We start from the raw sequence: 121,993 nt of genomic DNA, 5'->3' as shown, positions 1-121,993 counted from the left end.
TAAGAAACAGATACATATACACATATTGACGTTTGTTTATGTATATTCTACGACAGTGAACTTTATAAAATTTAACTAAAGCTCAGTAAAGTATGGCAAAAAACTTTATTCTCGAAAACAGTAGGTTGTAATGGAACTCCTTCTTTAAAAATATTAGATAAACCATAGAAAATTATGGCTGATACCTTGTGGCAATATATATTAAATAGGTCATTGAATAGCTGAAGCAAATATGTTGAAAATGATATAAATTGTTATTATATAAATAAAAACTGTTTATTCTATTAACTTTCTCGGCTTAGACAGAGTAGAGCCTTTACATCAAAACCAATAACTTTTTGTGTACCACAAGATATTTTTACTTTTGAATGAGTTATTCACCTAGCTACATAAACTTAAAGTTAGAGAAATTATTACTTTTTAATTTTCTTGTAAGAGAAATTTCATCAAACATCATCCAAGAAAACTGTAACGCTTCCAAACGATCAAATTTCAATTTAAAGTTATTCATTGCAATGAAAATATATCTACTAATTAGTGATACAAATATGATGATGTTAAAAAATCATTTATACTCTTAATATTCTCATGGCTTATTAAATAACTCATTTTCAAGGTTTAGAAAATGCGATTTACCCTTGATGTCTGTTTAAAGTTGAAGCCTAATGAGGAATACAAATATTTCCTATATATAAAATTATAAATGCTGATTATTTAAAATTTAACCTAAAAGTAAAATAACCAAGCAAGTGAGGATACTTAAAAGCTTTAGCCTGCCCATATTAAGATAAATCAATAATTATGATAAATCAAAGAGGGTACAGGCGAGTTTACAGATTAAGCCAGAATAAATATAAGAACAATTTAATTGGAAACATAACCATAAAAGGAAATTCTAAATTATATAGAAATTAAGCTGTTAATAAAAAAACTTTAGAAATGGTTTAATGTGCTTAGTAAAATAAATTGTCTGCTGTTAAAAATTGTTTTTAATATTAAGGATATTTGCCTTTTAAGTTAATATTGAAAATAGACATAAAAATATAAGCTAAACATTATGACTCATAAAATTATTTTAAATTATGTTATCACATTTTGATATAAAAACTGTAAAATAATTTGGTAATTATTCTTATACAACAAGCAATTAATCAGTAATAAAAAAGATAAATGCTGTATCAAACAAAATAATCTAAGCAAAACTATATCAAAGTATTATGCACCTCATATATTTTCAGTAGTAGAGATAGATTTGGCCTGAATGAGCAACTCAGCTTAGATATTTAGTTTTTTAAAAACTTATTTTCAATTACATGGAAAATTTCTTTGTTTACTTTCTAAGAAATGTTGTAGAAGAAGATATTATTGTTTGACTAGTTTGATTCAATCCACCATATGAAAGTACCTTTACTTCTAATGTTTAAAACAGTTATTAGTGCGATACGAAAATCAAAATCCATAGATTATATCATTTCTCATTTTATTTGTTCCATTTCAATAGATATAATTATTTTGAATTATCTAACTGAATGCTATTCTTAAATACAACATATAAGATAGTAGTTACTTAATCACTATGCAGCCAGTAAACACTAGAAGGAGAAACTGCAAAGATCAAAGAAACTCACATGAAAAATATATACACAAATATTGTAAAATAACATAATTTATCGTATTTAGAACAACTGCCAAGTTATGTAGTTCTATGTGTAAGAAGTGCCACGTTTATAAGCTATGTATACATGGTAGTAAACATGCACTAGTAAATGTGGACATTATACAACATCCATAAGTAAAATGACTTACAAAGTAGGTTGATTTTATGATTGCATTTAGCGAAATTTAAAATTACAGCTTTTACTAAAGAAAAATATCTTTGAAATTTTGGTTTTGATTGTAAACGTTGTTTTGATTATTTAATGTCAAACCTTTTTTATGTCTGATGCAGTTATATTGCTCTGCACAATCTTTTAAAAAAATAATATCGTAGTTTATAGTTCCCTTTTTGGTTAATAGATGTCAGGGTTGATCTGGAAATCTGTTACGGGCTTTGTTTACCCCAATCCATGTGCAAACACCCGTATCCAAGGTGAGTAAAATGTGTGCCTGACGAAAGAAATACGCTGAATTCTTCACTAGAGTGAAAATAGATAACCATGGGAGATGTGGGGGTCCAAAATTTTGTATTTACATCCTCAAATAAAGATCGTTCCCAATCCAACCAGGTAGGTAACTTTACTTCGTCTCGTTAAATTATCCGCTGTTCAAAGTAAAGTGAAAAATTATAATTGTAATCATTACTTGTTGAACCAAGAAAGATTCACAAGAGTATTTAACCATGTTGTATTATACATACAATCAGAATATAAAAGAGGAAATAAATGCTTTCTTTTCTTAAGAGATGTGTAAAGTATTCTTATGCGCAGTGTAATATGTAACTTTATTTGAAAAAATATATCCTAATTCCTAGCTTCCTTACCGAGTCTTTTTCTCTTCCTAGGCTAATTGCCTTAAAATGACCCAACATTAGTTTCATATGAAGCATAATGTATTATACTTAGAGCGAAACTAAAAGTCAGTTGGAAATTAGTGTTGTTAAATAAATATACCTTTTTACATTCTTGTTTATAAAAATTAGTATCCATTGTTTCACCAGTTGAGTACCCTTGCTTGTAATGATCTTTGCGGCCGGAATCCCAATACTATCTTACAAGTTTCGGTCAGCTTAGGAGGTATAAGTTAGTTCTAAACACATATATCAAGTTAACAATGCAAAACAATCTCTACAATAAAAGTATAATAATGAAAAATAAAATTAAAAAGTAATAATACTCTATATATTAAACAGTTTAACTAGTACTGTTGATGAAAGTAACAATAACCATATACTTTACTTAGGCACAAAGCAACACTAGTTGTTGGCTTGAATCTCTATCTTAGTATTAATTTTCTATTGAGCAAGAACGACACTTTTAATGCATAATTAAAACAGCAAAAAGAAAAAAAGAAAAATTATCTACCAGAGAAAAAACATATTTTGAAATCGCTAGTGTTATAAAACATTAAGAATAAATACAGCAAATTATATTTTTGATCAAAAGTTATCAACTTATTTAGTCAAAGCCTAAGTAAAACATTCTATAAAATAATTTTACATTATTGCCAATTAAAATAACGATGATTGATCGCTCTTCATACCGCCTGTGATTACTAAATAGATGTATTAAAAAACAGCCAGTAAAATCAAATCCGATAATACCTTAAAACTTTGTCGACGTTGCAATGTTAACGAATGATAATAAATTTTGCCACAATAATATTAAAATATTAATGTAGCTGCTTCACCTGGAAATATTTTTAAACATACATAATGAAAAGTTATTTTATACCTCCATGCTGTGTATCAAGAACACTGGAGCGTTCTTTAGTATTCTAAAATGATGCCTTTATATTGAATAGAAGATTGGTATTTTCGCATGGACTGTATAACATGTTGTTAAATATCAAAAAGATCTCGTCACAAGTAGATTAAGGAAGGTCTACTTTCCTGAAGACGGCGCTCTGGTAGTTTACGAATTATCGATTGTTGAAATACTTCTTCAATGCCATTTCTGTACATGAATAATTTTAAATAAATAAATATCGCTGATTTAAAAGGTTTTTACATCAATTTTATAAGGTTTTATTCAACCATAAGCTGTGAGGCTAGGTTTAGCTATTTGTTTATAAAATGAATCGGCCTGGCATGGCTAGGTGGGTTAAGGCGTTCGCCTCGTAATCTTAGGGTCGCGGATTCGAATCCCCGTCGCACCAAACATGCTCGCCCTTTCAGGCGTGGGAGCGATATAATGCGATGATCAATCCCACTATTCGGCAGTAAAAGAGTAGCCCAAGAGTTGGCGGTGGTGATTAGCTGCCTTCTCTCTAGTCTTATACTCCTAAATTAGGGACGGCTAGGATAGATAGCCCTCGGGTAGGTTTGCGCGAAATTTGAAACAATACTCATGAAGGTAGGACTCGTTGGTTTTTTACACTATTAATGAAGATAGGACTTGTTGGTGTGGTATAGAAATAATGAATATAGAACTTTTAGTATGGTAGAGTACTAAGAGAGATAAGTCTTACTGGTGTAGTACAGAACTAATAAAAATAGGACTTGTTGGTTTGGTACAGTGGTAATGAAGGTGGGACTTGTTGAGGTAGTAAAGTACTAATGAAGATACGACTTTTTTATTTTTTATTTAAAATTAAGCACAATGCTTTTGGTTGAAAATAATACTAATAACGACGAAATTTATTTGCATGAAAAAAGCTAAATTAAATCAAAACTAGTCACTGTAATGTAACTATTTCTGTTGAATAGCGAATGGAACTAGTTGAGAGACATATATAGAAAAAATTAAGTATACATTTTCGAAAGGAAGAAAAAATATGTAATTTTGTATCTAAAGTAATTAGTTTAGCTCTCGAAGAAATATGGGGAACACCTCTTCTCCAATAAATGAAAAAAAAAAGATAACACGAAGTTTGCAAAATCTCCATATCTTTTTCTTCAGCTATCTGAACTTCATGTTTATCTTGTGCCGAAGGACAGATGGATAGAGAAACGAAGATTAGCCATAAATCAAGTTGTTGATGATGCTGTGTCTTCTGGGTTCGTGAGGTTAGTTAAGAAGACAAGCAGTTATTATTTTAAATATCAATAAATTGTAGCACTTTTAATTAACAGTGTTATTAATATTTGTGTAATATATTAATTTAAAATGAAAAACAAAGTATTAAGTCTTCCCTAATTTATAGAAATGATTAAAAAAACGATTTGAAGTTGTAATTCGACTTTAGTACGACGTCATTTAGAAATTCAAAATAATACTATTTGAATACTTATAACACTTATCATTACTTGCAAATATTGGTTGTGATTATGTTTACGTAACAGTGTTTAATACCGGACACAACACAGGCTCTCTTTGTTCTAGTTATGGAATCCTGTCGCATCCCATACGTCAATGCAAAGTCTCGATGGCATGGAGCCGTTAGTTTACTATCGAACTATTGACAACAATGAGTCAATCGATCTGTAGCACCCTCTTGTGGTTGATTGTATACGTGTTATAGAGTTATTAATTAATTTGTTTTATTTAAATATTAATATTATGATATAACATTTTTACACCAAGTTCGAGTTGTAAATAATATGGAATTACGCCTTTAATATGAAAAAGTGGAGACCAAGATTACCTAGTCGCTGTTCGTCACTACAGCAACAGAAGGAAAAAAAGTCCAACCTATCATCAATAACTTGGTTTATAACCCATACAAACTAAGCGAGTTAATTAAAGCTAGCTGTGTCATTTTCAAAATAACTTAAAATTAATTCGAATATTTTTAATTTTAATCATTGGGAACAAAAGGTTATGAGGACTTAACTAAGTAAGTCCGATTCGTCTTATATTTTTTAAATTGAATACGATTTTATATAATTTATTTCTAAGAAAACAAAGTTAGATGTTTTTATTAACAGTAATCAAGCCTAACACTATTTTTCGATTTTACAGTCTTCCCGGAATACGCTTGTGTTAACAATAAAGGAACACACGTACTAATTTACTTCTAATTTTTGTAGTAACTTTCTCAGAGAATAGTTCGCAATTTCAACACCTGACTTGTCATTGGTCAATTTGTATGTATCTTTTGTGGAGTTAGCTGCTTAGAAATATTAATTGCCAAAAACCAATGCATTGTTAAATAAAAACAAAATAGATCTTAAACTTGGAAATTGCAGACCCTTAAATACTTATTACCTTGTTGCTAGTTTAATATATAGTGTATCTTCTGGACACTATGGATTTATTTGTTTGTTGTTTTATACAAATCAACACAGTGGATTATCTGTGCTGTGCTCACCACGGTTTTCAAAACCCAGTTTCTAGCACTGTAAGCCTTCAGACTTACCATTGAGCAGTTACAGGGAGGGAACACTATAAATTATAAAGCAAGTCCACTTAAGTTTTAATAATTTAGTATAAAATTACACACTGAGTAAATTGATCTATGTTGACAAGAAGAATACACAAACATTTTATACAATTTCTCGACCAAAATGTTTCTAGTATTTATGATAATAACATTTCATATTGTTGTGGAAATTTTTATTTGGGATTTAACATTTCTCGGAAATTGATGAGGACTGTAAAAACCTTAATACTTTCATTTTTATTTTTAGATATTTAATTTTGAAATGGTGAGTTAAAGAGGCCGTTAGTACTACATAAATATGCAGAGACTACTTTAAGGAATTTCAGACTACAAAACCACAGGTTAAATACGTTTTACATTTTAACGTTCTCTAGAGGGCGCTGATCATTAACACATTTATTGGAATATAAAAGTTGCTTTTTGTGCACCATCAAAACGTTTGTAATATAGTACATACTTATATTAGATGTTCGTGAAATGTTTTCTAATGATGCTGAAATCTACATTTTATATAGTATCCATTATTATACATAAGATTTTTATAAAAAAATCTGTAGTTCTGAAGCTCTCCGATATTTATACGTAAAAATGAATTTGAAAATTAATTTTATTTTTAAGGGAAGCACTTTCACAAGCTCTTATATACGTGATTAATTTCTTAGTGTGCAGTTTGTTAAAATATAAAAAAACAGTACTGATAAAACACGAACTAGTTAAATTTTCTTATTGTGAGTTTACAGTCTAATTAATCAAGTCCCTGAACTGGTAAGTGGAACAAAGATACGTTTTTAAGCCTATATGCTGAGTACATTATTTTATTCAGTTATTAGGATCAAAAACCTACCTGTAAAGCTTCTAATGTGGTTAAAAATGTTCTAAATGTTTTAAAGTTTATATTGGTTCTCCACTAGATGGTTAACAGTTCGCTTTAATAAACTGGAAGTTTGAGATCCACATTAATTTCAAACATTAAGAAACGCACTGAATAAATATAATGAATCTATAAGTAGAAGATAATTTAAAATCCTAGCTAAGGCCAACAACTAACATATTTGTTTTATGTTATTGTGTTTATGAGATATCACATAGCGTTATTGGATGCATTAACTTTTCTTATGTTACATTTCTTGGCGTACTTTATATTTGTGTTATTATTTTTTATTTTAGAAAATACGATGTGAAGAAAATGATCATTTATACACACAAATGGAACACTTCTGTCTCAAGAATAGTTTTGCACTGACAGACCGAATGTCTTAAAATAATTAACTGTGATACTTGGTCATATAGATTTTAAATTGTTTCTTACATAGAAATAGAATTGAGTACAAACTTAAATACTCTGATAGATATAATCTCAAGTAATTTTTAGGAAGACTTAGGGCACTACAATGTGGGATTAAATCCCTGCAGATATCCCATTTGTGCAATTTGGTGTTTAAAAACACACAGCAAGAAAACATTACGTAAAGGGTGGACAATAATTTTCGCAGAGGGGCCACTTCACAAATTTTGGTAAGTCGTCACGGGTCACACATTTCTACTATATTAATTAAATCACTTCAACATCGGTGTTATAAAGAGTCCATTATGTTCTTTACACAATTGCTGGGAGTCGTGGCGGGCAAGACAGAGTAGCCGGAAATGGCCATTCCTGCCTTCCCCTGCATTACATGTTTACTTTGTTTTATCATACAAAAGAACAGTAAGCCAAGCAGGTGAAGGTGTCTATTTCCTACTTTGATATCGCTAGCATGAAATACCTGCGCTCGTTTGTGGAGTTCAAAAGCCCATCATGATTGATAGATACCTCATTGTACCGATCAAGCTTTCCCATGATCCACAGTTATTTCTATAGCTCGTGGACTAACAACAACAACAATAGAAAGAAAAAACAGCATCAGGACACCTGCCTATGGTACCTGAGCATTTGTACCAAGTTTGACCACACTAGCTTTTAAGTGAGGATGTGAACACAATTTGAAATATGATGCTTCCGGATTTCTGAAAGAGATAATAACATTGAGTATGATGCCAGATTTGGAATCAACGATCCGAAAAAAACCTATTTTTAAACTTCTTTCATCCTTGGGTGACATTATGAAGGTGTTTTATTCCTCTTTTGTAAGTGAGCTACGTCTCATAGATAAGGGCACCCCTAAGTCATTTCAAGCCCGACTGCTATTTTTTACCCTGCTAGCTCCATAACTGTGGAAAGGGTTAGGGGAACAAAGATATAAAGATAAATACAAAGCTAATAATGACACCCCATGACATCAAAGGGGTGGAGTGGAAATTCAGAATCTGATACCATATTCAGGTTCAGTTATCGTAAAAAAAACAAAAACTATTATTAGATCCTCATAATATCTGGTTGACCTACAAGAACGTTTTAGTTCTCTTTGATACCTTCTTCATGGTGAAGGTACACTATATAGATAAGAACCTCGCCAGACCACCCCCAGACCTCCTGCTAAGTTTGGACCTGCTAACTTCAGAAATATGGGAGGAGTTAACTGGCCACAGAAACATGCATACAAAGTTACAGACTGAGTTAATATTGGATAACAAAGAAAGAACAAGTCATAACGTGTCTTTTCGTATTTTGATAGCATAACAAACAGAAATACACAACGTATGTACTTCGTACTTTGATATCTAATGTTTTTGGATACCAGATATATTTTTTTCATTCTTAGTATCAAATCCTTGTTGAAAATCTTTTAGCTGACGATGGTGTTTTCAAGCTAAAAATTCACCTTTTCATGTTTGATGTTGGATAATGTTTTTAGTAAATTACCAATTGTAAAATTGGATTTGACGTCATCACTGATATAGGTAATATAGGTCGCTTAGCAACAGTTATACACATATTGATCTGGCTTTGTTTCTAAAGTAAAACATTTTGTATAGCTCTGCTTTTACTGGTTTTAGAACGTGCTCTATGCTACGTGGAAAACACACCTTTTTGTATTACTGAATTCTGTTGTAAGAGATATATCGTGTTCGCCATTTTTATTAATGGCAAATAAATAGTTTGATAACACCAAATCATAGTTTACATTGAAATGTGTTTTCTTATAGCAAAGTCACATTAGGCTATCTGCTGAGCCCACCGAGGAGAATCGAACTTTTCATTTTGGCGTGGTAAATCCGGAGACATACCGCTGTACCAGCGGTGGGCTAGTTTACATTAAAAACCTCACTTTTAACAAATGAAAGCTTAGGCATAAAATAAATAAAACTATTATAAATCATTCATTTCAATGTATTTGACTACCGCGACCAATGGGAAGATATGAAATGACGCATCTTACAACTCTGAACTCAGCAATGCTACTTGAATTTAATGAAAGAAAAAAGCTAGTTTGATTCCCGTAGCAGGCACACCACAGACAGCCTATTAAGTAGAACTGCACTAACCAACGAAACAAACGAGCTTTATTTCTTTTATTAAATTCATGTAGCATTGCTGAGTTCAGAGTTGTAAATTATATTTCTTTAAGGTTACCTCTTATTAAAACTCTGCCTGCGTGAAATTTTCACTTATTACGAACAGTACTGTCTTAGTCAAATAAAAGAACCAGTTACCAGATAATTAGGCTGATTGATCCACAGCTTTCTGATTTACCTGCTGGCTTTCCTTCTTTCATAAACATTAAATTATCTGCTACCTTTTAAGCACTTGGCATGTATCCTGGGTTGTAGAGTTAAATTAAATATAGCAGGTACAATCTTGGTGAAATAAAATAAGCATTAACCACTTAGTTAAGGTACAGACTTATACGACCTCTGGACGTTTACTTTCTCTTTCTTCTTCCATACGGGTTTGTTCCTTCTCCTTTTCGGCTTCGATACGAGCTTGCTCTTACTGGGTTTCGATGCGGGCTTGTTCGAGCTCGATTTGTTTTATTTTAACTGTATTTCTATCTTATCTTTATCACTCAACTCTGGTTGGCTAGTGGAGACACTACAATATTACGCTAATGCTACCTCAGACAACAAATCAGCATTTACTAATATTTTGATGATACACTTTTTTGTTCATTTTTATTTTTGATTTTTTAACCTTTAATTCTAGGATTTTGGCAATTTCGAGCAATTAACTTTTGTTACGTATTTGTAGTTGTTTGAAGGAGGGTGATTCAAGAAAACTTTGATAATCAGACATTATCAACTCTCGTTGACACTGATTAAATTATGGTTTGAATTTTAATTTATACCAAACTTTGTCTCTGATTCTGATCTCAGACTAGCCCCGAGGATGGTAGGTTTCTATATGGTTTTATTTGTGTTAATATAATTATTAGGTTTATTTTAGAATTATGTGTCCATTTGCTGTTCTTTTGGTGTTATGTATGGTTTTTTTAAGATCTTTTGTGGATATTTCCGCATTTAGTTTGTGTAAGATAAGGTGCTATAGTATTTCAGTGTAGGATATATCTGTTTGTTTTTAATGCTTCCACTAAACTTTTTTAAGTGAGACTTGACGTTTTCTGAGTTTGTGTGAATGTTTAGTTTCGAACAATATTTATCCCAACTGTCTGCTATTAGTTTTTATATTTCGTTTGTTATAGTGTTTTTGAATGTATTTAGTCTGTTTTTATGCAGTGTTTTGTGTATTCATATGTATTTTTTATCATTTTCTGCATTATTTTATTGTATTTAGGAGTTGTTCATGGGGTTTCATAATTGGTTGTGATATTGTATTGTTGTTGGAATGCATATTGTCGTTGAGTAAAATACTATCATCATCCTCTATAAATTCTTACTTTTACTGTAGCCATGGCACATCCAAGAACTTCACTTTTGCTGTCCAAGCATCCTGTTATCACGTAGTTATGGTTCTGGATTATGGTTCTTTGCAGTAGATTTATATCTACGTTGTTTCTAGGAGAGCAATATAGACCAGTGAAAGTAAAAGTAGCATTATTTTTTTAAGATTAATTCTTCTACTAGCTTTCTCGTTCAACTTTTCCTAAATTTTTATTCTTATATAACTGAGGAAAAACAAGACAATTGTGCGTTTCATAAATACTTCATTTACTAAAGACTATGGTTTTGCTACTGAAAGTATAGTCAGGTATCAAGGTCGTGAATAAATGCTGTATTTGTGAAACGTACAATTTTCCTGTTTTTCCTCAATTCTATAATTATGTAGTTTAACCAACTACAGACGGTTTTAACTATCAATTATATTTTCAACGTTAAATAACTGTGTACATTTAGGAAGATGCTTATGTTGCAGTGGCTTAATATTTGTGTGTTTAAAATGTACTAAATCCTAAAATTTACCATTAACATTTTAGAGTGCACTTGCTATTATTTATTATGATTTGCTCTGGGTTCTTAGCGTGAGGTTACAGATAAGTTTATAAAGAAAATTCCTGCTTTATTAATATGTTAATGAAAATGGTAATAGTACTACCATTGTGATGTTGTTAGATAAAAGTAGTTTATAGCACTATCAATGTGATCTGGTTAGATAAAAATAGTTTATAGTATTATCAATGTGATCTGGTAAGATAAAAGTAGTTATAGTACTATCAATGTGATGTAGTGAGATAATAATAGTTTATAATACTATCAATTTGATGTAATTAGATAAAATAGTTTATCGTACTATCAATTTGATGTAATTAGATAAAATAGTTTATCGTACTATCAATTTGATCTGGTTAGATAAAAATAGTTTTTAGTACTATCAATGTGACGTGGTGAGGAAAAATAGTTTATATTACTATCAATGTGAGCTGGTTAGATAAAAATAGTTTATATTATTATTAATGTGATCTGGTTAGATAAAAATAGTTTATAGTGCTATAAATGTGATGTAGTGGGATAAAAATAGTTTATCGTACTATCAATTTGATCTGGTTAGATAAAAATAGTTTATAGTACTATCAATGTGATGTGGTGAGATAAAAATAGTTTATAGTATTATCCATGTGATCTGGTTAGATAAAAATAGTTTTTAGTGCTATAAATGTGATGTAGTGGGATAAAAATAGTTTATAGTACTATCAATGTGATCTAGTTAGATAAAATAGTTTATAGTACTATCAATGTGATGTGGTGGATAAAAATAGTTATAGCACTATCAATTTGATCTGGTTAGATAAAAATAGTTTTTAGTACTATCAATGTGATGTGGTGAGAAAATATAGTTTATAGTACTATCAATGTGAGTTGGTTAGATAAAAATAGTTTATATTATTATCAATGTGATCTGGTTAGATAAAAATAATTTATAGTACTATCAATGTGATTTGGTTAGATAAAAATACTTATAATTACTATCAATGCGACCTGGTTAGAGAAAAATAGTTATAGTTACTATCAATGCGACCTGGTTAGATAAAATAGTTATAGTTACTATCAATGCGACCTGGTTAGATAAAATAGTTATAGTACTAGCTAACTAGATCATATTGATAGTATAATCAGTGTGATGTGGTTAGCTAAGAAGATAAATGGTATTGTAATAGCGCACTTAGGTATTAATTTTTAATGAAAAGTTAAACCATAGTTTTAGTTTTTTATCACCCAAAAGTATATTTAACCAGTATCCTAACTTCATAGTTGGCTTCTATTTGTGGGTTATGTATTTAACCTGGGTTTTAATATTAAGATTTAACAACAAAGAGAGCCGAGACTGCACTAGTCACGCTTGTTTTATTTTCATCACACATCTAAGATTTTCTAAATAAAGTTATTCTTTCTCACCGCTGGAGCCTTCTGGTTGATGATTTGGGTTTTGTTTATTTTGTTAAAGTACAGTTACGTAAGTTACGTAAGTTTATCATTTAAGTGCGTGAAGATGTTTGTTGAAATTGGGTATTTTAGTTGTAAAAGTTGTTTGATATGAAAACAAAATAGCAAAACGATATTAGTGAGATGATAAAGAAAATGACTGTTTTACTCAAACGTAATGTTCATATTTGTGCGAAAAAGAACAGAAGGATTTATATTTTTGAAATAACCATAATTTTTAAGGATTGTTACCATGTGTTATCATAAGTTAATGTTATTAAGTTTTGTTCGTTGTATATGATCAAATTCAACCACAAAAGAATGGGTTTTAATGTAATAGAACAGCTTAAACTCTGAGTATTTATAAATTAGGATGTGAACAATAGAACTAAAAAGAACTATGATAAATCGTGTGGAAAAATTCTAAAATGGGAATTTCATAATCAAATGCGTCTTGTGCAATGTATGGGTTGCACGGAAATCTCTAGGGTTTAGGTGTGGCCGTCCCTAATTTTGAAGTTTCGATCACAGTGAGAGCAATTCGTCAACGTGCAATATCCACTACTATAATAGATTTATGTAACTCTTTGAACTAATTAACGGGACTGATTGTAACTTTTATCACACGCCAGCAGAGAAAAATACGAAGCGTTTTTTTATGTTTGTACATATTGAGTTATATATGCTCTACTCACCGTGGATATCAATATCCGACTTCTAGTTTTATGACACCTTAAATCTGGGGCACTGTGTTCAGCGGTATTACGGATCGAATCTTGGACCCTTTGATTCACAGCCACGCTCGTTAATCTCTGAAACAACCAGCTTTCTTGTGTGAAACTGGTTTATACATTACATTTAGTTGAAAACTAGGTTGTAATTGTTTCGCTTATTCCAGTGTTTTACAAATGAAAGAAATATATGTAAATTTTAATGTACTATCTATTGTTTGCTCATGAAAGTAAATTGCAGGGTGTGATGGATCTTCACTAAAATTGAGTTGGAGGTTCATTGGGTTCATGGAAGATACATACAAATTTTAAGTTTTACATTTTGCGTATTGCGATGTTTATGGGTATTTTTACGTTTATTACAATTAAATATAAGGGAAGCAACTTTTCACGTTTTAAGATAACGATTCATTAATCACGAACTTACATAACTTCCGTCCAGAGGATGGTTAATCTAGATAGTAGTTTCATAAATTAAGAGAACATTTGTACTATATAAAATCAATGATATTAAAAAATACGGTTTCTCTGCTAACTAACACATGTTTAAAGCTTGTAATGTATCGGCAAAATCCATTAAATTAAAGGACCAAACTCAAGCTACGTAATCTCTTGTTCTTTCAACCGATAGCTTAAAAAACATTTCACAAACTGGATAAAATCAAGCTATCTTCATCAACAAAAGCTTAGAATGACTCCAAATGATAAGATAATTTTATTACGTACTCATTTTGATGAAAACATAGCACGTGAAACAGTTTATCCTGTTCTGCACGGAATTGCAATTTTATATTTAGTGAACGTGTTTTGAATTTTGATGCAAACAGCTGTCTTTATTTATAAGCAATCCGGTAAATGGATTTAGAAGTAACTATAAAACACGTTCAGTAACAATAGAGATAATTGTAACGGTTCTCTTCTTTTATATAACAGGCCTAGCATGACCTGACGGCTGAGTTGTTCCACTCACAACCCGAAGACTGCGTGATTAAAACCCATTATCAAACATGATCGTTCTTTCAGCCGTTGGGGCGTTATAATATGAGTTTATCTTCACTATTTGTTGGTAAAGAGTAGCTCAAGAGTTGACGGTGGATATGTTGACTAGTTGCCCTCTTATCTTAAAGTTAGGGACAGTTAGTGCCAATCAAAGATTTATATAACAACTGAATGAGCTAAAGCACAGTTTCCACAAAATTTACCTAAATTTTAATAAAATTAAACATTATTCTGCATGTTGTACATTTTCTGGATCTTACAAAAAGTGTTTGATTTTATTTATGTTGAGCACGAAGCTGCACAATATACTATTTATGTACTGCTCAACTTGGGTATCGAAATCTGATTTTTCGTGTCGTAAACTTGTAGATTCACAACTGAGCCACTAGGGGGCGAAATAAAAAGTTAAAGGATTAACACCAATTTTTGCTTATGATAGACCAAAGGAACATGGTTATTACTGAATAATATTAAAAGCTGTTGTTAGGTGCTCGTTAATGAAGATGATAGAATGGGAGCAAAATGTTCACTCTAAACCGTGGTTTCACTATAACAAAGCTGAATTTCAAATCTTGTTACAACTGTTACGTCAGTTTTTACTTCGAAACCACAGCTACTTCAAACTTGTGAGTAAGGGAGAGACTAATTTAACAACAAGTTATTGACTGTGCCCAAAGACTATTGGTTATATTTATGACAATCAATATGTTTGACATGTCATATCTAAATTTACTCAGAAAAGACGGAGTACCAAAAAAGAGTTTAACAAATGATCTAATTCCATGTTATTTTTAATTATTTTACTTTTCAGTAATGTAACATGTGACGTATTGCTTTAATTATCGTAGCTCTAACTTATACGAAACTTAGGAATTCTAGCTTCTAGAACAAGGTGACTTTCTATCCTGGTCGTAAGCAGAAACAATTGTTGAAGAATTTATTTTACATTGCGTTTTGTTTGGTCGTTTTAGCACAAAGCCACACCATATACTATCTGTATTCTGACGGTGATAGAACTCAAAATTTTAACATAATAGGTCTTGAAGCTTACAGTAAGTTATCAAGAGGATTTTTTGTGTAGCATGTTGCATGTTACAGGTACAAAACATTTGCTCTTTGTTATCACGTAACCTCTCTGTATTTTCTGAGTGCAACAAGTGATGCATTAGAGGTACATAACGTACAATACCTGTTAACAAGTATTCTGTTTGCGTTCTCTGAATGTAGCGTGTGATATGTTACAGATTTATAACGTTCAATACCTGTTAACAAGTATTATGTCTGCGTTCTCTGAATGTAGCGTGTGATATGTTACAGATATACAACGTTCAATACCTGTTAACAAGTATTATGTCTGCGTTCTCTGAATGTAGCGTGTGATATGTTACAGATATACAACGTTCAATACCTGTTAACAAGTATTATGTCTGCGTTCTCTGAATGTAGCGTGTGATATGTTACAGGTATATAACGTTCAGTACTTCTTAACTACTATACTCTCTATGTTCTCTAACTGCAGCATGTGATGTGTTACAGATGTATAACGTTCAGCATCTGATAACAAGTATCTCTGCTTATGCTCTCTGAACGTAGCATATGATAAGTGATGAAACAGCTAATATGTAATATGAACTGACCGCTAAACAATCCGTCCAAATGTACAGTTTGAAATAGAAATCTAAAACAATATTATGGTGTGTTACTCAAAAATCTAACGAAATTATATATACATATGATACACACCCAGTTGTACCTGGGAAACGTTAAGTATATAATGGTACAACTGTCACTGTTTAAGGTAAAGAAGTAATTGCTTTAAGACTTTTTTTGTGTACCATAATCATTGTCATATGGATTAGTTAATGTTTCTCACTTGCACAGTGGAAAATCTGTGGAATTCTAACACTAAAAATCAGGTTTCTACAGCTGTGGTGGGCACAACATTGATAGCTTATTATGTAGCTTTGTACTTAAGAACAAATAAATAAACTAAAAGTATTGGAAAGTTGCAATACATTAACCAAGTTAGACCAATCAGCGAGACGTAAGCATGCCTAGATGTTTGGATACATAACTTGCATGTGAAGTAGAAACAGAAAAGCGAAAGAGGTTTCTTTCTTTTTCGCTTTTTTTGAAAGTGGTTATTAAAGATAACTATGTTAAATGACAGCTTTAGAATTATATGCCAACATATCATATTGTCACCTACATCGCCACATGTTGTTCTGTTCTGCCTCTAATGTAAAGCAAAACTCATCCGTGATAAAGCACTATGTGGAGGAGCGAACAACTTTTCGACTTTCTTCGTTGTTCGCTCTTTTACTTAGTGCTTTCTCTACCCATACCAGCTGTTTTTTACGTATATAAAGTAAAACTCAACTTGTATTGCGTTTATTAATCAATAACTTAAAAATCTATTGTCAGTTTATTCACAGAATGGAACTTCAAGGGAATTGACGGCACGGAAGTTCTAACTATTAGAATGTTATTATCTTATTATATTAATTTTGAGATAAAAGTCAATCCGTGTTATGTGTTTTAATTTCCAAATTGACAGTGTTTTTCTTATTGAAGTAAACATAAAACTGTTAAGAAAATGTTTTCTGTTTAAAGTTTTTTTTAATGGTTTTGATATCGCAAGAAGTTTCTTTAAGTTTTGTAACTTATATACTTCTAGTGATTAAAATGTAACTCCAAGGGCTTATAACGCTAAAAATTGGTTTTGATATCCACAGGCCTGGTATGGATAGTGGTTAGGGCCCTAAATTCGTAATCTACGGGACTGATAGTTCGAAAACAGGTCCGACCAAACATGTTTTCCCTTTCATCAGTCGGGGGGGGGGGGTTATAACGTTACTATTTAAGAGAAATATTTATTTGAATGTGAGATAAGGTTCGAACTACGTTAAAATTGTTGGTATATCTAACAACTCTGTTATTCGCCGAATTGTTTTTCCTTTTCACAGTAGAAACATTTAGCTAACTTGCGTGAAATTCAGTGCAAACATACTAAATAATATTTCCAAAAAATCATATAATTTGATTTAGTATTTCTATAAGCCCCCAACTCGGGACAGCAGTAAGACTACAGATTTACATCGCTAAAATTCTGGGCTCAAGTCCGTGCGGTGGACACAGCAGATAGTTCAACGTGTCCTTGCTCTAAAATAAACACTCAGAAGTATTTATATAACTATTTCAGTTGTCAAACTGTCAAAATTTTTGTGAGAAACACTTGAGAAAAAGACCAGAGATATATTCTTTTATTGTTCATCACAAAGTTTTATTTTGTATATCTAGTCAGTTTCAAGTTAACTGATATTCAAATACATATTTGTTTTGATTTTTTTTTTTTTGGTTACTAACAATATCTTCGAGATCAACAAACACAGTATAATTGGTTATTATATCTGTGCGAGTTACTTGAATGCGATAAACTTTATAATAATAGTCATAAACTAGAATCTGAGTAATCGGATTATTTTGAAGTTACCTTCCATATGTATTAAACCTAACTAAGCCCATCTGATGTCGTCATAGAGGAAGGTTTCTTACCTTTCAAGTGTACGTAACTTCTGTGAGACTTAAAACTACAAAAGTTACTAGATCTGTAGATTGTCATTAAATCGTCTAAAGTTTCCATTAGATTTTTCTTCAATCCTCCTGGAGCTCTTGCAAGTCAAACTTTCAAGCAATCACAAATGGCTGCTCAAAGCATTTTATATGCAACACATGACGTGAACGGCTTATAACCTGCTCTATCCAATCGTATTTAGCGGTTGATTTGAGTTATTTTCAAAGTTGAGCTTTATTGGTAGTTGTTAAGGTCACGTGCTGTGACATCACAAAGGGTGGCTACGATAATCTTAAAAACTACCAAAAGAGAAGAAAAATTGCATAAAAACAGCACATTAATCACTATACTTTCAAGGATGATATTACCCAAACGAATATAGAGTTCGCAGAGAACTAAATATTTCAAGCGATATACGCATTTGTGTATATAAGCATTACTTCTTGAAGTTCTGTCGAAATGAAATTTCGAACTTTTTTATTGTTTTGATTTGTGAATTTCACAAATATATGTTATATATATTTTATATATATTTTTATATATTTTATATATGTTAAATATATGTTATATATTTCACTAAATATATGTTACATTATGAAAAAAAATATCAGTTCTAAATGTCTTTCAGTTAAGAACTGTTGTACTAGAATTATAATTATTATATTAACTTAAATGCAGAAAGGTATTCTGTGGCCGGATAGGGTTAGAGAAAACTTAAGGGTGACAATTAAATACACATATGATCAAGGAGAGTGATTTGATTAAATATGAAAAACAACCACAAGCAAAGACATTTACAATTTGGGATAATAGTTTATTTTTCAGCAGTCTAGAATAACAACTTAATACATTTGGAGTAAGAAATAACAGCTTATTTTGAGGATAACTAAAAGTTACAGCTAACAAAACGGTGGCTGATCTGGTAAGTAAAGTAAGAAGACAAGTTAGAATAATGGTTTGTTTAAAACAGGAAAGAGCATATAACTTAAGACTGACAGTTTAAACAAATTAGTTAAAGTTTCCAGTGTTCTAGCTAACGGTACAATCTCATTCAGTGGCACAGGAGCATGTCTTCGGGGTTTTAACGCTAGAAACCGGTTTTCGATACCCGTGGTGCGAAGAGCACTAATAATCTATTGTGCAACTTTGTGCTTAACTACAAAATACAAACGAACAATCATTATTTAAGTGCACTTACTCATAGATAGTATTAAACATCACCGACCTTGTTGGCTTCATTGATATACAGAGTAATAATGTTTCATTTGGATTTAAAAGGTGGCGTTTTATTCGCCTATAATTTGCTTCTCGTGCTTTTGGTAGATACACCGCTGGCCAAAATCTTAAAGCCAATGAACACAAAGAAAAATTCATTTTGCGTTGTTAGGCTCAACCACTTATTTGAGTAGAGCTTCAAAAGATGAAAATAAGAAAAGGGAAAATAAAAACTTTTTTTAGCATTTAATATAGAAAATGTGAACACTGCGAAATTAGCCAAGATACTAGCTGGTCAAAAGTTTAAGACCATACTGAAACGAAGCTTTAATCGGTGAAAACGTAACGAAATTTAGTCATTTGTGTTCAAGCAATAGCGTTGTCAACGTTTTCCCACTGACATCTCCTGTGTTACATTGGGTAAAAACATGGCAAAGGCTAAATAGTTGACAGAGTTTGAACGTGGCAGAATTGTCGAGGTTCAAAAGCAAGCTCGTCACAACATGCCATCGTTGGTGAAATTAGGCGTAGTAAAACTGCTCTTGCAAGTTTCATAAAAAAACCCTGAGTGATACGGAACGACAATTTCAAGTGGTCGGCCCAAGAAAATTTCGCCGGCGTTGAATAGGAGGATTCGACGGGTTGTCCGGCAAGACACCAGCCGATCGTCGAACCAGATTAAGGCCCTTACGGACACAGAATGCAGCTCAAGGACAACAAGACGGCATCTACGAGAGAAAGGGTTTAAAAACCGTAAACGTCTTCAAATGCCACGCCTCCTTCCACTCCACGAAACAGCTCGGTTAAACTTTGCTGAGAAGCGCCAAACATGGGACGTAGAAATGTGGACGAAGCTTTTGTTCTCTGATGAGAAAAAAAATTATCCTGGATGGTCCAGATGGCTTCCAACGTTACTGGCACAATAAAGATATCCCACTGGAGACATTTTCTACACGACACAGTGGAGAAGGTTCCATCATGATCTGGGGTGTTTTCTCCATCCATGGAACAATGGATCTTCAGGTTATGCAGGAGCGTCAAACAGCAGCTGCCTACATTGGCATGTTGGAGAGAGCATCCTTATTGATTGAAGGCCATCGCTTGTGTGGAAACGACTGGATCTTTCGGCAGAAAAACGCTGCAATCCACAATGCCCGTAGGACAAAGGACTTTTTCATGGCGAATAATGTGATTCTTTTGGACCATTCAGCATGGTCGCCTGAACTGAACCTCATTAAAAATATTTGGGGGCGGATGGCAAGAGAAGTCTATTGAAATGGACGTCAATTTCAAACAGTGCATGATCTTCGTGAAGACATCTTCACCACTTGGAATAACATTCCAGCCAGCCTTCTGCAAAAGCTTATATCAACCATGCCAAAGCAAATGTTTGAAGTTATTCGCAATGACGGCCGTGCAACTCAGTACTGAGCATTTCCTACCCTGTTTATGTTCATTGGCCTTAAGATTTTGGCCAGCAATGTATATATAACACTTTTGGCATTATTTGAGTTTCTTATCAGTTGGTTCAGTGTTATTTTATTATACCTTTAAACGGATAGCTGTTATGAATGGACCTTTGGAATTTCTCTATGGTCGAATAGGTATATGGAAAATAAAACATTGAACCAAACACACATTACAATAGCTCTAATCATAATGTGAACGAACTCTGAATATACTTTCAGATTCTAATATTTTTTCAAATCCTAAATGACTTTATAATTCTGTCACCTCGTATTCTTTACATATTAATAAATATTTATATCAAATCCACGTCCGTACAGATCGGGCCTCTCAGTGGCACAGCGCTATGTCTGCGGATTTATACTGCTAGAAACCGTATAGATCGTATTTTACCTGATGTTGTACGGTAAACATTAACCTCATATTTTTTCACGTTTGTATACTAATGTTAATGTTCCACGTCTAATATAATTCACGAAAATAATGATTAATAGCAAATAACATAATTCTTCAACGGTGATTTTTGCTAATCACCATGGTAAAAAGACACCCTTTTCTCGAATTTAGAACTCAGAAGTTTCTTATGACTTAGAGCTCCGATAACCAAATCAGTACGTTTGACACGCCCTATTTAACTTTACTCAGAAACGAAAAATAAATGTATAAAAAACAACGGAACACAAATGATCTAGCTCTACGTTCAAGTTAATGGCTACTATTTTACAGCGGTACGTCTGCGGGACTTACAACATCATAAATCGGGTTTCGATACCAATGGTGGGCGAAACCCAGATAGACCATTCTGCTTACCTTCACACAAACAAACCATTTGATAATGTAAAAGTAGAAAATAAAACATAATCGAAACGTTGTTTATGACACAGTCAGTATCTCGTCTTTAAGTAATACAGTTTTTAATTCTCACTTACATATATGAAGTTTGTTTGTTTTTGAATTTCGCACAAAGCTACTCGAGGGCTATCTGTGCTAGCCGTCCCTAATTTAGCAGTGTAAGACTAGAGGGAAGGCAACTAGTCATCACCACCCACCGCCAACTCTTGGGCTACTCTTTTACCAACGAATAGTGGGATTGATCGTACCATTATAACGCCCCCAAGGCTGTAAGGGCGAGCATGCTTGGCGCGACGGGGTGGCGAACCCGCGACCCTTAGATTACGAGTCGCACGCATTAACACGTTTGGCCATGCCGGGCCATCATATATGAAGTAACTGTGGTGTTGGGATAAAAATTGTGTTAGATACAAGCTTATTAGTCGCGAAACAGTTGAGATTGAACTTTCTTTTTTGTTTATTTTTCTTAGAACAAAGTCAAGCTGGATTACTTGCTGTGCCAGTCGCGGAAAATAGAAACTCAGATTTTAATATTTTAAATCCGCAGAATTATCGCTCTTCTTGCATTGGGTTCACAAATCTAACTCTAGTGTTATAACTCTCAAGACTTACAGCTGAGTCACCGGGAACGTAAAATTTAAGAAGTGTATGACTACTATTATGACACAATTTCTGGTTAATGTTTGTTGACTGGAAATCCGCTAGAACGTCAGATCAAAATATCTATTTGATATAAACTCAGTTTTTACTGGTTCTCCTGTTGTATAGATTTTTTTCTTGTTAATATAAGTTTCAGGACATATTTACTTTTATTTCTAACAGTCTTGTTTGAAAAGTGTAAAAACGCTAATATCAGTTTATGTTGGTTCATCGCACACGTTTTTTTTAAGTACAAAGCTATAAAATAGGTTATCTGTTGCCTTTTTACCACAAATGTATTGCTGAACTAGTAAGGTGGGTGGGGTGAGGGCACGCTACTGCTATTGAGAGAAAAGTACTGGGAGGATTTTAAAATAGTAACCCTGGTATCATATAAAGTAGTTATTACAGAGAGCTCTGGCAGTAAGTATGATAGTAACTACAAAAACGCTCTGGTACTTGCAACAGGTTTAGTGTTGTACATTTACTTTAGTATCTGCATAGTTTTCATTTTTGTATGTAATACATATTTTTGGGCGTGTATTGCGCTAGTTCTGCCTGCTTTCCAGATTTTTAGAACGTTTTTGAAAATGAGAAGCAACAATATTTGTTCAGAAAAACGCGCTAGAATATTGTTGAAGCGTCAAGAATATCGCGTGATTTCTATAAAAAGTGGCTAGCCGAGAGAAAGAAGAGATTATTATTGGCCAGTTACAGTTAGTACAATATGGGCTTAAAAAGCTATAATTGTGATTAATGTCTATGAATGAAAAAACAGCAGAATTTGAACAGGAACATTATATATTTCGAACTTTTCAAACCGTTCAACTTCAGTGAATTACTTGGGACATTATTGTTTCTTCGAAAACATAAAATATTTTTGCTGGAAGGAGTCATCTTGCACCCTGTGTGAAGCCACTCAAGAAAAAGAGCGCTTGCATCGGCAAGGATAACAATATCAACTCAGAATTAATTTGCTACTCAGGGACTTGGATCGTCGATAAAATATTTAGTTTTAGACCGAATATAAGACTCAGTGTAGCTTGTAAGTTTGTAAAACTCTTGTGTATAAACCGTCATTTATAATAACCATTATTACAAACTGTATTCTTATTTTAGTATATTAAAATATATCTGTGTTGAAAACGAAAGTTATGTTTGTCAATCTTGTTGGCAATTAACATACATTTGATACATATTAACAGTTAATTAACTACCAAATTCAAATTCAAATTTCACGTTATTTGAGATAGTAATACGTAACGTACATAACATAATAAATCACAGACTCGTCCGAACTAAATACTAATACGTAACATAGTGTGTAAGGTAGTGATGACTGCGGAAGACCTGTCTCCGGATTTACAACGCCACAATCAGGGGTTTGATTCCTCTCGGTGGGCTCAGCGAATAGCCCGATGTGGCTTTGCTATAAGAAAACACACACACACGCAGAAGACCTTTGACAGCATGTAAGACAGTAACTACAGATGAGATCTGACAATGTGTAAGGTACTGATTACAGTTTGTTTGTTTGTTTGTTTTGGAATTTCGCACAAAGCTACTCGAGGGCTATCTGTGCTAGCCGTCCCTAATTTAGCAGTGCAAGGCTAGAGGGAAGGCAGCTAGTCATCACCACCCACCGCCAACTCTTGGGCTACTCTTTTACCAACGAATAGTGGGATTGACCGTAACATTATAACACACCCACAGCTGAAAGGGCGAGCATGTTTGGCGCGACGGGGATGCGAACCCGCGACCCTCGGATTACGAGTCGCACGTCTTAACACGCTTGGCCATGCCGGGCCGAATCACAAGAACAAACACACAATTTGTAGACCTGTGATGCAATAAAACAATTCGACAGACCAAACTGAAGGAGGAATGATTGTATGCACCATACCCCCCACCTAAAATGAAGGGGGAATGTATACCCTCCATCCCCCCAGGATCTACGCCCCTACTCGTACATATGCCTTTTCCATTTGAAGGTTGAAAGTGTCTGAATTAATTACTCTAATCAGGTAACATTATTGTAGATGCAGTTCCGCATGGTCCCCGAATGTGTACTCATTCAAGAGTAAATAAAACCAAAATTAAGAAAACAAGCATCTTTATTTATTACATTTGAAGTACATATATCCGTATTATTTGTAACCTAAAGACTGTATAATTCTTCTCGTGATTTATTGCATGCGCACGTTTTACTGACGTCACGAAAGTAGAAATTTGAACATTAAAGTTCCCTTACGGACTGACTGACAGACAACATACTGCTGAATAGTGGTGTAACTGGGTAAAACAGGTAACGCCCCCAGTCAGCATTCTGCTCTCTTTCGTGGAAATTATGCTTTAAATTATCTAAAGTTTTATTTTAATATTTTATTTTATAATGGTGATGATATATTTTAAGGGTATTGAATATCCAGTTATAGAAAATGTTAGTATTTCAGATACATAGTTTGGTGAGTGTCTTTGACAGAATAAATTGATAACTTGGCCTGCCTGTGATACGGTGATGAATATTACTTGATCGGCATTTGCTTTCGTTTTTCTCAGGGTTTCACCAACGGCAAACCTCATTGAACTTAGGAAGGTTATTAACGACCAGTTGGGCCACGAATTTCTTCCCAGGAATTACGTGTTTTTACGAAGTGTTGGAAGGAATTTCACTCAGGTTGCTTCCTTAGTATTTTTCATTAATAAAATGCCTATCAACAAACTAAATTCCAGTTGTCATCAAACTAATTTGAAAACATTTTGTCAGATGATTTTTTTATGAGCGTATGTTGTTAATAAAAACTTTGATTTCTATTTGAATACAATAAACACTATACTGTACGAACAGCATCACTAATAAGCTAAAATAATATACTAACTTGTTGTCTAGGTGAAACCACATCAAGAGAAGGATATGAAGACTGAAAATTATTTGCCACCTTTCGTAAGTTTGTTGTTCCTCTACTTTAGCACAACATATTCTTCATTTGATTAGTAACCAAACCGTCTTCAAAGTAATATTACTGCTTTATGGTCCTTGTTTCTTCGGTGTCATGTTATTTTTAAAGGATAACTTCTTGCCACATTAATGAAATTAATAATATCGTCACACTAGGTGATAAGAACGATATGTTAAAACCATCACATTATGTGAATCTTTTCTCTGCAAATCATCTAAGCGCATATATTTATTAATGTGTAAAAAATATTGTATTGTATAAGTTATTTAACCTGGAACTTTTATAACTGTTTATGTATAAACGTTCTAGCGAATACTTTATATTAACAAAATGACCAGTTGTAGAAACCAATCGAGTTACTGAGTAACAGTTAAATGTCTAGTATTCAGGAAAGTGTTCGTTCATACATTATGATAGATTTATTTGTTTTTAATTTCGAATAAAGCTACAAGAGGGCTATAAGCCCTAGTTGTCCCTAATTTCGCTGTAGTAGAAAAGAAGGAAGGCAACTAGTCGTCATTCCCTACCGCTAATTCTTGGGCTACTCTTTTACCAACGAAAAATAAAATTGATTGCTCTTTATAATGCCCCACGACTGAAAGATTACGAGTTGAGTGCCATAACCAACTAGTCATGCCGAGTCTAAATTATGATAGTTATATCTAACCTATAACTGTTACACAAAAGTAATAAATATCATTAATTCATATTTCTGGAATGAATACTAGCGATGAACAAGTAAGAAATTTTGTTAATTTATATTACCGTACTGAATACTAGTAATAAACAAGTAAGAAATGTTGTTAATTTATATTACCGTACTGAATACTAGTAATAAACAAGTAAGAAATATTGTTAATTTATATTACCGTACTGAATACTAGTAATAAACAAGTAAGAAATGTTGTTAATTTATATTACCGTACTGAATACTAGTAATAAACAAGTAAGAAATGTTGTTAATTTATATTACCGTACTGAATACTAGTAATAAACAAGTAAGAAATATTGTTAATTTATATTACCGTACTGAATACTAGTAATAAACAAGTAAGAAATGTTGTTAATTTATATTACCGTACTGAATACTAGTAATAAACAAGTAAGAAATATTGTTAATTTATATTACCTTGATAAATACTATTAATGAAGAAGTAAGATATATTGTTTATTACAGATAATATTAAGGAATGACTTTATGAGGTATGAGCTCCAGGTATAATGAAGTTTAATTTATGAAGAAAACCGTATTGATTTATGTCAGTACTATTTAGGATAAACAAGTTACATTTTAGTCAAACTCGAGGGAAAAAAAATGAAATACTTAACTAAAATGTATGACGTGGCGTGTTATTTCATGAAAAAAAATGGTTAATTGAAACATCACCTTTGAATTGATCTCGTGCATCATATGAAAATTGTGCTTGTAATTCACTGAACATCACAGTTTAAGACGCATAAATCTAGAATTATTGAATTATTATGTAAATGTTAAGAACACATTGTTAGGTAAGAGGAATATGAAAAAAATGTGTAGGCGGTGGCAAAATATTACGCTTACAAATGTCACAGTTATTACATTATTTACGCCTTCCTTACAAAATACATAAGAAGCGTCCAAGTATAATTTTGATCAACATAATAAAATATAACTATAGATGAAAAACACAATAACGCTTCATCGTCACCTTAAATGAAACAGTAACTGTTCCAAGATACTCACTGGTTAAAATAACTTGAGTAAAAAAAGAAGTGTAAGACACAGGAAACAAGTGTAACATGTATTTAGTAGATATGTGTGTATGTAGGTTAAAATTTAAACTGATTAGTGTAATTTTTTATACGATAGAATTTTGTTGTTTATCATCTATAGATTTCACAAGTCATAACGTCAAAAAATAAGTAACATATTTGGAATAAAAGATGAGAATAAAGACTAGGAAAATAGGTTCGATACTTTCGTATGTCCTTTTCAGTTTCAAACAGTCTTCTGAGAAGAAATATGCCCTCACAACTTAGCGTGGCATATTTGCTCTTTGAACTTTTATCACTCCGGCTTGTAGTTCTTAGATTGAAATATTTTTATTTGGATAACAAAATGTAACCAAATATTTACTTTTTCTTGTTCCTGGGCAGAAAGCTTTATTTCCCAATTGCTTATGCCTAAGGAAAATGGAAAATACCTATTTTTGTCTTCAAATTTTGGTTTTAATGACCTGGGTAATGAAATTTTAAAATTTACCCATTTTTCAGAACATTCCAGGTAGATTCAGTGCTGAGTAGAAAGAAGTATGAAGAACTTTCTAGAATGTTGTAGAACTTACAAGAATCTTCCAGAACGTTGTAGAACTTACGAGAACTTTCCAGAACCTATTAGAATTTTCTAGAATTTTCCATAGTAATATATATACAGTGGTTCACCACTCACTCACCACTTTCAGTTTAGTTTTAGCTGCATAAGTGAACACATAAACCTATTTGATTTTATCAGAGATGGCATCACAAAACTGCAAGCATTCTCCAGATGCATTCTGCTATGTATGTGGCCAATTTATCAAGACAAGAGCGAAAAAGTACTCTGTGACATTTGCTAAGATGTGTGAAACCTGCAAGGCATATTTCGGTATGCCTGTTAGGGATCAAGACAAACCCTGGGCACCTCATTTTACCTGCAAGCACTGTAAAAAAACTCTAGAAGGTAAGACGGACAATTTTTGCTTGCTTTAATAGTAAGATTTAACATTATACAAAGTTTAGATCTTTTAAAATTTAAATATCTTTTAAGTTCCGATAGTTTAGAAAAATATTCCATAAAATATTTTGCATGAACCTTTTACACATTAGTTGCGGATGAAATAAGTTAATATTTCATAATAACAATTTTATTTGCTCACTTACAGGATGGTACAGAGGGGAAAAGAGAGCCGTGAAGTTCACTATTCTAAGAATTTGGCGTGAACCCACTGACCACTCAAGGAATTACTACTTCTGCATGGTGGACCCTTCCAAATGTCGGACTGAGAAGAATGCATCTGCTATCATGTATCCGGACCTTCCATCATCCATCGCTCCAGTGTCGCACTGCTCTGAGCTCCCTGTACCCACTCTGCCAGAGAGAAAGCAGCCATATCGAAAAACTACTCACTTCTAAACATTTTTGTTCATTTTTGTATAACTTTAGTATAAATACATTTAAATCTTGATTCATATGTTGTTTTATTCAGACCTTATGTAAATGAAAATGTGCAAATTTGCCCTTTTTTACATAGAAAATAGTTAAATTTCTAGATTTCATTATCCAGGTCACAAAAGCAAAGTTTAGAGGGAATAATGGTCATTTTCTGTACTTTTACAATATAAGCAATTAAGAAATAACACATACTATCCAGGAACAGAATTTGGGTTACATAGTGTAATTTATTTTCATTTTAATTTCAGTTTGCAAATTACAATATAAAACTTCGGGCCTGAAAAGCAGTTAAATCTATGAAAAACTGAAATTTTTTGCAAAGAAATGTCTTAACATTCCTTAGTTAAAAATAACACTTAAATACAATATCTTGAAGTATTTATTAAAATATGTGATAAGCTAATTCAAATAATGTATAATATATTGTGACTCAAAACTAAATGATTAGATCAATTTAAGTTTAAAATATATTTTAAACACAATAACCTTTGACCTCAGCTTTATGGACAGATTGTTCTCAACGCTTAAAGTAAAAAGCAGGAACAGAGTGATATAATGTGGTGAAGTTAAAGAAGTGGTAAGCACCCTGATACAACGAAACCAACAGTAATGACACAGAGACAATTAAAGTTAGGAATTCAGACCAATCACTTGCATTAAAATATTCAAGGATGTCAAACCATCTCCGAAGTATTTGTATCAGAATATTTTCATTTGAAAGGATATACATGGCAAAATCTTTAAGTACAATATATAAAAGAGAAGTTACATGTACATATTGTCTAGTTTTGGAGTTTCTTTGTGTAAATAAGCGATTAATACTTCGCACTAACATATAAGAGCCATTAATAAGGATGTCACCTATAATTATTCATCTAAAGTATAATTAATTGCAGTTAAACGCAATAAAGTGAATCATAGTGAACTAAAAGTTATATAATAACCGAATAGGGTCAAAAGGAGCTAAAGTTAAGAAAGGTTATGACTTCAAAATCACACCTCCAAAGTCGTTTGAGTGTAATTTATAAAACAACTTAAATATATAGGTCATCTTTAAACAATAATATATTTAATATAACATTTTTTACTTAAACAATTGATTATAATTATAAAAGTGTTCACATAAAAAAATTAATAGGTAATCCAGTCAAAAGTATTCTACTTAATTTATACATGATTGAATACTTTATTGGAAATTCTTCTTGCAGAGAATATATTAATGAATGTTTTAGCTGTTTTTTTAAATCAGTTAATTAATCATCTATTTGTTTTCAATTAATTATATTTTATCTATCGGTACACACTGTGACAAACACGTAAACCATAATTATATATATTTTTTCCACTTAACTTGGTATGAATGATTCAAATAACGATAATCCAAGTGCTGTAACGCCATATGTCACTTTGGCAGAGAAATTATACACAATTTTAACAGCTACATTGATATCCATATCAAAAATGTTAATTAGATAATTTTCTGTAATTACTGGTTCAAGTGAATACATTTGAATAATGCTTAACCAATGAGCTTATTCAACTGAATATATTTTAGTTATGTATAAACAATAAGATAATTCCTGTTGGATTAAGTAAATGTGTTTATTAATGTTTGACACAGCAAAATCGTTCCTAAATTTGTTTGTAATTAAACACAAAGCTACACAGTGGGCTATCTGATCGCGTTCCCATGTGAAAGTAAACCATCAAGATATCTAAACATAATTTTCTACATGAATATAACTCTTAATAAAGTTAGAATAATGAAATAAGAGATATAGGTTTGGCAAGTTTGGATTTTATTTAGCAAAAATTAAATCATTTTATAAAAATTATCTTTATTTTTTTTCAGAATTTATAAAATGTTTTGTAACACAAAGTTAAAACAATATCTTAATATTGTTTACTTGTATATTTTGTTGTTATATTTATTGTCAAACCCATGGTTAAAATAGTTATCAAAATTTTTGCAAATACACTTGAATTAAGTTATGAATTAGTGTAGTACATAAAGAACTAAAGTGTAAAATAATTTGTATTGAAACATTTGCTTTAAGAGAAGCATTTAACTTGCAAAATTATTGATGTTGTTTATGCTATTTTAAAAAATTTATTTGTAATTGTTAAAGCTGTCGAACGTGTACATGTACCTGAATTCCTTAACGTGTTATGATTGCTGTCGCCCTTGTTACACATTGACATGGGTTATTCTCCTAGGGTTTAATTAAACTTTCTCATGTAAAGCGTTATTGGGAAGTGAAAAACTTTTGTATGCTACGAGGAATATATAGTGATGTCTTGTAATGTAAGTTTTGGTGTAGGTGACGTCCCCCAGTTTTTCTTTGGAATGACATTGACTGTTGTTGGTAATAAATGAGCTTCAGGAGAAATGATATTACTGTGTTTTTATTTAGCACTTAGTTCGCTCGGGCTGCATCAAACTTCTAATGGCAAGTTATTTTCTCCAGCCTATAGAGAGAAACATTGTATATACTATAGTGAACACACCCGAGTGATAAAATAAAATATTATTTGTTATTCACTCCGACGTTTTATCCAGTCTGATAATTCAATCAAATAGAAATTATAGATTAACTTTTAAAGAACTTACAGTACTTGAAGGTAGGTAGGTATTTCGACATCGTTAAGAGTTCTTAATGTACTTAAGGTGTTTAGGTGATTATACTTTGTTACTGACATTCAAGGTGGGTCGTTGTTGGTCCAAAACATAGGTAGCTTAGATTTTCTGCTTTGTTATATTTTTACAAATGTAAGTGATTTTGTTTTTCTGTGTTTTCTGTTGTTTTTAGTTAGGTCATTATATTCATTTTTTGTTTAAAAACCAACAATAAATATTTATTTTATGGCTTCCTGCTAGCATGTTGCTCCTCATTAGCACAGCGGTATGTCTAAGAACATATAATGATAGAAACCTGGTTTTGATGTCCGTGGTGGGCAGGTCACAGGTAGCCCATTTTGTAGCTTTATGTTTAATTACAAGCAAGCAAATGTAAGCATGTTGTTTTTCTTGTGTGAACACTTAAGGCTTGCGAACAAAACGGTTCATTATTTCTGTAAAACTCTTGTCCGAATGCAAGTTTACAAAGTTTATTTCATCCCAGTTTATTGAATGGTCTAATAATATAATTTGGCATAAATACTAACACTTCTCGTTTATTTGTTATAAAGTACAGTTGTATCTATGTTATTAGAATGTGCTACGTTATGTAAGTGTATTAAATAACATTCACTGTTAGGTTTTTTCATAAGGATATACTAAAGTAATGTTAATATATCGCACAGCATTCAATGTGAAATTTCAGTTTATAATATACTAATATTATGTAATACATTACGTAGCATTCACTGTTATATTTCAGTTAATAGGTATACTAGTATTATGCCAGTACTTTTAAAACAATATTGGGCGTTTTTATTCGTTCTTTCACAATATTGATAACTGTGATTAATGTACAGGAGTATGGAACAAATATTCCGTGTTTTGTGTCCTGTTGCCTCAAAATAAATCGCCATCCATACTTTAGGGCCGCGGGTGCGTTATAAGAATTATGGTCAAATCCCACTATTCAGTTTTATAAGAGTAGTCGAATAGTTGATGGTTATTGGTGTCGACTAGCTTCTATTTTGTCGCTTAACAATTAGGGATGATTATATGCAGATGCCCACCACGTACCTTTGAGCGAAATGAAACAAGCAAACAAGACTGAATGATAATCATAAGAAAAAAAGTGTAAAATAGTAACTGCATCAATTCACAATTAATGCTTTTATTTGTAGAGTTTATGACTTGTAAAACTCGTATGAGAACTGCTAATGGTTGATACAGAAGTTATCTTCTACTCCTTAACGAATAGATATCGATGCAAATTACAAAACGGAGAAAATAAGTACAGGTTATTCCTTAAAGTATTTGTAGGCATCTACCAGAGAAGCCACCGAATCTCTATTCTTGCTGTTATATGAATGTCCAACGCTCTGCCTCACACGCCATCATTACACACTCTGATTTTGATCTTTATGTCATGCTATTGCTAACTGGCGTTTTTACCTCTTTTGTTTTTGTTGTTACCATTGTTACCGTCTTTATTTCCCAGAGTGCAGAGCAGAAAATCAGGAAAATAAATACGGAACATTTAAATGATTATTAACTTTAGATCACAACAAACTACCTTTGTAGATCAGAATTAAACATTTTACTTGAGACAAATACAGATGATATAAGGACACACCATTGAAAAAAATTGGTTAATCGTTTGGATATCCTCGCTGATGGAAATATTTTGATGCATAATATGGAATATATCTGATAAGGTTTATCCAGCTTAGGTGGATTAGTAATTTTATCTCTACTTACTAAACTAGCAGTGGAAAATAATATACGTAACAAAAATTGTGCAATATCAAAATATAACAACAATTAAATATACGATACATATTAAACCTTATCACGATTAATCAATGCAACTTTAAATGAAATATATAATATAACTTACAAAGCTCATAAGCAAGTGTTCACTCTTCAAACCAGTGACACGTGTTTTGATGAAAGTTTAAATAGTTATTCCTGACAAACTGAAGATCATTAAACATTTTCGACAGCTTAACTTTAGATAAATTTATCATCGGAGATAAATTATTAACTGAATAACAATTCTATATATAGCACAACATTACGTCATTAGTTAAAAAAATTACTATTGCTAATTACTTTAATTGTCATATTTACGATTGTTGTAACTTTCCTTTGTAAGTATTTTTTATTATTTACCTCACTTGAATTTTATTACCTTAACTTTCTAACTTCTACAGGATATTAACTTTAAGCATTGTTCTCTGTTGTGTTTTATTAATAGAGAGGGATTAACTACAGTCAGATTAGTTATTTGGGTACACCTCATGGTGGATTTAATACATATTTTCTCTTTATTATATTTAGCATTGTTATATCTGTATAAATATAATAGCATTGCTCGTTGTATGTCTATGTAACTACTTCAGAGGGTGTTGGATGGATCTTCATCAAAGTTAATATGGAGGTTCATTGGGTCTATACGTGGGTTCATAGACATTTTCAGTTTTGCATTTTGCGTTTGTAACATTGTTTTCTCCCGCTGTTGATGGATCTTCAACAAATTTGGTACGAAGTTTTGTTGGGTCTATGCGGAGATACAAGCAAGCTTGCGGTTTCACATTTTGTGTTTTTGCGTTTTGTACAATTACACGTAACCAAAGCAACTTTTCATGTATCTAAATAACATTTGTCCAGGGTTCAAGTATTCCAACTTCTTTTAATTATAGTACCAATATCATAGCTATTTATCGTTCTGTTTATATATTAATTTGATATATTATTATTATTATCTTCATAAGCAATAGTTCTTGGCTCTACTATTGTTACGTTCCTTCTGCTTCACTCTACACTGTAACATGCGTCGTAGCAATTTACACAACATAGCCAAAAGTATGTGGACACGCGATCATCACACCCATAGGTGCTTGTTGAACATCTCATTCTAAAACCACGGGCACTAATATGGAGTCGGTCTCCCCTTTGCTGCTATAACAGCCTCCACCTTTCTAGGAAGGCTTTTCACTCGATTTTGGAACATGGCTGCGAGGATTCGCTTCTATTCAGCCACAAGGGTATTAGTGAGGTCGAGCAAGAAAACCTGGCTCGCAGTCACCGTTCCAATTCATCGTAAAGGTGTTCGATGGGGTTGAGGTCAGCTAGTCAAGTTCATCCACACAGACTTCGGCCAACCATGTCTTTATGTGCACAGGGGCATTGTCATACTGAAACAAAAAAGGTCCTACACTAAACTGTTGCCACAAAGTTGGAAGCATACAATTGTCTAGATTGTCATTGTATGCTGTAACATTAATATTTCCCTTCACTGGAACTAAAGAGCCTAACCCAAACCATGAAAAACAGCTCCAGAACATCATTCTTCCTCCACAAATCTTTATAGTTGACACTATGCATTCAAGCAGATAGCGTTTTCTTGGCATCTGCCAAACCCAAATTCGTCCGTCAGACTGCAAGACAGTGAAGCGTGATTCATCACTTCACAGAAGCGTGATTCCACTACTCCAGAGTCCAATAGCTGTGTTTGCTTATACACAGTCATACTGATGCTATGTTGTACATTTCATATACGACTAGTGTTTCTGCGTTCCGGGAGCAAACTTTATCGTTTTGTTAATGTTACTTTCATTAACAATATTGGTTAGAACGTTTAAAACATATCGTTTATTTTTTGAAAGAGTTCTTATTATAAACCAATCATACAGATTGGTTTACAATGTTAGATTAATTTATGGATTCAGTAGTAACCTAAATGAGAGTGTGTCCAGAAATGGAAAATATATAACTTTAAAATTAGAAATATCTGTTTTATTGAAGCTTGTGAACGTGAATGTTTAATGAATGATATTAGATGAAGATGACACGTTCATAAAATTTTGCTGTTACTGAATGAAGTATTTTTAGATATATAATTTATCATGAAGCTCATACGTTTAATTATATTAAAAGAACTTCAAATATTTCATCAAAAACTACATTATGTCTTATTGATTTGAAGGTAATGTCAATTAATCTATTACCTGCAACTGCTTTAAACGCGTACAGAATTTTGAAAACCGTACACCGTATACGGCACACTTTCATTCAACCTTATACAGTGAATCAGCAATCAATGGGTTAGTCAACTCCCAGAAAATAAATGATTTAATAACATGTATATTTCTATTTCCCACGGACGAATTGGCTGTAAAATAACAAATAAGGTCGAAAATTGATTGTCGACATGTTCAAGGGAAAGAATTTGTATTCAATTTATTTTGTTATATTTTACTACGTAAGTTATATAGGTATAAAGTTTTGCATTCGTCAACGTACTAACCTGGTAGCACAAATAAAATAAGCTTTTAATTTGAAACATAAAGCGTCTGAAACTCTGTTTCTTCTTTTTTGTTGTTCAATAACACTTATCTGTTGAACATTTTATTCCTAAAGGTCAGTGAGCCTGAGATTTACTTAAAAGAAGGCTCTTATGTTGACGAACTTGACTGGTTACAAGAAGATAAATCTAATGTTGCGAACACAACTAACGAAAAATCCGAAAACAGTGAAGGTGAGACCCACTTATCATGGTGAATAAGTAGAACGAAAGATCAGAACAGTAAAGATAAATTAGTATTCACAGATAATGGTGATTAACAAGTATCAATTTATCATTTTCAATTTTGGGCAGTAAGTTAAGCTGTTCGAGAATGATGACATAACGTTGGACGAGTTTAGCCTGAAAACTCGTGATAATCGTGGTATATCATCCAATTTAATATACAGTACTAACATAAGTCCCACGTCGGTATTTCATATATATATTTGAACAATATATACACTCTTGTGCAAATTAATTGAAACAAATGGTCATTTTGCAATATTTTTAGCATGGCGGCTGGTGTAGGCTCGCTGGACCCGCTGATTTCCTTTAATGGTCATTTTTTCACACAGACGGCGTCATTAGCTGTGTTTAGCAGTACGGTCGATCTATTTTTCGGATATATGACAAAATTTTGAGGAATATTACGTCATTCGAAATTGCGTTAGAAGGGTAAGGAGACCAATTAATAAACAACTTCTTACCAACTCATTGAAAAAAAAACCGGTATCAATGGGGTCTGAAATACAAGAACTGGACGCAAGAACAATAGAGGAAGGTGTTTATTCAGTGACGAGACTAATTTCTTCATACAGGGTCAAAGAAGCCTGCATATTTGCAGATTTCCAGGTAAGAAACTTCGAGAATCTCACATCAATCAGTTCGTAGAACATCTCTTGAAGAAAATGTTTTGGGGCTTTATCAGCTACTATGGCGTCGGAGGCTTACATATCGTAGAAGGTATGACGCGAGGACCACAGTACATCGAAGTTTTGCAGAGAAGAGTCGTTCCAGAATTGAAAAAGAGATTTCCAGATGGATCTGGCATTTTTCAACAAGATCTGGCTCCGTGCCACACATCGAAACTTGTGAAGAATTTTATGACTACAACGCGAATAAAGGTGCTGGACTGGTCTGGAAACTCTCCGGACTTAAATCCTATTCAAAATCTTTGTGCGATTTGTAAAGAAAGACTTCAGGGAAAAGACTGTACGGCGAAAGATAAGCTAATTGAGGCCATAATTGAGGTGTGGTACCGCGATCCAAAAATTAGTAAATATTGTAGTGAACTCGTGAACTCGATGCCAAAGCGGATTAATGATCTTCTGCAAAATAAAGGCAGTCATATCATGTATTAATTTGTGAGTCATTTTTGGATTCTAAGGAATAAAACGTAAAAAGTTGAAAAAATTGTAATTTTCCGTCTTATTTCAATTAATTTGCACAAGGGTGTAAGAGTATCAGCTTAAGACGATATTTCTGTTTGTACAATAACTGTATCAACTTGTGTCGATATTTAATATACTCTTGTATAATAACAGTATCAGCTTATGTCAGTATTTGACATACTTTTGTACAATAACGGTAACTGCCTAAGGTGGTATTTCATATACTTTTGTGTAATAACAGTATTAGCTTATGTCGGTATTTAATACACTTTTGTCAATAACAGTAATTGCCTAAGTTGTTATTTCATATACTTTTGTACAACAGCAGTATAAACCTAAGTTGTTATTTCTGATACATTTCCTCAATAACAGTATTAGCCTAAATCAATATTTCGTATATTTTTTACAATGACAGTTCAGACTAAGTCGATATTTCATGTCATTATTACAATAACAGTATCATCCTAAGTCGATATTTCATGTCATTATTACAATAACAGTATCATCCTAACCCGATATTTCATGTCATTATTACAATAACAGTATCATCCTAAGTCGATATTTCATGTCATTATTACAATAACAGTATCATCCTAAGTCGATATTTCATGTCATTATTACAATAACAGTATCATCCTAAGTCGATATTTCATGTCATTATTACAATAACAGTATCATCCTAAGTCGATATTTCATGTCATTATTACAATAACAGTATCATCCTAAGTCGATATTTCATGTCATTATTACAATAACAGTATCAACCTAAGTCGATATTTCATGTCATTATTACAATAACAGTATCATCCTAAGTCGATATTTCATGTCATTATTACAATAACAGTATCATCCTAAGTCGATATTTAACATACTTTAGTTCAATAACGGCACCAGCCTAAGTCCATATTTTAATAATAACAGTATCAGCTTAAGTCGGTATTTCGTATACATTTTAATAATAATAGTATCAGCATAAGTCAATAATTCTTACTGTATGATAACAGTATCAGAGTATGTTTAGTATTTAACAAATTTTGTTCAACAACAGTATCAGCATAAGTCAATAATTCTTACTGTATGATAACAGTATCAGAGTATGTTTAGTATTTAACAAATTTTGTTCAACAACAGTATCAGCCTAAGTCGATATTTCATGTCATTATTACAACAACAGTATCATCCTAAGTCGATATTTCATATAATTTTGTACAATATAGTACTCGATAATAACAAGTGTATGCACCACTTAACTAATTGGTCAAAGATAGCTTATGCCATTAAACGCTATACATACCAGTTAACTTAAGGGTGTTACGTGTTGTAATTTATCTCTGATGAGCCTCCAATTTATTGTGTTACATTTTGCGATTTCAAATAGTGTGAAACTGAGTTACATTGTTATCTGAATTTAGAAGTTAACTGAATATAGAGAGGTATCAAATCTATGACCTTTGCCAACAAGATTGATTACACAAAGTCTACTTTCTTAACAGAAGTATATTTTAATATAAAAATAATAATACCGTATATAACAACGGTTATTGCAAATGATGATTTTTATAACAAAATGTTTTACAAACTTACAAATAATACTGAATATTCTATCTGGTCTGGAACTAAATATTTTTATCGACAGTTCACGATGAACGAATCAATTGTAAGTTGATTTTGTTACAATTCACTTAACAGATCGCTAGCTGTCTTCCGCTGATCACACAAGATTTGTTTTAAGTCGCTGAATTTAAACGGTTTGTGATGTTCGAAGTCTATAAAAGTTTGTGGTCAAATAAATATCTGTAGACTTCCAATTAATAAACGTTTATCACAGTTATAGTTTCCAAGGTTTATAGTATGCTAAATGTGAAAAAAACCAACAATATAAAACTGTATCTTCTCGTTGCGTTGGTTGCCTTTTATAAGTTTGAGGGAAGAGTTTCTAGAAATTTGAGTTAAGGCAACAATACCGGAAATTACTAGTATTTACACACACACAGTACATTTTTGATTCTTACATTCAAGAATCTTCTACAATTTTAGCGGTTGTTTGTTTTTAAATTTCGCACAAAGCTACTCGTGGGCTATCTGTGCTAGCCGTCCCTAATTTAGCAGTGTAAGACTAGAGGGAAGGCAGCTAGTCATCAACACCCACCGCCAACTCTTGGGATACTCTTTTACCAACGAATAGTGGGATTGACCGTCACATTATAACGCCCCCACGGCTGGGAGGGCGAGCATGTTTTGCGCGATATCAGGCCATAGGAAAGTTATAAAATGAAATCATGGACATCTGATGGAACTGTGTATTAATCTTTGTTCAGGACAATATATACACTAAAAAGTACAGAGAACAGAAAAATACTTTTAGATATGTGTACATTTTGTGAGAAAAGTAATAGGATATATCATTTAAATTTACGTGCATGTAAGTTGCTTTAGTAGTTTAAATAAAATGATTTACTAATAAAGTGAACATTAAACATAAACAAAATGTATAAAAATAAAGTTTTTCAAAAATGAAATACATATTATAAAAAAAACCATAAGGAATGTTTTGTAGCAAGTAATATTCTCCCTAAAGAATTATTAAAGTAATGATAGAGTTTATTATTATTATTTTAATGTTGTATATATCAATTAAAAAATTACGATCAGTTCCAAGACAAGCAAAATTGTTTATGAAAATATGACTAAAGAATAAAACAAAGTGTAACTTATAAAACTCTAAGTGTCAGAATTACTTTAAAAACAATTTAGAAATCTACAGATAAAAATAATTCCTAAAGAAGTACTTAGGCATTAAAGCCATATCTTTGAAATGGTCTTAGAAATATAAACTTGTAACGCTGTACGAACATCATATATTTTATTTTTATACGAAACAAGACAGGTGAAATTTTATAACAGATATCTTTTGTTTATACAATACCGTAAGTACAAATTACAAAGTGGTAATACACCTCTGATCTTTCGATGTTTTGCGTTATGTTAAAGCTCACAAAGTGCGTTAAAATTATTAATCAAGGTGTGAGGCAATGAGTCGGAGTTGCATGTTCTGGAAACAAAGAACGACTTTGACGGAACTGAGATTTATTTTCATATTTTAGGAGATAGGAGATACTCATTTTGATTGAAATCTTGAAAACTATGATATCGAAGGAGCACCTACTCAATCTGATAATATCTCATTCACAGAGAAAGGAAGACAACGCAATAGAGAACTACGACTTGCTGAGCACGTAATCGGAGGACAGTCGGCTGTTGCTGAAGGAAACTCATTCAGTGGATCAGCAGATATAGAGGATGGCTACACTGGAGGCAGACGGTAACTGCAAATATTTATAGAAAATCATTGCAATTATTGAGTCTTAAAACATAATAAAAGATAAACCTTCTATTCAATATTCCAAATATTGTACGAGTGAAGGTACATCACAGTTTTGAATAGCGAGGGACATGCTGCATATTCTTGAAATTCTTTTGTAACATAGGGTCACTTTTAAAGACATATAAAAAATACCATACATAAGATAAAACCATATGAAGCCTAGTCTACTGCAGGGTTACTGACGAGGTATGCCATTACTTGAAACTGGTGTAACTCAGTTACAGCTTGTAAATAGAAACTGGTATAACTTAGTTACAGGTTGAAAATAACTTTTGTTGTTTGTAACTAACCACAAAGATCTATCTTGCTCTGCGCACCACGGGTATCGAAACCCGGTTTTTAGCGTTGTAAGTTCGCACACATACCGTTGTGCACTGGAGGGCGGTTGTAAATAGAATAAAATATCAGGTCTCAAATTTATTTATTATTTTAAACATCTTATCAGCTAAATAATTCCTAGAAATAAATTAATGTCTTCAGTGCTGCATATTCTCAAAATTCAAATGTACATAGGTGATTACTGTATGCTGCATATTCTCAAAATTCCAATGTACATATGTGATTACTGTATGAGGAAAAGGTATCTCGAAACATCATCTTATTATGATAGAGCTTGTGTACGTCTACAACTCGGGAACAGTGGAAAGTCTATGGATTTACAATGTTAAAATCAGGGGCTCAATTCCCCTCGGTGGACACGTCGCTTTGCTAAAAGAAAGACACAAACCAAAACTCGGATCTCGAAAACTATCGCACCAATTGTCATCACTCATTAGTGATAACTATTTATATAGTTTTATTTTTATAACTAGGTTGCATTGTTATAGCTGAGAAATAAATAAAACAATCGCAATTGTTCAGATTTAACCAATAAAAATTACAAACAAAAAAAGAGTAAGTTTCAAATATAAAACAATAAAAACCAAATTTAAACAATTTAAAATTATTTATTTTTCTTTAGTGAAAATATTACAATTGTTACAATAGAAGCGCAAGGCATTTTCATTGATAACTACGGTCGCTTCTGCTACTTCAAACTCAAGAGGAAGGTGAGAAAGCTCAACACACTCAGGGCAAAATTGAAAATAAAACAGTGAAAACGAAACTCGAAGCAAGCGTCTTCAGCAGAAGTTGCAACTTGGTTCGACTCGTGAAGGGCAGTAACCGAATGCGACGAGTTACATGATAATAACTGTTGCAGTTCGTTTACTAATTATGTTTCTGTAATTACTAGATGATTAATGTGTGTTGATCACTCTCCAAATATTTAATTAGAAACGTTCAATAAACACAACCATCACCAACAAAACATGAACTTACAAGGAGCGCACGCGAGGAATAACAAATATTTGATCTTACTGCTTTGTGCATAAGAATAGCAACTGGTGAGAAAGTTTGGTTTCTGATTGAAATGAATACGCATAACAATTAATCCAGAAATCCACGTTATTAATGAATGGCCAATAAAATGCGATGAAGCTTTTACAACTGATACCAGATGTTGTAAAAATCAAAGTCAGCACTTAATCTGTAAGTAATAGGAAATAGGCCTATAAGTTAGAACGAGAGAACAACACCCAATTTTCTGTAGGCGATAAAAATATAAAAAGGCAAAATCTTAACATGTGACAAATGGAGCTTTGAACAAATTTTCAGAAGCTCAGTTGATTAATTAGATGTTCGATGTTTGTCACACACGAATACGAGTGTTCACTGTTCCTACTTCCAATATACATACATTAGTGTGTTTGTATGTGTGATAGCGTACTTAAAACTCATGTTATACTTTTCAGCGTTTTCTAGCAACAGTGATTTGCTAAAGCAACTCTGTATTCATTATTAGTTGAGTGTATAAAAACCATTCACCTTAGGTAGCAGTGTTTTCTGGAGAGATAAATAAAAACCTTTCTAACGAACATTTAAATTGCCACCATTGTCCAACGTTGAAAGCATCGGTTCTCGTTATAGAGTAGTGTTTTGTTACTAAGTACAAAGCTACACAAAGCGGTTCTTGTTATAGAGTGAGGACGTGTTTTTGTTGAGCTCCGTGTTCAGCGATTATAAATCAGTTATCATTTGTTGCCATTAAATTTTTTCTTTCTTTCCATAATCTCTATAATTGTGTTCGTGTTATAATAGCTCAATTTCAGTTTTATTATTATCATCAGATATTTTTGTGTGGACATGATGTTCCTCACCGGAATGGTAGAAGGTAAAAACATTCGTGACGAGCAGACACGTGACCCAGAATAGTTCAGTATTTATCTGTGTGTAGAATATTGATTACAGTGAAGTAGTTTGTTAGATTAGTGAATAAAATGGTAGCTATTTCACCCAACACCATCATCACTAGCTGTGGTTTCGCTGGAGAGCAGAGAGAAAGGCGTACAGAGGTCAGTAGTAGAATTTGCTGGTCCCTTGTTCATGTGTGTCAAGATATCTCCCACCATCCTAAAGAAACAAAAACAAAATATAAAATAAATAATATGTAGAAACAACATTATACAACAGAAAAACAGTAAATAACGCTGTTAATGTTAAATAAAACTTGTGTTTTATTGTTTTAAAGGTCTGTACGGCGATCTTTGGCTGCAGCAAATTTTTCGTTTTCATCAGAACAAATCACTTTTTTTTTACAATTTTGTTTTCAGCTGGAAAACAAAACAGCCACAGAGTCTCCTGTGGTATTGTTCGTTGCAGGCAATTCTTGATCAAAGATAGTTGCTAAAGGATAATTCAGTGCTTGCAACTGTAATTGGGTAAGCACCACTTGCAGTACAGGTCTGTACCACGTAATGTACATGTAGCACTTGAAACGGAGACATCACATCACCATGTAAAAGACGAGAATGCAAAGCTATTTCTATGGCCACGTCTGAAACATCCATGTTCCCGAGAAATCAAACCACTTCATGACTTGCTTTTTTTGAGGTTTTCGTTACTTCCAGATGGCTTTATTAGAAACATATTATCAAGACGTAATTCAAGTTCGCACATAAAAGCGAAGCAGTCGCCAATTTCCACTCGGAACTAATCTAACAGGTAATTATAAAAACTAATTTCAAGTTTTTTCTTAGCAATGACGACTCCATTCTCGGAAAGGTCTCTTGGCAGACATTTTCGACGTCATTTTTATGAAAAGTCGATCAATGTCCAGTTTTTGAACTAATACTTTTGCTTCCTTTGCTGTGCTGAAATCCTTGTTTTTGATAACCCAACAATTGTTCCTTGATTGGTGACACCATATCTATTGCATTTGGTAGAGTTAACTCACCGTCAGTGTCACAAGATTGATAGAACGTCATTCCACACAACTAGGCCTACAAAAATTATGATTCAATTGTTCTCATAAGGCCTGTGATCTCAGACAGATTTTTCCTGTCTCAGTTAGCACTTTCTAACACTTTGAACAAAGTATTTAATAATTTGAGCAGTTGTTCGTAGACTGCCTTTTCAGCTTCAGCATGAGTACTCCAGCGATTTCAGTAATGTTTGAGGTACTTGATGAAGAATCTAAAAGTTTAGTGGACTCTGAAAATATGCTGCAGTAATTCTTTCCTTCTGTGGGTAATTCTGCTACACCAATGTAAGATTCCAGTTATGGGGACAGCAGGATACATACAACACTGCGTGTTTATTAACCTGTAGTGTTCTTAATTGATGGGATCCTCTCATGTTAGTCATGTTGTCTTAACACTAACCTTTGCAGTCTTCAAATTTTTATTTCGTGCTGAGTACATTCGTTTTGTACGAAATCAGCCAAATTTCTACCATTGTATTTTCAACATGCACATATTCTAGAAAACTTTCCTGTACTTCTTGTAAGAAATATGTGGAGTGTAGTCCGTCAGCACATTGTAGTACCGAGCTTTCTGTATTTTCTCACAACTCTTTGTAGTCAATGCCTCAGCTAACAGCTTGGAATGTTTGTTTTGGCTATTTTTGCTTAAATAACGAACGTTGGTGTCTTGCTGTACACGTTGTATGTTACCAGATATGACAGGGTATAGTGGTAGCAAAAATAGTGTTGAGATTATAGTTACGATATATAACCATATCACATTTTGATAAGTGGGTTGAAAGTGGTAAACATCTTGGGTTAAAGGATAATGAGTAATATCATTTGTTAAACAACAACAACAAGAATTAGAGAGTGAGGAGAAGCAAAACAGAAGAGGGAAGTAGGAGAGACAGAGAAGAGAGATAGAAAGACTAAAAAGAGAAGGAAAAAGATTGACTGAAAGAAGAGAAATAGGAAACGGAAAGACTGAGAATAGAGAGAGAAAAAGAGAGAAAGAAAGACTAAAAAAAGAAGGAAAGAGAATGACTGAAAGAAGAAAAATAGGAAACGGAAAGACTTAGAATAGAGAGAGAGAAAGAGAGAAAGAATAAGAGCATAAGTTGAGAAAAAAAGACAGAAAGAGAGGAGAAACTAAAAATGGAAAGTGAAATAGCACAAATTGAGAAAGAAAAGGAGGAGAAAGAGCAGAGACAAAAAATAGAAAGAATAATAGTACAAATTATATCACAGAGCTCATCCAACAGCAAGAAAAACCCAATAATGACAATGAGGCCAGGACCAGCCGACACAAGCTGCCCAAATATGTAATACCGAAAGATGACGTAGATGCTTTCCTGGAGAGATATGACAGATTCGCCCAAAGTCAAAAGTGGGACAGATGTGATTAGTCTGTCTGTCTCAGCCCACCTACTAAAGGAAAAGGTCTACAAGCATATGCAGATATAACATCAGAAGATGTCATGGACTATGACAACTGAAATATGGAATTGAAAAAAACGATATAAACTCAATGAAGAAGGTTTTCTTCAGAAGTTCAGAGAAGTCAAATCTGCCACTACAGAAATTGTATTTCAGTTTGTGGCACTTCTGCAGCAGTACTTTACAAGATGGACTGACATGGCTAAGTGTGAAAACAGTTTTGAGGGATTGACAGCTGTACTAAAACGTGAAAGTTTATTATCGCATGTTCAACTGGTAAGCCACTGTTCCTAAAAGAGAGATCAGCAAAAGATGTTGATGAGATGATTAAACTGGCAGAATAATATATGGAAACCTATGAAAGTACATAACTGGCATATCCAAGTACAACCAGTTAAGGTTGAACCCAGAAACTGGATACCCCTATCCTCGCCAAACAGCTCACAGTAAAATCAGAGTGCAACACCTATAGGTTTGGAGTAAACTAACCAAGGTCTATTAATTATCGTAGATCCAATTTTACACTTGTAATTTTTTAATGCAAAACGACAACCAGCAGAAGGGCCTGGCATAGCCTAGCGCGTTAAGGCGTGCGCTTCGTAATCTGAGGGTCGCGGGTTCGCGCCCGAGTCGCGCCAAAACATGCTCGCCCTTTCAGCCGTGGGGGCGTTATAATGTGACGGTCAATCCCACTATTCGTTGGTAAAAGAGTAGCCCAAGAGTTGGCGGTGGGTGGTGATGACTAGCTGCCTTCCCTCTAGTCTTACACTGCTAAATTAGGGACGGCTAACACAGATAGCCCTCGAGTTGCTTTGTGCGAAATTTCAAAACAAACAAAACAACCAGCAGCTTTCGGGGACTCATCGTCACTTTCTTTAAGCTGTACGGGTCATGATTTCAACTCTTTGTTCTTTTATACAAAATTTCGCTCAAGTAGCTGGATCATAAATATCATATATAGATCACTAACTGGATACTGGATTTACACCACACAGTTCGCTACCTACTATTTGTTGCACTTGTAAAATTGTAAAATTCTTGTCAGATTCACATCTTTTCTCTGGTTCAACTGCAGTTGATATTTCATGAGAGGAGGTTAGCAGCTTCCCCGCTTCAGTGATTTCCTCTTCTCTTGTTGGCCCATTTTTTATTTTTTAGCGTTTTCTACTTCTTTTTGTGATTTTGTCTCATAAAACATTCATTCTCATTCTTCAGTAAATTGATTTGTTTATCGTTTTTTGTGTGTTTTGATTGGCGGTGCAACTTAGTAAAGATTTACTACTGGCATATATTTTTTTCGATAATAGACTTAAAGCAAGGTGTGGGCTCCAGCAAAGTTTGGGCCCACTTCCAAACCTTAGCCCTGACCATATTCGTTTATTCATTCTTTTTCTATAACCATCAAATAGTATAAAATATATGTTGATCATTTTATTTCTATAACCATCAGATAGTATAAAATATATGTTGATCATTTTGTTTCTGTAACCATCAGATAGTATAAAATATATGTTGATCATTTTGTTTCTATATCCATCAGAGAATATAAAATGTGTTGATCATTTCCTTTACATATCATTAAAAAAGTTAAAAAATGAACTTCTGAGGAGATGACATGATGGGAAGCAAACATTTGATCTTATTGCTTTGAACGTAAAAAACAAAACAAAAAAAACAGGAACTGGTGAGCACGTACGACTTCCTATCGAAATAGATAGAAATATTAATTAACCCAGGTTATAAATAAATAGCCGAATGACTGATAAAATGAGCTGAAATATAAAAGTAATAAACATTTGACCACTGATACCAGCTAGTGTAAAAACTAAATTTGGCACATATGTGATAGAAAGTAGCTTTATAACGAGAAGAAATTACTCGTTTTTCTGAAAATGGTAATAGTTTCTCTGTTTGTTTTGAATTTCGTGCGAAGCTATACGAGGGCTATCTGCGCTAGCCGTCCTTAATTTAGCAGTGAAATATTAGAGGTAAGGCAGTTAGTCATCACCACCCGCCACCAACTGTTGAACTACTCTTTTACCAATGAATTAACTGTAATATAATAATGCTCCCACAGCTGAAAAGGTGAACATGCTTGGTGAGACGGAAATTCAAACCCGCGACGCTCAGATTGTGAGACAGCGCCCTAACTACTTGGCCAAATGATAACAAAGAAAAAAAAATAAAAGTTCTAACATGTGACTAATAGACCTTTGAAAAAAATTTAAAAGCTTAGTTGATTAATAAAATTTTCCATTTTTGTCATATATAACTACGAGTGTTTAACCCCCACCATACACATTGGTGATTTTTGCAGCTGTTTCTACTATTTTTTATTTTATTTTTTTCTGTATTATCTTACTGTTTTCCCCCTTGGTTATTTTTCTACTGGTGTAACATTTTGTATGAGTATGTTGTAAATTTTGTGTGATTCTTGTTTGCGACCATACCTGACCCGGTGAAGGTTCAACTTTGACGACAGATATTATAGAGCGAACAGTTGTTGAGAATCCCTCGTCACTTTGTCATGTCGATATTCTGCAGTCCGCCATTTCACAGTTTGGAGCTGCTTTGATTACTGATATTGATCCACGGCCTGAAGGATTTTAAACCATTTTTGTTTTGTAGGCCGATGTTGATCTTGGTGTGGATAATGGACTATCTGTTAATGGTGAATGTTACTTTCTTTCGGAGGTGGCCAGTAGAACTGTAACTATTTCATTTTTGGATGTGTCTGAATATATTACTGATGATGTTTTGCTATGTAAATTGTTAGAATTTGACTGCGAACTAAAAGGTCCTATTGTTTGGAAGAGGAACCAAGGTAGATACCCGGGTGTGCGGCATGTTTGTGCCTCGTTCTCAAAGGTCAACATGTTAAGCCCCGACATGGCCAGGTGGTTAAGGCACTAGACTCGTAATTTGAGGATCGCGGTTTCGAATCTCTGTCACACCAAACATGCTCGCCCTTTCAGCAGTGGATGAGTTATAATGTTACGATCAATTCCACTATTCGTTGGTAAAAGAGTAGCCCAAGAGTTGGCGATGGGTGGTGATGACCCGCTGCTTTTCCTCTAGACTTGCGCTGCTAAATTAGGGACAGCTAGCGCAGATAGCCCTCGTATAGCTTTGCGCGAAATTCAAAAAACAAACAACTTGTCAATGTCATGAAAGGTTAAGGGTCATTTAGGAAAAAGTACTTTTATTAAAACAAAACATGATCATCAGTGCTGTGTACAAAATTTATGTCTAAGCGATAAACATTTGTATAAGACTGCCCTCAGTTTGTGTGTTATAGTTATAAATGTCAGAGTCATATTTAACGTTTTTCTTCGGTAGTTCCACAATAACCGTTGCCTGCAAGGGATGTTCCTGGAGAAGTACAACCTTCCACTATGATTGATGCTCCCTCAGTCGTGGATGATCCACCTCATGTTGCTTCCTTGTACTGCTCCAGTGGATGGAGATACGTGTTTTCATCCATAGGATAGATCTTTTCTTGTGACTTGTCGTTAACGGTTGGCGATCACCGAGAATGTAATAGTCAGCCGTCGATGTATGAAAATGATTACCTCCTTGAGGTTAAGTCTGATGTGACGGAAGTTTCTCCTCCTGCCCCGGCTTCATCTACTTGTTCATGGAAATATGCTGCACAATTCTATGCGTAAGCGACTACCTGCAGATAATGATCAAAGGAAGGCCATGAAGAAGCTCGTTACTAAATAATTATTATATATACAACAGTATGTTTTCCCAAGAATAAACTTGCTTGTTTAAATTGTGATAGTCTAAGGATTGTTGTTATGTTAGGTCGCTTTCTTGAATTTTTCGTCAAAGGTTTTGTACGTGCAGATAATCGACCTTTGTCAGTGTTAGCTTGACTTGTCTTATGTTTCAACAGGCTAGTTATGTTATTTTGACTCAAGTTATGGAAGTTTGTTGGCTTTTTGGATATGGAAAGTCAAGGATTGTGGTTGGGAATATGGGCTGACCAGTCTGAGGTTCATGTTGATGGTATCACGGTACTGAATGCTTGTCACAAATTTTAGATATTATTTTTCATACTCATGGGTATCTTATGTATGAGATGAAGTGGCAGGATATTTGCGCTCGAACTGCGCGGAGTTTAAGTTTTTGAAGTTAGCGTAAGTTTTCCATTCGTGGGAAAGCTGTGATTGCTAATTTTCTAGTTTGCTTCAAGGATTCTGTACCCTCTGCAGGTTTTGTCCTTAGATGGATCGTTATTGGATAATATCCGGAAAGATATACTCACCCTTATGGAGTACATAAAATTAGTTATAGTACTGTTATTAAACTGGTCAGTGGTGGTATTAATTTGGTGGACATTAGACAACATTTTTTAGATTTCCATTTAAAATCTCTACAATCGTTTATGAAGGGCATCGTTGTGAGCTCTTATACCACTTGAGTAAATATTATTTTGATCACTCTGGTGGTTTGAACATTGGTTTTAGAGCATTAGACCGTATTTGTGCACCTTATTTTGCTCGGAATATAACACTTTTCGTTCCTTCTGCTTGGGATATTTTGAGCGCAGGAACTTCCTCCCGACCAGTTTCGTCTTTTCTAGGAAAGCTGTCGATGCGGGTGTAGTGCGGGTACGATATAGTTTGTATGAAGTAAGTCTTCGAGTTTTGAGCATGCATCTGTTGTTGAAATGATTTTGCAGGTCTTTCCAAATTTTGATCCATTATAAATTAAACGTCATTTGTTGTAAATATGTAGTGCTCTGTTAAGATCCTCGTATACTTTTCTACTCTCATGTTTGTCATTTGGGAAAGTCGATGAGTTTTCCAATTTTCCTTTTCTATCTCTGATTCTGATAACTCTCGTTTGTTAAGGAGTATTCCCTTACGGTCCTTAACTTATTTCTTGCGAGTTTGTAGTGCGGCTTCTTGGGGCTTTTTGGACTGTTAGGCTAACTTGTCGTTTTCATCTTGTATGGTGGGAATTCTGGGTGAACAATGAGGTGAGTGAGTCAGCGTGAGATGATGAGCTGGTTGACAAAGGCTCAGTGTCCTCGGCTTGCTGAAGCATGGTCAGGCGCTCAGTGAAAGAAAGGGCAAAACCCTGCGATCTCATCTGAATGACAAAAACACCACCACCAAAAACTCACATATATAAGAGTTGTTTTATAAGAAATACTCGACTTTAAGTGCTTTGTTGATTATGTAAGAAGTTAAAATTTTAATGTATAATTAGAAAGATAGAACTATCAAACCAAGAAGAAGAAACAACTTGCGTCAGGAACAGTTGAGGTGCAGTTTCGTGCTCTTACAAACTGTCAGAAAATGACCCCTTCCCAAAACAATTTAAAAAATCTATTTTAGAGATAAAAATTATCTCTGCAGGTTAGTTTCCGAATACTTGTGGAAGGGTATAGGCTCTGCAATAAAAACATTCCCTAAGTAAGTTCAGCCTGTGTTTACTCTTGGACAGTTGAAAACAGACAGAATTTATAACGTGCTATTCCTTCACTTATTTGTCTAACTCGTGCACGTTTATTTTAAGAATATGAACATACAAGAAAATGCCTGGAGTTTGCTACATAGAAAAGGCGAAACTCCTAAGCTATCAGTTTTTTTTCACACCATTTTCTCTGTTTCGTAGTGATTTTCTTTGTAAAATGACTTCGTTCAGAAATTTTGTCCACAGAAACAGTCACATAGAGTAACTTCAAAGGGAGATGCCGACGACAATTGCACGATATGAATGTAGCCTGTGGTTGATATGTAGTTTTAGAGTCTGCTAACACGCACACGTATAGTTGCGTGCAGGCTGTGGATGTAAATTAACGTTTATATGGCTTCCACGACACATGTAACATAGCGATTTTTAACTTGTTACTTCCGCCACCGAAAGTGGACGGAGGTTTGGTTTCACCCCTATGTGTATGGTGTGTGTGTTTGTCGGCAAGATTTCTCGAAAACAGCTGAATGAATTTCGACGAAAGTTCGAAAGTTAACGTTTAGACGGCATTCCCTTGAATTTCAATAATGCTTCACATAGTTGTAGCATGCTTTAAATAAGTTTGTGCACATATTCCTGAGTGATTGACTGCCATCCTTCTTTGACTAGCTCAGAAAGTTTATCTTTCGTGTTTGGTTTGCCATCTTTTGTCAATTGGTTTAACTCAGCCCATAAATTTTCAATCGGATCTATATCAGGTGATTGACCTGGTCATTCCATAACATCAGTTCTCTTATTTCAAATATATCTTCCAACGACTTCACAACTGCAGAAAAACTTGGCTGATCATTTTGTAGACTATTTGGAATAAGAAGCTCTAAGAAACTGCAGCAGGTACACAAATGATAAAATGTAACGAATATAATAAATACTTAGATATTTACAAAAAAGACAATGTTGAAATTAGGATTTGATATCCTATTTGAACAGATCTCGTCGAGTTCTTTCTAAAAACATAGTTTTGCATATTTTTTTGTTATCGAATAAAAGATATAACAAATTAACATTTTCAAAGGGAGGGACACTTTTTTGTAGATATGTAGTTTTCGGTTAAAAATCGAACTTTCTATGAAGGAATTTGGCGACACAATCACACAAACAGATTATGTAGAAACAAAAAACATGTTAACGGAAAGGGAAGCTGCTAATACTAATGTTCTAATATAAAATATGACTCTCTCCTTCATGACGAGAAACCCCCTTGAAAAAAAAAATGTGTATCAGAACTGCTCACCCATACTAGATTATACATTCCCTGGGACTCAGCACATGAAACAAAACAAAAACTCAACATATTAAGAAGCCAAATAAACACAGCCACAAAACTGTTCACCTCATAAAATTAACGATGAAATTAACAAAACAAAACAATTAATCATCAACATCAACAAATTTCCTCCAAAAACCGTTGAAAAAATTATAAGCACACACCTAGACCAACAACAATAAATCCCAAGAAACAACAAAGTACAAAACCTTACACTGCTGCATACCATATGTTACCGACATCAGCGAAAACATAACCAACATTTGGAAAAAAATTATACCAAAACACAACATTCCAGTAAACACCAAATATTATTCAAAAACCACGTACAAAACAACAGACCATACTATGTAAAAACTACACTGACAAACACAACACCAACATTATTTATAAAATACAAGGCAACAGCTGCCACGACTTCTACATTGGAGAAAGAAGCAGAAAAATGGAAACTAGATTCAAAAAATAAAAACAAAACCTTCACACATATTTGAACACTGCAAATCAAATAAAGACAACATAATCATAGAAAACACCCAGATATTAAGTAGGGAAAAAAATAAACAAACGCAAATTCATGGAGGCCCTACTTATACAGCAACTAAAACCAAAATTAAACCAGTATAAAGGAACACCTTTACACCGATACTATTTAATAACCTAACATCTACCTGCAACGCCCCCTACAATCCCGAATCCGTTTATATTCTCGTCCCTAAGACATGTGTCCGTCAACGGTCACATTCAAACTCTCTCTTTCTTGACCTGAAGATGACCTAGGAAGGTCAAAACGTTGTTCTTTCCTTATCAATAAAATTGTTAATACCCATACCAGCCGTTCTGAGATACAAAATATGTGTCTATTGAAAGCATATAAAGTCTCTTAAAGAAAGATTTAACCGGAAATCTAGAAGAAAAAAAAACTATTTTACCTAATATAAATATAACAACGTGTCAGTCTGAAAATTGCTAAAAATTACTGAAGTTCTTTTAAACGCTACTGGATTACGGTAACCTTGTTGTCACCACTTTGATTTCAGCAACTTATAATTTACATAGCTCTTAAATGTTTATGTAAGAAATACTTTTATTAAATGATTCCTTACAATTTTCAGGAGGAAAGATAGTAAGATGAATTATAAAGTAGAAAAACGAAAATCTACGACGATAAAATGGAATAGTGATGGAAATTATTCTCACAAACAAAGAGGAGACGAAGAAACTAATTATGAAGAGATGGACGTAAAAGATATGTTGGAAGACAATGAAGTTGAAGGTGGAGTCAATAGTACCAATAAATTTTCTAATGTAAGGAGGACGAATAGTATTGCTCGGTCCCAGTCCAAAAATCAAACTAATCTCCCCAATAAGAATGGAACAAAGAATAATAACAAGTCTAAACTGGTACAGGATAATGATGGGATCAAAGTTAAAAAAAGAGGAGGAACACAAAGAGTTTCTTCTGAAAAATATAAAACAAATATTCCTAAAAAATACTTTAATAAAAGAGAAAACAATGTAACAAATGGTTATAGTTTGAACCAAACAAGCAAAGATGGAATATCTACCGAAGACAGTAATTACTATTCTCCTAAGATCAACCAAAGTTATGAGTACGTGATTCAAAACACCAACATTAAACTTCTTGATGCTGACGGAAACAATGCTTCTGACAATGAAATTGGTGAAATAATTCAGTATATTGAAAATGAAGAAAAAAATCCAGAAGTAGAAAGTGGACCTGTTGAGATTCGAAAGCATGTTATGGTTCTTGACAAGAACGATCCAGATAATGAAGAACAAAACAAGTACTTACTACGAAAAACAGTGAGAGAGACCCGAGAAGAGAGAACAGAGAAGAGAGTTACAGAGGCACAGCCAATGGTGACATGGTTCCATTGAATGGAGTAACCGATAAAGAAGACGGACAGAGGGCAGTTGTAAGTAAACATCGAAAAGAATGGACTGAAAATGAGTCTCTTGGTAAACCTCACGATACTGAGAACGACGAAAAAGAAAAACATAACTTAAAGTCAACATCCGAAGGTAGCTCGGATATCCATTCAAGAAGAGAAACTAATCAAACTCAACGTGGTCGGTTAAAAATTGAAGTTTCTGTGAAGAAACTTGGCGATACAATCACACAAACAGATGATGTAGAAACAGAAAACAAGTTAACGGAAACGGAAGCTGCTAATACTAATCCTAATACAGATGGAGAATATGGTACTCGTAAAATGAGTAACGACTTTCTTGAAGGAGGGTCAGGTGATGGAAAAAGTTATACAGAGAAATATGAAGATCTAACAAAACTAACTAACAGTAGTCCTAGTGATGGAGCAAAACCAGATTCCGATGAAATTATTTTTGATGACAGAACAAGAACAGATGAAGGTGTTGTTGACGATAGCACACAAAAAGAAACTGAAAATGATGCTAATGTTAGTGAAAACTCAGAAACTTTTGAAAAAGTAAACAATGATGCCCTTGGTAGTAACTGTAATGATGAAGAAGCAATTGAAAAATATCTCGTCAAAAAACAATGCCCCAGAAAGGAATAGTCGAACAATAGATTTTGATGGCTTGAAAGTTGGAAGGTTACATTATGAGGAATCAGTTGCAGGTGGTGCTACTGGTAGAAAAGGGGGAGAAATTAAAAATAATATTGATAAAGATTTTGAGAAGAAGAAAAGTAAGTTTTCTGGATCTAGTGATAATTCAGGAGAAAGGTATGGTTGGGCAGTTGATGGAAATGGTAAGCGATGGTACTATACACAAAAGAAACTCAAGACAAAGCGTGGGAAAGATGTTCGTAATGAGTTACTTTCAAATTCTCATCGTGCGAAAGCAGACGAAACTGATTGGGCACTCAAAATTGATGGGCATGGTGGCACAAGAGAAAGGCCAGATTGGACATCTGACAGGGAAGTTGGACTTAAAAGAAGTCGCTCTGAGGAATTTGGTCTAGCAAATCTTTCAAGAACAGGGAAGAGTAAAAAGGGGGATTTGAAAAGAATGTATAAAGCCACTTCCACATTAGAACTATTGGTAGATGATGATCCGCTTAGTCGAAGTAAGTAATTCTTAATCTAGTCTTGCATCTAGCTTAAGATTTATTTTGTGCAGTTTTTTGTTACAAAGAGTTTATGTATATTATCTTGACTAATTTTATTTCTGTCAGTAACAACATTTAATCAGAGCCAGAGTCAGAAGGCTTCTCCAAGATTTCTTTTGGCATTTATTTGTCAAATAATAGTTTTAATCCAGTTATTTATACGAAAACCTGAAATGTGATATAAAAATAAACGAAAGTACCTCTAATAAGTTATTCATATAGACATCTGTAATCTCAAAACTAGAATGAAACGTTGAGAAACTCAAACATAACATTTTTACAGTTTGTGTAACTTTTTTCATTCACGTTAACGTTTTTATAGAAATTCAATACCAAGTACAAATATCGTTATAATCGCTATAGTTCTGATCCCATATCTGATTACTTGTCCCTCCTTATGAAAGAAAGTAGAACCAGGCATAAATTTGGTTGTGTTTACCAGTTACGTTCTTGTAAGAAAATCTACGAGTCATTAAATAATCATAAGACATAACTTTCAATTAAAAGGCATGATTTGTGTCAATTATAATTTAAGCACACAGCCCAAGCCACAACTAAACAGACAGTGTAGAAAATAGTTCAATGAGTAGTAAGTTCAGTAACAAGTCTCCAGTGATTAATTATTGTACTTTAACGATATTTCTATTTGTGTTTCTGTTTTCATGGAGTAAAATAAAGATAATTAACACATTTTAGCCACTAACTATGTGAGAAAATGGCTTCTTGTGCATATTGTTGTATATTTCTTAATTTATGTCACATAAAACAGAATTACAAAAATGATACAGTGCTGATACAATTGTAATACCGCTTTCTCAGCTTAGCCTCTATCTAACCAGTGTTGACTTTTAAAACAATGCATGTAGATGTGTAATAAAATTACCATATAAGTATATACTACGTTGCTGAAAACCCTCGTTCTTGAAATACCACAATTACTTGTATGTGTAATCGGTGAAGCATTAAGGCAGTTTAAACAGCTGAGACTCCTCAACTGCTTTCTTTGTTATTGTTATCTAAAGCAGTTAAACACATCAAAAAGCAGTTAGATATATACTAACTATTCACTACTTGACTCTCATTTTAGATTCTAACTGTATAGCAATTCTACAATTATGTTTGTACACATTCAAGCCATCTTATCAAACGTAATAAACGATTATTTTTCAATTCTAATGTATAAAACTATATATTTTTATAAATTATTTTAACTGTCTAGATTATATTTTTCATTTCACTGAGGAAATATCCCTTAAGGTTATAGAGAATTAACACAGTTATTTCACGTTTGAAAGTAAACAAAACTTTACTTCCTTTTAGATAGTTATTATTTTATCTACTTTGATATAGGCAAGCGACTGCAGCTGTTGTTAGAAGAACTGAAGACAGAACGACGACTGTTGGATACGAAGCGTCAAGAACTCCTGAAGCAAGTGAAACGGTTGCATTCGAAAACCAACAAACAGAAAGCTCAGAGTATGAGTCGATTTTATTTTATGTCATCTTACTAAATATAAAGTCAAACATTAGCATCAGAAAATAATATATTATAGCTAGCGGAAAAAATATTCAAATCATAAAACAGTTACTTAAACTTCTGTGTGATTTTAGCGTCTAATGATTAGGGATTTAATAACAGTTACAAAAGCACATACTATTGTTTAATGAGAAATAATCATAAATAGTGTAAAAGAGAAAAAATTACATACCCGTTTAAAAGAAAATTGAAGGAATCATTATAAAGTTGCACAAAACTTTCATTCAAACATTTGGGGCTCCACAAAAATGACCTGAAAGAACTCATTTAGAGAAACAACAACTGGAAAATTGATGAAAGAACCGTTTTCAGTAGTAAACAAAACAGATTATTTGATTTAAAAGTGGTGACTTACGTTGGCCTACTGCAAGAAGTTGTGATAGAATTTCTTTACTTCCGTGAGCGAAGAACTTAATCTTATTGTGGCGCTTGCTAAAAACGTTGTGGCAGAATTTCTTTAAATTAATGAGCGGATCATTTGATGTTATTTCAGTGACCTCTTACGAAGGATTAAAGTAGAATTTGTTTAATTTAGTAAGCGGATTATTAAACTCGTTTTCATCTTAGCTAGAGATTTATTTGATCTATTTGATACGACTTGTTACATGAAGTTATAATATAATCTTTTTCATTTAGTGTGCGGTTATTTAATTCTATTATGACGACTTGCGACAAAACTTTGTAGCAGACTTCTGTAAGTTAATGAGGAGACTATTTGATCCATTGGCTGTTACAAGAAGTTGTAGTATAATATAATTTACTGTTTGTCTACCAAGTGCAATAATACAGATTCTTCCGCGTTGCTCTTATCATTTTTGTATGCAAGAAAGATTTCTCAGATTTAAATTGAGCACTCTCTTATTTTCCTGTTTATGATATTTTAAAATGCAGTATTTTTAAAGGAATTGAGAAAATAAAAGCGCCCTAAAAAGTTCTTTGAAATGTGTGTCTTCCTGTTCTTCGCACTAGACTGATTATTTTGTAACAAATGGCTTATTTTAATCTCTTTGTTAGGTTTACTGCAAGATTACTTATTAAGATTTCTGAATGTGCCTATATATATAGCTAAAGTTGTTTATATATAAATATGAACGCTATACTGTGTCATTAACACATGCAAACACAAGGAAAGTGTTGGTAGTAACGTAGTGTACGAAAGAGGTATTAATATTCATTGCTTCAATGGTTGACGTAGTGTATGAAAGATGTATTAATATTTATTGCTACAATGGTTGACGGGTTCGTTTGAACGGTGTACTATAATATCTGTATTATTATTATTTTATGTATAATATTTTAATTCCGTGCCAAGTATGAAAAAAATAACTTCTTTGCGCTACTATCACAACTGTTTTCTATGTACTAATGTGTCCTACTGGGTTTTTACTGAGAAAAACTGCATATTATCAATACAGAGAAACAGGGAAAAGATCGGTACTAATGTAATTTATTAAGCGTGTGTTAAATTCAAGGAAATATTGACGTAAATACAAACTGTCTCTGAAGAAACAAGTTCGTATACTGAGGTTGTTAAATGACATTAAAGAAAATGTAATTAATGAAGCATTTAATATTATCTAAGGAAGTAAACAATTTGTACAGCACAGTGTTTAGGAGTATGATGTGTCCCTCAACCACATCTATTTTTTGTTATATCACCAATGTTTTTGATATAAAACAAACATGTTTACTCAACAGAAACTCTAAATTAAGAAATGAACAATTCTTCCAGTTTTGTTGTCTATACATTTGATTTTATACTTTCAATACATAGGCCATCAACAATGTTCGTCTATACTTTTATTGTTAAGAAACGTGACATAAAAGCCATAGTTTGAAAGCAGGATTTTCTATAGTTATTAGTCTAACTAATTTTTTTCTATAAATACGCTACCAGTTCATTTCATTAATGATCTTAATTTTCATTGATTCATGAACGATTTTACAGACGTTTTATTGTGTCGGCAGCACTTTTATGGGTCTGTTGGTCAAGCTTGATTTCGCAAAATTTATTTATTTCAATTGTAGACATGAAATGTGAGGTTAAGGCATACCATGAAGTGGGGTGGTAGTACCTGACCTGTCATTTTTGAGGGGCTGTACGCTAGTAGATAATTTTCTCTTAAAGGATAAAAATAAATAAAAAAATGTAAGTTTCCACTCACAAGCCAAAATCAAAATAAATTGAAAACACAAAACGCTCACTTGACCACTAACTTCTCTAGTCCATTATATTTGATAGACTTTCCTTTTGTTAGTTCAAGCATTGTTTTAAAAGCTAATGTCTACATTTCTTAAGAAGTGTAAATTTGCATCTTTTTAAGTGAAGATTTGATTATATTGACTTGATTTACGTAAGTACACTCTTTTTTATAATTACGCATAATTTAATATTCAACATCTACAGTAAATATTCAAGACCTGCAATCTAATTATGAGATTGGAGAAGATGACAATATAACGAAAAATGTTATTTACTTTGAACTGTACTCATATCCAAGACAACGATAACTGGTCTTTTGTACTCGGTACAGTTCTTATATCTCATATAACAATAACTGATGCTTTTTACTTCAGCAGTACTAATATCGAAGACAACAATAGCCAATGTTATTTAGCACGTGTTGTACACTTACCTAAGATTACGGTACCTGATACTGTTTATTACTTACAGGGGTGAAAATAATTGTGGATATTGTTTACCATCGAGACAGTACTTATACATAAAGCAACAATGACTTTTCATAACCTTAGAAGTGTTACCCTGTTATACATAAAATAATATAAAATGTATTATTAAACACCCTTAGAATGATATAAAATAAACAGTGAAATACATCGTTGATTAGATGTTTCTTTTTATGACCGATCCCCAAAAAGTACCAGACATTTACTTGACTGTTGCCAAATGCATTCGATTACTGTTGTTTTTTTCTTATGAAAGGAGTTTTCAAGTAATATTGCTAGAATAATCAGTTAGTTTGCATAGAACACTTCTTTTCTGATAATTATTCAATGTTTTTCATCTATTAAATTTTGGTTTCAACGAGATATGTGTTCTTTTATTCAAATCAAGTGCAAGCTATTATTCACGAACAAATAGCTGTTTTAATATATTGTTGCAGATCGGGAAACGTGGAGAGCTCGCTATCTAGAAGAAAAAAAGAAAACTCCAGAACTTGAAGATGAATGCACCAAATTTCGCAATGAACTGGAGCGTCTTCATCGAGAGCTCTTGTCTAAGCTGAAAAACGACTTTGAAGGAGGATTTGCGAATGGAAGAAATGCCCAACCTTCAGATAAGGTTGATAATTCAAATAAGTTTTTAACCACTCTTAACAGTAATTATGTCCTTGTTTGTTAGAATGAACTTTCACCAATCTTTACCAGAAGTAAAGATTTTGTGGGAATAAAGTTGCTAATGTGTGACGATATACCGATAATGTTATTAACAACTATAGTTTAGTAGTTATGTTTGTTTGTTTTTGAATTTTGCGCAACGCTACACGAGGGCTGTTTGCGCTAGCCGTACCCTAATTTAGCAGTGTAAGACTAAAAAGAATGCAGCTAGTCATCACCATCTACCGACAACTCTTGGGCTACTCTTTTACCAACGAATAGTGGGATTGACCGTCATATTATAGCGCCCCCACAATTGAAAAAGCGAGCATCTTTAGTGTGACGGAGATTCAAATGCACCATCCTCGGATTATGAGTCGAGAACTTTAACCACCTGGCCATGCTGAGCCAAGCAGTAACGTTAAGAAAATGAAAGAGGTTAAAATTAATGAGTAAGTAATGGTATAACTAACAGCTGGAATTAAACAAAGTACCCAATGAAGATTCCTCCTCTTTCACAAGGTTTATTTTCCCATAGTTCCATGGTGGGTTAGCTGTTATAATGTTACGGACTTATATGGTTGAAATCCGGAGTTCGATTCCCCGCGGTGTAAATAGTGCAGATAACTCATTTTACATTTTATAAACATATTCTCACTCACATTTTCTTACAACAAATTAGTTGATGCTGTAACTCCTTTAAAATTATAAGAAACATTTCTAATAATATCGACAAAGGAAAAACATTTTCTAAATAGCAAATTCATTTTTATGTAGATTGTATTTAGAACTATACTTAATATTCACCGAAAACATATTTTATATAATCAAGCAAATCTCAAAATTAGAGAAATTACGAGATAAAAAAAATTTAAAGAACTGTCTCCACCATTAAGCGTTTTATTGCTAGATACATTCTCGAAGAATTTTAGTTGTTGTATATCCACTCGTCAAATTAGTTTATTTGATCAAACAGAAGAATTTAATCTCTGTACTAACTCGGCAAAATACATTTATTTCACAATTTTTAGGACTCGGCGTGTCCTGCTTGTTAACTATTCAACTCATGTAACATATCATTCCATAACTGTTACTGACGACTTTGTAATCGAAACCTGCAGCAATAAGATCTGAAGTTCGCAGAAATAACATTATATTCTAAAATGAAAAGCAAGCCTTTTTTTCGTAAGTTAAAATTGTTTTTCTCATCGTAAGACACGAATTTTATTCAAGGAATAAGAGACTGATCTTATGCAGGTATAAACCTTTTGTTGTTTTGTACAGTTACAATTTTAACTCAGGATTAGAGTTAGAAAAGCATGAATTAGTTATAAATACAGAACGTCTGCGTGATTTCATGCTGTAATTTCTGTCTATTTCTTGCGAGGCCTGGCATGGCCAAGCGCGTAAGGCGTGCGACTCCTAATCCGAGGGTCGCGGGTTCGCGCCCGCGTCGCGCTAAACATGCTCGCTCTCCCAGCCGTGGGGGCGTATAATATGACGGTCAATCCTACTATTCGTTGGTAAAAGAGTAGCCCAAGAGTTGGCGGTGGGTAGTGATGACTAGCTGCCTTCCCTCTAGTCTTACACTGCTAAGTTATGGACGGCTAGCACAGATAGCCCTCGAGTAGCTTTGTGCGAAATTCCAAAACAAACAACCTATTTCTTGTATTTTACTGCTGTTTTTACCCAAATACAATTTTTCTTTCTCTCTTTTTCAGCTTAGTTTGAAAATCATGATTGCGCGGTTGATTCAAGAAATCGAAGATCTGAAACGACAGGTGGAATCTACCAAAATAAGATTAGGCGCCGAAACCAAGGTATGCCAATATTTAGGTTTATTAACTGATAATTAGTTTCAGTTAGAAGTTGATTACCTTTAAATAGAATTATCATTAAATGGCGATTAGACGCTTAGCTAGCGATGGTTCGAATGTTCTGGTAACAAATGAAGATCGAAACTTATCACACCTTTCTGGTCAATGTTCTGGTAACTAATGAAGACTGGGCTATATCGTACCTTGTTTGTTTTTTGGAATTTCGCACAAAGCTACTCGAGGGCTATCTGTGCTAGCCGTCCCTAATTTAGCAGTGTAAGACTAGAGGGAAGGCAGCTAGTCATCACCACCCACCGCCAACTCTTGGGCTACTCTTTTACCAACGAATAGTGGGATTGACCGTCACATTTTTAACGCCCCCACGGCTGGGAGGGCGAGCATGTTTGGCGCGACGCGGATGCGAACCCGTGACCCTCAGATTACGAGTCGCACGCCTTAACGCGCTGGCCATGCCAGGCCCTTTTCAAAGACATAGTGAACTATAACATCACCAAAATATTGATCATGAAGGTACGATAAGTCACGGCATGGCCAAGCGCGTTAAGGCGTGCGACTCGTAATCTGAGGGTCACGGGTTCGCGCCCAAGTCGCGCCAAACATGCTCGCCCTCCCAGCCGTGGGGGCGTTATAATGTGACGATCAATCCCACTATTCGTTGGTAAAAGAGTAGCCCAAGAGTTGGCGGTGGGTGGTGATGACTAGCTGCCTTCCCTCTAGTCTTATACTGCTAAATTAGGGACAGCTAGCACAGATAGCCCTCGAGTAGCTTTGTGCGAATTTCCAAAAACCAAACTAAACCAAACCAGTCTTTGAAAATATAACCCTATAACCAACCAATAGTATATAGGGATCGTAACAAATTACCCAATAATTTGTGTTTATATGGTTAACCATTTCTCGTATTACTACATGGTCTTCAGACTTTCAACTAAATATTAAACAAAGTTTGTTCCCAGCTAATTACAGCAATATTATTAACGACTTTCCAGGCCTGGCATGGCCTAGCGCGTAAGGCGTGCGACTCGTAATCCGAGGGTCGCGGGTTCGTGCCCGCGTCGCGCTAAACATGCTCGCCCTCCCAGCCGTGGGGGTGTATAATGTGACGGTCAATCCCACTATTCGTTGGTAAAAGAGTAGCCCAAGAGTTGGCGGTGGGTGGTGATGACTAGCTGCCTTCCCTCTAGTCTTACACTGCTAAATTAGGGACGGCTAGCACAGATAGCCCTCGAGTAGCTTTGTGCGAAATTCCAAAAAACAAACAAACAATTAACGACTTTCCAACCTCTTTTGATCTAAGCTTACCCTAAGTTTACACAATTAAAAACGGAATTCTTTTGTTAAATATCGATATTTTAAATTGTACTTTTACCCTTCTGTTCATCACTTTTCTTATTAACTGAATAAACTAGTGGTTTGAAGCTGTAGTTATTATTCTTTGTAGCACTATTTTTCAGGTCTCTCTGTAGGTAAAGTGTATTATGAAACGTTCGAACCTTTTAAATAACATGTTTTGTGTTTTATCAACTATCATCGTCTTTATTATAACCTCACTTTTGACTTTAATTTACCATTTTGTAATTTGTTTATTACGTCTTCAAGACTACGAATCAGAAATCTGTAACTAAGAAACCTTGCGGTCTTTATTCAAAAAAATAATAGTGTAATGAACTGGTGCAGTGATGAATATGCCTATTTTGCTAAGTGTCATTTGTTTGGGGCCAGGCATGGCCAGGTGGTTAAGGCGTTCATCTCATAAACCAGGGTCGCGGGTTCAAATCTCCGTCGCACCAAAAATGTTCGCCATTTCAGCCGTGGGGGTGTTATAATGTGACGGACAATTCCACTATTCGTTGGTAAAAGAGTAGCCCAAGTGTTAGCGTTGGGTAGTGATGACTAGCTGCCTTCCCTCTAGTTTTACACGGCTAAATTAGGGACGGCTGGCGCAGGTAGCCCTCGAGTAGCTTTGCGCGAAATACAAAAACAAACAAACAAACAAATCTTCGTATAGCTTTTGCGCGAAATTCAAAATAACAAAAACAAACTAAACAAAGCGAACTACAAACATAATTCAAAGAGCAAACCTAGAGAAAGTCCAATGTATCCATTTTGATAAGAAATCTTAATTACATGAAGGAAGGAGCACAGGAATGACTTCCTCAAACTAAGAAACTCTTATACCTTGTCAAGAAACATGGTCAAAAAGCAACTTCTTCAATATGATTGGATATTATTAAGTTATTGTTTGATGAGGAAAGCTATAAACAACTCACTGAAAATTTCTTCCTTTCATGAAGTAAGAAAGTTTGTCTTCTGGTTACTTCCAGGCAACCAACTTAGTTGATACAATTGTATGTGTGGGTCGAGTGAGGACCAAGCTACTAAACATTATTGATATAATTGTATGTGTGGGTCGAGTGAGGACCAAGCTACTAAACATTATTGATATAATTGTATGTGTGGGTCGAGTGAGGACCAAGCTACTAAACATTATTGATATAATTGTATGTGTGGGTCGAGTGAGGACCAAGCTACTAAACATTATTGATATAATTGTATGTGTGGGTCGAGTGAGGACCAAGCTACTAAACATTATTGATATAATTGTATGTGTGGGTCGAGTGAGGACCAAGCTACTAAACATTATTGATATAATTGTATGTGTGGGTCGAGTGAGGTCCAAGCTACTAAACATTATTGATATAATTGTATGTGTGGGTCGAGTGAGGTCCAAGCTACTAAACATTATTGATATAATTGTATTTGTGGGTCGAGTGAGGACCAAGCTACTAAACATTATTGATATAATTGTATGTGTGGGTCGAGTGAGGACCAAGCTACTAAACATTATTGATATAATTGTATGTGTGGGTCGAGTGAGGACCAAGCTACTAAACATTATTGATATAATTGTATGTGTGGGTCGAGTGAGGACCAAGCTACTAAACATTATTGATATAATTGTATGTGTGGGTCGAGTGAGGACCAAGCTACTAAACATTATTGATATAATTGTATGTGTGGGTCGAGTGAGGACCAAGCTACTAAACATTATTGATATAATTGTATGTGTGGGTCGAGTGAGGACCAAGCTACTAAACATTATTGACCAAGCTATAAACATTATTGATATAATTGTATGTGTGGGTCGAGTGAGGACCAAGACCAAACATTATTGATATAATTGTATTAGTGATCCAAGCTACTATTATTGATATATTGTATGTGTAAGTCGAGTGAGGACCAAGCTACTAAACATTATTGATATAATTGTATGTGTGGGTCGAGTGAGGACCAAGCTACTAAACATTATTGATATAATTGTATGTGTGGGTCGAGTGAGGTCCAAGCTACTAAACATTATTGATATAATTGTATGTGTAAGTCGAGTGAGGACCAAGCTACTAAACATTATTGATATAATTGTATGTGTGGGTCGAGTGAGGACCAAGCTACTAAACATTATTGTTACTGTTTCCCTATCTTGATGCTGAATAGGTGCAAGAATACAGCCAAACATTATCTTATGTTTAGAGTATATATCAGAGATATTAACATTAAATATTACGGAGATTCAATACCAAAGGTAGTGAATTTCATCACTTTGAATAATAAAACCCATCTGCCTGTGGGAAAAGAAACATTATGGGGATTCAGTTTAAGTAAAACCAAACTTCAAACACTTTTAACGAAATGCTATGGAGATCATTCTAGGTGTAATGGCTGAGGACTATCCAACACATTGTAAGTCTTTTCATCAACATGTTATCAACAGATGAAGACTCTGACATACTTAATTCTAAATTCTAGTGACTGCATAATATATCTGTGAAAGCGCAGTGAATTATACGACTAAATATTCTTCCAGTTTGTTAAGTGCCAGTTTTGAAATTGTTTCTACTTATATGGACGCGTATATCATCATTATAACTGCAGGTTTAGCAGATTTAATGGCAATGTAATAACAATGTATGTGCCAAAGTGCAGTGAGTGCGATTGTCACAAGCTTGTTTAATGCAGTGCTAGTATAAACTGTTTGTTTACATTTTAGAAGTATTACACTTTTATCATTGTAAATGCTATCAGTAAGTATTTATTGAGGTTATAAATATATATATATATATATATATTTTTTTCAAATGCATTTTTCAATACCCATACCACCATATATATAATAAGGTTTTCCTAGTTCTGGGATTAAAACAAATTAACGTAGCTTTAGACCTTATTATCTCACGTTATACGAAAAGTCTACTCACATTTTTTTCCATCTCACGTTGAGTTATTCTCTGAGCACAGATTACACACACTATCCAATCCCTCTCCAAAAGATCTATAACAGTTCTAGTAAAACATGTATGTTTTCTTAAGTCCCTTTATCTGAGATTGGCAAAGTCTATAGATTAATTCAGTTTCATCCTGCTGTAAGTACATAGATCAGGTTAGTTTCGAACTGTTGTTTGTAAAATTAGGAGGAACAGGGATAGACTTAAAATGTTTAACATAATGGTGCCAAGTAACGTAAGATTAGAAAGAGGGTTTGATTTTGATAGCAAATCGTTCTGGGCAAATGGAAGGAAATGTGTGGAAAAATTTAATGTTTTAAATCTAAATGCCTCAGTAAAGGGAAATTACAAAATCTGTTATTTCATACATTTCTGCCAATCAAATAGAAAAGACAGTTCACGTACGTTTATGTTTTTGTCTCACATCTAATTCTCATAATAATAACAATCCGTGATGACGAGAAAACCCATTTGTAGAAAAAAAAGGTAAAAACGGCTGGTACAGGTAGAGAAAGCTCTATGTGAACCTGACGATGACCGAAGTAGGTCCATACGTTGTTCGCTCCTCTACACAGAGCTTTCTCTATCCATACCAGCCGTTTTTACATATATAATAATAATAGCACTTTTGGTAGTTAAGGCATGGTCATTACGATCATTTCTAGTGTTAACCCAAAATAACAATAATAGCACAAGCATTACTTCTTGTTGACCTCTGTTACATTATGGAATGAAAAGTACTGACAAGATTTCGTTAGACAATATATTATTCTAAGTCATAAAATTAGCTAATTAAAGTGAAACTAGACTTAGTCATCTAACTGATATAACTATAAACCAGTGTGTCAGATAAAAGTAGTTTTTTAATCATTTTGGTTATTTAAAGGCTGTATTCAAACCAAACATAGGTGATTTCTTTGTATGTAAAATAAGTTAAAATAATATATGTGACTGTAAGGCAAGCTAAAATGATACGATATTTTTGAAAGAAAGTTCAGTAGATTGACTGTCTTAACTGTAAGTTAGATGTGAACAGATTTTAGGTATGATCAATAATTTTTATATATGCCATCAAATGTTTTATTTCTATAATACAGTTAAGAACATATGCCGAGAAAGACGTGAAAGCTCTGCGTGAAGAACTGATGAATAAGAAAATTCAGGTGACTCTTACAAAGAAAGAGGAACAGTCTTTTCTAGGTCCAACTTTGAGGAATGGTCACTTCATCAGTGCTGTTTAACTGAACCAACCGTTTGGTGAATTATTAAAATGTTTTGTCTACAACCCAAATTAACTGATACAAAATCTTCGGTTGAATATTTTGTATTATAATTTACTTGATGTCTACAAATACAATCGTGTGGTATTTATGCTACAGTAATTATAATTTTCTATTTTTAAACAAGGAAAAATAAAAAAAGCTTGGAGGGTAATATTTATTAACTGGCACGACTTGTTTAAAGATATATTAAGTGATTGTAATGAAACAGAGACGAGCCCTGTATTTCTTTCTTGATAATTCTAATATATGTAGGACAACTTCACGTTGTGATAGCTTTTTAGAGTTTCATATAGGTGGCACTAGCCTTGGAAGTAAATGAATATTGGTTGAAGGATTCAAACATAAAAGAAAAAAAATATTATAAATTCTTATCAAAAATCGACGCTATTGTCTGTTGATAAATGGTTTAGAAGCTTAATTAATCTATGCAAGTTTAAGACATTTCAAGCCTTTACCTCACCTAGGTTTCAAATTACAGGGCAATTATAAATAAACAAAACTATAATCATAATAGTTGAATCTTGAAAACTAATTATCTTGGGACGGATGAGAATTTTTATTCTGAGAGGTTTGTAAATGTACAAGACATTTAAAAAGCTGTCATGGCAGGTTGTCAATGTGCTTTCTTTGATTCGTAGTCATCATGTCAAGCCTAAATGAAGTTAATACAAGCACTGCCTGTTCCGGTCGGTGTCCATTGATTACTGGAGTGTCATGTACATGATACATGAAATCACTAACCCTATACTGTTGAAAAAAAAAGAGAAAATCAATGCTAGATTATGAGAAAAATTATTTAAGTATTTAGTGTAATGTGGTTATTAAACACTGTGTACCACAATTTAAACCTCCGTAATGAAACTTGTGGCTTCGTCTCTAATGAATTTCAGTTTCCTAGGCCAAGTAGTTTTTAATATATAATTTTCTTAAGTAAGCAGTTTTATTTATAATCACGTTGACTGAAGTTCGTTATACTATAAGACAACTTTTATACAAACATAGGAAAAATGCTAATTTAATGAATGAAGATTATAAGCTCAGTTTGCAAACAAAAGTATTTTATTTACGTTTTGAGCAGAAAATGATCTACTTACTGCATAGAGTCGAAGAGTTAAAACCAATTCTTAAAGTTTGCAGCTATCATACTTTGTCCAACATATTATTGTAATTTATGCAGGTATAAGCTTGGTTCATTTTATTAGGCTTCGCAGTGAACTGGTATTCCCACAATCGAATCATCTCATACAACAGAATGTTAACGTACAATGTTTGATTATAAAAATTCGAGTAGTAAATAGTCACAAACGTTTGAACTTTTCGAAGTAGTGTTGTAGATACATAACTTGTATTCGTAAAATAGATTTTATGAAATATACAATAGTATATTTTTTAAAATATCAGTTATTTTTTAGATTTTTCTAGGGTTAGAGAATAAAGCGTTCCACATAGTAAGCAAGTTGGTTAATGAGTTTTCAGCGTTAGAGGATAAAGAGTTTCATAAAGTAAGAAAAGAGTTTACTAAACTGTACATACCGTTGTTTACAAACATAATTTTTATCTACACAATTATATATGAAAGGCTAGATAATATTTGTATACCACAGTGCAAACTTTTAATTTTAATATTAAGTTATATTCAGCAATAAACATCTGCAATATGATACTTTTTTTTTTAAACAGCGAATATTGGAAATAGTATAAAATATTTTATATTTCTGAGCTAAAACTCAACAACACAGACGCAATGATGGGTTTAACAGTGAAGTACACATCTGTTTTGCCACTTGAGTGGGGCCTGGCATGGCCCTGCGCGTAAGGTGTGCGACTCGTAATCCGAGGATCGCGGGTTCGAGCCCGCGTCGCGCAAAACATGCTCGCCCTCCCAGCCGTGGGGGCGTTATAATGTGACGGTCAATCCCACTATTCGTTGGTAAAAGAGTAGCCCAAGAGTTGGCGGTGAGTGGTGATGACTAGCTGCCTTCCCTCTAGTCTTACACTGCTAAATTAGGGACGGCTAGCACAGATAGCCCTCGAGTAGCTTTGTGCGAAATTCAAAAACAAACAAAGCCACTTGAGTATTACCCACTTCAACAGCAGTCACGTATGGCTGACTAAAATTTACTGAGATTACTGCAGTGAAAGGTACAACTAGAAGGTTGATGAAATATATGAATTACAACATTGGTTGTTTCACCTTATGTTATAATAATAATAATGCTGTAAAAGTATAATATATTGTTAATAAAGCTCACTCAATGACCAATAAGTGACTTCACTGTTATAGCATGAAACCCAGCCGCTGGTATACAAATCTAAAAAAAACTGAATATAAAGCAACTGAAAAGAATAGATTATTGATCACAACACACTACCCAGCAATGTGACTGATGTGAAACGTATTACTTTATACAATCACATTATTACCATGTATACTGCTGGTCAAAATCTTAAGACCAATGAACATAAAGAAAAAATATGCATTTTGCGTTATTAGACTCAACCATTTATTTGAGTAGAGCTTCGAAAGATGAAAATAAGAAAAGGGAAAATAAAAATAGAAAACTTTCTTAGCATTTTCCCTATTAAATGCTAAAACAAGTTTTTATTTTTATTTTCCCTTTTCTTATTTATACGCAAAATGCATATTTTTTCTTTATGTTCATTGGCTTTAATATTTTGGCCAGCAGTGCATAATATTGTCATGTAGCAAACGTAATGAATAAATTTGTTTTGTTTGTTTGTTTGTTTTGGAATTTCGCACAAAGCTACTCGAGGGCTATCTGTGCTAGCCGTCCCTAATTTCAGTGTAAGACAAGCTAGTCATCAATGAATAAATACTTGAACGTAGATGAATAATAAATTATGTAGGTAATAAATTATTTAGCTTTTATCCATACTTATGTTTTCTTGTCTCTAAAAAATCACAGAAGCTGCCATAACAATTGTATAAATATTATGCTAGGGCAACAAAAATACATCAAAATGTTATTTTTTCTTATTCTGTATCCTAGTATAAAGTGTTTTTTTTATTTTCTAAAGACTTAAACGCTACTTAGACTAAGCAATATAACCATTTTTCGCAAATTGGCAACCAAATATCATATGTGAGCCAAGCTATGGTTATCTGCTTGCTGTGGTTTGTGTGATATGCTGCTAAGGTAGTGGCGGTGTCAATCTATGATCATTAAACTAAATCTCGTATTACGAAAAGCAGAGTGATTAACCGTTTTTAATAGAACTATCTAAAAGTAACAAGCTGAAAAATTATTATAAACCTCAAAGTAACTTGATTTTTCCCCACATACTTCTTACTTGTAAACTCAGGTTAAAAGTCACAGGTGTGTAACTGTTGTTTTTGAATTGAGCACAATGCTAGACAAAGGGCTCTCTGTGCTTTGCCCACCACGAGTATCGAAACCAGAATTTTAGCGTTGTAAGTCCGCAGGCATACCGCTGAGCCTCTGGGGGGCCACAGGTGTGTAAAAGCAGTGTTTTCGATCTATCTATTGTCTGGCGCAAGTCTGGTCGAGTTGGTTTGTTTCTTTATTTTAAACTTCGCGCAAAGCTATATGAAGGCTTTCTGCGCTAGTCGTCCCTAATTTAGCAGTGTACGACTAGAGGGAAGACAGCTAGTTTAAAAAGCTAAATCTAGCCATTTACTTCCAGTATTATTGATCTTTTACTGTGCCAGTTTTAGGACCATTGTATGGTCACGAGACGACCTTTGCGGCTCATTGGATTTTCTAAAAATCAAAGTTTATTAACACCATAAGACTTGAACGCCTTAGACAATATTAGTGTGAGTTAAAAACTTGTGCAAAATAATTGTTGCAGATGTTTTTATTTATACGTAAAAATAATTCGTTTTCAGTTGTATTCTAAAACCAAAAAGGTTTATGCATAAAGCTTCAAACTGGTAACATTCTTGTTTGTTTTTGAATCTCGCGTAAAGCCACATGAGGGCTATCTGCGCTAGCCGTCCCTAATTTAGAAGTATAAGACTAGAGGGAAAGCAACTAGTCATCACCACCTACCGCCAACTCTTGGGCTACTCTTTTATCAATGAATAGTGGGATTGACCGTCAATTATAATGCCCTCACGGATGAAAGGGCGAGCATGTTTAGCGCGACGCGGGCGCGAACCCGCGACCCTCAGAATCCGAGTCGAACGCCTTAACCCACCTGGCCATGTGGGGTTCTTCCGCAGTCACCTCCAAAACCAAGAGTACATTTTATATCCCTCATTATAGCCTGCACCCTGGGATCCCTTTAATTTGTGCAGCGTTGTTTTATTTATTATTTTTGTTTCGGCTTTTTTTTTAACAAACCATATATATATATATATATAACTTAAAACTAAAAAACAACACTTTATAAACGTATGAAATCAACATGTCTTAAATTTGGCCTCTGTTTACGCGTTTGTTCTTTTTTTGAAGACAGTATTTTTTTCGTTGTTAACTTCTATGCCATTTTCATTTTCTTCAATCTCTCTTAGGCCTGACATGGCCAAGCGCGTAAGGCGTGCGACTCGTAATCCGGGGTTCGCGCCCGCGTCGCGCTAAATATGATCGCCCTCCCAGCCGTGGGGGTGTATAATGTGACGGTCAATCCCACTATTCGTTGGTAAAAGGAGTAGCCCAAGAGTTGGCGGTGGGTGGTGATGACTAGCTGCCTTCCCTCTAGTCTTACACTGCTAAATTACACGGCTAGCACAGATAGCCCTCGAGTAGCTTTGTGCGAAATTCCCAAACAAACAAACAAAATTCTTCAATCTCTAATTCCGAACACTGTGAGTATCTGATTGAAGTTGTAGTTTTTTTGTTGTTTTTTTTGTATAGAGTGCAAGCAACATTTGCAATTATTGAAAAAGGTCCAAAAACTGTCAATAGTTTTGGGGTTTGTTCATTTATCAGAACTTCTAAAATATAGGCAAATACAATTTCGAAAGAATTAATCACTGCAGCTGAGCCTGGTTTAAACAATTGTAGTCCTCTATTCAAAGCCAAATCTATATTAACGTGCAGATAGAATATAAAATTTATCAGTATAACAAATGTACTGAATATCTTCTAAACCTTTCAAACTTAGGAAAATTAAGATGAGAACGATATTGTTAAAAATCTTACAGCTTAATATAACTATGTAATGAAGCTTGTGAATGTATTTCATCAAAATAAACACAACTATATCAAGAAAAGCAGCTAAACATGTTACGTTCAGACCTACAATACGAAGGCTTTGTTCGGTTCTTTCGAAACTGTAGTGAAAACGAAAACTACAAACAATAGGCTTGCTGAAATAGATAGCTGAAGCGTTACCTATCGGAAGAGTTTTATAATCAAAACACAGAGTAAACGATGCCAATGAACCTATGAAAGAGCGAAGATGGAGTGAAAACAAAGTATTCTTTTCTTTGGAAAGTTTATGCTTGTAGAATATCAAAACTGACAACAAAAACAAAAGTAAAGATATTAACTAGGAAAAATACAATCCAAGATGGGAATAGAGATAACTTAACAAATAGAATTAGGAGGGCTCTTGTTGCCACTGACGACAATATAAAGAAATATCCTGTATTTGAACGTACAAATTCAAAAATCTTCATTCTGAAAAAGTCTTCCTCCTATAGGTTGGAGTCTGTAAAAAAAAAATGATATAGTGTCCTTAACGAGACCTTTAATCTTCTGGGATTTAAATGAAAAAGCTAAGAATAAGAATTTTACCGACATTTAGAACCTTAAATAGTTAACCTTGTCACTAAACTGATTTACAGTTGTTTTAACCTTTATTTTGTTGCTTGATAGAAAACCAAATAATTTTTTTCATCTTTCTTTCTGATAAAGACAAATATCTTAATAGGGTTAGAGAAATATACTAAGTACTCAAACAAATAAATAGTGCAACCATTAATAAAATACTTTAACAGATAAACATTGATTAAAGCATTGGCACAAACTGTACTGTCTGTCTGAAATAATTCACTTGATATACACATGCACAGTTACGACAGAAAGTATTCGTACCCCTGCGTCCCGAGTAGTTTTTTGCTCATAACTTAAAATGTATCATGATTAGGCTAATAGATGTAGGATATATTTTAAATAGTATACTAACACACATCTACATAATTTTTTATGTAAATTAAACGACAAATAAACTGTTTATAAACAAATAACAGAAAGTGTTCGTACATTTCAGAATGCGTGAAAAAAAACAATATTCCCTAAAGCTTTTGTTTAGTTTGGCTAATAAACTACATTATACCATTCCAGAATAAAACACTTGGTTCATAATTATTGGAATTTAGCCAACAAAAAATGTACTTCCGGCAATCTAGCGCCGTCTCCGTCATTATCTGCTTGGTCATCATGGCGAACAGGAAACAAGTGTGCAGTGATTTAAAAAAACAAATTATTGTAAAATACAAGTCTCGTGCATGTGTCTCTTTCCGATATTGCTACACAACTTAATGTGCCGAAATTTACTGTTCAAAGCATAATTGCCAAGTTTAAGCTTACAGGATCAACTGCTAACATCCCTCATTCCGGACGCCCCACCAAAATTCCAGAGAGAACCAAGTGGAAGGTTTTCAGAGAAGTTAGTAAGAACCCTCGTTTAACACGTAATGACATACAGAAACTAGTAAGGGAAACTGGGGTTGAAGTAAGCACCTCTACAGTTACGAACATATTACGCTTTTCTGGGTTCAAAGCATGCCGTCCTCGTAGAACTCCATATTTAAAGCCTGTTCATTTAGAAGCACGGTTGAGGTATGCAAGAAAGCATGTAGATAATCTCTTTACCTATTGGAAGAGTATTCTTTGGTCAGACGAGATTAAAATCGAGCTTTTCGGCCACAATGATGTTTGCTATATTTTCCGTAAGAAGGGGGGAACGAAATATTCCAAAGAACACCGTCCCTACAGTTAAACACGGAGGTGGCTCGATCTTGCTATGAGGTTCCTTCGGCTTTTCTGGTGTAGGCAGCCTTCACCGCGTCAACGGAATCATGAAAAAAGAAGAGTACGTTGATATATTAGGCACTTATATCAAGAATGATGCTCGGAACTTGCGGCTTGGACGTCGTTGGATCTTCCAGCACGACAATGACCCTAAGAACACATCGAAATATGTGCAATCCAGGTTGCAGAGGAACAATTTAAGCGTTCTGGAGTGACCATCGCAGTCACTCGATCTCAACCCAATTGAAAACGTTTGGCATGAGTTGAAGACCAGGGTTCATCAGCGTCATCCGAAAAAACTTGCAACAGTTGGAGGCCTTCTGTAAAGAAGAATGGAAGAAAATACCAGTCGAGTACTGTCAAAAGATCATGGAGGGCTATGAGGAGAGATTGCGCCAAGTAGTTCACCTAAAAGGCTACACAACTGACCATTAAAGTAGACGCACGAACACTTTCTGCCCCTCTCGTGTTTGGTTGTTTGTTTATAAACAGTTTATTTGTCGTTCAGTTTACATAAACATTTATGTAAATGTGTGTTAGTATAATATTTTTAATATACAATACTTTCATTATCCTCATCGTGATACTTTTTAAATTATGAGGTTAAAAACTACTCGGGACGTAGGGGTACGAACACTTTCTGTCGTAACTGTATGTATCCAAACATACGTACATCGAGAATGATCAAAAATGTCCTTACACGTATTAGAGTAACTATATCATTCTGTAATATCTTCATTAAAGAAACAAGAGGAAATCTCCAATAACCACAGTTCTTGAAATTCTTTTAGGCAACATTAGAGTAATCTACGAGACCTTTTTTTAATTTTTCATTAGTTATACTTTTGTATGCGAGCAATATCAAGTATGAGGCGCACATATGCCCGATTTGATTTTATAACTCATTAGAACCTTTACCAGCTTACTCTCAAATTGAAATTATTTTACTTTTGAGCAGGATTAGAGTGAATTAATAAATGAGACAGTGGGCGTGATTAAGTACATCGGACAAATAGGTTTGACTTTCTGATTCGAAAACTGTAATTAAATCTCAAGTTGGTCAAGATACGACGGAGCTAGAAGCTAAAAGTTTGTACTTTTAAAATTCAATGATTCCAATCACTGTTTTGTTGCGACTAATAAAAAATACTTCATGAAACCCTTATTACACCTGTTACACCTATATTATTCATATTAACATCTGACTGATACAAATCGCATGTTCATGGTTTACTATTTGACAGAAAATAAGAACAATAAAACTGAAATATATGCTTGTAGATAATATATGCTCGATTTTCATGCACTACGAAGGTCTTAGTGGAGTTGTAACTTAAGATTACATATACAAGTAAATTGTTGAGAATGGAAAATTAAAAACTGTATATCATCACGTTCTATTTTATCGTAAAGAAGGCAAACTGCTGTAGTGATTAAATGTTGCAAGTGGCTTTAAGTTCGCTCAGGAATTATACAGCACGAAACATGGGGTTCCTGACTAACTGTTATTCTTTTAAAAAATGGCCACATAAACAAGTTTCTGTTACTATTTTCAATCTCACAATCTTCCTTGTAAGATTAAAATATAATTATTTTACTTATTGGTGTAATTTTTATCATTTATTTTGCTTTGTATACTTCTTAGAGTAATTCTGAAAATAACCAATCCCTTCTTTTCCTTAAAATTTCGATTTTTTTTCCTATTTAATTGTTCGGTTTTATATGTACATTACACGGACACAAAATCTCTAAACTTTCAGCACAGTCATATTCCTGATAACTATATTTTTTACAAGAACTAAAGCCACGATCAGAAATGTATATAATTCTTACTTTGGCCTAGATAAACGTATAAACCTGTTGACGCTGGGATTAAACTTTATAAATTTATGATTGTGGATTTAATTCTTTTACTAATTTTTGTAACAAAATACACACTTCATGTGAAATTTTTAATATTCTTTGTTTAACGTTTATGTAATACTCCTGTGAAATATATAATTTACCTTTAGAAACTTGTTCTTGAGCAGCATTTTGCGTCCGTAAAGGACTTAATCTGATTCGACAATCGGCTGGTGTCTTGCCGCTTAGCCCGTCGAATTCTCCTGCTCAACTCCGGCAAAATTTTCTTGGGCCGACTACTTGAAATTCTCGTTCCGTATCCCTGAGGGTCTTTTGAGAAATTTGCAACAGCAGTTTTACTATGCTCAATCTCACCAACGATGGCTGGCCCGGCATGGCCAAGCGTGTTAAGGCGTTTGACTCGTAATTCGAGGGTCGCGGGTTCGAAACCCGGTCGCACCAAACATGCTCGTCCTTTCAGCTGTGGGGGCGTTATAATGTGACGGTCAATCCCACTATTCGTTGGTAAAAGAGTGTCCCAAGAGTTGTTGGTAGGTGGTGATGACTAGCTACATTTCCTCTAGCCTTACGCTACTAGATTAGGGACAGCTAGCGCAGATAGCCCTCATTATACAAGAGTATGCTGTAGTAAAACCATGATGACTTCACCATATATTAGTTTAAATATTTGTTGAAAAGACTGAAATTCCATTCCCATATCTCTTAAACTTTGAAAATGAGTTTATGTATACCATAACAATTACATTTATAAATTCATCAATATACAATTTCACACACAAATGAACAAAATTATCCATTTTTTTGTATTTCAACCGTATGAATACAAGAAAAACATTTTATATACACTAGTCAATTATGACAGGACATATATTGTCTAAGTTTTGTGTTCGTCATGAGTTAAGTATATGCACCTTTTTAAATGCATTATTTTCTCATAATTCATGAACGTTTTTTTTACATACATTAAATTTTGGTTGTTTCAAAGCTCGAGTTACATATCTTTTCATTGACAACCCACAGTAAAAAGCTAATAAAGTAAGATATGGAAAAAATAACTTTTCCTCATACACTTGGACATTTCTATAATTCAAGAAAGTCGTCACATAATGTGTAGATTTAACATGAAGTTTTTACTCTGTAACTTTAAGGAGAATTGTGTAGTCGTTTACCTTACTGTGCAGTGCTTGTTTACATTTTACAGACCCTTGGCCACACATACTGACAGTCTCGGCATGAGACCTTGAAACTGCCGTCAAACTCAAGTTCAGGAATTCTTTTCTTTTGCCAACAAAATTAGACTACAACAGCGAGAGAATCCATTTCTAGAGCTATTTACTATAAAAAACGTTATAATTACTTCTAGTAAATCATGTACAGTTTCATTTTATTTCTGCAGATACATAGCTTGACTCATAAGAGTGGGGAGGCAGTTAGAGTGCTTGGCCATAAATTACAGGAATTAGGTAACAGGTTGCACAGAGAGTATAGACGTTCCAATGAACTGATGATATAGAATATTTTGAAGTCAGGCTATGAAGGAGCTCTGGTCAGGAATATGATCAGAAGGAAAGCAGATGAAGCAAACATGCCCAATGATGCTCTGCTACTCGAGAGGAGCTACATGAGAAAGATATCTACATATTTTCTATAAATATAGTAGAAATAATTGATAAGCTGGCAGGATAAGCCTGGCAGTCTGAAGTGGCAACATTGCACTTATGGTGAAACCTGTTATCAGAAAATAAATAAGCAGTTAGACTGTTCTAATTGCGGAATGAAAGACCACCTAATTCGATAAAATAAAGGAACTAAAAAGCACAAAATGTTGGGACTGTCTGAGGCAGGTTCCCGAGAAATAACAGGAGCTCTACATTTGTGGTAGAATCAAAAATCATAGTTCCTGCAATAACTGACCAAACGTAGATATAGTTTAGATAGTTTCGAATAAGAGGTTGAATGTTAATAGTGTAAGGAACTTTATATCAGTAGTAGTACTAGAAACTGAAAGTATAAAATATTGGCTGTTAATTAAAACAGCGAATAGCAATTAAAAACCCTCAGATGACTCTACACTTATGTGTAACATGAGCAACAGAGCACTCAACAGAAGAGTTTGATAGAAATAATACCTATAGGAATTAGTTAAATCATCTGAAGTGCCCGTAAGAAGTCAATTAATTGTTGAAGTCCAAGTAGATGATTTTAAGAAAAACGAAGACGTTTTAACTGACCCTATTGAAAAACAAAACTAGGAGTCTATACAGCTGCGTGTATATGTAACGTATCTGAGAGAGAAACAGTGGCTATAAGTATTGAATGTAAGTGAGAAAAAAATTTTGTTTGTTTGTTTACTGAATTTCGTGCAAAGCTACACGAAATTAACTATCCCTAATTTAGCAGTATAAGAGAACAGATTAATACTGCCTAAACATGTAGTGCTAAGTAAGGGTAACAGTAGAAACAAAATCACTGAAGTGGAACAGCAAAACATTGAAATTAACAAGAAGAAAGACAGATAGATGAAGAAGGTAATAAATTTGTTATAAGAGTACTGAGGTACATTTGTAGGAGAAACTCGTTATAATAAATGTACAAAAAGAGTAAAACATAACAGTGATAAATAACAATAAACCTATAGTACGAAGACCATATAGAGTACTACAGAATCACAGGGTGAAGTTAAAGAAGTGTATGGAAAGTGTGCTAGAATAAGGAGCCATAGAGAACAGTAGTAGTCCATAATCATCTCCAATCGTTCTAGTTTCTATAAAGGATGATCGTTTGTGATTTTATGCAGATTTTTGAAAATTGAACACTGTTACTCTTAAGACAGCTATTATTACCTAATATCCAGGAAGCCTTAGATAAGTCAGGTAAAATTAAGTTATTTTCGTCAATGGACTTTCAAACTGAATAAGTAGTCGAAACAGAAGAAGAAGGTGTCCACTTCACAAAAACTTCATAACTTTCAGCAGACAGACTCTCTGTAAGTATTAAATGTTACTCTCTTCAGGCATGAAATCCTTTAGCGTTATGTAATGCCCTGTTGACATACGTTATGTAATACCCTGTTGACATACGCTATGTAATGCCCTGTTGACATACGTCATGTAATGCCCTGTTGACATACGTTATGTAATGCCCTGTTGACATACGTTATGTAATGCCCTGTTGACATACGTCATGTAATGCCCTGTTGACATACGTTATGTAATGCCCTGTTGACATACGCTATGTAATGCCCTGTTGACATACCAGAGATTAATAGATTCCATACTGTTAGGTTTCAAGACTCGTAATGTTTCTGTTATTAGATGACATCATACTCTTTGCAGTTATTTTTAAAGAACACTGAGAGAGATGCATTTGAGAGGTTATAAAAAGCAAATTTCAAACTGAAATTGTGAGAAATGACAGTTTCCTTAAAAGGGAGTAGAATATTTAGGTCATATGGTAACTGCAGATGATGTAAATTTGTAAGATTTTTTAATGCCTAAAACTGTGAAAAGAATTGTGCATTCTTAAGATTTGTACGGTTTACCAGAGATTCATTCCAGACTTTGTAATGTTAGCAAGATCTTTAACTGAGTTAAACAAGAAAGGCATAGTTTTTACTGGAGAGACAAATGAAAGGATGCATTCTAGAAATTAAGAGATGTATTATTAAAGGCACCAATTTTCAGCTACCCATAGTTTATCTTCAGTATAGATCTTGCAGGCTTTGCTATAGTTGCTTTATTGTCACAAGTGAATGACATGGAAAAACAGCTCATAGCTTATCAGAGTAGACAGATAGGAAAAAATGAGATGCATTATTCTGTGACAACAAGAATTCTTAACACTAGTGCATGGAATTAATACTTTTAGATATTATCTGTATGGTAGTAAGTTTACTATCATTACAGATCATGCATACCTCAGAAAGTTAATTAAATTGAAAGAACCATCTTCTAGGTTAGCAAGATAGTCTTTACCATTGTAGGGTTACCACTTTGAGGTGATACAAAGACTGGGTAGAAAACACTTATAAGTTGGTGTTTTAACCCTGTATCTTGCAGAACTTTCTAACTACCATGTAATCATGGGCTTATATATTCTATAAGTGTGAAAGCACTTTTTGTATCTTCAAGAAATTTGGCGTGCTTTCAGTAAAGTTTAAAAGTCTTGTGAGAAATTTGAAAAAAAAGCAAAGATTGTGTCTTAACGCTAGTCTTGAATGTCATGAGCACAACCTTTCTGGCGATGCTGCAGGTATTGAAACTAAGAATGTAATGCACCGCATATGAAATGATTAAAAGAATATACATGAGACATCACATTATACCGATTCACATCCTATGGACTCAGTCAAGCTGCAGCAGCTGCGTTTCCATCCATAGGCAACATGAAAGAACTATTTGAAATTTATGAGGGGAACAAAATCTAGATTATTTACTCCAAATTATCAAATACATATTTTTTCCAGAAGAGTACACTAAACCTAGAAAGGTAAAAGAGTTTTTGATGTTTGACTCACGCATCAAACGACCTGAAGAACCTGAACTTGATGGGAAGTTACTAGTGAAACATTTAAAACCATTTCAAATACATTTGAACAATTATATATGATTCAAGAGTCCCAAGGAATAATTGCTATCCCTTTAATTTATGCACTGATATCGAATAAAAATAAACATACATATATTAGTGTTAGTAGTGCCTGTCATAAATCACGTGTCTATACTAACAGATTTTGAACTTGCAATGGTAAATACAGTTAACACTGAATTTTTACGTGCAGTTAATCATGGGTACTTTTTTACATATTTTGTGATTGTAGTTATTATAAAATTAGTGAAAATTGGCTCAAGGAAAAATATGATACAGATTTTACTTTAAAGATTTATATGCGCTCTGCACTAGCATTTATTTCTATAAATCTTCAACATTCCGATTTTTTAAAAAAAATTCTCCCTATGAAGCCCAACTTGTGGCTGATTATTTTGAGGATGCTTGGATTGAATGTCCTGATGGAAGACAGTAACGACAACCAATTACATTTAAGCTCGAGTTATGAAACTGTTATGAAGGCGAGCAGCAGAAATCGTGAAAAACTAACAATTCTATTGAAGGATGGCATCGTGAATTTTGCAACAAGTTTCTACAAATCATGCAAATATATGGAAGTTCTCTCCTGCGATGAAGAGAGGAGAAAGTTTGAACGAGCTATATATCAAGTAGCTTTTGAGTGGTCAGGAACCATCCATTAGTTGAAAGAGATTAAGAAAGACTTATTAATGCTTTCAACTAAAAATGGTATTGCACATAAATTATCAATTATTTCAGGGTTAGAATAAATAAAAATTGGTGTTTTAAAAATATGTTTAGTATTCATATGAAATTACCCACTCTAATAATATTCTCCATCCTGATACATTTTACACATATGTATCAGATATCGTTATATTTTACTTCAAAGGCTCATCAAAAGGTGACACATGCTTTTCATAACATTTCTGCTTTATTTTTTGTAATATATTAATTTATAATTAAAATCGAGCTACAACTGGGGCATTCAATTAACTATAATTTTAAATAATGGTTGCCCCCCGCTAGTACAGCGGTATGTCTTCGGATTTACAACGAAAAATCAGGGGTTCGATTCCACTCGGTGGGCTCAGCAGATAGCCCGACGTGGCTTTGCTGTAAGAAAACACACACGTATTAAGGCCTGGCATGGCCAAGCTCGTAAGGCGTGCGACTCGTAATCCGAGGGTCGCGGGTTCGCGCCCGCGTCGCGCTAAACATGCTCGCCCTCCCAGCCGTGGGGGTGTATAATGTGACGGTCAATCCCACTATTCGTTGGTAAAAGAGTAGCCCAAGAGTTGGCGGTGGGTGGTGATGACTAGCCGCCTTCCCTCTAGTCTTACACTGCTAAATTAGGGACGGCTAGCACAGATAGCCCTCGTGTAGCTTTGTGCGAAATTCCAAAACAAACAAACAAATAATTGTTTTCTTAGAATTTCCGTCAATCCTCTTATCACTTCTGAATAAAAAAGGGAGACTTCCCTAATGGTTTCTCACTGAAAGAACGAAGAGTGAGAAAACAGGATACAGGAACCAACTTAGATGCTAATTGTGGAAACGAGCTCTCCATATGTGCTTACTTACCAATTAGCTGCTTTTTACAATTTTAATTTTCAGGAATTGGGAGTTCATAAGAAAAGTAAGTGATTCAGTAGTCACTGACCCAACAAATCATGAAGTCCTATGAGGGGATGCACTATAATGCCAAGCAATAACATTGAAACAATGCCATGGCTTCGGGAGCGTTATACCTAAACATCAGCATCAAACACAATGTCTACAACACCAGTTTAATATACCCAACACTATCCCTTAGGTCTTAGGTAATAACAGCCCTACAGGACAAGCTTACTGACTCTTGGGGAGTTACCTCAAGGCTACCGGTCCATAAGAACTCAAGGTAGAAATGACGCCCCTCAACAACCATGGCAAACGCATGGGTCGATGTTAAATTGCAGAGTAGGTAATGCAGAACTTTGTCTGCGAGGCCCCCTCACCACGTAAGGAGTCGACTTGAAGAAGATATTATAATGAGAAATTTACATGGAAGTTTAAAGTTTCAGAAGGGGTAGTAAAAAATTAAAAAAAGGGAATGCATAAATATCCGACATCACAATTCTAATACTAGGGTAGATTTTTGAAATATCTTTATAAAATTAAAAACTAAAACTTAAATAATATTAAGTTTGTTTATTAACTACGTTTTGATGTCGAGTTTATTTGATAATAGAGTAGTTTTATTAAATTTTGCATGTAACTGTGTAAAAGGTTTAAACATGCACATTTTAGCCTAACCAATACAAAATAGTTTAGTTGAATCAGAATAATAAATGCATAAAATGAGAAAAATAGATAACTGACAAGGTAAAAGAAATAATAATATACGATAAGTTAAAGTAGGAAATAATTTGTGATTTATGTTATTGATGAACAGAATAAAGATATGTAGTAGTATTTAGTGGGGAGGATATTGAACATGTACTAGTTTCAGACGTATTAAATAGGGAACTATACACTAAAGAAACCATCACAAAGATACTACACACAGTTGCACCCGAAAGTTTGAAGAAATCGTAAAAATATATCAGTATATTCATTTTGCAGTTCACTTAATTTTTCAATGACCTACAGCGGGAAATCCACTGAATTATTGTGATAAACCAGTTCATACCTAAAAACTCGTCTTTACAAAGAATGGGCCCGACATGGCCAAGTGTGTTAAGGCGTTCGACTGGTAATCAGAGGGTCGCGGGTTCGAATCCCGGTCGCACCAAACATGCTCGCCCTCCCAGCCGTGGGGGCGTTATAATGTTACGGTCAATCCCACTATTCGTTGGTAAAAGAGTAGCCCAAGAGTTGGCGGTGGGTGGTGATGACTAGCTGCCTTCCCTCTAGTTTTACACGGCTAAATTAGGGACGGCTAGCGCAGATAGCCCTCGAGTAGCTTTGTGCGAAATTCAAAAACAAACAAAAAATGCAAAGCTGAATCACACTTTCTCAATTAGTAGCTATGGACATTTTAGGCCCATTGCCCACATCTTATGTAGGAAACAAATGTGTTCTAGTTGTTGCAGCCTATCTGACTCGATTCCAGGAGGTGATATGCTTACCAGATCAGTGGGAAGAAAAAATCACTAAGGAATTCATAAATCATGATGTAGGTAGACACAGTATCCTACAGAAATATATATGCAAAAACGGCTCGTTTGGGTTGAGAAAATATTTTACGTAGAAGAGCGAACAACGTTTCTTTTTGGTCATCGTCAGGTTCACAAAGAAACGTTGTTCGCTCTTCTACGTAAAATATTTTCTCAACCAAAACGAGCCGTTTTTGCATATATATTTCTCTACAAGTGGGTTTTCTCGACATCACTGACAGTATCCTACAGTACGTACTGTCGGACATTTGTTTGTTTGTTTGTAATTAAGCACAAAGATATACAATGGGCTATCTGTGCTCTGCCCACCACAAGTATCAAAACCGAGTTTCTAGCAGTGTGAATTCGCAGACAAAACGCTATACCACTGAGGGGCTTTATTGACGAACAGGAGTAGAAATTTTGTTTGTTTGTTTGTTTGTTTTGAATTTAGCACAAAGCTACTCGAGGGCTATCTGTGCTAGCCGTCCCTAATTTAGCAGTGTAAGACTAGAGGGAAGGCAGCTAGTCATCACCACCCACCGCCAACTCTTGGGCTACTCTTTTACCAACGAATAGTGGGATTGATCGTCACATTTTAACGCCCCCACGGCTGGGAGGGCGAGTATGTTTGGCGCGACGCGGATGCGAACCCGCGACCCTCGGATTACGAGTCGCACGCCTTAACGCGCTTTGCCATGCCGGGCCCAAAAAATGTGTGTGTGTTTTTCGTATAGCAAAGCCACAGTGGACTATCTGCTCAGCCCACTAAGGGGAATCGAACCCCTGATTTTAGGGTTGTAAATCCGAAGACATACCGCTGTACTAGCGGGGGGCTAGCCTTTCAAAACAAATCACAAAGAAATCTAAAACACATTTTTAAAGATAAAATCAACGATGTTTTCAGCTGTCAAGTTGAGTTTGTGTCTAAAGTTTATTAGGTAATTACTTACGTATGGAAAACTTTGTTGTCAATAGAATGTGAAATTGACAATGATATAATAAAAATTCTTTCAGAGTACAGTTTGCTAGAGATGACATGTACAGAGACTTTTAGACTCTAAATTAGTTTCAAATAAAAAGCTGAACAATACTACACATTTATATGCAAAAACGGCTCGTTTGGGTTGAGAAAATATTTTACATAGAAGAGCGAACAACGACGATGACCGAAGAAGGTCGAAACGTTGTTCGCTCTTCTATGTAAAATATTTTCTCAACCCAAACGAGCCGTTTTTGCATATAAATTTCTCAACAAGTGGGTTTCTCGACATCACTGAATACAACACATTATTATACGAAATTAATGCTTTATGAAGCTAACGTTTTTGTAAATATTATGGAATAAAATACCAAATTTTTCATCAAAATGAGCTTTAATAAATATAAATTATTATTCAGATCCAAATTACTGAATTGTTACAATTTTATTTTTAAAGTTATAAGGGATTGTTGCTATTCGTTGACAAACAGTAAAACTTTATAGCAACTTTCATTAGTTTAAAATCCTTACTTAAAAGTAACTTATTGCAAATCGTTTGTTTGTTTTCATCGTAATTATCTGTACTGAACACATTCTTTATAAGAGCCACTACCTAATATTTGAATGGTAACCTTTTTGCTGAGTTAATACCCTGAACTTATTGAGACATAAAATATAAATAGGAAGGGACGTGCATCATACGATGGCAACTCATTTATCGAAACTATGGTTTCAGATTGGTTCATATATGTTGTTAGATGATTATGGTAATGAATGCGACATTCTATTTCACTTTTAAAATTCTAATTCTTAATTAGATTAAGATTTGGTGATTGGGTTTCCTTTCTAACCTATTTCGAACAGCAGGAGTGCAGCAGTTTGTTATACATTAGTTTTCGAGAGGATGTGCAACACGGTTGTTCAACAATAACCTTCAGGGATACTTCAACTATTTTTAGCCTTTCCAAACGAATCGAAGAACTCGGTCACTGCTGCAAGAGTTTTCTTCATGTCACCACAAGCAGATAAAACTGTTGAAATAACTGAAGCAGATTCAAGTTCCTCTTTAGGTTTCTACACTTCATTCTTTAGTCTGAATGAAGTACTCGTATGATTATAACAACTTATTAGATCACATAAAACAATTCAAACAGACAATCATTGCACACAATGCACGCACTAAGTATCACTGAAGCCGCCCTTTCTTACCTGTATCAGAGATAAATGTTTTTCTTTAACTGGCTTTCAACTGTTATAAAACATAGTTTTCATTATGTTTCACAAGGCTACATTTGTAAATAAGTGAACCTTGAGACATGTTCAAAGAACAACACAGTTTGTTGTGCTTTTACTCACTTAGTCGCCAGTGCTTATCAGATATATTCTATTTGAAACATACTCGACTGTCATAATCGATATAGTTTTATAGCATTAAGAATGAATGTCTGATTAAAGAAACGGTTTTTAGTATTGGGGATCTTGTTAGATGGCACTAACTTTCATTTACATTCAAAAGTCGGAGAAATCCTTCTTCCTTCCTGCTGTATATAAAACTAATCATGGCTCCAGCAATAAAATGATGATTGTGTATTGGGGTCGTAATAAAGCAGGTAATTATAATATAGTAATGTATTTTAACAGCAAAAGTGAAACGAGGGATTAGAACTGGGATACACTAAGCAAAATGCGTTGAGTTATTGTCACGTTGTTGTCCTGAATTGAAAACACCTAAAGCTACAATTTAAATATGATATGCGTCATCTTCGTTCCAAATGTTATTAGTTCGAATATTGGAAACCAACGATCAAAAAATAGGTACGAATGTCTTGTTTGGATTGTGCCAGTTCAATTAACTTTATTTGTAGACCTAACTATTAATTGTTCAGTACTAATGTAAAAGTTTGATAAAAAGACTTTCTTCAGCTTTCTTTTATTTCATTCCAAAAAGAACTGACTTTCAAAACGTCATGTATCAATTTGGTTTGGTACAAACAGTTTTTAATATTTTTTTTCAGAAACTTTAGTACACCCTGCACATAGCAAGCACCATTACAGACTCGTTTGTAAACAGAAAAACAAGTTTCATATATTATTTATCAAAATAAGTACGGAAAAAAAATGTTTAAACCTATATATCAGTTCAAAAAGAAAATTGATAGTTTTATTCCATCACAAAATAATCTTTAAAAACAACATATAACGTGATTAGCAAAGGAATTGAACACAAGCTTAGGAACTTTAATTCACAGTTAGAATAATGAATACATTATTGTACTTAAAATCGATTGATGGTGGTAGTAGCTATCATAAAATACTATTTACTTATTTAAAAGCAAAAGATTTTCAGTTGCCTGAATTTTTTTTACACTTTAAACCAAGATTTATACTTAAACTGGAACGTTTGGAGATACTGCACACACTACAGATGACGCAACGTAACTCAGATTACAGACAGGAGACTATGATCTACATATATTTTCTAGTAAAGAGGTCCATAATATCATTAATACATCAATTTTTAACACATGAAATGTGACGGGAATTCCTTTATTATCCCATTTCCAAACTCTTTAAAACTGTAAGCCACGCAATAATGCACTAATTTTTATAAGGTTATAAAATACATGTAAAGAAAAATAAAAATAAAACACACCTGAACAAACAGTGGACTTGTCATGCCACCAGAAGAGTTATTACTAACGTTTCATATTCACTCTAACGACATTATAATTTGTCTATAGTACACGTCTGCAAACAAGGTTGTTTAAATAGTATTATCAACCACACGAGTACATATCAGTGCAAACATGTTCCATTTATTTCGTAGAGATTGAACTAATCTTTATTAGCCACAATATATGTGATAATTTCAATATTTGTTTTACTGAGTTTGCAGCATGTCTCAAACAACAGCCTGTTAATAATGTGAAAGATGAGAGCTGGATTTAAGGTTTAAAACTCATTTATTAATAGCTTCAGTTTAGATTAGAGAATGGGACAGCAGAGATGAATTAATAGGTTCTATCTTGTTTCAAAACGTTATGGCATGTTAAATCCTTAGACTAGCGAATTATATTATTACAACACAACTGTTATTTACATCACAGACACTCGCAGTCGGCTTCAATGAGGTCATTCACTCTGCAACAACAGAACACAACCTTGACAGTATACTCGTCAGTGATCTTAGAGTCAGTTATTTTCCTGAGATTATCCACTCTACATCAACAATACACAATCTCCACACTATGCTCTTTAGATATCCGGAATATATTTTTAATTAGATTTCTGAGATTATCCACTGTACGACAACAGTACACAATCTTGACACCACGCTCTTCATTTATCAAAAAATATATCGTTAGTTAGGTTCCTGTGGTTATCCTTTGTACAACAACAGTACACTTCAGTTCGTCAAATATCTGTCCTGCTAGAGCTGGCCCGGTCAACTGTAAGTGCTGTTATCGTGAAATGGAAACATCTAGGAGCAACAACAGCTCAACCACAAGCTCACATAAGGGAACCGCCGAGTGCTCAAGCGCGAAGCACGTAAACATCGTCTGTCCACAATTGCAACACTCACTACCAAGTTCCAAACTGCTTCTGGAAGCAACGTCAGCACAAGAACTGTTCGTCAGGAGTTTCATGAAATGGGTTTCGTGACCGAGCAGCCGCACACAAGCCTAAGATCACCATGTGTAATGCCAAACGACGGTTGGAGTGGTGTAAAGTACACCGCAATTGGACTCTGGAGCAGTGGAAACGCGTTTTCTGGAGTGATGAATAACGCTTCACTGTCTGGCAGTAGGACGGACGAATGTGGATTTGGTGGATGCCAGGAGAACGCTACCTGCTTGAATGCATAGTGCCAACTGTAAAGTTTTTTGGAGCAGGAATAATGGTCTGGGGCTGTTTTTCATGGTTTGAGCTATGCTCTTTAGTTCCAGTGAAAGGAAATCTTAACATTACAGCATACAATGACAATCTAGAGAAGTGTATCTCAGAATGGTTGGTATGGGTATTAACACTTTTATTGATAAGGAGAGAATAACGTTTTGACCTTCCTAGGTCATCTTCAGGTTAAGAAAGAGAGTTTGCAAGAGACTGTTGCCGGACACATGTCTTAAGGACAAGGGTATAAAAGGGTAAGGGATTGTATGGGGCGTTGCAGTTGGGTGTTAGGTTATTAATCAGTATCGGTATAAAGGTGTTCCTTTACATTGGTTTAATTTTGGTTTTAGTTGCTGTACAAGTAAGGCTTCTTTGATTTTGTGTCTGTTTATATTTGTTTCCCTGCTTAGTATTTGGGTGTTTTCAATGGTTATGTTGTCTTTATTTGATTTGCAGTGTTCAAACACGTGTGAAGGTATTTTTTATGTTATTTGAATCTGGTTTCTATTTTTATTTGAAGTGGGTTTCTCGTCATCAAGAATTCTTGAGAATTGTATGCTTCCAACTTTGTGGCAACAGTGTGGGGTAGATCCTTTTTTGTTTCAGCATGACAATTCCCCAATGCACATAAAGACATGGTTTCCCGAGGTTGGTCTGGAAGAACTTGACTGGTCTGCACAGAACTCTGACCTACACCCCATCGAACTCCTTTGGGATGCATTGGAACGCTAACTGCGAGCCAGGCCTTCCTTCTTGCCCGACCTCTTGTGGCTGAACAGGAGCGAATCCCCGCAGCTACGTTCTAAAATCTAATAAAAAGCCTTCATAGAAAAGTGGAGGCTGTTATGTAGCAAAAGAGGGACCAATTCCATATTAATGCCCATGGTTTTGGAATGAGATGTTCAACAAACACATATAAGTGTGATAGTCGGGTGTCTACATACATTTAGCCATGTAGTGCACGTGTAAAATATGAACATTTTTTATTCAAAATAGTAGTTTCAAATCTAACGTATGGGTACCTTATTAAGTTGCATTGCAATATTGAGTGGGCCCGGCATGGCCAGGTGGGTTAATGCGTTCGACTCGTAATCCGATAGTCGAGGGTTCAAATCCCCGTCGCACCAGACATACTCGCCATTTTAGCCGTGGGGGCGTTATAAAGTAACGGTCCATCCCACTATTCGTTGGTAAAAAAAGTAGTCCAAGAGTTGGCGGTTGATAGTGATGACTAGCTGCCTTCCCTCTAGTCTTACACTGCTAAATTAGGGACGGCTAGCACAGCTAGTCATCGAGTAGTTTTGTGCGAAATTCAAAATCAAACTCAACAATTAAAGAAATAATTCAGTTGTGTTTATTTTGGCAGAGAAAATAATTTAATGAAGCAAATTATGTAAACATTTGAGCAAATTTCCTCACTGAAAGTGAAAAGTGATATTATTTTGTAACATTTGTTCAGGTTTCTTTTGTTCTTACTAGGTTCCGTACATCGGAATATTCTCCTGTTAAATACTTCTCACATATGATGTGCAATACAATATGTTAAAAAGTACAGACATGAATCAAGATAGTTATAAAGAATTTTACCTTTCCAACAAATCATTATACTTTATTTCAGAATGAAAAAAATTGCATTGGTATTTTCTTCAGTTCTTGTCATCTCTTCCGCTTCTGTTAGAAACCATATCTTCATAAAAAAGAAAAGAAAGAAATAACTTTTAGTAAATATTTCACTATAGGATCTAAGAATGTATATTACCACTGTCCAAGTTTCTTCAAAACTCTACCACATTTTTTTTTAATATTTTTCTTTTCGGAAATAGTTAGGGATGAATGCCACTTTGATGGAATACTGGATGAATTTCTAAATGTGGAAAAAGCACTTTGGTACTTTCTACTTTTGGCAAACATGTGTTTCTCTAAATACTTCTTCAGGGATTTCGAAATTTGGAAACCCAGACTTTTCAGAAGTTTTTTAGTTTCGTCAAATGGTTTCAATGCAATATCTTCAAAACGCAGAAAATGGAATTTTCCAGGAAATGCTTTTTGCAGCCGATAAAAACTGACAAGATCGTCCCAGATCTCATCACATAAAACAGTGATGTCAGAGCAGTTCGTAGGTCGACACCAGCTGCGTGATTTCCTTGAGCCATAGATTCCACGAGGATCTCGTACAAGATATATCACTCGGATATCTAGGTTTGTGGCCTTTTCCAACAACTGTTGGACGTAAGAAAGAGGTAAACGGAGAACTTTCATCACGTGAACCTTTGCTTTATTACATAAAGAAGACATGACACTTGGCTTCGAACAGTTTTTCTCGGTTTTACAGCGTTTCCACATAAACGTGTTCTTTGTCAACATGTACAAATTCTCTTTCTTTTGCACATACTTTAAGTATGTCTCATTGACATAGTTACATCTAAACAGTTTCAGAAGATGATCTATTGCATCTGATGCAAGTTTTCCATGTAGCCTTGTGCTCAGACTCATGTGATGAAGAGGCTCATAGTCGTAGAAGGTACTGTCAGATAAATGCTGTAATACTTCACCTGTAAACGTGCTTCCGGATCGTAAGTAAGTGATCAACAAAACACGAGTAGCTGCTTTTTGCGTAGAGTTATTTTTTGCCATTTTTTCTGTAAAATCAATAATATAGCTTAATTACTATTTTAATTACTTTGTTAAGCACGAAGTTTTGTTAAAATTGATAGTTATCAGACTACAAATGTTCCTATTCATTGCTACTTTAAATACTTTATTACATAGAATTTCACTTAACAGTATGCGAACCATTAGTTATATAGTATGGCTGTCCATTTCTTAAAATTTACTTTCATATTTCAATATTTGTTTATTTATTTCTGACACTAAACCTCTAAACTGGAGATAATTAATCAATGACCGTTTCTCTTGTTGGGCAGGCCTGGCATGGCCTAGCGCGTTAAGGTGTGCACTTCGTAATCTGAGGGTCGCGGGTTCGCGCCCGAATCGCGCCAAACATGCTCGCCCTCCCAGCCGTGGGGGCGTTATAATGTGACGGTCAATCCCACTATTTGTTGGTAAAAGAGTAGCCCAAGAGTTGGCGGTGGGTGGTGATGACTAGCTGCCTTCCCTCTAGTCTTACACTGCTAAATTAGGGACGGCTAGCACAGATAGCCCTCGAGTAGCTTTGTGCGAAATTCCAAAACAAACCAAACAAACTTCTCTTGTTGGGCATCTTCTGCTTTCGTAAAAAAGAACAGTCGATTTTTTTTCAGTTGTTTTTCTTGGAGTGATTACGTTTCAAAAGCATCTATGTAAAACGTTAACTTTTGGATATTAGTTCAGTTTTCTGTAAATGTACTTCTTAATTATATTCAAACATGAAACTTGGAGATACTTCCTCACTCAAGTAATTCAATCCACAAGTTTTCTTTGATACAATTTTCCGTCTAATAACGACAGAGAAACTCTACTTACAATTACTTCAGGACGTAAAAATTACATGAAACTGTAATACAAATAGATGTACATCTTAAGTATAGAGTACAGTAATAACATATTGGTACTACGTAGCTGAGGCGATGTTTTTCACATTGCCAGCAACACGTAACTCTAGGGTATGATTTGATCGCTTAAAGATTTATCACCATGAAGGTACAAATATCGAAAACGTTATTTACAAAGAAGATTCACCTTTTCCCTATATCAATTAGATAGTTCTTAGTTCTAAATCGTGGCTTGAAATACTACAACTCCAGGTACTTTGTCGAATTTCAACACATTCCACAGAAAGAATGACATCACTTCGGAAAAACGGTCAGTCCGTCCAATGAGTTTGAATATAAAGACCAACAGGAAAAAAACAATTGTATTTATTGGTGCAGGGTTTACTGAGAGCGACTTTTATAGATGGATGGTAATTTGTACGTATGTATTGTTAATGTATAGCAAACCTTTTTTTTTACAGAAAACTATTAAACCATAATTTTTGTATAGTGCTGTAGTGTCAAACTGATTTTTCAAATGTAATTTTTAATTTATTAATAAGTAAAAATAATAATTGCTAGTTCCAACTTCTGAAGAAGGGGTATTATAAAGTAGTTTTGCTGTTAACAAAAATGACAAACTAAATTAAAAGAAGCGTGGTTACTCACAGCATCTACATTGTCGGAGATCGATTTTAGTTTTTAAATAAATATATCTTAGAGGTTAAATATTCGATTCTGAGTGGTCAGTTACGTAAGAATATGATACAGTGAAACAGAACAACTCAATATATATTTAGTCTAATTTCGACACGTTCTACTAGTTCAAATGTAAAATTCTTCGAGTTACTTCCTTATTCTAGAAATACAATTTAATACGTTTTTTTTTTTATTACTCCATCTCATCAAAATTACGTGCAAATTGTGATATAAGTAGATGGCCATTACTAAAATTGACCCGACATGGCCAGGTGGTTAAGGCACTCGACTCGTAATCTGAGAGTCGCAGGTTGGAATTTCCGTCACACCAAACATGCTCGCCCTTTCAGCCGTGGGGGCGTTATAATAATACAGTCAATCCCACTATTCGTTGGTAATAGTTGGCGGTGGGTGGTGATGAGTAGCTGCCTTCCCTCTAGTTTTACACTGCAAAATTAAGGACGCCTAGGGCTAGATAGCCCTCGTGTAGCTTCGCGCGAAATTTAAAAAGAAACAAACAAACAACACTAAATATTAGCTGTCGTTCAGAGCAAGCTATCTATTCAGATATGAAATTAAGATCATTTCAACAAATAGCATAGTTAATGAAATAATGTATTCTAATTCCTATAACGAAAAAAGTAAGATATTATTGGGTTTATAGTTTAAAATGTTCGACCAGCAGATTTTGGTTAATTACGCATATTAAGCTAACAATATTTATAATAAAGTATATTAGTAAAATATTAACAGAACAAAATTTGATACATTAAACACTTTCTGTCCAATATGATAATGAAAGTAAGGCTAATGAGAGTCATACTATCACGTCAAGATTATGTTTACCAAAATAATTATAAGAAAATTCCTGTATGTATATACACACCCAGTATTACATGATGGTAAACTTTGCTCTCATACGTACCTGCGAACGGGTGTACAAATTTGAAATGTGTTTTCTGGTAGCTTAAGTTCCAGTCGAGCTGATATAAACAAAAACAAATTACAGTAGTAATCGGTATAAGCGAGAAAATTTTCCATTTCATGTTTTCGTAGGAGCTGAAAGAGACGAATACTTCATTAATGAATCAACAGAAGATTCTTGAATTCAAATGTAAAAGAGAAAAGGGCATAGATTAGCAACGACTAAAATAAGACATGAACATAAACGTCAATAAGGATGATGTTTGAAAAAATAACTGTCGTAGGAATTGTTTATCTAGTGTATTCTGCTTCTACTGGGTTCCTATGCAACCATAATTAACATAGATAACTCATTGTGGAACTCGGCGCTTAAACCAGAACATTAACCATAATTGTTATAATTATTGCAGATTTAAACATTGTTCTTAATATTCTAGAAAACTTCATATTCGAATATTTTAATACTAAAACTTTGTTGAAAATATCAACTTAATTTCGTTAAAGCGCGTGTCATGAGAAATAGTCGATTTTCTCAAATAACAGAGAAACAAATAACGTTATAAATCTATTTCCATTTGCTCATAACGTAATTTATAAAAATTCAAAGAACGATAAAACTAAAAATTATATTAATACTTATGTATGAACAGTTTTTAAAGCAGTACGAATAGTTAATTTCATTAAAAAATTGCATTCGTTATGTAATGTTATATATTTCGTTTCATAGATGTAATTTCGTCATTCCGAAAAATGTTGTGCCCGTTATTTTCTAATACTCTCTGAAACTCCGTTTGTAGCGACTTTTCCCAGCTGTTTAGTTTTCTTACTTTGATTGCGCACTAATTCGAAAACAAACACCAGATATAGAGTTACAAAGGTAACAAAAAAATACCCCGTGAAAAGAGACAAAGGCTAATTTGTTTGTATGTAAGCACAAAGCTACACAAAGGGCTGTCTGTGCTCAGCCCACCATGGGTATCGAAAATCAAGTTTCTAACGTTGTAAGTCCGCTGTGCTACTGTTACCGTGGGGCAACAAAGATTAAAGGGTCCGGCAAGGCCAAACGTGTTAAGGCGTTCAACTCGTAATCCGAGGGTCGCGGGTTCGAATACCGTCACACCAAACATGCTCGCCCTTTCAGCCGTGGGGCATTATAATGTGACGGTCAATCTCACTATTCGTTGGTAAAAGAGTAGCCCAAGAGTTGGCGGTGGGTGGTAATGACTAGCTGCCTTCCTCTAGTCTTACACTGCTAAATTAGGGATGGCTAGCGCAGATAGCCCTTGAGTAGCTCTGCGCGAAATTCAAAAACAAACAAAGATTAAAAGGTTAGATAAGAAAACGTACAACCAAAAGTATCGTAATTACTAAAGTTACGTGCAACATTTTAACAAATAGGTTATTGGCAGAATAGGTAGTCTTAGCTCTAAGCACTAGCAGTTGCTCAGCTCTAGAACTAGGTATTACAGATGTAGTAGTTTGATCTGCAGATATGTCACGCTTTATTCCAGAATTTCGATAAATAGTTAAGACTTAATTCTAATTTCTTTTATAATGGTAATAAATTCGATCTCAAGTCCACAGGTATTCGTTACACTATGTAACAAAAGTTTTACTTTTTCTTGTTCCTGTGCAGAAAGTGTTATTTCCCAATTGATTATGTCTAAAGTAATTGGAAAAGACCTATTTTTCTCTTCAAACTTTGCTTTTGTGGCCAGGGAGCGTATAACAAAAACATGATGGTAGACTATAATTGGGGACTGACACGTGAAAGTTATTTACATTAAAGTCGCAAATCTTGAAAAACTACTCACTTCTAAACATTTTTGTATAATTTTATTATAAATACATGTAAATCTTGATTCATATGTTGTTTTATTCAGACCTTATGTAAATGAAAATGTACAAATTTGCCTATTTTTACATAGAAAATAAGTTAATTTCTAAATTTCATTATCCAGGTCACAAAATCAAAGTTTGAAGGGAATAATGGCCATTTTCTGTACTTTTACATCATAAGCAATTAAGAAGTAACACATATTATCCAGGAACAGAATTTATGTTTCATAGTGTAATTTGTTCAAATGATAAGAATAACACACGTCTATGACCTTTATCACATAATCCAGGATATACCAAATAAATCCTTCAGTTATCAGACACTGAACTGGTTTTTATACTGTATATATTGATACGTACTTGTAAAATAAACTTACACAGTATTGCACTTTTAATCTGAGAACAATATATATGTATATACTGAGAAGTATATAGATGTAAAAAAGCCAATGTAAAACCTATACAACTGATTACATTTACATGGTATATATATTTTCAGAAAAACATAAACAAATCTTATTGCTGCAACATTTTAGAAACGAGTTCTATTAATTTATTTAACCTGCGTAACATTATTTTCTATCTGTTTTAATAGTTAACTAAATTTCAGGTAAGGTTTGATTTTTTCCATCAATCTAAGTTTCATAAGACAAATTCTCTGTGTCGTACTCACTCTGTGTAGATGGCTAAATATGGAACATTTCCGTTTTCTGGTACCTACTTTTTGATTAATCAGATACTCATTGAATGTATATTTTAATTACAGGTCAGTTTTAAATAAAGTGAGACGTGTACTTTGAGTTATTGGAAATTGAGCTTTCTCACGTCAGGTGTCGTCCATCTGTTGAGGAAGACAATTCTAATCTGATTGTGAAAGTCAAAATTAACAGTTAAATTCCTTTTTGTTTCACCGTATTTTCTTCCTACCGATTGTACACATTTGATTTAAATTCATTTTATTTTCAAATGAAAGTTCTTTTTCATGCCATTATCTTAAATAAAGTATCTCATTTTTCCACTTCCCAATACGATGTTTGTCATTATCATTTCATTCGTAACAAACTCCCACACCTGCACTTCCACACATAATATCACGAGCCATTCAAAATACTTATCGAGAGTAAAACACAAGATAAAATTTAATCAAATAAATCATATATACCAAGTGACATTAATACAAATATACAAACAAATATCAATATTTCTGTGGACTTGTAAAACACCTTAGACCAAAGGATTATAAAAGAATAATGAATATCTGAAATAATAATCCCTCAACAACTCCAAAATCAGCGTAAACTTACCAAATGTGAGTAAGATATCCCAACAACAACTTATACTGAAATAAAAGAGGTACGTTGCTGTATTACAAATTGAAGTAGGCCTAAATTCACAAATAAAAATGTATTGTCAAACAGAGTACATCTGTGTTGTAGATATAACATAGTAGAAAAATGTGAGGCTAGAAGTAACCTTATTATTCAAATATTTTGACACAATTTTGACGTTTTGTTGTTTTTTATTTTCGCACAAAGCTACTGGAGGACTTTCTGCGCTAGCTGTCCCTAATTTACCAATGTAAGACTAGAGGGAAAGCAGCTAGACATCACCACCCACCGCTAACTCTTGGGCTACTTTTTTACCAAAGAATAGTGGGATTGATCGTCACATTATAATGCCCATACGGCTGAAAGGGCAAGCATGTGTGGTGTGACGGTATTCGAACCCGCGACCTTCAGATTACGAGTCGAACGCCTTAACCCACCTGGCCATGACGGGCCTCAATTTTGACTTGTCGTTCATATTCATGTTGTTTTAGAGGTGGTAAAAACTAAAAAAAGACCAGTCTTAAGATTAGAAAAACGTCCTGTACACCCCAAATAAGTATAAGAGAATTATTATGTTAATCGACGTTTCGTCTTTGAGACTTCTTCCGGACTAGTACACAGTACTTATTAAAATAAGTTATCTTATAATTATGTGGAGTGTAAAGGTCGAGTTTTTCTTACTTTATTATTATATTAATTATTATATTAAAATGTGCAAGTCCCTTACCCCTTCAGTCTGCATTACAAATTCTAAAACAAAGCCTTAAGGAATGTGAAAAGAATAAAAAAATATCTAAACTGTAGAGAAAGTCACATAATGTCATTCACAAAATGCATAAAGTATATTATAATAAATAAAATATTATTTAATAGATCTCAAACACTGCTTCCGGATCAGCAAGTGCAAAAGACACCACTCCATATTCACAAACAACTTTCCAAATATTTCTCAATTCAACAAACCATAAAACAAAAGCAACAACTGTAATGGATCCAGTGCATTACAAATACGCAATAACAGATGCACGAAATTAAAACGAAAAGATTCTAATATACACAATCGTCATAATCTATGCGCTAAAATAAACTAAACAACAGTTATAAAGTCAATTAATTATATAAATCATATTGAAAATGTTCAATATGCATTTTGACATCAGGGTCAAGAGCAGAAAGACTACGTTAAACATTAATCTCTCAAGACTCTAACACAGAATACTGTATAATTTAATGTAAACACTTCACTGTAATGTTCATAAATTATTTCTCATTCAAATGATGGTAAAAATACAGATTATAACCTTCAACAACAACACATACTTAATTTTATTCGATGCAACACATACAAAACCATTTGTATTTGGATATACAGAGCTACATCAACACTAAAAAATACCTAAAATAAGGAGTATTAAGAAAAGAAATATCAATATCACAAACTAAACCAGTTCAATGAAATCATAACACAAACACCAAACTATTCATGGCGGCAATTTACTATAGCCTGTCACACAGTACAGACACCAAGCTAATCATCCAGGTAATTTACTATAGCCCGTCACACAGTACAGACACCAAGCTAATCATCCAGGTAATTTACTATAGCCCGTCACACAGTACAGACACCAAGCTAGTCATCCAGGTAATTTACTATAGCCCGTCACACAGTACAGACACCAAGCTAGTCATCCAGGTAATTTACTATAGCCCGTCACACAGTACAGACACCAAGCTAATCATCCAGGTAATTTACTATAGCCCGTCACACAGTACAGACACCAAGCTAATCATCCAGGTAATTTACTATAGCCCGTCACACAGTACAGAGACCAAGCTAGTCATCCAGGTAATTTACTATAGCCCGTCACACAGTAAAGACACCAAGCTAATCATCCAGGTAATTTACTATAGCCCGTCACACAGTACAGACACCAAGCTAATCATCCAGGTAATTTACTATAGCCCGTCACACAGTACAGACAGCAAGCTAGTCATCCAGGTAATTTACTATAGCCCGTCACACAGTACAGACACCAAGCTAGTCACCCAGGTAATTTACTATAGCCCGTCACACAGTACAGACACCAAGCTAGTCATCCAGGTAATTTACTATAGCCCGTCACACAGTACAGACACCAAGCTAATCATCCAGGTAATTTACTATAGCCCGTTACACAGTACAGACACCAAGCTAATCATTCAGGTAATTTACTATAGCCCGTCACACAGTACAGACACCAAGCTAATCATTCAGGTAATTTACTATAGCCCGTCACACAGTACAGACACCAAGCTAGTCATCCAGGTAATTTACTATAGCCCGTCACACAGTACAGACACCAAGCTAATCATCCAGGTAATTTACTATAGCCCGTCACACAGTACAGACACCAAGCTAATCATCCAGGTAATTTACTATAGCTCGTCACACAGTACAGACACCAAGCTAATCATCCAGGTAATTTACTATAGCCCGTCACACAGTACAGACACCAAGCTAGTCATCCAGGTAATTTACTATAGCCCGTCACACAGTACAGACACCAAGCTAATCATCCAGGTAATTTACTGTAGCCCGTCACACAGTACAGACACCAAGCTAATCATTCAGGTAATTTACTGTAGCCCGTCACACAGTACAGACACCAAACTAATCATAGATGCCTTTAGCTACAACAGAAACTAATAAGACCAGATGATTTAAAGGACAAGCTTTTAGTTGTAGGAAACAAAATAATAACTGAAAACACCTTCTAGAAACATTACTAAATAACATTCCTTCTCTAAAAGTTACACACTGACATACAAACCTACAAAAACAACATATATTCTTAACTTTGCAATGACAACACCACAGGCAGTCTCAAAATTTTGATGAAGACCAAAACTTCAAAAGTTACCACCTGTCAACACATACTAAATTTACACTGACTTCTTTAGTATAAAAGTAATATCAGACCAAAAAACAACAACATTTTAACTGAAGACGAATCCAAAAAGAAATTTTAACTCGAATATTTACTGGAGATTTATGAACAAGATTGAAATAACCTCATTGCCACAATGTAAAAAGAAAAATCAGCACTCTTTCTACAACACTTTCAAAACATTTGCTTACTTCCAGGTCATCATACCTTCGTTAACAATTCCAATTAGTGTGTCGAAATACATACCAAGATTCAAACATATTTACAAATGAATACGTAGAAGGTAAAAACACAACACGAATACCCGTGTATTATTTAATATGGTAATTAAACATATTACCTGAAATAAATCGTATGTGGCATGTTAACTGTCACTAAAACAAAAAAAAAACAACACTTGGATAGACAATATTTGACGTATTTGATTAAAACAAATATTTAAATGTGTACCAGTGTTTCAAAAGTCTTATAATGCTAAACAACTGGATAGTATACCCACTGCGGGCAGAGCACACATGGCCCATTATTTTTGTGCTTAACAAGAAATAACGACAACAACAAACACATAGCGAGAATTTTCACTGTGCTTTTCTACTCAGAAAAGCTCAAAGTTGTATCAGTAATGACTGTTTCCAATTTTGCACAAAACTACACAGGAACTCTCTGCACTAACCGTCTCTAACATTGAAAGATTAAAGGGATAACAGTTACTTTTCACCACTCAGTGCCAACTCTTGGACTACTCTTTTATTTTGTTCCACTAAAGTTGCTTCCCTTGAAGGACAGAAAGACTTTGATTCAGATAGGCGGAACGAGATAAGATATGAATCGAAACTTCTTGAACTCTATTTAAGATAAACCTCCTTTTTTGTCTAATACCGATCAATTAAAATTAGAAGTAACCAAACTTATTCTTCGTATCCATCTGCTGGAATACCTCAGTGCTCTGTCATTGGCCCTTTCTTTATGTCCTGGGTAACGATTTAAAACCTTCCAAACAAAGTACAATAACACACACGCAAGCTTCTCAGAGGGAGATGACATAGCAGAATGGTGATCATGAAAGCAAGCTCTTATAAAATCAGTTCAGCCAAATACAGTGGTCCATACTGAGAGAAATATTCCCAAAACACACGATTATATAAAAAAACTAAGGAGAGACGAAAAAACATAATACAGGTCCGCATCAGAAGCTGAAACAACAAATTAAAAATATCGAAACAGCAAAATTGCTAGCTTTTACATACGATAAAAGATTAACATGGACTAAACTTACCAATTACATTATAATTAAATCCATATCCCACCTTAAAATCATACTAGTTCAACGTACATTACGAAACAAAACTGAACTCAATGTATACAAAACATTTAGTACGTTATACCTTAGAATATGCATGCACAACTTTACTTGACACATCAGACTAAAATTAACTTAAACGATAGAGAACCTAAAACAGTCATCAGAACAATAACTAAACATGTACATGAAAGATTTATTCAGATCATCTAAACTCTTTTACACAAAGCACAGGTTCTTTGAATGAGAAAACAACGTATTAAAATATTAATACAGAAAAAATGACATATTTCTTTCAAATATAAAATAGCATCACTCTTGGGTAGTAAAGAGTTCTCATACCTCGTGACTACAGCGATAGAACCAACAATAGTGTTTTTATGATAAAAATGATAATTGCATCATAGATACAATGAATGTTGCAGACAAGATACTTAGCATGAAGCGATATAACCTAGGAGATTTAACAGTTTATATTTTTAACGATATTTCTTTTTAGATTTGAAATATAAATAAAAGGTATAGAACAATACATGAAAATGCGTGGTCTGTAGACCGTCAATTGAACGCAACATGTTCCAGATTCGTTTGAATGATTGTTCACACAACATGCAGGAATACCCAAGAATACAAATGTTTTAACAAAATCTATACTGTACTAGTACCTATACGTAAATATACAAAAGGAGACACGAGTGAAATGTAAATTTACTTATGTATGTAGTCAAATAACTATACCTTTGTACATGTAACACATACCCGCGCAAATTTTAACATTTTTTACGAATGGAAAATACAACTTAAAGCTATTTTTGTCTGATAACAAAATGATAGCAAACCACATTTTATAATTTTTTTCTCTGTGGATCTCAAGTTCAAGTATAAACACAATAGCCATATTACTTCCTTTGATTTTAGAGGATCAATGCAATAAATAAAAATTATCAAACCTTGAAAACAAACTCTTCTACGAGCAGAGTAAGAGTTTCTAAAATTACAGTGGAGGAAAAATCTATTGCACCAAGCTAGTTCTTCTCACTTTACTTCATATTCATTGTCTGTTTTGAGGCTCTACTGCATGCAGATGTTTAAAGGATGACGCAGTATTTTGTACATCAGCAACTCTCTGTGTGGAGATTTGTTTGTTTGTTTGTTTTTGAATTTCGCACAAAGCTACTCGAGGGCTATCTGTGCTAGCCGTCCCTAATTTTGCAGTGTAAGACTAGAGGGAAGGCAGCTAGTCATCACCACCCACCGCCAACTCTTGGGCTACTCTTTTACCAACAAATAGTGGGATTGACCGTCACATTATACACCCCCACGGCTGGGAGGGCGAGCATGTTTGGCGCGACGCGAACGCGAACTCGCGACCCTCGGATTATGAGTCGCACGCCTTACGCGCTAGGCCATGCCGGGCCTGTGTGGAGCATAAACCGTTGTTTGCTATAAATAAGAGTTTTATTGAGAATAAGATTAGAAGCCTATCTGTTACAGAATGCATGTAATGCTATTAATTCCACAGAGAAAAAGCAGCCTATTTATTTAAGGAAAATATTACTTTCAACAAGACAGTTTGCTAATATAACTAAAATTACTCAGTTCATTTTGAGTCACTTAGTGCAAAGATATAGATAGCCAGCTGTGTTGATTGGAAGGAAAGGAGAAGAAATAAAACTACCACATTAGGTGACGACGTGTTCTGAAACGCATTAGTCCATGGAGTCATTGACTGTTTTTCACAGATCTCAAACCAAAGTGGCAACAAGCTTCAGAAGAGGTTAGCGTCACTGTGCACCCATTCTAGTCTTGCCTGTGTTCAGCTAATCTTCTAGAAACTCCTCCTTATTAACAGAATGAGGTTTAACTGGGCCAAAGAGAAGCAAGATAAATGAAAATTCAACTTTCTCACATCTGATGGAAAGTACTCTGTACGTCGTCATTGTGGAGAAGTTTCCCAATCAGCATATTTGAATGTGAAGCATTTGCAGAGTCAGGTGACGAGGGCTGCATCTTTGGAAAGGGTGTGTACATTTTGTGAAAGGCACTATTACTACCGAAGAGTACACTAAGACCCAAGAGTTACTATTAAAGCCAACAGTTCGAAACCACTCCAGTAGAGTTGACCATCACACATATGTATAGTATAACAAAATTCGCTAACAAAAGTTACTATGTACCAGAGCAGAAGAAGTTACAAAGTAGACTTCAGATAATGAAACAAGTCACTGAAATATCGAATATGAAAACATAATTTACATCTTAAAGATGTTTTTAATTGTTCAATCTCTGAGTTAATTTTATTTTTCTGAAATGATAAAAAATATCAACAATAAATCAAGGTTAAAAAATATCACATGGAAGTTACAGCTTTCCATTGAATATTGGAACCATTTATATATAGATATCTAGATTCAGAGATAAAATAGTAAAAACTTTTGGCAGTAGCATAAGAAAATGGTGAATACAACTTTTGTTAATAGGAAAAGAGCTGGAATATGGTATGGTCATTGTGGTAACATGTATGGATTACAGCGTACGAAATCTAAGTGAGACGAGGCTGTTTATTTGACCAGTGGTGAATACTCTGAACCGTGAACTTGAAAATTTTGATTCTCGTCTCTTTGCTGCAAAATCATGCTCAGTGATTTGATGTCGTGGGTACGTTATAAAAGTGTCTGTCAAATCTCATAATTCCATTACAGCAGCCATAGATATAGCAATTGGTACTGTTAAGCAGCTGACTTCCAACTAACTTATATTAAGGACGGATTACAAAAATATCTATCATACCGGTTTTCGCAAATATCTAAAAATAATGTAAAAAGAAGTAAAACAAAAGAGCATAGTAAATAAAACAATGTTTTGTGTTTTTAAAAGTACTTTTTCTAAGTTTCTGCTCTATTGTTTTCGTTTTGTTTTATATTTCTAAATAATTATAATTATGTCATACTTTATAAAGTCACAAAGAGCTAATCCATTTTCACGTATTTTATGAATTATTAGAAATCTGTAGTACTTAGAAATAATTGATCTGAAACAATAAAACCCACGTACGTATTTACAATTAAAATATAGCTGCAGACGGACAACAAAAATTAGTCTAGTTGTTTGAACAATAATGTAAAATACAGTGAGGACAAACGTTACTACATAATTTCCAACACTGACTATACTTACACTATTTCGTAAAATTGAAGATCATATATCTGACGGAAGAAGCAAGTAATGGTTATAAAAAATGTATCTTGTGCTTACATATATATATACACACACATATTACAAACAAAACTAACTAGTAATACACTTACATCACTCATAAGCAATACACAACCTTCCTTGGAAGACCTGTTTTATATTTATCAGCGCTCCTTATCATACTCTTGTACGACAAGCAAAAACTATTGTTTTCTAGAACTTAAGTGAAAATTTAAAACACATTGAAATATAATTTCGAAAAATGTGCTACAAAAATTACACATTATGATAACTTATTTAATCAATAAATACTCTTGTCTCTAAATATATATATATATATTGTTCTATATTAAAAACTGTTAAATGAATAAAATACATATTATAATGTTCTTTGAATGGTACTAAATAAAATAATGAAAGAAGTAATAAAGAGTCATGCAAATTAAAATTAACATTTTTCTGTGTTAAGTGCAATTTGATTTGATTTTGAAAGTTAAGTTATTAAAATAATATCTGGTAAACTCTTATAAAGGAGTTGTTTTATTTTGATTTTCATAATACAAAAATAATTGGATTATTGCCAATTAATTCAATATGTGTAAAAGCGAAAGTTTTTATAAACATGTATGTTGAAATTGTCTACCAACCGGCGTGAAGCCGTACCTTCATCATATTCCACAAATTTAATTTGCTAGGTCGTAAGAGCTGTAGAACAGATAGACATTGACAGCAAGCTCGTTCCATCAAATACTAAAATGGTCAGAAATCCAGAAAAAACTGGATAGAAATGGAAAGTATAGAAAAATGGTTCAAGTCATTTTAGGTATAGACGAGAACAGGGTGAAAACACACATTAAGTGATTAGAGGGCCAGTACATAGCTAAGAGAGTCATGTTAATAGTACAGACATTGTACTGCTATGCTTCTACATGATCCAAGGCAAGAGAAATACAACTTAGCAGTGAACGCAGAAACTGTACAGAGGATCCTGTGAGCAACTATCAAGCCAAAACATACCAAGACAGAGCCAACATAGCCACCTGACTTCAAACCATCCACGAAAATGAGAACAGAGAAATGGTTCAAAAGATATTCGGCAAAGAAAAGATGCTACTTGCAATCGGGAGTATCTGACTTCTTTAGATGACTCAAAAAAAGGTTACAGGTGGAATGCTAATCAGCAAAAGGGTATAATATGCACTATACCCAAACACCAGTATTGGAAAAGATGTCAACGACACCTATTAAGAACGTTTAACACTGTTATTTGGTTGACTCAAACACAACTATAGTAGCCAATCTACAGGAATTCAATGCTAAAGCGTTGTGTTACAATGTCACTAACATACGTTGTGTTACAGTGTCACTAACATACGTTGTGTTACAGTGTCACTAACATACGTTGTGTTACAGTGTCACTAACATACGTTGTGTTACAGTGTCACTAACATACGTTGTGTTACAATGTCACTAACATACGTTGTGTTACAATGTCACTAACATATGTTGTGTTACAGTGTCACTAACATACGTTGTGTTACAGTGTCACTAACATACGTTGTGTTACAGTGTCACTAACATACGTTGTGTTACAATGTCACTAACATACGTTGTGTTACAGTGTCACTAACATACGTTGTGTTACAGTGTCACTAACATACGTTGTGTTACAGTGTCACTAACATACGTTGTGTTACAGTGTCACTAACATACGTTGTGTTACAATGTCACTAACATACTGACCCACCAACGATGCCTGTTCAGCTACCAAGGTTCTCTCCTCTTTTTCACCGGTTACGACGCACAGCAAACACGTGAGTGGATGTTTGATTCCAGAGGAGGTAAACTTAACATACAGAATCTTCCCTGAGAGCTCTCTTCACCACGTAAAAGAAATCCACCTCGAGGAGCAAACAAACAAGAAGGCTCTTGAGGCAGGCTTTCCTGATCCAGGTTTAAAAAATAATCAAATGGTCCATACTGGAGTGACGTCTATAAAAACACATTAGATAAACGAGTAGGAGGTTGTTTGATTTAAGGAATCAAATAATCCGTGCAACAACCCATCTCTTCAAGACCTTACTGGGTCTTAAGCAATTGACCAATAATTAGGTAGGGTGGTAGATTGTTTAGCGTTTTGTGGCAAAGCAACTAGACTATACACACTACACAAGGGGTAAAAATTTCAAAGCAAAGTATTAGAAAATGTAAAAGCAAATGGAGTTGGAAAATAAACAATACCAAAAATCAAGTAAACATAACTTAAATATAATTTTAAAATGTCTGTAGCTCACAAAAAGCTAAAAACAAGGTCAAGTTGTACAGTGCTACCATCACAATGACATTGTTCAACATCAGGCGTAAGTCTTTAGAAATTACATGTTCAAAATGGTGCATTTTCTCAGAGTAATAACAATGGCAATAATGTAAAATGTAGGCAATTGTCATCTAAGCATAACAAAAGCCACACATTGGTGGAACAATCCCAAATAAGAGAAAACACTGGATTAAAATCTGTGATCGATGCATAGCCAAGCCAACACAACTTCCTCCTTTCAAGTTTTATGAAAACAAGATGGGCAAAGAGCGACAGAAATTTTGATCTGGAATAGCTTTCTATGACACTGCTCGCTCCAAACCGACTACCAACTGGCGCGAATACGAATTTTAAACGAAGGATTGTAGTCCATGTATGGAATAGGAATGGCTTGAAAACCAGAGCAGACAGATTTACCTGTGGTGTCAGCAGGTTCATTCTTATGATTACTGATATGGTCAGGTATCCAGAAAAACTGGATATAAATGTAAAATAGAGAAAAATGAGTCACAGTTGGTGTTCATAGTACAATCAGTGTACTGCTGACTAGCTTCTGTGTGATACAAGGTAAGAGAAATGGCATACAACTCGGCAGTGAATATAGCAACTGCAGAGGGGATATTTTAAGCTCCAACTGAGTGACGAAACATAATGGCATAGACCCCAGAATCACCTTATTTCGAATAATCTGTGAAAACTTGAAAAGAAAAATGGTTTGAGGGACGTTTGGCAAAGAGAAGATGGTATTTTTCTAATTGGGAGTATCTGTCTTCTTTATATGACTTTAAGAACTATCACATTTGAAGATGGTAATGAACTAGTGGTGGGATCAGCAATGTCATCCAATGATAAACCCAATTCAGCAAGTTGTGTTTGAATACAAATGCCAAAGGAGAAATGGCAGACCATCTATTTCATATAAGCATAAACCTCTGAGGAAGAAAGACACAACATTAGGTGGGATGCTGTAGTAAGGATTGAAGCCTGTTAGCATAAATTTGTAAAAAGTTGCAAACAGCAGATATGAATAAGAGTCTCATGGGACTTCGCGTATAGATTCTGGACTGGCAAAGTCAGGAATAGCCCCGTGCAGAGCCAAAGTCCCAGATGATGAAAAGGGTCTCACATCTTCAAAGGTTAAAGAGTTGGCAAAAGCATAAACCAGAGACCCATAGTCCAGCTTCGAACATATGATGTATGGTAAATCCTTAACCTTGATCCTATCTCAATATTATGTTGTACATTTAACACAAAGCTCCTTGATGTGAGAAATGAAAGTAAGCTTACAGTCAAATATAAGCACTGATAACTTTGCTTCTCGAGGAAGGACACCACAAACAAGACAGAACTCAGGGGATCAAGATGTAAACTAAGTTGAAAGCAAAAATGAATGCAAAGGATTTTGTGGAAAGAAAAGGTGAAACAGTTTGTTATGGTCCACCTAAGCAAGTGAGTGAAGCCACTCTTAAGCTGCTACTGAATAAATCTCATGTGCGACCATTAACAATAAATGTGGAAGTAACTGACACAGGGGCTGATTGCAACAGTAGGATGAAGGCGTTTAATTGTAGTTTCAATTCTGATATTGAAAGTGGTGACACTCAAGATACAGCTCTAAAGGAATCCAAGTTTCAGTGTGAAAAATCATAAAGGGGTCAAACACACGAAGATACGGATTACCATGGTTTCCATTGGAATATTAAGTAGCACAGAAATGATGGGCACTCAAGCCATTCTTCCATGTACTCATTCATAACACAATCTGTCATTCCTATATAAGAAAAGCTGCCATAAGGTGATAGTGCCAGCAAGTCAAAGGAATGTTTCTTGCTAGAAAAGACACATAAGATGATAGAAAACAATCATATTTTTATTGTCGTCTAAATCATAATGAAAATTTCAACAGTTCCATTGTATCAAAGTGACCATTTTTATTTGGAAGGATAAATGAGCAGAGATGTCTTTTGCTTGTGATTACGAGGTTTTTCTCAGAAATAGATCTATTGATATCCATAGATGTAACCTGTCTTGGGTCGATTAGGTAGCTTTATGTCAGTAAAAGGTGATTTCAATGACTGAGGGCGTGAAAAAATAACGATTCTGCATTTTGAACAGATAATTGTAATCGATCACAATATGTCATGGCAGAGAAAGGGATAGCAGTAGAAGTAGACTTGTCAAGTCATGAGGGTAAGAGACTTCATCTGTGAAAAGAAAGACTGTTAGGGTCATAGTGCTCTCCCAATGTAGCAGTGGTACAGAATTCACTAGCATATGTCCAAGACGAAACAATGGACAACAATTTTCGATCATCAATGTAGAAAACTTTGTTGACACTCTTCAAACATTGTACCTCTTTTTCTTCCACATACATATGGAAAAATTAATAGTATGATGGGTGGAGGCCACCACAATTGATGCATTGGAGGTCCATTTGATACACTTGTAACTGCAATGAGTACACAATAAGATGGCTTAGACTGTTCAAGCCTCTGGCATTGAAAACATCTGAGAAGGTAGGGAATATATGGCCATATCTTATAGTTAAGGCAGCCTGCATTGATAATGGTAAAGGACTCAATGATGTAAATGTCAAAAATCAGAACTTTGGTGGGCACCATAATTCTGTCCTCGTAAGTGGAAATATGATGCATATTAGAACCTCCTTGGATGTAGAAATTAACAAGTATCTCCGACTCAGAAATGTTCTTGAAATCCCTCTCAACAATCACTTCTTGGAAGGAATTTAAAGTAGTGTGGGAAGTAACCTCATCATGTACGTCCCCATTGGCCTTTGACTTCAATAGGAGCTTGCTATGAGTTGATGTATGTGTTCCCACCAAAACGTTTCCAACAAGATCCTCTAATACTTTCTGAATGAAGTATAACATTATTTATAAAATACAATGTGATAACTGCCACGACTTCTATATTAAAGAAACAACTAGAAAAATGAAAACCAGATTCAAAGAACACAAAAAGTCACCTTCACACGTTTTCGAACAAATAACCATAGAAAACACCCAAATACTAAATAAAGAAACAAACAGAAACAAACGCAAAATTAAAGAAGCTTTACTTATACAACAAATAGAGCCCAAAATAAACCAATACAAATGAACACCTTTATATCAATATCAATAAATATAATAAAACATCTAAGCACGCCCTCTACATTCCTACACTCAGTTACACAACCCTTTTCAAACATGTGGTCAGCTATCGGTCTGTTACCTCTTTCTTTCTTTGTGAACCTGACGATGACCGAAGATGGTCGAAACGTTGTTCGCTCCTCTACATAAAAACATTTTCTCAACCCATACCAGCTGTTTTACATGTTTATTTTGCGGACTTACAATTATGAGCAGATAGATAGCCCATTGCGTAACTTTGTGTTCAATTAAAACAAACAAGATTTTTTGTGACGACTTAAATTAACTTTGTTTATTTGTTTTCATTTTCGCGCAAAGTTACTCGAGGGCTATCTGCGCTAGCCGTCCCTAATTTAGCAGTATAATACAAATATTCCTTACTATTCTTCTACAGACATTCAAACTCCTTCAATAGTTCTATTAAATCCATTCTAGGTTAATCTACTATCGAAACAAATTTATTAGATGTAAATCTAAAAGACAGTGTTCTATATAGTGATTTCTACAGAAAGCAATTGGTAAATCATAATACTTATATTTTCAAGGCAGTCGTTTTCCATACATGAAACGCAACACAAAGAACCAAGATAGTAGTTTATAATAGGGATCGCACAAAAATTATTTTAAAAATCACCTGAAAAAGCAGATTTATTCTTAAAACAACGCAAAAAACTTCATTTCCAATTGTTAAAACCACCCAAACATTGATAATACGAAAAAAAATCAAAATTTGCTCATTTGTCCATACTATTAGAATTATTGTTCCACAGCCCTAAGTATGATCAGTTGGGTACTTTGAACCGAATTCTAGACACATGTATATTATATGGAGGCCCGGCATGGCCAGGTGGTTAAGGCACTCGACTAATAATCTAAGGGCCGTGGGTTTGAATCACCGTCACACCAAACATGCTCGCCCTCACAGCGGTGGAGGCGTTATAACATGACGGTCAATCCCACTATTCATTAGTAAAAGAGTAGCTCAAGAGTTAGTGGTAGGTGGTGATGACAAGCTGCCTTCCCTCTTGTCTTACCCTGCTACTAAATTAGGGATGGCTAGCGCAGATAGTCCTCGTGTAGCTTTGCGCGAAAAAAATCATATGGAGTAATGTTAATGTCCATGACCTACTTAAAAGTTGGTTATAAGCGGTGCCTTTTTACTTGACGCGTGTTAAACTGGTGTTCGCACGAAATCTCAGACATAAAATTATTTGGCTCAGTAAATAACTACTTTAAAAGACACGAAGCTTTATTTAAAGCGATGCTTTAAACGTATTTGTTTTATTTGAAAAAAGCTGCTTTTTTAGCTGATAAAATGTTATACCCATTTAGTAGAGGTTGTGCCTTACTTGAGACACACATTTGTCCATTGCTGTACCTTAACAAAATCAACATACAAGGTAATTAAAAAGTAAGAAGTTAAAAATCTACAAACAGGAATCACAAAAAAGTAAGCAAAAAAGGGCTGGAAATCTACCGTTGATTGTCTGCTCAAGCTAAAAACGCCCTGTCAAGATATAACATTATTGCATGTGATATCTAACGTTGTGTGGGGTCTCACAAAAATGTTGCAAGAAACTAAGATTGTAGTTTTAAACTTAATTCCATCTCCTTAAATTTGTCGTGATGGGAATTTTTCTAAGCTCTTCTCTATCCACCTTCAAAACGTCCAGTTTTCTCCTGGTGTGTGTATTAGGTGGAAACTACAACTCCTGTGTTTTCTAGCACATTAATTGGAAACTGTTACGTGAAGGATATCCGATTTTACTGTGGCGCATTATAATGCGAGTCGCCATTACTCGAGTTTGCTGTTTTTTGAGTGGACCACGGCTATATTTCAGCAAGTTCTAAACAGTGCGTGATTATCGTTGTAGATTTCTCTACTCAGAAAATGGTAGTGTTTTTTTCTACTGTTTCTTATAATTTGCTGAAATCTTAAGTACATATTTAGTTTTTATTAACAATATTTCACAGTGCTAGGTTTCTCAACTATCTTTATCGCTTGTTTCACAGTGGTGACGAATTAAAGTTAACTCTAAAGACAGGTAAGACAGGTTTTAGTCGACCATTAAACTAAAGGAAGTAAAATCGCGTATTGCGATGCGTTAGGATCTGTGAATGTGTTATGAGAATGTCAGTAAAATGTGATAATTCAACTAAAAACCGAAGAGTTTGTGATGGATACTATTAAGTGTCTGCTTTCCATCTATCAGTTTATTACTATAGTATCAGTTTGTTACTAGGGGCATCCAGCTCTAATACTTATATGGCTTTGCGCAAATATCCTTCAAAATAGCTTAAGAAAAGTGAAACGAAAAGGAATATTAAATAAAACAATTTTGTACGTTCTTTTAAATTACTTATTTTAAAGTTTCAGTTTTAATTTTTCCTTTTGCTTTAATTATTTTTCTAAATATTGCTAGTTAGATAAAACACTAAAAAATATATGTTGCTACTTCAAGCAAATCAATTTTTACACATATTGTAAATTATCAGAAATCTCTCGTACTGAAAACGTCTTATCTGAAATAATAAAATAAAAATACTGCAGCTGACAGCGACAACCGTAATATATGCACAAATAATTTCTTCTCATTCGATCAATTAATATGAGTGATAACGTAATTCTACGAATAAAGACTAAACCTACTATGTAGTTTGGTGAAGTTTCAATAAGTATCGAAAATTTATCTTATTAGAGATTATAGAAAAATTATATATTTCAAAAAATTGTATTTAAAACTGTCTGTTTTTGAACTTCGCGCGAAGCTATTCAAGGGCTATCTGCACTAGCTGTCCCTGATTTAATAGTGTAAGATTAGAGGAAAGACAGCTAGTCATCACCACCTACCGCCAACTCTTGGGCTACTTTTTTCACAACGAAGAGTAGGATTGACCGTCACATCATGCTGTAGAATTAATTCTAAGGACGTCATGGTACCTCATTAAATTCATAGTTTAGTATTCTTAAACCTAATCTAAAAACAAGTGGATATTTTACAACAGAAAACTTTTATCCAGAACATGAAAAAAGTCGCCTTTTTACTAAAAAATAGAGCAGTAACAGTTTTAAATTTTGCTTTTAGCTCTCGTTATCATTATTTTTCGTAACGTTCCACAAACATCTTACACGTTATATCATTCATTTTAATTGAAAATGGAGAGACGTACACAGAATAAAACATCATTTAGAAAAGTACTCTTATATAACTTATAAGAATTTAATTATTACTGAACCTAGATATTCCAAGCCTCAAATAATTTTTTTTACTGAAAATACGACTAATTGCATTTTTATAATACTGTAACTTACATCTTCCTCTGAAAACAATCTTTAGCGACTCATTTACTGTTTAATTACCTCAGTGAAACATAAAGCGAGAAAGCTCACTTCGTTACCATGGGTACTTCTAACTTTGGTACAACTTTTACATCGTACTTTGGTCGTAATAGTATACGGTGAATAAATACATACTTTGTGATTAAACATTTACATTATTTAGTCCTTTCAAACTTCTCTTTAGACCCATCACACAGCCATCTGTGTTTGTGTTCTTTATAGCTATAGATCATATGATGTAGTAAATGCCTACGAGGATTTACGGCTCGTAAACTTTAACCCATACATTTCCAGTCCATTTAGCGGAAAAGGGTTGAACCAGTAGTGTAAATAACACTAGTACATTATAAGCTTTAACATAACCACAAAGCCAGTGAAACTTCGCAAAGTGCACATCATCTACATAAATCACATAGTCTAAACCACACCAGTGCAGAATTTTAGGTTTAAAGGTAACAACAAAAACAGGGACTCAAAATGCATATCAGCCAAACAGATCAAACTGTACAAACAAAAACAGCACATTATCAGTCTTAACGTCATCACAGAGCCAGTGAAAATTCACAAAATATGCACTGACCACATAAATCACATTGAACAGACCAAACCAGTACAAAATTATTTCAAACTTTATCAAAACGCTAATGAAAATTTATAATAGATTATTTAGAAACTTCATTTTCTTGTCAATATTCCGTACGCATTTTAATGTTTAAACTTACGAAAAAAAAAGTTTCTTTCTTTATATGGAGTGGAATCAACGTCTTTTGTTGTTGTTTTTTTCAGAAGAATTCCAGAAATCGAGAAACCATAATCAACTTTTCCATAAGAACAGATTTTACAGCCTATATAAGTGGTAAATTATTGTTTGTTTTGAAATTTCGCTCTGGCTTTCCCTAATTTAATAGTGTAAGATATAGGGAAGACAGCTAGTCATCACCACCCATAGCTGACTCTTGAGCTACTCTTTTACCAAAGAAGAATGGAACTGACCGTCACATTATAATGCCCCCTTGGCTGAAAGAGCGAGCATGTTTGTTGCGACGGGAATTCGAACCCGCAATCCTCAGATTACGAGTCGAGCGCCTTAACCACCCGGCATTGACGGGCCTGGTAAATTACACTATGTAACACAAATTTTGTTCCTGGATAGTATGTGTTATTTCTTAACTGCTTATGTTGTAAAAGTACAAAAAAATGACCATTATTTCCTTCAAACATTGCATTTGTGACCTGGATAATGAAATTTCGGAACTAACCTATTTTCTCTGCAAAAATTGGAAAATTTACAGATTTTAATTTACATAAGGTCTGAATAAAACAACATATGAATCAAGATATGCATGTATTTATACTAAAGTTTAACAAAAATGTTTAGAAGTGAGTAATTATTCGAGATTTGCAGCTGCAATGTAAATCACTTTCATGTATCAGCCACCAAATATAGTCTCCCATCATGTTTTCCTTATACACTTCCAAGTCACAAAATCAAAGTTTGAAAAGAAAAATAGGTCTTTTCCATTTACTTTAGGCATAAGCAATTGGGAAATAGCACTATCTGCCCAGGAACAAGAAAAAATAAAAATCTTATTACATAGTGTTGTATGTGATTTAATATATGAACTCAAAAAGTATTTCGAAACTGGGAATTTAGGGTTATTTTAATCTATCAACTTAGGTGATGTGTGAGTTAATCAATCAAGGATGACATATTCCTTAACAACTTTGACATATATTAATCTTAGTCATGGTTTTTAAGTAGGAATCTCAGATAACAATGTTAGCTAGACTGTTCATACACATATCTATATCATTTTTTAACCCAACCCCTGCTACAGTCCTCATATGAGGTTTGCTTCGCTTCTCCTTATAGGGTTTTATGTATTATAGATCAGAGAGGGTCAGCGTCTCTTGAACCTTTTTCTCTTGTCTGTGCTATTGATTTGTTTATTGTGGGATATCAATGGTGATGCTACTTGAGGATCAGATACTGCTCTGATCTCTATTAGGGAAATGTGCGTGTATGTACCAGTTCTTAACTAAATAACATTCATCATGAAAATAAAACCCTTTCTTTAGTGTTGAAATATCAACATTAAACTAGTGGGGGTTTTATAGCCCAGTGGCCTTATGAGATTTTTATTCCTAAAATAGATATTAACATAAGAGAGGTACATAGGTTTATTTTCATCATGTATGTAGTAGCGATCAAGCTCGCATAGTAAGTCATTTTTACCAATTTTTCTGAAAGTAATTTAGATAAATATGCAAGAGTCTATCGGCTATAGTTTGAATGTTTGTGTATTTGTTTAAGAATGTTGATAATTTACGGTGAAGGACTTGGCATGCTGTAGCCATTATTGAGTTATGCATTGTCTGTATTTTCTTTATGTGTTTAGATTCTATATTTAACCGTGCTGGGCAAGCATATTCTATGATTTGTCTTATAAATGTTTTGCAGATTTTTAATTATATTGTCTGGTGACGTTTTTTGGTTTTTATTGGTTAGACTTCTTGCATAATTTCTGCGTTTTCAAATTTTGGTAAGAACGTTATCTGTGTGTTTAATCCACTTTAGCTTCGTATCGTAGGTTAGACCAAGGAATTTTGCCGAAGTCGTGGTCTTAAGAAGTGTTCCGTTTATGTACAATTTGGGTGGGGGGTATGTTTGGTTTGTCTAGTAAATATTAATAACTGATTTTTAGTATATTTATTTTTGGCAGAATTCTTCCAAGTTATTTAATAATGGTTGTAGATTTGTCTCTGCTATGGATGGGGTTGGGGGACTTTTCCAGACCGCTACATCGTCCGCGAATTGCGATGCGTATCCATAATTTGAGTCTTTTAATGCCATATTGGTCACATATATGATGAAGAGAATAAGAGTAACAACCCCTTATCTGAGGTAAATGACTCCGAGAAGTTTCCCCTGACATTTATTTTACAGTTTCAATCATCTAGAAATCTGGATAACCAGCAAATAATTCTCTGGGGTAATTCCATTGCCGCCATGTGGTATCTTAATCCGTTGTGTTACACTGTGTCGAAAGCTTTCTTGATATTAAGAAAGCAGGCGACAATGCATTCATTTTTATTAAAACTATATAAAATTGTTTCTGTTAATCACACCAGGTGATCTGTGGTCTGTCTAAATTTTCTAATTCTATTTTAAATTTCTGGTAATTTTGAAGATATTTTTAAGTAAGTTGAAAGTTTGTGAGTAATTATTCTTTCGATAATCTTTCCTGTCGGGCTGATTAGGCAGTAGTTGCTTGGCTTGTGAAGAAAAAGATAGAAAAACAACTTATAAGCAACAGTGAGGAAGATATCGATGATCCAGTGCCTCTCTATAGTCATGATGTCAAGCACACACTATCATGCATAAAAAAAAACAACTAAAGATTGGAAAAACTTTTACAACTTTCAAGTGGATGCCCATGATTTTCGACTGTGATGGAGATGTTTTGTCTCAGGAAACCGAATACAAGGACCGGGACTTAAATATTGACTGTTGAGTTCAGAGTGTCAAAGTAAATGGTGCCGAGTCATCAGAGGAAGGGGATGGTAGAGAGAAAACACTTGCCTCTTTTCTTCCACATGAGATTATCCAGACATGAGATTACCCAGGCAGACTTTGTGTGGATCGATGTTTACAATTTTCAGCCAGATATTCATAATTTTGACAATTAACATTTAGATATGACTGAAGACTGATCTAATGGTGATGATTAAAAATAACTTGACTATTTTTACCTGGAATTGATGTCATTTATTGTCAGAGAAATCAACAAATACTGTAGGTACATAGTAGATATCTTTACATTTACGTCTAAGTCCCGCGTTCATATATGGGTAGTATTTAACATAGTGAATGCAAGTGAAGAAAGTCAGGTAAAGTACTTGTGATGGACTGGTATTACAGACGTGACGTGACAGTTATCAGCACCTATCGTAAAGGTGAAATGCAAGCGAGTGGCAAAATGGACTATTAAACAAAGGAACCTATGATAAAACTAGATGCATTGATTGACTATACAGAAAACATGAGACTTACTGACAAAAGTGATGCAAAGTGTGTGAGAAAAGTACTAAAATGATATCACAAATACCTTATGCATATGTCTGATGTCATCATATTCAATGCATATAATGTATACCTGGTCAAAAGTGGAAAAGGAATGAAACTAGAGAAGTTAGTGACAATGCAGCGGTTCAAATTATTGACAAATAGTAACCAGGGATGACGCTATATATGAATCTACTTGACTGACTCCTTGCCAAAGAATGGGCTAATCATCACTTGTATTGTTTTTTATGAGTATAAACCTCATCATAAACAGTATCTTGGCCAGGTGATTAAGGCACTCGACTCGTAATCCGAGGGTCTAGGGCTCGAATTTCCGTGACATGCTCGCCCTCCCAGCCGTGGGGGTGTATAATGTGACGGTCAATCCCACTATTCGTTGGTAAAAGAGTAGTTCAAGAGTTGACGGGGGGTGGTGATGACTAGCTGCTTTTCCTCTAGCCTTACACTACTAAATTGGGGATAGCTAGCGCAGATAACCCTCGTATAGCTTTGCGCGAAATTCAGAACAAGAAAAACCAATCAGTAGCTTAAAAATCTACACCGACTGTTCCTAAGGATTCGGTAAAAAGGCCAAAAGTTCGCATTGAGAAAAAAAGTTATTGTTATATAGCCAATCTATACGTTTCACGTGTGTTTTATTTAAGTCCATGTAATAACAGTCATTTAATGTTTCTTTTTCCTTATAATTTGTACTTCAAACGGATTAAATGTTGCACGATGTACTTCTAAATTTATATTGCCCCACGCTAGTACAGCGGTATGTCTCCGGATTTACAATGCTAAAATCAGGGGTTCGATTCCCCTCGGTGGGCTGAGCAGATAGCCCTTTGTGGCTTTGCTATAAGAAAAACACACACACACTAAATTTATATTAAATATTGCTTTTAGTGACATCTATCGACATTATAAATACCTAATACTCCGTAATTTGACAAGTATTTGTTTGTTTGTTTTTTTGAACTTCGCACAAAGCTCCTCGAGGGCTACCTGTGCTAGCCGTTCCTAATTTAGCAGTGTAAGACCAGAGAGAAGGCAACTGGTTATCACCACCATCACTTTTACTAACGAATAGTGGGATTGACCGTCACTTTATAACGCCCCCACGGCTGAAAGGGCGAGCATGTTTGGCGCGACGGGAATGCGAAACCGCGACCCTCAGATTACGAATCGCACGCCTTAACGCGCTTGGCCATGCCGGGCCTTTTGACAAGTAATGTTTTTTAACAGACAAGTCATTTGAGTAGCAAACATAAATTGATATCATAAATTGATACCTGTCAAGGACTTCTGAGATTATTAAAATTTGATTGCTATGATCTGATGTTGAATTTGTGGAAGTTCAGATCACATGATGTATATTTTCCTAAAAACGACAAAAATGCAGTTAACACTGTTATGTTCCAAACACATTGATGGAAATGAATATAAACAAGTGAATTTGCGGTAGTTAAAAACCTTACTTCAGTGTAAGGCTGTTGTTTGCATTATTATGCACAATAACTGTTTTTTTTTAACTCAAATGATCTATTGTCAATATATATCTTAATTTTGCAACAAACATATTTACAGACACTTTCTGTCAAGCGCCTTCATGTTAGATTAATTATCATTTAAATCAAAATGTCGTGATCATTTTTCTTCTGTTCATTATCTTCAGATAAGAATAGTAATATACAGAAAGGTGCATTTCATATATATATATAAAACCAAAGAAGTTATAGCAACACAAAGAGAGAAACGTTTGTTCCAAAATAGTTTAACATAACAGCAGGTTTAAAACAAAACAAAACTCAGAGCTATTTAATGCACAATTAAATCATAAGTTTCCAGTCTTAAAGGTATCATAAAATAACCTGGAAAAGACTTTCATACACAAAATTTTTCGGTATATATCAATGCATCATCTTCAGGTGCTTTTTTTTCTGATTTTAATCCGGTATATTAAGTTATTAGTGTCTTATTGTACTTTTAAAACAGAAAACTGCCTTATTTATAAAATTGTATGTTAAATAATCATTTAAATATAATTGTGAGCTTTAGTTTGTTTTTTTTAAACACTGAACATTACATATGTACCAAGGAATTTTAAAATAGTAGCTTTTATGATAGCACAACTGTGAATAGGCAGTGAACAAGCTTCATATTCCAAATCTTTACAGAAAATATTATAACATTTTTTTTCCATATATGCCAGAGCAGGAAACCTATGTTGAACTCTGATTTTAAGAACATTTTTTTTGTAATGCAAGGAAGCCAGGCCTAGCATAGCCAGATGGTTAAGGCACTCGATTCTGAGGGTCGTGGGTTCGAATCACCGTTACATCAAACGTGCTCACCCTTTCGGTCCTGGTGGCGTTATAATGTTACTATCAAATCCAGTATTCGTTGGTAAAATAGTAGCCCAAGAGTTGGCGGTGGGTGGTGATGATTAGCTGCCTTCCCTCTAATCTTACCCTGCTATATTATGGACGGCTAGCGCGAAATTCTAAAACAAAACAGACAAGGAAGACAACAAAGTAAATGACTGAAGGCTTCTTGATGCTCTGCAAACTAGTGCGTAACAACTCTTGTAGCAGTCATCAGTGAAACAAAAGTGCTACATTGCATAATGAACCTAGGATGTTCTCATAATGGCGAACTATTTTGGTTACAGTGCAATGATTGAATGAAATACGTAAATCAACAAAAATGGAAATGCCCACTTTATTTCCAGTTACAGGTATTCATGGAAGGTTGGATTCGTTTTATTTGACTTTTCTTTATACACAATGAATGTTGGCTGAGTTTACCATGTCACGTTTAGTCAGTGTTTCAGAATCCCTATTTTTTTTCTTCATTCCACAATTGCATGCATCACCTTGCCTTATTTGTGGTAGTATCTGGCATGCTATAGCTGCTTTATCATGATGATTAATTGTGCTCGAGTCGTACTGTTGTTTCTGGTATCGGTTGGTGGCTCTCAGCGATGAATATTATTTACTGTTCTTTCATGTATTGTTTCGAAATGCGACTAAATGTGTAACAGTTCTGATCACATATCACATTTCTTCTCGACATTTCAGCAATTTATTTCGTCCTTGTCACAGGTTAACACCCTAGATGAACACTTGCTTTACGACTAGCAGAACCGATGGCTTGTGTAATAAGTTTTAAAGAAGACTTTTTTTGACAGGAAGAGTGTCTTAGTTGCTGAAGCAATTATTTTCAGCTACATGTTACAATGATAAATAACGTTTTGTATTTCATTCAATCTTATAATAATAAATAAACGATATAATGAAATTAGAGATTCGATAGTAATTATTCTATGCGTATGTATATCAATTTATGTGGGGTTCACAGTTTCTTTCTTTTTTCATTTTGATGTATAGAAAATAATATTAAATAAATTCAGGTACATTTCCTTGTAAAAACATTCACCCCTCTACAAAGTTTTTGCATTCTTTCCGTATGAAACGAAACTTTAAAATGAGAATTTATATTTAAAATCTACGCAATCTGTAATAGCTAAAAAACCCGCTGATATTAAGTAAGTAGATTTACAAATACAAATACAATATTTTCAACTGCATAAGTATTCAATCCCTTTGCTGCGGCAACCTTAAATTAGTTCAGATGCAAAAGATTAGTTTGAAAGGTTGTAAAATTAGCATAATGGTCTCTGTCTGTGTGTAATCGAAGTGGTTTAACTTGATTCTAAAGTAAATACATCTGTTCACGCTATAACTTACATAGTGATACAACAAACCAGTGATGAAGACCAAGGATTTTTTTCAAACAAGTCAGGAATAAAGTGGTAGAGAAGCACAGAACAGGTTTGTTTGTTGGGGAATTTCGCACAAAGTTACTCGAGGGCTATCTGTGCTAGCCGTCCCTAATTTAGCAGTGTAAGACTAGAGGGAAGGCAGCTAGTCATCACCACCCACCGCCAACTCTTGGGCTACTCTTTTACCAACAAATAGTGGGATTGACCGTCACATTATACGCCCCCACGGCTGGGAGGGCGAGCATATTTAGCGCGACGCGGGCGCGAACCCGCGACCCTCGGATTACGAGTCGCACGTCTTACGCGCTAGGCCATGCCAGACCCACAGAACAGGTGAAAGTTAGAAGAAAATTTCAAAGTCGCTAATTAATGCGGCCCTGTATACACCAACACATATTTATACATGAATGCCTTCTTGAAATACATCAGTGTCAGACTTTGACGTTTAGTGCAAGTGGTCTTATTATCAAAGTAGAAATTTAATGGAGAGAGACACTTAGCCCTATTGACATCATGTATGATAAAGTGATCTATTTCGGTTAATAAATAAATCATTTTTGTATAAATGTTTAGTAAAGTAGCGAAACGAGCAATCTACCAGTCTGTCTTTTAATGGAAGTAACTTTGTATAATTGTGTAAAAATGATGAATTTGTGTACGTTCGTACTGTGAAAGCTGTTGTTAGTTTTGATTTTTTTTTTATTATTTGCAATTTTGTGAGATTTGTTGTGGCTACACTTAACCATGCTGGGCATGCATATTGAATTATTAGTCTGATACATTATTTATAAATTTTAATAATGTATATGAAATCTGTAAACTTACCGCTGTTTCAGAGACAGTTCATGTAAAAGCTTAGAAATGGGAGATAATGGCCTTATATTGCATAACATAATAAATGTTAAAACTAAAACATATTTTAATGTTATATATATATTTGTTTATAAAACAATAAATTTAATGCCATTAAAATAGTTGACAATGTCAATTTGACAGTGTCATCTACATGCTTTGTCACAAACTGTAGCTCCAAGTTGAACAGCGGTATGTCTGCGGACTTACAACGTTAAAAAACCGGGTTTTGATGCCGATGGTGGGTAGAGCACAGATAGCCCATTGTTTAGCTTTGTGCTTAAACAAAACAATAAAAACAACACAAACTTCGCATGAGAATGAAGATAATTCTTACTCAGTGTAGGAACCAGAATATTGTCGATGTATAAACACTGACTCCCATTTCAGATATGGATCTTTGCACATCTTTCAAAGTCTG

The 121,993-nt window shown here is 34.1% G+C and overlaps 4 protein-coding genes across 5 annotated transcripts; 3 read left to right on the top strand and 1 right to left on the bottom strand.

Annotated features, from left to right (window-relative positions):
• Nucleotides 1-2,074: 2,074 nt before the first annotated feature.
• LOC143240670 (uncharacterized) lies at nt 2,075-53,609 on the top strand. The gene is made up of 7 exons (XM_076483482.1): nt 2,075-2,225; nt 4,557-4,663; nt 24,769-24,886; nt 25,100-25,153; nt 35,399-35,516; nt 39,908-40,037; nt 52,693-53,609. The coding sequence occupies exons 1-7, from the start codon at nt 2,157-2,159 to the stop codon at nt 53,477-53,479; spliced, it is 1,383 nt and encodes a 460-aa protein (XP_076339597.1). The 5' UTR covers nt 2,075-2,156; the 3' UTR covers nt 53,480-53,609.
• LOC143235436 (uncharacterized) lies at nt 27,066-28,630 on the top strand. The gene is made up of 2 exons (XM_076473594.1): nt 27,066-27,867; nt 28,070-28,630. The coding sequence occupies exons 1-2, from the start codon at nt 27,663-27,665 to the stop codon at nt 28,318-28,320; spliced, it is 456 nt and encodes a 151-aa protein (XP_076329709.1). The 5' UTR covers nt 27,066-27,662; the 3' UTR covers nt 28,321-28,630.
• A 314-nt stretch (nt 53,610-53,923) lies between the features above and the next one.
• Nucleotides 53,924-67,656, top strand: LOC143240674 (uncharacterized). Its single transcript, XM_076483497.1, has 5 exons — nt 53,924-54,650; nt 56,043-56,168; nt 59,355-59,533; nt 61,290-61,388; nt 66,787-67,656. Exons 1-5 carry the CDS (start codon nt 54,056-54,058, stop codon nt 66,928-66,930), a joined length of 1,143 nt encoding a protein of 380 aa, XP_076339612.1. The 5' UTR covers nt 53,924-54,055; the 3' UTR covers nt 66,931-67,656.
• A 19,079-nt stretch (nt 67,657-86,735) lies between these two features.
• On the bottom strand, nt 86,736-113,035 carry LOC143235422 (carbohydrate sulfotransferase 1-like). 2 transcript variants are annotated; one of them, XM_076473574.1, is made up of 3 exons: nt 112,841-113,035; nt 93,471-93,604; nt 86,736-91,015 (listed from the first exon to the last, which is right to left on the bottom strand). In XM_076473574.1, exons 2-3 carry the CDS (start codon nt 93,589-93,591, stop codon nt 90,132-90,134), a joined length of 1,005 nt encoding a protein of 334 aa, XP_076329689.1. In that variant the 5' UTR covers nt 93,592-93,604; nt 112,841-113,035; the 3' UTR covers nt 86,736-90,131. The 2 variants fall into 2 exon arrangements, with proteins under 2 accessions (XP_076329689.1, XP_076329699.1); XM_076473584.1 differs by having other exon boundaries at nt 112,889-113,035.
• Between the last annotated feature and the right edge of the window lie 8,958 nt (nt 113,036-121,993).

Source organism: Tachypleus tridentatus, chromosome 2, assembly GCF_004210375.1.
Source record: "Tachypleus tridentatus isolate NWPU-2018 chromosome 2, ASM421037v1, whole genome shotgun sequence".
In the NCBI taxonomy this organism is placed as follows: Eukaryota; Metazoa; Arthropoda; class Merostomata; order Xiphosura; family Limulidae; genus Tachypleus; species Tachypleus tridentatus.
The sequence above is the reverse complement of the archived record's forward strand: the minus strand, read 5'-3'. Positions and strand labels throughout refer to the sequence as shown.

Bases quoted from the DNA above. Each gene is read 5' to 3' on its own strand.
- LOC143235436 (XM_076473594.1), top strand. From the start codon at position 27,663: ATGGCATCACAAAACTGCAAGCATTCTCCAGATGCATTCTGCTATGTA. The intron at 27,868-28,069 runs GTAAGACGGACA...GCTCACTTACAG, and splicing joins CTGTAAAAAAACTCTAGAAG to GATGGTACAGAGGGGAAAAG.
- LOC143235422 (XM_076473574.1), bottom strand. From the start codon at position 93,591: ATGAAATGGAAAATTTTCTCGCTTATACCGATTACTACTGTAATTTGT. The intron at 91,016-93,470 runs GTACGTATGAGA...TTGATTTTACAG, and splicing joins ATTTGTACACCCGTTCGCAG to AAAAAATGGCAAAAAATAAC.
- LOC143240674 (XM_076483497.1), top strand. From the start codon at position 54,056: ATGATGCCCTTGGTAGTAACTGTAATGATGAAGAAGCAATTGAAAAAT. The intron at 59,534-61,289 runs GTTGATAATTCA...TCTCTTTTTCAG, and splicing joins ATGCCCAACCTTCAGATAAG to CTTAGTTTGAAAATCATGAT. The intron at 61,389-66,786 runs GTATGCCAATAT...TCTATAATACAG, and splicing joins GATTAGGCGCCGAAACCAAG to TTAAGAACATATGCCGAGAA.
- LOC143240670 (XM_076483482.1), top strand. From the start codon at position 2,157: ATGGGAGATGTGGGGGTCCAAAATTTTGTATTTACATCCTCAAATAAA. The intron at 35,517-39,907 runs GTGAGACCCACT...TCTCATTCACAG, and splicing joins AAAATCCGAAAACAGTGAAG to AGAAAGGAAGACAACGCAAT. The intron at 40,038-52,692 runs GTAACTGCAAAT...TACAATTTTCAG, and splicing joins GGCTACACTGGAGGCAGACG to GAGGAAAGATAGTAAGATGA.